This window comes from Salmo salar, chromosome 12 (assembly GCF_965601325.2).
Source record: "Salmo salar chromosome 12, fSalSal1, whole genome shotgun sequence".
Lineage (NCBI taxonomy): Eukaryota > Metazoa > Chordata > Actinopteri > Salmoniformes > Salmonidae > Salmo > Salmo salar.
In genome coordinates, this window is record NC_138302.1 from 50,742,812 (window position 1) to 50,886,990 (window position 144,179).

Consider the following 144,179-nt stretch of genomic DNA (forward strand, 5'->3'; position numbering starts at 1 on the left):
CCAAAGGTGCTTCTACAAAGTAATGACTCAGGGGTGTAAATACTTATGTAAATTAGATATTTCTGTATTTCATTTATTTAATTTTTCAAAAATGTCTTAAAACATGTTTTAATTTTGTCATTATGGGATGGGTGAGTAAAATGTTGATTTAATCCATTATGAATTCAGGCTGTAACACAACAAAATATGTAATAAGTCAAGGGGTATGAATACTTTCTGAAGGCACTGTAAATGACATGGGTATCACCTCCAAAAGCAAGACTATTTGTGAGTCAAGTACAGGGAGTGGGAAAAGTTACTTTGCACAGGAAAATGTTTATTTTATTTGACCCCCCCAATGTTATTTATATATGTTTTTATGGTTTTTTTTGTCCCCTTTTATCCCCAATTTCGTGGTATCCAATTGGTAGATACAGTCTTGTCTCATCTCTGCAACTCCCGTACGTACTCGGGAGAGGCGAAGGTCAAGAGCCGTGCGTCCCAGCCAAGCCGCATTGCTTGTTAACACAATGTCCACTTAACCCGGAAGCCAGCCACATCACCGTGTCAGTGTGCATTGCGCCCGGCCCGCCTCAGGAGTCGCTAGAGCATGATGGGACAAGACAATCCCTGCCGGTCAAACCCTCCCCTAACCTGAACGACGCTGGGCCAATTGTGTGCCGCCCCATGGGTCTCTCGGTCCCGGCTGCCTGCGACAGAACCAGGATTTCTAGTGGCACAGCTAGCACTGCAATGCAGTGCCTTAGACCACTGCGCCACTCGGGATGCCGAGGCCCCCCAATGTTTTGTGAGCATTATTATATTTGGACAGAAAAGATTGTAAAATCTGTAGTATTCAGCTCAAAATTATTTTAGGAAATCTATTCCCAAGTATTTCCACTCATAAATACAGAGAAATACAGTCTGCGATGGTGTACCAATGTAATCAAGATTTGAAATTATAACGTTTTTGTTAAATCTGTTTGGCCTTCTTGCGTCAATTTGCATAGTACAAATGATTTCTGATTATTTTCTGGCCCCCTGACAATCCGCTCAAGAAAAGAATGGCCCACTTGGGGTGCTAGTGGACAGTGAAAAACGGGTAAGTTAACTATTTTAAATGAACATAAATAAAGGTTAAGTGTTTAACTAGTTTACATGGCTCCCTCAACTGTTATTTCAAATACGTGGCTTCACAGCAACTGCTAGCTAGTGAATGTTAGAAAGCTAGCTAGGTATCGTTAACAGCATAAGCTAGCTAGTTAGCCAGCTAGCTATACCAATACAAAATTTTGCTAGTTAGCTAGCAGGCTCAGGTAAATACAATTCCCGCAAAGTACTTTACCACAGTATATCTCATAACAACGTCTCAGAGCCACGTCATGACATTTGTAAATGAAAGAAAACTAGGTTGTCTCTATTGTTACATTCCCACAAGACAAACTCAATATGCCGCTGATCTTTGATTTTTATTAGACACTTTTTGTGCAGGACAACAAAGTGGAAAAACAGGTCCTGAAGGTGAAAATCTGATATTGAAGGTGAATCTAGCTCAGAAACCACATAACTCGGTATATAGATCTAGGTGTAATTGTTTTGTAATCTATTCAATTATATATATCAGTTGCATTCAACTTGCTGTTATTGCCTTGAGATGTAGAATATTAATTGCTTTGCATTAGTTGTTATTGCATTTGTTCTTATGTTAAGTTGCCTTGACTCTTATCTCTGTTTAATAAGCTCTCCAGCTCTCTGTTTAATAAGCTCTATTATCTCTGTACTGATATGTGTGCAGCTGGTGGAAGCTGCTGGGTGTGAATGTGATGTAGGGGAATGAAAATAGAAATGTAAGACAAGTTGCTGAGGTGGAAACCATTAAGTTGAAACTTCAGCGGGAGGAAACTCCACACAACTCAAGGTTGCTGTGTTTATGTTAAGGGAATGTAGTGTGAGTGATACCTCAGTACAACTCCAGACGGTTCAAGGTTGCTGCGGTCATGTTTGGGAAAGTAGCAGGAGTGATACTTCGTTGCAACTCCATACGATTCAAGGTTCCTGCATTCACGTTAGGGGGACATAGCAGGAGTGAAACTTTGGGGCTCCATATGATTCAAGAGATTACATGTTACCCCAGGAAACCCTTTACTGGTGGTAATTGTAATAAAGTCTATTTTACCCCAGGATACCCATTGCTGGCGGTAACTGTAGATGAAAAGGTAGCTTTATTCACGGCAACAAAGTAACTTTATTCACGTCAGGGGAGTTTAGCAAAACAAGGTAGAGTGCCTAGTGAAAGTCTGCACACCCCTTGCACAGTCTTCACATTTTGCTACCTTAAAATGAAATCTAAAAAGGGATTACATTAGATTTTCCTCCAACAGATTTATGCAATGCAGCCTCCAAAGACATCAGGGCATTTATACTTTTTGCGCTTAGCGGAGCAGAGCAGAGCTACTGAGAAGGAAGTTGTCAAGGAAGTGAGTTTGTGTTTATACGGAACGTACCGTCCCCACCTACCGTCAACCAATCATTTCGATGCAGAGCTTTAAGGAGCACTCTGCATTGTTCCAAACTTTAAGAGGAGCATGGCGATGCGGTACGGCACTTAATTAGTCCTCTGTGTGCCTCTGGAGGCTCCGCAATTGCGCCACACCCTCCATAAGAAGCTTCCGACCACGTTTTCGGATCAAGCATATCCTGTTAGGGCTAGGGGGCAGTATTGACACGGCTGGATAAAAAAACATACCCGATTTAATCTGGTTACCACTCCTACCCAGTAACTAGAATATGCATATACTTATTACATATGGATAGAAAACACCCCACATTTTCTAAAACTGTTTGAATGGTGTCTGTGAGTATAACAGAACTCATTTGGCAGGCAAAACCCTGAGACATTTTCTGACAGGAAGTGGATACCTGATGTGTTGTATTACCTTTAAACCTATCCCATTGAAAAACACAGGGGCTGAGGAATATTTTGGCACTTCCTATTGCTTCCACTAGATGTCACCAGCCTTTACAAAGTGTTTTGAGTCTTCTGGAGGGAGATCTGACCGAACAAGAGCCATGGAACGATGATGGCCCATTAGACACCTGGCGCGCGAGTTCATGTTGGGTACCCTCGTTCCAATACGTTATAAAAGAGTATGCATTCGTCCACCTTGAATATTATTCATGTTCTGGTTAAAAAAGGCCCTAATGATTTATGCTATACAACGTTTGACATGTTTGAACGAACGTAAATATATTTTTTCCCCTCGTTCATGACGAGAAGTCCGGCTGGCTTAGATCATGTGCTAACAAGACGGAGATTTTTGGACATAAATGATGAGCTTTTTTGAACAAAACTACATTCGTTATGGACCTGTGATACCTGGAAGTGACATCTGATGAAGAGAATCAAAGGTAATGGATTATTTACATAGTATTTTCGATTTTAGATCTCCCCAACATGACGTCTAGTCTGTATCGCAACGCGTATTTTTCTGGGCGCAGTGCTCAGATTATTGCAAAGTGTGATTTCCCAGTAAGGTTATTTTTAAATCTGGCAAGTTGATTGCGTTCAAGAGATGTAAATCTATAATTCTTTAAATGACAATATAATATTTTACCAATGTTTTCTAATTTTAATTATTTAATTTGTGACGCTGACTTGACTGCCGGTTATTGGAGGGAAACGATTTCCTCAACATCAATGCCATAGTAAAACGCTGTTTTTGGATATAAATATGAACTTGATAGAACTAAAAATGCATGCATTGTCTAACATAATGTCCTAGGAGTGTCATCTGATGGAGATTGTAAAAGGTTAGTGCATCATTTTAGCTGGTTTTATGGTTTTGGTGACCCTGTCATTGAATTGACAAAACATTACACACAACTCTTGTAAATGTACTGTCCTAACATACTCTAAATTTATGCTTTCGCCGTAAAACCTTTTTGAAATCGTAAAACGTGGTTAGATTAAGGAGATGTTTATCTTTCAAAGGGTGTAAAATAGCTGTATGTTTGAAAAATTTGAATTTTGACATTTATTTGGATTCAAATTTGCCGCTCTTGAAATGCACCTGCTGTTGATGGAGTGCACCACGGGTGGCACGCTAGCGTCCCACCTAGCCCATAGAGGATATACTGGGTTTTACAGCTGTGAATCATTGTTATAATATTCTACCAACTTTGATCAACTCTTAGTGCAACATATGTGACGGACTGGCTCAATTCAGTCTTATTTAGCAAAATTTGAAATTGTGTTTTTTACATTGGATAAAAGACTCAGAGCTAGAACATTTGATATCATACACTACAGTTGAGGAACAATGGGAAAGTAATTCTGCTTTGAAAGTTGATAAACTTGTAACCTCACTTTTGAGAAAAAGGCCCTTGAATTTTTTGGTAAACCTACTGGAGAGCTCTTCTTTGTGTACACCCATTTAGCATCGTTCACAACCTATTAAGCCTTAGCCCCATCCGTCTCTTTAAGGATTCTCATGTGAGGCCATGTACTCAACCACCAAAGATTTCAAGACTAAATGCTGGTTTATACTACGTCTATCGACAGTTGTCGCAGTGACATAATGAACATTCTATTGTCATCCGACGTCAAACTTGTCATTGTCGTTATGAAAAAGTATAAACACAGAAATTACAGGCTGGTGGTCCAAAATAGCATAACTAGTGTATTTTAACACCAATAAACCCACCTGTTTATTAAGAAGGATCGGACCCTTTTTTTTAAATTTTTGCCTAAAATGACACACCCAAATCTAACTGCCTGAAGCTCAGGATCTGAAACAAGGATATGCATATTCTTGATTCCAATTGAAAGGAAACACTTTGAAGTTTGTGGACATGTGTATTGAATGTAGGAGAATATAACACATTAGATCTGGTAAAAGATAATATAAAAGAAAAAAACATGCGTTGTTTTGTATTTTTTTGTATCATCTTTGAAATGCAAGAGAAAGGCCATAATGTATTATTCCAGCCTAGGCGCAATTTAGATTTTGGTTACTAGATAGCAGCAGTGCATGTGCAAAGTTTTAGACTGATCAAATTGAATCAAATCAAATGTTATTAGTCACATGCACTGAATACAACAGGTGTAGACTTTACAGTGAAATGCTTACTTACAAGCCCCTAACCAACAGTGCAGTTTCAAAAAATATGGATAAGAATAAGAGATGAAAGTAATAAGTAATTAAAGAGCCGCAGTAAAAAACAACAATATATACAGGGGGCTGCCAGTACAGAGTCAATGTGCGGGGGCACCGGTTAGTTGAGTTTGTATGTACATGTAGGTAGAGTTAATTAAAGTGACTATGCATAGATGACAACAGAGTGGCAGTGGTGTGGAGAGGCGGGGGGGGCAATAAAAAAAGTCTAGGTAGCCATTTGACTAGATGTTCAGGAGTCTTATGGCTTGGGGGTAGAAGCTCTTGGACCTAGACTTGGCGATTCGGTACCGCATGCCGTGTGGTAGCAGAGAGAACGTGTCTATGCCTAGGATGGCTGGAGTCTTTGACAATTTTTAGGGCCTTCCTCTTACACCGCCTGGTGTAGAGGTCCTGGATTCGCACTACCCTCTGTAGTGCCTTGCGGTCAGAGGCAGAGCAGTTGCCATACTAGGCAGTGATGCAACCAGTCAGAATGCTCTCGAGTGCTGCTGTAGAGCCTTTTGAGGATCTGAGGACCCATGCCAAATCTTTTCAGTCTCCTGAGGGGGAATAGGTTTTGTCGTGCTCGCTTCACAACTGTCATGGTGTGCTTGGACCATGTTAGTTTGTTGGTGATGTGGATGCCATGGAACTGGATGCCATCAACCTGCTCCACTACAGCCCCGTTGATGAGAATGGGGGTGTGCTCGGGCTTCTTTTTTCTGTAGTCCACAATCATCTCCTTTGTCCTGATCACCTTGAGGAAGAGGTTGTTGTCCTGGCACAACATGGCCAGGTCTCTGACCTCCTCCCTATAGGCTGTCTCGTTGTTGTTGGTGATCAGGACTACCACTATTGTGTCATTGACAAATGTAATGATGGTGTTGGAGTCGTGCCTGATTGTGCAGTCATGAGTGAACAGGGAGTAGAGGAGGGAGCTGAGCACGCACCCCTGAGGGGCCTGTATGGTGGATCAGCATGGAAGATGTGCTGTTACCTACCCTTACCACTTGGGGGGCGGCCCATCTGGAAGTCCAGGATCCAGTTGCAGAGGGAGGCATTTAGACCCTGGGTCCTTAACTTAGTGATGAGCTTTGAGGGCACTATGGTGTTGAACGCTGAGCTGTAGTCAATGAATAGCATTCTCACTTAGGTGTTCCTTTGTCCAGGTGGGAAAGGGCAGTTTGTAGTGCAATAGTGACTGCATCATCTGTGGATCTGTTGGGGCGGTAAGAAAATTGGAGTTCGTCTAGTTAGGGTTTCTGGGATAATGGTGTTGATGTGAGCCATGACCAGCCTTTCAAAGCATTTCATGGCTTCAGACGTGAGTGATTCGAGTCGGTAGTCATTTAGGCAGGTTACCTTAGTGTTCATGGCACAGGGACTATGGCGGTCTGCTTAAACAGTTAGGGCTAGGGGGCAGTATTGACACGGCTGGATAAAAAACGTACCCGATTTAATCTGGTTACTACTCCTGCCCAGTAACTAGAATATGCATATAATTATTGGCTTTGGATAGAAAACACCCTAAAGTTTCTAAAACTGTTTGAATGGTGTCGGTGAGTATAACAGAACTCATATGGCAGGCCAAAACCTGAGAAGATTCCATGCAGGAAGTGGCCTGTCTGACAATTTCTTGCCCTTCTTGATTATCTCTATCCATTACAGAGGACCTCTGCTGTTACGTGACACTTCCTACGGCTCCCATGGGCTCTCAGAAGGCGGCAAAAAGCTGAATCGTGGCTTTGCAGGCTCTGGTTGAAAAAAAGTAGCGCGTTTGGGTAGTGGCTGGTTACAGTACTGTGAGACTCAGGCGCGTGCCCGAGTCGACCGAATGCTTTGTTTTCTTTTGTCTGTTTACCTAAACGCAGATTCCCGGTCGGAATATTATCGCTTTTTTACGAGAAAAATGGCATAAAAATTGATTTTAAACAGCGGTTGACATGCTTCGAAGTACGGTAATGGAATATTTAGACATTTTTTGTCACGAATTGCGCCATGCTCGTGACCCTTATTTACACTTCGGATAGTGTCTTGAACGCACGAACAAAACGCCGCTATTTGGATATAACGATGGATTATTTTGGACCAAACCAACATTTGTTATTGAAGTAGCAGTCCTGGGAGTGCATTCTGACGAAGAACATCAAAGGTAATCAAACTTTTGTAATAGTAAATCGGAGTTTGGTCAGGGCTAAACTTGGTGGGTGTCTAAATAGCTAGCCGTGATGGCTGGGCTATGTACTCAGAATATTGCAAAATGTGCTTTCACCGAAAAGCTATTTTGAAATCGGACACCTCGATTGCACAAAGGAGTTCTGTAGCTATAATTCTTAACCTCTTATGGCTAGGGGGCAGTATTTTCACGGCTGGATAAAAAACGTACCCGATTTAATCTGGTTACTAATCCTACCCAGTAACTAGAATATGCATATACTTATTATATATGGATAGAAAACACCCTAAAGTTTCTAAAACTGTTTGAATGGTGTCTGTGAGTATAACAGAACTCAAATGGCAGGTCAAAACCTGAGAGATTCCTTTACAGGAAGTGGCCTGTCTGACCATTTCTGGAACTTCTTTGCCATCTCTATCTTTTACTAAGGATCTCTGCTCTAACGTGACACTTCCTACGTCGTCCATAGGCGCTCAGAGCCCGGGAAAAACCTGAATGTCGTCATCCCAGCCCCAGGCTGGAACACATTATCGCCTTTCTCAAGTGGCCGATCAAGGGACTGTGGGCTTAGGCGCGTGACCTGGCCGCCCCCGTCTTTGTGATTTTTTCCTCTGTTTGCCGAAAAGGAGATTCCCGGTCGGAATATTATCGCTTTTCTATGAGAAAAATGGCATAAAAATTGATTTTAAACAGCGGTTGACATGCTTCGAAGTACGGTAATGGAATATTTAGAATTTTTTTGGTCACGAATTGCGCCATGCGCACGACCCTTCTTTACAATTTCGGATAGTGTCTGGAACGCACGAACAAAACGCCGCTATTCGGATATAACGATGGATTATTTTGGACCAAACCAACATTTGTTATTGAAGTAGCAGTCCTGGGAGTGCATTCTGACGAAGACAACAAAGGTAATGAAACTTTTGTAATAGTAAATCGGAGTTTGATCAGGGCTAAACTTGGTCGGTGTCTAAATGGCTAGCCGTGATGGCTGGGCTATCTACTGAGAATATTGCAAAATGTGCTATCACCGAAAAGCTATTTTAAAATCGGACATATCGAGTGCATGGAGGAGTACTGTATCTATAATTCTTTAAATAATTGTTATGTTTTTTGTGAACGTTTATCGTCAGTAATTTAGTAAATTCACCGGAGGTTTGCGGGGGGTATGCTAGTTCTGAACGTCACATGCTAATGTAAAAAGCTGGTTTTTGATATAAATATGAACTTGATTGAACAAAACATGCATGTATTGTATAACATAATGTCCTAGGGTTGTCATCTGATGAAGATCATCAAAGGTTAGTGCTGCATTTAGCTGTCTTCTGGGTTTTTGTGACATTATATGCTAGCTTGAAAAATGGGTGTCTGATTATTTCTGGCTGGGTACTCTGCTGACATAATCTAATGTTTTGCTTTCGTTGTAAAGCCTTTTTGAAATCAGACAGTGTGGTTAGATTAACGAGAGTCTTGTCTTTAAAATGGTGTAAAATAGTCATATGTTTGAAAAATTTAAGTTTTTGCATTTTTGAGGTATTTGAATATCGTGTCCTGAAACGAATTACATATGTCCATTGTTTTTGTGAAAATTGCGAAAGCTCAGTAAATTTGTTTGGAAATCATTGATGGACAGCAATATTCAAAACTTGTCTCTGACTTTCGAGCAAATTTAAGTCAGAACTGAGACAACCACTCAGGAACACTCAACACGTCTTGGAAATTCTGGTGTGTCGTTGGCATAAAAATTTGTGCAATTGTCTCGCTGAAAAATAAAACTATCCCAGGGCTAGGTTTTCAAATAACTGAGTCAGGTTAATTTGCCAGCTCAGGGACATGCTACACTGTTCACAGCCCTGTGTAATGTTCGATATAATGGCATTACTTTACTTTTTGAAACGTAACGTATTTGTATTATTTTAACTTTTTAATTTGACATCCCATGTGTTAGGGATAGGGAGGTTGTTAAGTGGGGGTGGGGTATTAATGGGAAGCGGTTTAACATGTAAAAAAAAAGGAAATATATGGTTTAAACTGTTTATTTGTTTTAGCTGTTAGTGATAATTCCTTAAGTGTTAATACTTTGTGTTTTCATCATTAAGCCCTTATGTATGTGTAATGAATGACCAAAGGTGTCTGACTTTATAGTAAGTACAGCATCATACGATATAAGGCATTTATGTGTGTGTGATGAATGACCAAAGGTGTCGGACTTTAAAATAAGTACAACATCATGGGATAGAGTCTTTATGGATGTGTTATTAATGACTGACGGTGTCTCACTTCAAACAAAGTCTTACAGGACACTACATATAGCATCAATAAATGGGTTCTAAATGTTCTGATAATTTATGAACGATTCCATGATCCACTGGTTACTGTAGGGTGTGAGAGATATTTAGATGTGTTGATGAACCTGCAAAGCGCGCGCGAATGTGTGTGTGTGTGTGTGTCAGAGCCAAGATGATTTGGAATAGTCCTACCGGAGACTACCTAGCCACCAGGTAATCCTCTTCTGTTCCCATGCTGGAGACCAGGGCTTGATTACAACCTGGTACAATGGTGCCAACATTTTGTGGCTGATCTTTCAGCAGGAGAGTAGGTGAATGTGTCAAAGACCTGACTGGGCCCAGCACCGCATGGTATGGATTGTTATATTTTTGTGTGGGTGTTTGTGTACTGTGGAACATGTAACTTGGTTACAGAAGAAAGCCACTTTCAATGTCCTTATGTTGGAGGCTTTCATCAAGGTAACATGACTTTAGAGCGTGTGTGATCCTGCAGCACAACATGTCACCCTTCATCAAGCACATGTTTATGTCATATTCCACATAGTAGGTTATGTCACATTTGACATTGGTGATTATGTGACACACTTATGCCACATTTATGAACACTATATGAAGCATGACATACGGTTATAGATGATTTGTGACACATTTATGAGACTTCAAAAGGGTGCTTCATTGATCACCGAGTCATATAGAGTCAATGTCAGTGCCTCCGAAATCTAATTAGCGTAATAACAAAATCCCTATCAAAATCTATCTGTTTAAGCTAGAGATACCTGTTTTTTTTTGCACCGGATCCACCAATGTCGGCCTTCCTCACCTGCGGTAAAAGGTGGCAGAGCTACAGTTGTGTTTATCAGACCAGAAGACTTCTCGAAAATTGGTTGTCTCACGAAAATGTCTGTAGCGTCAGTATGGTTTGGCCTACAAACTAATGAACCCTCTATGGAAAGATGAGACTCTCACAAACACGATGGTGTTCTCAGTTTTGTTACGACCCCCACAAGCGTCAGGGGACTCATCTGAAGTTGGTACCGCCGATCTGACAACTTCTGTCTGTAGCGTCCGAACAGTTTGGGCTACACACTAAATGACATCAGAAATAGAGAAAGGACTAAAAACAAACAAAATATAACTATTGTAAAATAAACTGTGTCTGTAAAACGTGTATAAGATGTATAAACTGAAGGTAGAAGCCTAAGTGTTATTGTTTATTAGTTTACTCCAATTGGGGGAAGGGTGGTAGGATTTGCGGGGAATAATAAAGGTATATTCTAAAAAAAGTATGTATGTCTATATAGGTATGTGTATGTATATATATGTGTATATGTATGCATATGTGTATGTATATGAATATATATTTACCCCCAAAAATATATGGGGGATTGGAAATGATGCAGACAATTACATTGATGGAAGCAACAATCTTTCCGCAATATTAAGCTGATCCACCCCTTAAATTTTTTAAATAAATAAATAAAACTAATGAACCCTCTATGGAAAGATGAGACTAACAAACACGATGGTGTTCTCCGTTTTGTTACGACCCCCACAAACGTCAGGGGACTCATTTGAAGTTCTGACAACTTCTGTCTGTAGCGTCCGAACCGTTTGGGCTACACACTAAATGACCCCACCATCGAATGGTGAGACTCACAAACACGTACACTACCGTTCAAAAGTTTGGGGACACTTAGAAATGTATTGTTTATGAAAGAAAAGCATATTTTTTGTCCATTAAAAAAAACATCAAATTGATCAGAATTATAGTGTAGACATTGTTGATGTTGTAAATGACTATTGTAGCCGGAAATGGCTGATTTGTTATGGAATATCTACATAGGCGTACAGAGGCCCATTATCAGCAACATGCAAACACCAGTCTCAAGGTCAACAGTGAAGAGGCGACTCCGGGATGCTGGCCTTCATGGCAGAGTTGCAAAGAAAAAGCCATATCTCAGACTGGCCAATAAAAATAAAAGATTAAGATGGGCAAAAGAACACAGACACTGGACAGAGGAAATCTGCCTAGAAGGCCAGCATCCCATAGAGTCACCTCTTCTTTGTTGACCTTGAGACTGGTGTTTTGCAGGTACTATTTAATGAAGCTGCCAGTTGAGGACTTGTGAAGTGTCTGTTTCTCAAACTAGACAATGTACTTGTCTTCATGCTCAGTTGTGCACCGGGGCCTCCCATTCCTCTTTCTATTCTGGTTAGAGACCGTTTTTGCTGTTCTTTGAAGGGAGTAGTACACAGCGTTGTACGAGATCTTCAGTTTCTTTGCAATTTCTCGCGTGGAATAGCCTTTATTTTACAGAACAAGAATAGACTGACGAGCTTCAGAAGAAAGTTCTTTGTTTCTAGCCATTTTGAGCCTGTAATCGAACCCAGAAATGCTGATGCTCCAGATACTCAACTAGTCTAAAGGCCAGTTTTATTGCTTCTTTAATCAGAACAACAGTTTTCAGCTTTGCTAACATAATTGCAAAAGGGTTTTCTAATGACCAATTAGCCTTTTAAAATGATAAACTTGGATTAGCTAACAACGTGCCATTGGAACACAGGAGTGATGGTTGCTGATCATGGGCCTCTGTACGCCTAAGTAGATATTCCATAAAAAATCTGCCGTTTCCAGCTACAATAGTCATTTACAACATTAACAATGTCTACACTTAATTTCTGATCAATTGCATGTTATTTTAATGGACAAAAAATGTGCTTTTCTTTCAAAAACAAGGAAATATCTAAGTGACCCCAAACCTTTGAACGGTAGTGTACATGTCGGTTGTTTTGCACTAGGATGCCCAAAAGCCTGACAAGACTCATCTGAAGGTAGCCCAGTACCAGTTTAAAAGAAGAAATGGAAGTATACATTGAGTGTAGAAAACATTAGGATCCTTCCTAATATTGCGTTACAGACCCTTTTGCCTTCAGAACAGCCTCAATTCATCTGGGCATGGACTCTACAATGTGTCAAAAGTGTTCCACAGGGATACTGGCCCATGTTGACTCCAATGCTTTCCACATTTGTTTCAAGTTTGCTGGATGTTCTTTGGGTGGTGGACCATTCTTGATACACACAGGAAACTGGTGAGTGTGAAAAACCCAACAGCGTTGCAGTTCTTGACACACTCAACCTGGTGCGCCTGGCACCTTCTACCATACCCCTTTCAAAGGCACTTAAATATTTTGTCTTGCCCATTCACCCTCTGACACATTTCTCAATAATATCAAGGCTTACATTTTTTTTTACTGCACCTAATGTCTCCTCCCCTTCATCTACATCAGCGTTTCCCAAACTCGGTCCCCGGGACCCCAAAGGGTGCACGTTTTGGTTTTTCCCTAGCCCTACACAGTTGATTCAAATAATCAACTAATCAAAAAGCTTTGATCATTTGAATCAGCTGTGTAGTGTTAGGGCAACACTTGGGGTCTCGAGGACTGAGTTTGGGAAACGCTGATTTTCACTGATTGGATTTAACAAGTGACATCAATAAGGGATCATAGCTTCACCTGGATTCACCTGGTCATGTTTTGTACACTCAGTGAATATGGAAGTAATTTAGTGCCAGAAGAAATTGGTTAATATGGGAAAAAAGTCTCTCAGATATACGACCGACACTTCCAAACATATTACCGTTTTGATATTTTTTTATACTGTATGTTTTGCCATGTATGAAAATGTTATTCAATGCGTTTCTATGGGCTAATGGCAATAAGGCCAAATTCAATGTTTCATCAAATAACTTGTAAAACATTTTTATGTACTTACAGGTGTACTCAAATTCAAAATGAAATATCTAAATTATCCTTGATATGACCTTCTTAAAACAATTCCATATGTTAGCTTAGTAGAAACCCAGCCCAGGCCGTTAGACCTTAGGGGGTTGTAAATTAAGTGCAGTAATCAAGCACAGCAGTGTAGGAACAACTCCAGTTTCCACCGCAATGCACATACTGTATCAGTGCATTTGTCTGTTGCTTGTCAAATGCAAGTCTCATAAGATGCTGTGTCTGTTGAGAGCTATACATCCATCCATCCATCCAACTGCCAAATGCATAGGGATACACTGCTCAAGGGATGATCTGTGGCAAGGCTTCAATGGGGCCTAAAGTGTTTACAATCATTCATATATGGACAAACAAGGCCATACAGGTCTCCCCAATGCAGTTGATGTGATGGAATGCCAATTGTGATACATAATGTTCCCCAAACCGCCAGAGACATCATGCCAGATGCATGTCATGTGTGGCCCATTCATCACAACCAGTGGCCTCTTTTCATAGCCATATCCATATTAATTTCATGTCTCTGTCAAGCCACATTAACCCTTGGGAGGAAGGCAGCGAATGCTAAAGTAAGTTAATGTTCAGAAACTCCAGCTGCTGGGTGGCTGGTTGACATCTCTGCTCTCCGAGGCAGCGAGTTGAAATTGCTCTGGAAATGAACAGCGAAAGATCTACTGGAGCAGGAAGTCATAGTCAGTGAACCAGGAAATGGCGGCGAAGTTTCAGCATCATATCATTTTTCCTAAACGGTCAGCCCGATGACAGGTGGAGACAGAGGAAGGGCCTGACCAGAGCAGCTCCTGACTGGAAATTGATGGGACTGCTGGGGTGTGAAAAAACATGTATTCCTTCTGTTGAAAACATAAATGTTATTTAGAGGTCATTTTGGCAAATGCAGCACCGTAGCCAGGACTGCAATGCAGCAGTAGACACAGCCTCTATGGTCTGTCAGCTGGACTGCCCTACAATACAAAATACATTGTTTGTTTAACATGTAGTTGTAGTTGATTATAGAATTATATCGCTACAACTGACATATTATGGTGAATACAGAGTAATGAATACCGATTTAGTCTTACAAGTGCTATTTTAGTGCTATCAAAACAATGTACTGCCACTTTCCTTGTATTGCAATTCATACTTCCCTCCCAGGTTCTAAAATAGAAAACCAGGCCCCCACACATTTACCCCTGTTTCTGTTCCATTATGCTTTTCAGACTCTCACTGACCCGAGAGAAACTCTCCTCAAAGCATAATCCCTGCACATCCTTACAGTGCAAAGTTACATTTCCCACTCCCTACATTTGACTCACAAAATAGTCTCCGTTTTGGAGGGGATACCCATATCATTTACAGTAACTTCAGAAAGTATTTATACCCTTTGACTTATTCCACATTTTGTTGTGTTACAGTCTGAATTCAAAATGTATAAATATATATATTTCACCCATCTACACACAATAACCCATAATGACAAAGTGAAAACATGTTTTCAGAATTCTTTACAAATGTATTGAAAATAAGTACAGCAATATCTAATTTACATAAGTATTCACACCCCTGAGTCAATACATGTTAGAATCACCTTTGGCAGTGATTACAGCTGTGAGTCTTTCTGGTTTCTAAGAGCATTGCACACCTGGATTGTACAATATTTGCCCATTATTATTAAAAAAATTCTTTAATCTCTGCAAATTTGTTGTTGATCATTGGTAGACAACCATTTTTAAGTCTTGCCATAGATTTCAAGCAGATTTAAATCAAAACTGTAACTCGACCACAACATTCACTGTCTTTTTGGTAAGAAACTCCAGTGTAGATTTACCCTTGTGTTTTAGGTTGGTGTCCTGCTGAAAGGTGACTTAATCTCACAGTGTCTGGTGAAAAGCAGACTGAACCAGGCTTTCCTGCTTAGCTCCATTCCGTTTCTTTTTTATCCTGAAAACAAGTGCCCTTCTTTGGAAGGCATTGGAAAACCTCCCTGGTCTTTGAGGTTGAATCTGTGTTTGAAATTCACTGCTTGACTGAGGGACCTTAAAGATAATTGTTTGTGCGGGTTACAGATATGTAGTCATTCAAAGGGATTGAACATTAAATTACTCAAGACATTTCAGCTTTTCATTTTAAATGAATTTGTCAAAATTTCAAAAAACATAATTCCACTTTGACATTATGGGGTATTGTGTGTAGGCCAGTGACAAAAATATATAAATGTAATACATTTTAAATTCAGACTATAACACAACAAAATGTGGAAAAAGTCAAGGGGTGTGAATAATGTACTTTCTGAAGCCGCTGAACATGCTATAGAGCCTTAGCCATTGGAGAAAGTGAAGCCTAGGGAGTTAAACACCTCCGGATCTAAATCCCTGCTGATCTTATAAAGGATTGCAGCGGCTTCCCGAAACAGCCTCATAACACTGGCAACAATTGAGCACACAAACAGCTTCACCCACATTAAGCCATTACCTCTTGCAGTAAAGCTCCGGTTATTTGGTTTCTTCAAAGCTCGGAGCATGGTTTAATATTCATAAAGGTGTCGAGATCTCTGGTCACATGGGAGCTAATATATATTTTGTTCTACCGGCATTAAAATGGTGGATGAGGTAAACAACAGTGATGAAAAAAGTTACTACACAGGAGAGAAGCCATTTTCAAGACAAACTACAACTTCCTTTCCTTAGCCTTTTTGGAATATCAGCAGATGTAATAGAACTTCAAAGCCATCAGAAATCCGTCAGAAAATGCTTACAAGTTCCATTACTTAGCAGAAAGTCTAACATATAGCCAGACACATTTATGCCTACACATACTGACAACCTGTCTTTGAGAAAGCAAATTATTTATTCCATCATGAACAATGCCTAGAATCATATTTCTTTCATGACAGAGTACAAGTAGAAGAAGTATGCATGGTTGAGAGAATTCAAGAGAATAACCATTGTGTTCTACCTGTTGATGGTGCACTGGCCTTGAAAGTAAATTAACCTCATAAATGTAAAACCTGTCCTGTAAAAGGAATATTGTATTCAAATGCAGCAGTTAAAAAGTCAACCTATATTAATGTGTCAGAAACTCAATACATTCTGAGTTTAAAGACCATGGAAAAGCCACATCTTTGACATTCTTCCAGTTTTACACACACACGCTCACACATACCTTCCACATCTCTGGATGGGCTGTCTAAAGCATTTAGTGCTGGGAGGTGTGGAGCTCAGGGCTGCCAGGCAGGTGTTGTGTCCTTCTCAGTGCCTCACGTCTGCATACATCAGTTTCACTTCCCTCACAGCTCCCCCGGCTGCAGCCTGGACATGACACTTCCAGGGAGAGAGCAGAGAGGAGTGGACCTCCTGGAGAGAAGAAAAAAGACATGGACCTGACAAAAAGTCAAAATGAGAGAGTTTCTGCAAGACCCTAAAGGTTAACTGCTTTTCAGGGCCTTGGCAGGATTTCTGACTTCTCTTCAAAGGGGATGTTCAAATCCTCTACTGTATCTCTTCTTGAGAGAAACAAACATTTCCAGGTTTGATATAACAAAGTGCTGTATGTTAATTAAATGCTCAGATAGATGATATTCAAACTGAAAAATGTATATCATGTACTTAGATAAAGTTAAATACAGAATATACACTGAGTAAACAAAACGTTAGGAACACCTTCTCTTTCCATGACATAGAATGACCAGGTGAATCCAGGTGAAAGCTATGATCCCTTGTTGATGTCTCTTGTTAAATCCACATCAATCAGTGTAGATGAAGGGGAGGAGACAGTTTAAAGAAGGATTTGTAAGTCTTGAGACAATTAAGACATGGATGATGTATTTGTGCAATTCAGAGGGTTAATGGGCAAGACAACATTTTTAGGTGCCTTTGAAATTGGTATGGTAGAAGGTGCCAGCCGCACCGGTTTGAGTGTGCCAAGAACTGTAACGCTGTTGGGTTTTTCACGCTCAACAGTTTACTGTGTGTATCAAGAATGGTCCACCACCCAAACGACATCCAGCCAACTTGACACAACTGTGGTAAGCATTGGAGTCAACATGGGCCAGCATTCCTGTGGAACACTGTAGACACCTTGTAGAGTCCATGCCCCGACGAATTGAGGCTGTTCTGAAGGCAAAAGGGTCTTTAACTCAATATTAGGAAGGTTCCTAATGTTTTGTACACTCAGTGTAAATAAAACCACTTCATTCTCATTGACAGGAATATTGCTCTCTGAAGTTCAACCTCATATGAAATCGGAAGTTCAAAAAATGAAATTAGATGGGAGAAATTATGAATAATCTTAATCTGCAAATAATACTACAGACTCATAACTGCATAATTTTCAATGTTCCTAGCAGTTTGTCCCCCACATTGAACATTGTACCACAGATGGAGTTTTGTCAACAGGATAAATAGTCCTCCTTAGTGCTAATGGTAATTAATAGCCACCCTTTGCCTTGATGACAGCTTTGCAAACTCTTGGCATTATCTGAACAAGCTCCATGAGGTAGTCACCTGGAAAGCATTTCAATTAACAGGTGTGCCTTGTTAAAAGTTAAATAAATTCCACAAATTCCTTCTTAATGCGTTTGAGCTAGTCAATTGTGTTGCGACAAGGTAGGGGTGGTATACAGAAGATAGCCCTATTTGGTAAAAGACCAAGTCCATATTATGGCAAGAACAGCTCAAATAAGCAAAGAGAAACAACAGTCCATCATTACTTTAAGACATGAAGGTCAGTCAATGCGGAAAATGTCAAAAACTTTGAAAGTTTCTTCAAGTGCAGTCGCAAAAACCATCAAGCGCTATGATGAAACTGGCTCTCATGCGGACCGCTACAGGAAAGGAATAACCAGAGTGACCTCTGCTGCAGAGTATGTGTTCATTAGAGTTACCAGCCTCAGAAATTGCAGCCCAAATAAATGCTTCACAGAGTTCAAGTAACAGACTGCGTGATTCAGGCCTTCATGGTTGAATTGCTGCAAAGAAATTCTACTAAAGGACACCAATAATAAGAAGAGACTTGCTTGGGCCAAGAAACACAAGCAATGGACATTAGATCAATGGAAATCTGTCCTTTGGTCTGATGAGTCCAAATTTGATATTTTTGGTTCCAACCGCTGTGTCTTTGTGAGACACGTAGTAGGTGAACGGGGGATCTCCACATGTGTCGTTCCCACCGTGAAGCATGGAGGAGGAGGTGAGATGGTGTGGGGGTGCTTTCCTGGTGACACTGTCAGTGATTTATTTAGAATTCAAGGCACACTTAACCAGCTTGGCTACCACAGCGTTCTACAGTGATATGCAATCCCATCTGGTTTGCTCTTAGTGGAACTATCATTTGTTTTTCAACATGACAATGACCCAACACACCTCCAGGCTGTGTAAGGGCTACTTGAAGAAAAAGGAGAGTGATGGAGTGTTGTATCAGATGACCTGGCTTCCACAATCACCCAACCTCAACCCAATTGAGATTGTTTGGGATGAGTTGGACCGCAGAGTGAAGGAATAGCAGCCAACAAGTGCTCATATGTGGGAACTCCTTCAAGACTGTTGGAAAAGCATTTCTCAGGAAGCTGGTTGAGAGAATGCCAAGTGTGTGCAAAGCTGTTATCAAGGCAAAGGGTGGCTACTTTGAAGAATCTCAAATATAAAATATATTTAGATTTGTATAACACTTTTTTTGGTTACTACATGATTCCATATGTCTTATTTCATGGATTTGATGTCTTCACTATTATTCTACAATGTAGAAAATTATAAAAAAATAAGAAAAACCCTTGAATGAGTACAGTAGGTGTGTCCAAACTTTTGACTGGTACTGTACTTCTTAGAAACGTATAGAGCTAAATAGGTTTAATGTCTTGTTAGGCCTACTAGCAGGTCGGTATGTTAAGTTTGTTGAATTGTTAACAAGAGAACGTTGATTCCTCAAGATACATTATCAATACATGTATTATTGTATCCAAGCCTTGGTAAGTAAGTCAACTAGTCTAGTAAGACAGCACATTTTCTGTTTTTGTGCCTGCCTATTGAACACAACCCTGTTGACAATTGAAATGTTTTTAAGTAGATCTCCTCAATGAATTAGTATACTGAAACTGGACAAAAATCAAGTAAAATGTATCTTTGCAATGTGCTGTAAAGCTTTCACGGATAGCACAGGTTGTGAGAGACGGAATGTTAACCAAGCCACTGTTGTTTCTGTGAGAGTTGGGACATTCAATGAATTCCAATTGTAAGTACACTTGAAGCTCAATCCTGTGTTGTGCGTGACTGTAACCAGAGAATCAGAAGGTCTTTTGTTAGCTTGTGGCTTGGTGAGACCTCATGACTGTAGGAATTATGTTTGATTGAGCAGCTGTACAGTACAGTAAGCAGCAAAAACTTGCCTTTTCTACAAGAGAAAGGATTGATTTATCTCTATATGTGGGCAGAACCCTTACTAACTTGTATAGAAGCTAGTGTTGCCAAACGTAGCTCATTCAGTATGACGAACGAGGCTCACATGTTTTTTTTATTAATGCCCTGTGTAGGTGTTCAACTACACTATGTGTTCAACCACATGTGTCCCTTAATTAAGAGTGTGCGAGCTCACTGCATGCCAATACGAGCCCCATAGGAGGAAATGTACGGTTAGGCTAACAGCTGTAGTAGCGCTGAGTCCTAGGTTAATAATGCTGTAATGCCCTGTGTTAGATGTGATGACAGCAGGTTAGTTGATGTATTCCTCTAGTGGTTTGGAAAAGGACAGTCTCGCATAAAGTAACATTTCTATGGAATCAATCTGTTTGCAGAAGGCTGAGAATCATATACCAAATATATCCATTATACTATAGTGGAATGATTTTGAGATGCTTTTTTCCCTATTATTTGGGGAGATTTGAATGTCGTGGTCCTTGAATAAACTGATGAATAGATAGATTTCTATACCATGCTAGGTATATGGAATGCAATACAGGCCAACTGCAATTGTAAACGTTGCCTATCCCCCAAAAAATACACATTAAGCTACCTTTTTGAGTTGCCTATATAGCAAGTTAAAAAATATGTGTAAAGAAGTAAGAATAACAGTACAGGAGCTTTGACTGTACTTCCCTGCCTTCCCTGTAGCTCAGTTGGTAGAGCATGGTGTTTGCAACACCAGGGTTGTGGGTTCGATTCCCACGGGGGCCAGCACAGAAAAAAGAAAAAAAATGTATGAGTTGTATGAAATGTATGCATTCACTACTGTAAGTCGCTCTGGATAAGGGCGTCTGCTAAATGACTAAAATGTAAATGTATTGTAAATGACTATTGAACATATATTTTTATAATGAGTATTCAGAATAAAGGATGTTAATAAAACCTCAGATCCCCAAATGTAACTTGTTATAAAAGTTAATAACAGTAGGCCTATAATTTTTCTAGATCCCTCCGCCTAATTTACTTTCTCTGCAAGCCACTGCACTTGTCCCCATGTATTTCTCCGTCCGCCTCTACTGGAGGTGCTTGCTTGCCGAAATACAGGGAACCAGTGCTGATAATATCCCGCAGGCGTATAGCATCATAGCGCAATTTTTGTCCGGTGCTATTTTGTATTTCCGAGGGTGCTGTCATCCAGGAAGGATTTGGATACTATTTAGTGAGCGTGCTTCGCCTAATATGAGCTTTTCGTCCACGACTTGAAACAAGAACAAAAGCAATGGGAGCATTTGGAGTGATAATATGGATTTTACATTATATGGGACTCTATATTCAACTTAACGCCGCTTACAAACCGACTGTGCGAACCGAGGTGGACAATCATATATCTGGAAATGGTAGGTTTAATTCCGTCGGTAATTATGTAGCCAATTTATTATGTTGCATATTTAAAACAACTGATACATTGTGCCATGCACTCGCGACTATTCTGATTGGGTGGGGTTGACTGATGTAAAGATGGTGATGATAGTTGCGACTATTGTTTAGAGTATAAAGTTATCTGGGACACACATTAATAGTGTATTGTAAGCCCATGTGGGCCGGGCACCGGTAGCTAGGTGTATGACACTTAAATAAAATAAATCATTCAATCATTAACATTTTTATGACAGAATATCATTTTTAATCCATTTGGCTCTTAAGACTTCCCTGGACTCTTTAGCGTGTATCTGTGAAGATTGCTTTGTTATTATAATACATTAACGATGTGTGATATTAATGAACGCAACAGTCCTTTATATGGCAAGTTTGAGTATTGGAAAGATGAATGAGTTCATGTCAACATGGAACAACTGTTAGTTACATTAATCCAACAGTACAATACCATTTTATGACCTCAAAGACCATTTTGTGAGAGGCAGTTCAAACTTGATATCTGACAATGCTATATTTGGAGCAACTATTTTGAGCAATTGCTGTTGGATTTCGTATATGGTATTTCCAGTTAGGTAGCAGTGCATCTTGGGCTAATTTACTGACAGAACAATACAGACAAGAGGAAAATCAATGTTCATGTCCCAAAGCTATAAATCATCCATGTCATTTTAAGTTTGTTGGAGGAGATATTTTCTTTTTCAACTTTTGCTTCGTTTGCGTGCTGTGAAATCAAGGGTGGCAGGGGTGTGCATTGTTGGCAGAGGTGGGATTTTAAGGGGAGGATTTTTGGAGGGAAGGTGTAGATAGGTGGCAGGTGATTCAAACCCATATATGGCAGGTGTGAGGGCACTAGTCACGGTATGTTGAGGGTAAATGTATGCCTTACTTAGGAAGTTACTATGGGAATAACGGGTGAACAAAGACCTCACATAGGAGCGCAGTGTGCAAGAGTCTTATTTCACTTTCGAATAGATTTGTTTTTGTAGCCAGCACCTGCTCAGAGACAATGGATGTGTGTAATCGTTCCCTATTCTAAGGTACTATGGGAGACATTGGTAATGGTAACCCTGAGACCCTGGAGTTAGGTTGGGAGGAAACATGAACAAACCAATCTATCTATCTTATTAATAAGATTGCTGGACTTTTTCTTTTAATGATTTCATGATTTTCTTCAGATTTTTTTCAGATCCCCATTAGCTGTTGAAGAAGCGGCAGCTATTTGTCATGGGGTTGACACAAAACATAGAACATGACAAAATACAGAACACTAATGGACAAGAACAGCAATGATCTGTTGATGCATTATTTTAACAGCAGTATCTTACCAGCAATGATGGTGCTTGTACATACTCAGATAAAATGTAGCTCCAGTAGAAGCTTACTAATTGGTGTGGCACTGCATTTTTGCCATATTCCCTGTCACAAAGATGTTTCTACAGAATTTTGGCTCTAACTGCAGGCTGCTATACAATTTCATTTGATTGTCTGCGATAAACACTTTATCATTGTGTCTCCCTTTTCTATCCCAGGAGCTCTCTCTCTCTCTCTCTCTCTCTCTCTCTCTCTCTCTCTCTCTCTCTCTCTCTCTCTCTCTCTCTCTCTCTCTCTCTCCAGCTTTAGCCAAATCAATATGAATGAGTGTAGCGCATACTGGCGATGGATGAATTGACAATCTTGGATGGGTAGAAATATCGATTACGCGCATCACTCCCAGAGGGAGTTAATTGAAATGGGGTTTAACTGCAATGTTCTCTCCCCAGTTTTACGTCTAACCAGCCACAAAAGAGAATGGCTCAGGGTGGGAATTTCGTAAAAGGGGAAAGCTCATAATTTCAAAATAGGCTACTGTAGCGTAGCTATAACTCAGATTCTACTATTTTCATTAGCTGTTCTCTGTTTGGTGACCTGGAAAAAATAGCCTTTTGTTTCACTCTTGGAGGTCACTGGCTTCTCAACTGAAATGAGAGCTGCATCCCATTGAGGTTAAGTCGTACCTCAACGTCAACTAAACAAATTAGCCGATCGTGCATTACATGAGACAGCAGAGAGTGCATTCCCCCATCCACATCGGCCGCAGTGGAGAGGGTCAAAAGCTTAAAGTTCCTCGGCGTGCACATCACAGACAACCTGAAATGGTCCGTTCACACAGACAGTGTGGTGAAAAAGCTGCAACAGCGCCTCTTCAACCTCAGGAGGCTACAGATGCACCATTGAGAGCATCCTTCCCGGCTCTATCACTGTACCATGTGGCTATTGAGAAAGTTGAGACTAAACTGGTTGGTGTAACCCTAGATAGCAAGCTGTCATGGTCAAAACATATAGACTCAGTGGTTGCTAAAATGGGACGAGGTCTGTCCATGATAGGGTGTTGCTCTGCCTTCGTGACATCTCAGTTGATCAGACAGGCTGACCAGTACCCTGCCCTGAACCCTAGTTTTGTCGCACCTGGGCCACTGCCCAGCTTTGTGGTCATGTGCAGCTAAGAAGGACATAGGTCAATTGCAGTTGGTCCAGAACAAAGCAGCACGTGTTGCACTTAGGTGTATACAGAGGGAAAGGGTCCGTAACATGCATGTCAGTCTCTCCTGGTTGAAAGTTTAGGAGAGATTTTCTGCATTACTGTTGGTATTAGTTCAATGTATTGTTGTGTTGACGGTACCGAACTGTCTGTTCAAGCAGTTGGCACACAGGTTAGACACTCTTCGTTACAACACAAGACATGCAACCAGAGGTCCCTTCACAGTCGTCAGGTCCAGAACAGAAGCTGGGAAACGCAAAGTATTACATAGAGCCATGACATCGGCGATCGGTAGCTGATGTGAACAAAACCTTTAAACAGGTCAACATTCACAAAAGCCGCTGGGCCAGAAGGATTACCAGGATGTGTACACAAAGCATGCGCGGAACAACTGTCAAGTATCTTCACTGACATTTTCAACCTCTCCCTGACCGAGTCTGTAATACCTACATGTTTCAAGCAGACCACCATAGTCCCTGTGCCCAAGAAAGCGAAGGTAACCTGCCTAAATTATTACCGCCCTGTGGCACTCATGTCAGTAGCCATAAAATGCTTTGAAAGGCTGGTCATGTCTCACATCAACAGCATCCTCCCGGACACCCTAGACCCACTCCAATTCGCATACCGCCCCAACAGATCCACAGATGACACAATCTCAATCGCACTCCACACTGCCCTTTCTCGCCTGGACAAAAGGAACACCTATGTGAGAATGCTGTTCACTGACTACAGCTCAGGGTTCAACACCATAGTGCCCACAAAGCTCATCACTAAGCTAAGGACTCTGGGACTAAACACCTCCCTCTGCAACTGGATCCTGGACTTCCTGATGGGCCGCCCCCAGGTGGTAAGAGTAGGCAACAACACGTCTGCCATGCTGATTAGAGGTCGACCGATTAATCGGAATGGCCGATTAATTAGGGCCGATTGCAGGTTTTCATAAGAATGGAAAATCTGTGTTTTGGACGCCGATTTGGCCGATTGTTTTTTTTTTTTTTTTTTTACCTTTATTTAACCTGTTAGGGCTAGGGGGCAGTATTTACACGTCCGGATAAAAAACGTACCCGATTTAATCTGGTTACTACTCCTGCCCAGTAACTAGAATATGCATATAATTATTGGCTTTGGATAGAAAACACCCTAAAGTTTCTAAAACTGTTTGAATGGTGTCTGTGAGTATAACAGAACTCATATGGCAGGCAAAAACCTGAGAAGATTTCATGCAGGAAGTGGCCTGTCTGACAAGGTGTTGTTGTTCTTGCATCTGTTTATTGAAGAGTCAGGATCTTAGCTGTAACGTGACACTTCCTACGGCTCCAATAGGCTCTCAGAGCCCGGGAAAAAGCTGAACGATATCGAGGCAGCCCGAGGCTGAAGCACATAATCGCCTTTGCCAAGTGGCCGATCAGAGGACAAAGGAATTAGGCGCGTGCCCGAGTCGACCCCATGCTGTATTTTCTTTCGGCTGTTTACCTAATTGCAGATTCCCGGTCGGAATATTATCAATAAAAATTGATTTTAAACAGCGGTTGACATGCTTCGAAGTACGGTAATGAAATATTTAGAAATCCTTTGTCACGAAATGCGCCGTGCGCATGACCCTTATTTACCATTCGGATAGTGTCCTGAACGCACGAACAAAACGCCGCTGTTGGAACATAACTATGGATTATTTTGGACCAAACCAACATTTGTTATTGAAGTAGAAGTCCTGGGAGTGCATTCTGACGAAGAACAGGAAAGGTAATCAAACTTTTGTAATAGTAAATCTGATTTTGGTGAAGGCTAAACTTGCTGGGTGTCTAAATAGCTAGCCCTGTGATGCCGGGCTATCTACTTAGAATATTGCAAAATGTACTTTCACCGAAAAGCTATTTTAAAATCGGACATATCGAGTGCATAGAGGAGTTTTATGTTAAAATTAAGTCTATGATTTGATAGAGCAGTCTGACTGAGCGATGGTAGGCAGCAGCAGGCTCGTAAGCATTCAATCAAAATAGCACTTTTGTGCATTTTGCCAGCAGCCCTTCGCAATGCATTGCGCTGTTTATGACTTCAAGCCTGTCAACTCCCAAGATGAGGCTGGTATAACCGATGTGAAATGGCTAGCTAGTTAGCGGGTGCGCGCTAATAGCGTTTGAAATGTCACTCGCTCTGAGACTTGGAGTAGTTGTTTGCCTTCCTCTACATGGGTAATGCTGCTTCGAGGGTGGCTGTTGTCGATGTGTTCCTGGTTCGAGCCCAGGTAGGAGCGAGGAGAGGGACGGAAGCTATACTGTTACACTGGCAATACTAAAGTGCCTATAAGAACATCCAATATTCAAAGGTATATGAAATACAAATCGTATAGAGAGAAACAGTCCTATAATTCCTATAATAACTACAACCTAAAACATCTTCCCTGGGAATATTGAAGACTCATGTTAAAAGGAACCACCAGCTTTCATATGTTCTCATGTTCTGAGCAAGGAACTTAAATGGTAGCTTTTTTACATGGCACATATTTCACTTTTACTTTCTTCTCCAACACTTTGTTTTTGCATTATTTAAACCTAATTGAACATGTTTCATTATTTATTTGAGGCTAAATTGATTTTATTGATGTATTATATTAAGTTAAAATAAGTGTTCATTCAGTATTGTTGTAATTGTCATTATTACAAATAAAAAAAATAAAAAATGGCTGATTAATCGGCATCGTTTTTTTTTTGGTCCTCCAATAATCTGTATAGGCGTTGAAAAATCATAATCGGTCGACCTCTAATGCTGATCCTTAACACTGGAGCCCCACAGGGGTGTGTACTTAGTCCCCTCCTGTATTCCCTGTTCACCCACGACTGCGTGGCCAAACACGACTCCAACACCATGATTAAGTTTGCTGACGACACAACAGTGGTAGGCCTGATCACCGACAACGATGAGACGGCCTATAGGGAGGAGGTCAGAGAACTGGCAGTGTCGTGCCAGGACAACAACCTCTCCCTCAATGTGAGCAAGACAAAGGACCTGATCGTGGACTACAGGAAAAGGTGGGCCGAACAGGCCCCTATTAACATTGACAGGGCTGTAGTGGAGCGGGTCGAGAGTTTCAAGGTCCTTGGTGTCCACATCACCAATGAACTATCATGGTCCAAACATACCAAGACAGTTGTGAAGAGGGCACGACAAAACCTTTTCCCCTCAGGAGATTGAAAAGATTACGCATGGGTCCCTAGATCCTCAAAAGGTTCTACAGCTGCACCATGGAGAGCATCCTGACCGGTTGCATCACCGCCTGGTATGGCAACTGCTCAGCATCTGACCATAAGGCGCTACAGAGGGTAGTCACTTCGCCCCCACCTACATGTACAGATTACCTCAACTAGCCTGTACCCGTGCACACTGACTCGGTACCGGTGCCCCCGGTATCTAGCCTCTTTATTGTTATTCTTATTGTGCTACTTTTTAGTATTACCTTTTATTTTAGCCTAGTTGGTAAATATTTTTTTTTTCTTGAACTGCACCGTTGGTTAAGGGCTTGTAAGTAAGCATTTCACGGTAAAGTCTACACTTGTTGTATTCGGCACAAACAGGTAAAAGAACACCTGACTGCACAAACGGGACTGGGAAGAGACACAGCCATTTTATATATCTTGTATTCAGTGGCGATTTTAGCATGTAAATCTTGGTGGGGCAAAAAAAAGTGGGATGCATGCCAGCAAAGCCACTACACAGAAAAACATTGCTGATATGGCAGACTTACTTAAACATTTTTTTATTTTTTTATTTCACCTTTATTTAACCAGGTAGGCAAGTTGAGAACAAGTTCTCATTTACAACTGCGACCTGGCCAAGATAAAGCAAAGCAGTTCGACACATATAACAACACAGAGTTACACATGAAGTAAAACAAACATACAGTCAATAATACAGTAGAAAAATAAGTCTATATACAATGTGAGCAAATGAGGTGAGATAAGGGAGGTAAAGGTAATAAATCGGCCATGGTGGCGAAGTAAATACTATATAGCAATTAAAACACTGGAATGGTAGATTTGACAGTAGATGAGTGTGCAAAGTAGAAATACTGGGGTGCGAAGGAGCAAAATAAATAAATAAATACACTAGGGGAAGAGGTAGTTGTTTGGGCTATTTATAGATGGGCTATGTACAGGTGCAGTGATCTGTGAGCTGCTCTGACGGCTGGTGCTGAAAGCTAGTGAGGGAGATAAGTGTTTCCAGTTTCAGAGATTTTTGTAGTTCGTTCCAGTCATTGGCAGCAGAGAACTGGAAGGAGAGGCAACCAAAGGAGGAATTGGCTTTGAGATATAGTGAGATATACCTGCTGGAACAAGTGCTACAGGTGGGTGCAGCTATGGTGACCAGTGAGCAGAGATAAGGCGGGACTTTACCTAGTAGGGTCTTGTAGATGACCTGGAGCCAGTGGGTTAGGCAACAAGTGTGAAGCGAGGGCCAGCCAACGAGAGCATACAGGTCGCAGTGGTGGGTAGTATATGGGCCTTTGGTGACAAAACGGATGGCACTGTGATAGACTGCATCCAATTTGTTGAGTAGGGTGTTTGGAGGCTATTTTGTGAATGACATCGCCAAAGTCGAGGATCGGTAAGATGGTCAGTTTTACGAGGGTATGTTTGGCAGCATGAGTGAAGGATGCTTTGTTGCGAAATAGGAAGCCAATTCTAGATTTAACTTTGGATTGGAGATGTTTTATGTGAGTCTGGAAGGAGAGTTTGCAGTCTAACCAGACACCTAGGTATTTGTAGTTGTCCACATATTCTAAGTCAGAACCGTCCAGAGTAGTGATGCTGGATGGGCGGGCAGGTGCAGGCAGCGATCGGTTGAAGAGCATGCATTTAGTTTTACTTGTATTTAAGAGCAGTTGTAGGCCACGGAAGGATTGTGGTTTCTACTGACCTTGAGCCTTCTTGGATGGGCACTTCTAATATAACTCTATGGCAGAACCCAAGGGGCAAACATTTTCGAGCTCTAACCTTAGAATTGGGAATGACGTACTGTCCATGAGTGACAGAAAACTGAGTCAATCATGACAGAAAACTGAGCCAATCAGGCTCAACGCTTTGTATTTTCTGCTGGCTAGCCCCACCACCACAGCAAGCACTGAGCTAGGCTGCCTTACTCAAGAAATCAAAAAAGAGACCATGTTTGTATACAGCTTTATTAAATGTATTAAAAAAAAAAGGTTTACATTGTTTTCAAACTGATACGTGATATGTATTAATGCCAAAATAACAAGCAAAACAGACAAGCCCTAATTAATAAAAAAATTAATATATATATATATTTATTTATTTATATATATATATTATATATATATATATATATGTATATATATGTATATATATATATATATATATATATATATATATATATATTAATTTATTTTTTAACCTAAAAGTGTGGTGTTCAAAACAGGTGGGGCCCACCTGCCCTGAATGACGGGTCGCCACTGTATTTATTAGACCTAGATATTGGGTGTATGTTCTGATATGTAGGCTATGTGTGACATTTTAGATGTATGTATTTCAGTCCTTGACTAATAATGTTCTGTACTATGTATTATGTCATGTTTCATGTGGATCACAGGAAGAGTAGCTGATGCTTTTGCAGTGGCTAATGGGGATCCTAATAAATACCAAATACCAATACCACCTGGTATGGCAAATGCACCGTCCACAAACGCAGTGCTCTCCAGAGGGTGGTGAGGTCAGACCAAAGCATTATTGGGGGCACACTGCCTGCCCTCCAGGACACCTGGTGTCACAGGAAGGCCAAGAAGTTCATCAAGGACATCAGCAACACGAGCCATGGCCTCTTCACCCCGCTTCCATTTAGAAGAAGGACACAGTACAGGTGCATCAAATCTGGGACCAAGAGACTGATAAACAGCTTCTATCTCTAGGCCATCAGCCTGTTAAACAGTCATCACTAGCCGACCTCCCCCCAGTACCCTTTCCTGAACCCTAGACAATGTTACTAGCCGGCTACCACCTGGTACTCTACCCAGCAACTTAGAGACTGCTTCACCCTATGTGCATAGAGACATTGAACACTTGTCACTTTAATAATGTTTACATACTTTTTACCCACATCTTTTTTTTTTTGGGGGGGGGGGGGGTTGTGTGTAATGTTTTGTATTGTTAGGTGTTACTGCACTGTTGGAGCTACAAACCTCACATAATATCTGCAAAATATGTGTATCCAACCAATACAATTTGATTTGACTTTATATGTATTCAGTATACTGTATTCTAGTCATGGCTCATCCTATATAACTACTGCTGTACACACCTTTTATATTCATATACTGTCCATACTGTCTATAACAAGGTTCTCCAACTATACTGTATACAATGCCTTCGGAAAGTATTAAGACCCCTTAACTTTTTCCATATTTTGTTATGATACAGACTTATTTTTTTTTAAATACACACAATACCCCATAATGACAAAGCAAAAACAGGTTTTTAGAATTTTTTGCTAACGTATAACATTTTTTAAACAGAAATACCTTATTTACAGTACATAAGTATTTCAACCCTTTTTTATGAAACTTGAAATTGAGCTCAGGTGCATCCTGCTTCCATTGATCATCCTTGGTATGTTTCTACAACATGATTGGAGTCCACCTGTGATAAATTCAATTGATTGGTCCCACAGTAAGGTCCCACAGTTGACAGTGTATGTCAGAGCAAAAACCAAGCCATGAGGTCAAAGGAATTGTCCGTAGAGCTCCAAGACAGGATTGACTCGGGAGCCCCTGCGCCACTCGGGATCCCCTCCCCCAACAGACACTGAGAGAAAACAAAGTAACCAAGAAATTGACGGTCACTCTGACAGAGCTCTAGAGTGTCTCTGTGGAGATGGGACAAACTTCCAGAAGGACAACCATCTCTGCAGCACTCCACCAATCGAAGATTCCCCTTACAACAAGACAACTACCCTACGCACACAGCCAAGACAACGAAGGAGTGGCTTCCGGACAAGTCTCTGAATGTCCTTGAGTGGCCCAGCCAGAGCCCGGACTTGAACCTGATCGAATATCTCTGTAGATACCTGAAAATAGCTGTGCAGCAACACTCCCCATCCAACCTGACAGAGCTTGACAGGATCTGCAGAGAAAAATGGGAGAAACTCCCCAAATACATGTGTGCCAAGTTTGTAGTGTCATACCCCAGAAGACTCGATGCTGTAATTGCTGCCAAAGGTGCTTCAACAAAGTACTGATTAAAGGCTCTGAATACTTACAGTATGTAAATGTGTATTTCTGTTTTTCTTATTTTAAAAATTAGCAAAAAATTTTAAACATCTTTTGCTTTAACATTACTGTGTGTTGTGTGTAGATTGATGAGGGGGAAAAAACGATTTAATGTATTTTAGAATAAGGCTATAATGTAACAAAATGTGGAAAAAGTCAAAGGGTCTGAATATTTTCTGAATGCACTGTATGTATAATGGTGTGTATACAGCTTGAATACATTTTTAAGAGTAATGTGCAAATATTGTACAATCCAGGTGTGCAAAGCTCTTAGAAACGCACCCAGAAAGACTCACAACTGTCATCGCTATCAAAGATGATTCTAGCATGTGTTTACTCAGGGGTGTGAATACTTACAGTATGTAAATTAGATATTTCTGTATTTTATTTTCTGTAAATTTGCACAAAAAATGTAATCATGTTTTCACTTTGTCATTATGCGTTATTGTGTGCAGATGGTTTTTTCTTGAAAAAATTCTTTAAGCTCTGTCAAGTTGGTTGCTGATCATTGCTAGACAGCCATTTTCAAGTCTTGCCATAGATTTCCAGAACTGTAACTAAGCCACTCACAAACATTCAGTGTTGTCTGTTCAGCAACTCCAGTGTATATTTATCCTTGTGTTTTAGGTTATTGTCTTACTGAAAGGTGGATTTTTCTCCCAGTATCTGTTGGAAAGCAGACTAAACCAGATTTTCCTCTAAGATGTTGCCTGTGCTTAGCTCTATTCCATTTCACGCTAAAGAACTCCCTAGTCCTTGCGAATGACAAGCATACCCATAACATGATGCAACTACCACCATGCTTGAAAATATGAAAAGTGGCACTCAGTGATGTGTTGTGTTGGATTTGCCCCAAACATAGTGCTTTGTATTCAGGACATAAAGTACAATTCTTTGTCACATTTTTTGCCTTAATGCAAACAGAATGCATGTTTTGGAATAGTATTATGCTGTGTAGGCTTCCTTCTTTTCACTCTGTCATTTAGATTAGTATTATGTCATCATTGACCTCATGGTGAAATCCCTAAGCGCATTCCTTTCTCTCCGATTAGGAAGGACTCCTGTATCTTTGGGGGATTCTAAGCTGACATGGAATTGTTTTAAGATGGCCATACAATGGATCATTTAGCTATTTGATTTTGAATTTTAGGACCCCTTTAGGTCCCCCCCCCAAATATTAAACAATTATTTGATAAAATGTTGAATTTAGCCTTTACTACTATAGCCCATAGACACGCATTGAATATCACATTCATAAATGGCAAAAAAGACAGTCCAAAAATAAATCATAAGTGTCGGTCCTTTATCTAGGACATAAACTCAGCAAAAAAAAGAAACGTCCTCTCACTGTCAATTGCGTTTATTTTCAGCAAACTTAACATGTGTAAATATTTGTATGAACATAACAAGATTCAACAACTGAGACTTAAACTGAACATGTTCCACGGACATGCTTTCCACCTAACTACCCCTACTGCATTCAACAGCACTGCACCCCCCACAGCTACTCGCCCAAGCCTCCCCCATTTCTCCTTCTCCCAAATCCATTCAGCTGATGTTCTGAAAGAGCTGCAAAATCTGGACCCCTACAAATCAGCTGGGCTTGACAATCTGGACCCTTTCTTTCTAAAATTATCTGCCGAAATTATTGCAACCCCTATTACTAGCCTGTTCAATCTCTCTTTCGTGTCATCTGAGATTCCCATAGATTGGAAAGCAGTTGCTGTCATCCCCCTCTTCAAAGGAGGTGATACTCTTGACCCAAATTGCTACAGACCTATATCCATCCTACCCTGCCTTTCTAAGGTCTTCGAAAGCCAAGTCAACAAACAGATTACCGACCATTTCGAATCCCACCGCACCCTCTCCGCTATGCAATCTGGTTTCAGAGCTGGTCATGGGTGCACCTCAGCCACGCTCAAGGTCCTAAACGACGTCGTAACCGCCATCGATAAGAAACAATACTGTGCTGCCGTATTCATTGACCTGGCCAAAGCTTTTGACTCTGTTAATCACCACATCCTCATCGGCAGACTCAGTAGCCTTGGTTTCTCAAACGATTGCGTCGCCTGGTTCACCAACTACTTCTCTGACAGAGTTCAGTGTGTCAAATCGAAGGGCCTGCTGTCCGGACCTCTGGCAGTCTCTATGGGGGTACCACAGGGTTCAATTCTTGGGCCAACTCTTTTCTCTGTATACATCAATGATGTCGCTCTTGCTGCTGGTGAATCTCTGATCCACCTCCACGCAGACGACACCATTCTGTATACTTCTGGCCCTTCTTTGGACACTGTGTTAACAACCCTCCAGACGAGCTTCAATGCCATTCAACTCTCCTTCCGTGGTCTCCAACTGCTCCTAAACACAAGTAAAACTAAATGCATGCTCTTCAACCGATTGCTGCCTGCACCTGCCCGCATCACTTCTCTGGACGGTTCTAACTTAGAATTTGTGGACAACTACAAATACCTAGGTTTCTGGTTAGACTGTAAACTCTCCTTCCAGACTCACATCAATCATCTCCAATCCAAAGTTAAATCTAGAATTGGCTTCCTATTTCGCAACAAAGCATCCTTCACTCATGCTGCCAAACATACCCTCGTAAAACTGACCATCCTACCAATCCTCGACTTCGGCGATGTCATTTACAAAATAGCCTCCAATACCCTACTCAACAAGCTGGATGCAGTCTATCACAGTGCCATCCGTTTTGTCACCAAAGCCCCATATACTACCCACCACTGCGACCTGTACGCTCTCGTTGGCTGGCCTTCGCTTCATAATCGTCGCCAAACACATTGGCTCCAGGTCATCTACAAGACCCTGCTAGGTAAAGTCCCCCCTTATCTCCGCTCACTGGTCACCATAGCAGCACCCACCTGTAGCACCCGCTCCAGCAGGTATATCTCTCTGGTCATCCCTAAAGCCAACTCCTCCTTTGGTCGTCTCTCCTTCCAGTTCTCTGCTGCCAATGACTGGAACGAACTACAAAAATCTCTGAAACTGGAAACACTTATCTCCCTCACTAGCTTTAAGCACCAGCTATCAGAGCAGCTCCCAGATCACTGCACCTGTACATAGCCCATCTATAATTTAGCCCAAACTACTACCTCTTCCCCTACTGTATTTATTTATTTAATTTATTTTGCTCCTTTGCACCATATTATTTATATTTGAACTTTGAACTTTCTTCAATCTACAAATCTACCATTCCAGTGTTTTACTTGCTATACTTTATTTACTTTGCCACCATGGCCTTTTTTGCCTTTAACTCCCTTACCTCACATAATTTGCTCACATTGTATATAGTCTTATTTTTTTCTACTGCATCATTGATTGTATGTTGTTTTACTCCATGTGTAACTCTGTGTTTTTTTATGTTGTCGAACTGCTTTGCTTTATCTTGGCCAGGTCGCAATTGTAAATGAGAACTTGTTCTCAACTTGCCTACCTGGTTAAATAAAGGTGAAATAAAATAAAAAATAAATAAAACATGTGACTAACAGAAATCATAAGTAACAGTCAGTATCTGGTGTGGCCACCAGCTGCATTAAGTACTGCAGTGCATCTCTTCCTCATGGACTGCACCAGATTTGCCAGTTCTTGCTGTGAGATGTTACCCCACTCTTCCACCAAGGAACCTGCAAGTTCCCAGACATTTCTGGGTGGGAATGGCCCTAGCCCTCACCCTCCGATCCAACAGGTCACAGACGTGCTCAATGGTTTGAGATCCGGGCTCTTCGCTGGCCATGGCAGAACACTGACATTCCTGTCTTGCAGGAAATCACGCACAGAACGATGAAGATCTGTGAAGTTATTTGGATTTTTACAAATTATCTTTGAAAGAAAGGGTCCTGAAAAAGGGCCGTTTATTTTTTTTGCTGAGTTTATAAGAAAGCTTTTTTTACACATATTTAACCACTTTTTTTGCGTAGACACAAAACTACCTCTATACTTACATTACATTTTTATAGCCGGTACCAGTTACCTACAGACAAGTCTCGTGACACTCATGAGAGTTTCCCCTTTCCATAGAGTGGTCAAAATCGATTGTAGGCCAAACCGTTCGGAGGCTATAGACGTTTTCATGATAAGACCAGTTTTCGGGATATCTCATGGTCTGACAAACTCCGCTGTAGCTCGGCCACCTTCCACCGCAGATGCGGAAGGCCGCGACAGGCAGATCCGGTGGATTATTAAACAGATATCTCTTTCTTAAACTGATAGATTGACGCAACGGTGTGTCAATTGACTCTAGAAGTCATTAACTTCACCACTGCTCAAAGGGATATTCAATGTCTACTTTAAAAAATAATCTATATATTCATATTATGGAATTGTTTTAAGATGGTCATACTATGGATCATTTCGCTATTTGATTTTGAATTTTAGGACCCATTTAGAAATACCAGAAAAATATTTTTCAAAACCGGTGCGTCAATCGACTTTTAATAACTTCACCATGCTCAAAGGGATATTCAATGTCTGTTTTTTGATATTTTTACCCATCTACCAATATGTGCCCTTCTCTGCGAGGCATTGGAAAACCTCCCTGGTCTTTGTGGTTGGATCTGTGTTTGAAATGCACTGCTTGACTGAGGGACCTTACAGATAATTGTGTGTGGTACAGAGATAAGGTAGTCATAAAAAAATTATATTAAACGCTGTTATGGTGTATAGGGCTGTGACACAAAATCTCAATTTCCTAAATGTTAAATTCAGGCTTTAACACAACAAAATGTGGAAGAAGTCAAGGGGTGTGAATTATTTCTGAAGGCATAGTATATCTATCTATCTATCTATCTATCTATCTATCTATCTATCTATCTATCTATCTATCTATCTATCTATCTATCTATCTATCTATATGTGCCATCTTTGCTAGATGTTTTGGTGTCGTCGTGAACAATTATGACGTCCAATGTCTATCTATATATATATATATATTTACAGTACCAGTCAAAAGTTTGGACACAAGGGTTTTCCTTTATTTTTACTATTTTTTACATTCTACTTCAAAGCTGCTTGAGAGTGTGCAAAGCTGTCATCAAGGCAAATGGTGGCTACTTTGAAGAATCTCAAATATAAAATATATTTTGATTTGTTTAACACTTTTTGGGTTACTACATGATTCTGTAAGTGTTATTTCAGTGTTGATGTCTTCACAATTATTTTGCAATGTATAACATAGTAAAAATAAAGAAATACCCTTGAATGAGTAGGTGTGTCCAAACTTTTGACTTGTACTGCATATATATACTGTATATATACAGCTCTGGAAAAAATTAAGAGACCACTGCAAAATTATCAGTTTCTCTGGTTTTACTATTTATAGGTATGTGTTTGGGTAAAATTAGCATTTTTGTTTTATTCTATAAACTACTGACAACATTTCTCCCAAATTCCAAATAAAAATATTGTCATTTAGAGCATTTATTTGCAGAAAATGACAACTGGTCAAAATAACAAAAAAGATGCAGAGTTGTCAGACCTCAAATAATGCAAAGAAAAATTCATTTTTAAACAACACAATACTAATGTTTTAACTTGGGAAGAGTTCAGAAATCAATATTTGGTGGAATAACCCTGATTTTCAATCACAGCTTTCATGTGTCTTGGCATGCTGTCCACCAGTCTTTCACATTGATGTTGGGTGACTTTATGCCACTCCTGGCGCAAAAATTCAAGCAGCTCAGCTTTGTTTGATGGCTTGTGACCATCAATTTTTCTCTTGATCACATTCCAGAGGTTTTCAGTGGGGTTCAGGTCTGGAGATTTGGCTGGCCATGACAAGGTCTTGATCAGGTGCTCCTCCATCAACACCTTGATTAACCTGGCTGTGTGGCATGGAGCATTGTCCTGCTGGAAAAACCAATCCTCAGAGTTGGGGAACATTGTCAGAGCAGAAGTAAGCAAGTTTTCTTCCAGGACAACCTTGTACGTGGCTTGATTCATGCGTCCTTCACAAAGACAAATCTGCCCGATTCCAGCCTTGCTGAAGCACCCCCAGATCATCACCGATCCTCCACCAACTTTCACAGTGGGTGTGAGACCGGGAGAGGCCCACAAGCCACAGTGTCTTGCACCCAGTGTGAAATTTGGTGGATCCTCCACCAAATCTCTGACATTGTTTGTTCTGATATTTCATTTCTTTCTTTTTACTTTTTGGATTATGTGCATATTGTTTTGTTTTGGTTGGTATTATTACTGTACTGTTGGCGCTAGAAACACAAGCATTTCGCTGCACCTGCGATAACATTTGCAAATCTGTGTACACGACCAATAAACTTTGATTTCATTTATCAGGCCAGACACTTATGGGTTGATATATTGACCGGCACTCAGCACCGGCACTTGTGTGTGGCTCAGTGGGTAGTGTACCCTGCTTGCAAATGCCAAGGGTTGAGGGTTTGATTCCCCATGGGGCCACCCATATGTAAAATGTATGTGTACATGACTGTAAGTTGTGTTGGATAAAAGCACCTGCGAGATAGCATTTTATATTATATTATAGAACACAGCAGCCGATGCAGTGTTCCATAGAGCGTTTGTTATATTTAGCCCAGGCTCATTTGTATCCAGCCCCAGATAAGTGCATTTGTCCTGGGTTTCGTGGCCCTGCATGGCCACTGCTCATCCGACGTGTACAGGTCTGTAGGTCTAACACCTGTGCAGCTAGGCGGAACATTGTATGGCATCGGAAGGGAAGGTGAAGAAGTCAGGTCTAACAACACCTGGCTCCTTTGACACGTGTGTCTGGGTCTGCCCCGGTCCTGTCAATCTCACAGCATCAGGTCTCGGAAGGTTGCACAGAGAAAAGACGACCGGGGGGGGGGGCAATGTTGAGTGTGTGTCCATGTGTACCTGGAAGAGCAATAATGAACACAGTACAATACATAAGATCTACTCTAGTAGGTAAAATGCGACATGGGAGGTCATAATATAATTGTCTGATTGTAAATTGGTTCCCTAATTGTAGAGGCATCAGCTTATCACAAGGAAAATATGTATATTTTGTTCACGATGACACCAAGACGTCTAGCAAAGATGGCACATCATTGTCTGGTAAGATATCCAGGTAACAACCATCAGAACAAAAACACCAGACAACACCGGATGATCCCGATCAACACAACACCAGATATATTTCTCCTGGTTGCTAAAAGAACATGAAAAAAAAACATGATCTGTAGGCCTATACAACCTGACCATGACCTCACAAAATATGTTATTGTAGTCAGAATTCCCCAGGACACTTTTGTTGAATATTCTGCACTGTGAAGGCACAGTCCAATTTGGCACCATTTGAAATCCCACCCAACAGGACATCATTGTACTCTGGTTGTTTCACCATGTAATCAATGTCACACTAAATTTACCACCTGGGCGTACTGTATAAATTCGTTACGCACAAAAAGTATTTGAAATCCTCCTCCACCGTATTGTCAATACCAATACTGACAACAACAACAACCATCATCAATACTGTCACACCCTGATCTGTTTCACCTGTCTTGGTGATTGTCTCCACCCCCCTCCAGGTGTCACCCATCTTCCCCATTATCCCCTGTGTATTTATACCTGTGTTCTCTGTTCGTCTGTTGCCAGTTCGTCTTGTTTGTCAAGGCAACCATCGTTTTGTCTCAGCTCCTGCTTTTCCCTAGTCTTTCTTTTTCTCACCCTCCTGGTTTTGTCCCTTGCCTGTCCTGACTCTGAGCCCGCATGCCTGACCACTCTGCCTGACCCTGAGCCTGCCTGCCATCCTGTACCTTTGCCCCACCTCTGGATTACCGACCTCTGCCTAACCTGACCCTGATCCTGCCTGTAGCCCTGTATTTTTGCCCTACTACTCTGGATTACCGACCCCTGCCTGCCTTGACCTGTCGTTTGCCTGCCCCTGTTGCTGTAATAAACATTGTTACTTCAACACAGTCTGCATTTGGATCTTACCCGAAACGTGATAAATACCTAATCACCACCAAGTTCCTACCTTTTATTCCCTTGTTATCTTCACCAATAAGGAATAATATTACTCATAATATTGGCATTAATCATAAACACGGCCATATTAATAGCTATAATAAGAGTAATAATAGTTATAATAATAATATCAACGACAATACAATCATCATCCTCATCACTGTCACCATCAATACGTCAATCGAAAAACTACTAGCCACATGCACAAACAGCAAAAACAAGAATGTGCAGATATTCATATACAGTCGCTCATTATCTTCTCATTTTGTAAGTTGGCAGTCTTCAATCACAACATAAGGTATATCAGACCATTTTGTTCAGTTCATTAGAACCCCTTGCCAATGAAAATGGAAGAAAAGTTCAGAAACAACATTTTAGGCTCACTTAGGCCTAGATTCCATCAGATCAAGCCTTAACCAGTCATAGCAGACAGCAGCATAGCAGATGTTTTGCTGGTGTTGGAACTGCTGGTGTTGGAACTGCTTTTGCCATCATTCTCACAAAGCCACAACTTCAGAACAAGAAAGCGGGCTGCATGGGATTTCTCTTAATGTGACTCCATTCAGCCACTGGCATCGTCCGCTTTAGGTATAATGCCAGGAGCGGCTTGTGGATTTGACAGCTCTAACGCAGTTCCAACTGCGTCACCGTCAAACAACCTCTACGTGGATGTCGGCTGAAGCGGATCTGATTGAATAGAGCCCTTATTCACATTCAGACAATCACAATAGAGGAAAGGCACAGCGGCCCAGTTCGTTTCAATTCATTAGATCCGAATGTCAGTAAAATGAGAGAAAGATATTGAAAACAACAAGAACAGTTTTAACGTTCATTACTCGCACGTTGCCTATTAGGCAGAGAACATATTTCCACATGTCATCCTTGTTATATTCTAGCATTAAAAATACTAATTTGAAGAACTGGCAATAACTGATGACGGGTATCTGCTTTACACATCACAACACCCTTGAAAGAACACATAATCCTAATTTATAATCGCCCTTGACACTGAAGGACAAGTAGGGAAAAATAATCTCAATATGCAGATCTGGTAATTAGAGCAATTATTATATATGTATATTTTAACTGTAGATATACCTATATGAAATATTATTCCATGACACCCCTTTTTGCACCAGTGTCAGGCTGTTTTACAGATTTGGAAAAGGGGTGGGAGAGAGAAAGGTAGCGTAGACGAAACGAATCAGATCAAAATGTCCCGCCCCATGGAAAGTAGTGGTTTAAAATGTACTTTCTTAAACCACTTACTATTGGATTTACTCAATTCATTTAGGCTAACATTAGTTTGACCCAATGTTAATTCCCCACAACACTTCCCTCCATCAGAAGACCAAGTGGAACAAAGTTAACATTGGACTTCATATCTTCATCTCAACACCCTGCCTCACGGAGAGTTTTTCTGGTTCACCTTTTAAGGAGCTGTAATGGTTAGTGCAGTGCAGAGTGGCCACACTTCTACTAATGTGATCAGCATTAAGGTTATGTCTGTCTCTATATCCTTTCCATTGCCTGATGGTTGAACTTAATTCGAGTTTGCTGTTCAGGAGTTATTCACAACTTGGATGCTATGGTTCATGTACCTACAGCAAATACCACAGGTATCAGAGAGTCAAAAGTGAAGAATTCCATCTCATGGAACCAGTTTTTACCACAGGTGAAAGTTCAGAATTGCGAATATGGAGTCTTCAATACACCTGTTTGAGTGAGTAATTCACCAGTTTTGCACGGTAAACCCTTTGAGTCTTGAACCTCACATGGGGGATATCCAGGCTTTCGACAGCCAAGAATAGATAAGGCCTTGCAGGCTTGCACAAAGCCCAATTCCCCAGGCTCCCTGCTAAGTGTCACGCTCTGTGGACCTATTTCTCGAAGACTCCTCTCAACAGATCAAAGGCTCAGAGCATTTCTTTTGATATTCCTTGCCATAATTTCAGTGCCATGTCTAGCTCCAAACTCCCCAGGAGCCTAATTGTTATTACACCACATTCAATTGATAACATGGCAGAGAAGCATGTGCCTATTTCAGAATCTGTGTATTGGTCCTGCAAGACTCTCGGATGACCGTCTTATTGAAATGCAACACATTTATATTTTAAGTATTTCCAACTTCCTGAAACTGAATGTGACAAAATGTGACATTGGTGACAGACTTCTTTTTGGTGTCATACTAACAGTAAACATTTGACAGGAAACATGCAATTTCCTGAAAACAGTATAATTCTACCACAGAAACAAATTCCCAGACCAATCTATCATACAGTCATAGAATCTTAGAAAACTACTTTTGTGTAGAAATCTTGTGGATTGACCGTCCACGGTTCAATCTTTGCTACAAAGTGGAGCTCTCCTTTCCCCGGTGTCCTCCTCCTCCAAAACACACCACTGTGCATCACTTCATCCATTTCAGACCTGTCATTCCGCTCCACTCACTCACCAGGTCTCTGTCATGACCCTCTGCTGTGACATTGTAAGTGTCCAATCTGTTGGCCCCTCTCTCACAGCCAGAGCAACATTAAATTGAAAGCCAATGCAAACTGCCTGGGCAGATGACTCATTAAATGGACACCAAGCAGAGTGTGGAGGAGGATTTCAAATACTTTTTGTGCGTAATTAACTTATACAGTACGCCCAGACGGTAAATTTAGTGTGAACAATGATTACATGGTGAAACAATCAGAGTACATTGAGGTGGGATTTCAAATGGTGCCAAATTGGACTGTGCCTTCACAGTGCAGAATATTCAACAAGAGTGTCCTAGGGCAAACGGATTTCAACTACAATAACATATTTTGTGAGGTCATGGTCAGATTGTATAGGCCTACAGATGTTTTTTTTTTTTCATGCTTTTTAAGCATACCAGGAGAAATACATCTGGTGTTGTGTTGATCCGGATCACCCGGTGTTGTCTGGTGTTTTTGTTCTGATGGTTGTTACCTGGATATCTTACCAGACAACGATGTGCCATCTTTGCTAGACGTTTTGGTGTCGTCGTGAACAATTATGACGTCCAATGTCGCATTTTATCTACTAGAGTAGATCTTATGTCTTGTACTGTGTTACTTTTTGCACTTCCAGGTACACATGGACACACAATCGACATTGCCTGCCCCCCCCCCCTCTCCACACCACTGCCACTCTCTGTTGTCATCTATGCATAGTCACTTTAATTAAGTCTACCTACATGTACATACTACCTCAACTAACCGGTGCCCCTGCATATTGACTCTGTACCGGCACCCCCCTGTATATATTGTTATTTTTTACTGCTACTCTTTAATTACTTTTATCTCTTATTCTTATCTGTATTTTTTTTAACTGCACTGTCGGTTAGGGGCTCGTAAGTAAGCATTTTCACTGTAAGGTCTACACCTGTTGTATTCGCCGCATGTGACTAATACATTTTGATTTGATTCGACATTTCTCCTCCCTCCCCCCCGTTTCCCTCGTCTTTTCTCTGTGCAACCTTCCGAGACCTGATGCTGTGAGATTGACAGGACCGGGGCAGACCCAGACACACGTGTCAAAGGAGCCAGGTGTTGTTAGACCTGACTTCTTCACCTTCCCTTCCGATGCCATACAATGTTCCGCCTAGCTGCACAGGTGTTAGACCTACAGACCTGTACACATCGGATGAGCAGTGGCCACGAAACCCCAGACGAATGCAGTTATCTGGGGCTGGATACAAATGAGCCTAGACCAAATCTAACAATACTAATATATAATTATAATAATATACACTGCTCTTTCTATGACAGACTGACCAGGTTAAATCTATGATCCCTTATTGATGTCACTTGTTAAATCTGCTTCAATCAGTGTAGATTAAGGGCATGAGACAGGTTAAAGAAGGATGTTTAAGCCTTGAGACAATTGAGACAAGGATTGTGTATTTGTGCCATTCAGAGGGTGAATGGGCAAGACAAAAGTGCCTTTGAACTGAGTATGGTAGTAGGTGCCAGCAATGCTTCATTTGAGCCAGACCCTGCCAGAACAGAGATCCAGCACCTCTCACGGCATTATTTATACAATTTGTTCACTGTTTGCATTGTAACATTTTTTTTTAAGCAATCAGAGTTAAATCAAGTTGCCTCCTGGTTATTTCTCCCGCCTCCCAGAAAAACCATGATGTTCACATTTCACTCATTTAGCAGACGCTTTTATCCAGAGCGACTTACAGTAGTGAATGCATACATTTCATACTTTTTTTCCCATACTGGTCCCCCGTGGGAATCAAACCCACAACCCTGGCATTGCAAACATCATGCTCTACCAACTGAGCCACACGGTTGGTAGAGTAAAAGCACGGTGATCCTTCTGTGCAATCATCCTATCCTTCCAAACTGATTTCAGACCTGCTCTCTTATTTGTACATATAGGTTATGGGGTGGGCTGGCAAGGTAAGTAACTGATTTTGAAGCAGGTCTTGGCAGTGGTGGTCAGCTAGTGAAGGAGGTCCCTACGTAATCATGTCAGACAGCATAGGCTAGTAGTCTCCCTACTGAATTTGAAACATGGAAAAGACAAATTAAAATGGATAAGCAAAGGCAATCAACTTTAATGAAGATTTTCAAGTCCAAAAATCCTGAAAAAGATGGTGAATCGAACCCGAAACGAGCTAGAGGACTGTCAGTGGCGGATGAGAGGAATGAGGGGAAAACTGTTCCTGATGACGAAGCCATAACTAGCAGCGCTGCTAATCCCGCCTGTTCAGCAAAACCACCGACACCTTCATTAGGGGGGGCTTAATTTGGACAGAGGCTCAGTCCAAGAACAAGGAAATGTATAAACCTGGCTTGTCAGGCAAAGGTAGGGAGCTTGGGCCCGGAAAAGACTGGAGGGATGTAACTAGCAACTTACTTCTGCCTCCGACGTAAAAAAGCAACAAAGAACCCTCAGAAAAAAGGTTTTTGAACATGCCCAAACCAAGGCCCAATTAGCGGCAGCAAGCATTGTAGACAAGGCTAAAGAGGACACCTTAACACAGGTTATAGTTAACACTCAAAATAAAAACATTGACACCACAGCCAAAGTCTTACGAAAAGCGTATGGCGAGGCTGAACGTCACAGGCCCGCTCACGATTTTTAGCAAGAAATTGACTGACAGGAGTTAAATGGACTTGACATGGGGATAATTGTCAATTGCAGTGTTGCTTGCTACAACATACAGCATCATATTCAATCTGAAATGAAGTGAAAACTATTGGAAAGAATAGTAGAGTGCTCTCCCAAAATCAGCCTAATGCTCGATGAGGCTACTAATTTGAATAAAAGAGTGCTTTGATTGTATACATCCGACTTTAGCTGACAGATATGGACGTACCAGCAAACATTTTTATTGATCTTGTGGAACTGGAGGATGTACAGTTTAAGTCGGAAGTTTACATACACTTAGGTTGGGGTCATTAAAACTCGTTTTTCAACCACTCCACAAATTTCTTGTTAACAAACTAGAGTTTTGGCAAGTCGGTTAGGACATGCATGACACAAGAATTTTTTTTAACAATTGTTTACAGACAGATTATTTCACTTATTATTCACTGTATCACAATTCCAGTGGGTCAGAAGTTTACATACACTAAGTTGACTGTGCCTTTAAACAGCTTGGAAAATTCCAGAAAATGTCATGGCTTTAGAAGCTTCTGACAGGCTAATTGACGTCAATTGGAGGTGTACTTGTGGATGTATTTCAAGGCCTACCTTCAAACTCAGTGCCTCTTTGCTTGACATCATGGGAAAATCAAAAGAAATCAGCCAAGACCTCAGAATAAAAATGGTAGACCTCCACAAGTCTGGTTCATCTTTGGGAGCAATTTCCAAATGCCTGAATGTACCACGTTCATCTGTATAAACAATAGTACGCAAGTATAAACACATGGGACCACACAGCCGTCACACCCCTCAGGAAGGAGGAGTTCTGTCTCCTAGAGATGAATGTACTTTGGTGTGAAAAGTGCAAATCAATCCCAGAACAACAGCAAAGGACCTTTTGAAGATGCTGGAGGAAACAGGAACAAAAGTATCTATATCCACAGTAAAACGAGTCCTATATCGACATAACCTGAAAGGCCGCTCAGCAAGGAAGAAGCCACTGCTCCAAAACCGTCATGCAACTGCACATGGGGACAAAGTTCGTACTTTTTGGAGAAATGTCCTCTGGTCTGATGAAACAAAAATAGAACTGTTTGGTCATAATGACCATCGTTATGTTTGGAGGAAAAAGGGGGAGGCTTGCAAGCCGAAGAACATCATTCCAACCATGAAGCACGGGGGTGGCAGCATCATGTTGTGGGGGTGATTTGCTGCGGGAGGGACTGGTGCAATTCACAAAATAGATGGCACCATGAGGAAGGAAAATTATGTGGATATATTGAAGCAACATCTCAAGACATCAGTCAGGAAGTTAAAGCTTGGTCGCAAATGGGTCTTCCAAATGTACAATGACCCCAAGCATACTTCCAAAGTTGTGGCAAAATGGCTTAAGGACAACAAAGTCAAGGTATTGGAGTGGCCATCACAAAGCCCTGCCCTCAATCCCATAGGAAATTTGTGGGCAGAACTGAAAGAGTGTGTGCGAGCAAGGAAGCCTACAAACCTGACTCAGTTACACCAGCTCTGTCAGGAGGAATCGGCCAAAATTCACCCAACTTATTGTGGGAAGCTTGTGGAAGGCTACTCGAGACATTTGACCCAAGTTAAACAATTTAAAGGCAATGCTACCAAATACTAATTGAGTGTATGTAAACTTCTGACCCAATGGGAATGTGATGAAATAAATAAAAGCTGAAATAAATAATTCTCTCTACTATTGGTCTGACATTTCACATTCTTAAAATGAAGTGGTGATCCTAACCGAACTAAGACAGGGAAATGTTACTCTGATTAAATGTCAGGAATTGTGAAAAACTGATTTTAAATGTATTTGGCTAAGGTATATGTAAACTTCCGACTTCAACTGTTTCTGCTGGTGGAATTGTCCGTAATCTGTTATCTACGTTAGAGGGTGTGAAATTTACTGAGGACCTTCTCTCCAAAACCCTCATTGAAATGACGTGTGATTGTTCGTCTGTCATGCTGCGATGCAAGAGCGAAGTAGTAACAAGGCTCCAGGCCCTCTTCCCTAGTATAACTGTTTGGCACTGCTCGGCACACAGGCTTGAGCTCGCCGGAGGCAATGTGGTAAAAGAGATGAGAGCAATCAATTATTTTAAAATACTTATGGACAAGCTATATACGCTTCATAGCGTATCCAACAAAAAACGAATGGAGCTAAGGGAGTGCACAGAGAGTTTAGACATTCAGCTGTGCAGATTGGCAGGATCTTTGATGGGTGGCATCCAGTTTTAGAACTGTAGAGGAAAAATGACCCAGCTCTTCACAAGCATTTCACCACAGCAGCTGAGGATGCCCCCCGAGCTTAAGTGGCCTTGCCATGCAAATATCCTCGCATGCGTTTGTTAAGAATCTAGGCTTTATGTTTGATGCACTTCAAGAACTATCTGAATTCTCACTCGAGCTCCAAAAGAGAGATTGCACAATTATTACTGCACACAGGGCAGTCATCAGGGAAGCATTGCAATGGCAGAGCAGCCAGGCCGACACACACGACTCAGCCAGAGGGATTGAGGAGAACTCTTTCCAAGGCATCAAACTGAATGGTGGAAGACCCCGCAACAGAGTCCTTAATCAGAGGGAGTTTTTAAAGGGCTTGGCTTGGAACATGGAGGCTAGAATGTTATCTCAAGGAGGACGGACGGTGGACAATACAGGATACAGCCAGTTCATCAAGGAGCTGAAGATGCTTTACGCGCAATACTGGCCGGAGGACGCAGGAGCACTGTACAGAGAAACAGAGATAGAATCTCTCTGCCAGCGGTTTGGCATTGACAGTCCACTTAGGGTCATACAGGCAGTACAGGTATTACAGGTACACTAATGATAAATGATAAAGGAGCCATTTTAGATGGACTTAAAGAGCTGTTGGTGGCAGTCAGCACCTATGTAGAATGCGAGTGGGGATTTTGTCATATGAATCTGATTTGCACTTCAACCTGCGCCCCTCTGCATACCTCCACCACATCAGGGCTTCTCTTTCTGAACCTTGTTATCCCACCTCTGATCAAATTCAAGCCAGTTCCCTATGTGAGATCATGGATTTCTAAAGGACACAGATGTCACAGACACCAGGAGCAAAACCAGAAATAGGGAGAAGACGCACAAGGAAATGTCTGTGTTGAGGGAGATTTTTTGAAAACTAAGGTAGGAACGCATTTTTCCTTTACAAACTTGTTCTGTACTGTGAAGTTAATCTGAATATGCACTTCATGTTATCACATAAGTAGGAGGCCTATATATTCTCATATGTATGTTCTGCTGTAGCCTACATTGGATACTGAACAGAAATCGAAACACAATGTGTAAAGTGTTGGTCCCATGTTTCATGAGCTGAAATTAAAGATCCCTGAAATTTTCCATACACACACAAAGCTTATTCCTCTCAAACTTTGTGCACAAATTTGTTTATGTCCCTGTTAGTGAGCATTTCTGCTTTGTCAAGATAATCCATCCACCTGACAGGTGCAGCATATCAAGAAGCTGATTAAACAGCATGATCATTACACAGGAGCGTTAAATGGTAGGAACCCGATTACCGGGATTCACCGCCCACAATCACTCCCTTTTCCCGGGATAAATAACTGTGAGAAACCGGTAAATTATAATAAATTATTTATATTAACAGCATGGCGTGAAATAGAACTGTTAAATTATATGTAATGTTCAAATCTGGCTTCTCTATGGCCTCTGCATGATGATCAACTCTCAAGGTGGGGACAGACAACCCATCTCAGTATGGAGCGCAGTTCACAATGCATGTAGACCTATCATCTCATCATGGTAACGTTTTTTCTTGTGACAGGTAGGCCTACATTTGTTACAACATAGCCTATGCTACAGTGATATAAAGACCGAATGCGCGTCTAATTTACCCGTCTCCATCTGACTTTTGGGCGTCACCTTGGTTTTTAATTGTAATGATTTGTTTTTTGAATTGCAAATGCAGAGTTCTAAAACAGCCAATCACTTTAGCAGTCTCTCTCTCTCTCTCCATCAACTCCATTCAAATTGCATCAAAAATAGATCACCCTGTTCTAGATTGATATATGGCCTTAAATATAGATGTCCTCGTCTACCTCTTTCAGGTAATAAGTTCAATGTAGTATTAGCCTTATAGTTAGCTAATTATTGATGGGTTATGCATAATAAGCTTCTAATGTATAGCCGTTGTCTCTTGCGCGATACACACACACACCTCTGCTCCACTGGCTTCTCCTTCAAAAACACTCCTAAGCTATTGAACTAGAATAGCTTGCTGGACATCATTTTTTTGTATTTCTTATACCAATAGACTATTCCAAGAGGGACGCAAGCTCTTTTTTCCTCAATGATAAATACAGCAGCCAATAGAACTCATGGGTAGTTTGAAAGAAGAGGGAAAGCGCGATGGTGGTAGACTATAACAGTAATTTATTCAAACCCATAACCAGAGCCCCACCTGTTTTGAGCCCCACATTTTTAGCATTTATTTTTTGGGGCTTGCCTGTTTTGCATGTTATTTTGGCATTAATACATGTTACATATCAGTTTCCAAACAATGTCAAAAATAATATATATATATTTTCTTGAGTGAGACAGCTCCTAAAGGCAAGTGTTTCAGCCTAGCTCAGTGCTTTTTGTGGTGGTGGGGCAAACCAGCAGAAAATACGGAGTGTTGCACCGTGATTGTCTCAGTGTTCTGTCACTCATGGGGACTTTACGTCACTGCCAAGTGTAAGAGGAGACATTGAAAATTCTAGCCCTTCGGCTGCTGCCATAGAAGTGCCCATTCAAGAAGGCTCAAGGTCATTGGCCACAGATAAAATGACGTCAAATCACTTTATATGTACAGTAGCTTTGATTGGACTGATCATGTCAACATCACACTTACACATTCTTAGCCTAATAATTGGGTCTATTTACCCCTCTTTAATTTTGCCTACTGTTCTACCGTAGACTATAAACTGTTATAGATAAATGCAATCATCGAATATTGTAAGAGCTTTCATTGTCTGCTTATATGCCCCCTTTATTTATCCTACGGTTCTAACTTGGCGTACAGGGAGAGCACTGTAAGAATGGCCCATGTTCTGAATTCTGTCGCTGTACATTTCAAAAGTGCTAAACAAATAGTTATATTGACTAACGTTACGTCTGTCTTAGCTCGCTCATTGTCTTAATCGGAATTACGAATTGCCACTTATGCGTATGTCGTCCCCTTATGCCGTAGCTTGTACTTCTCAATTGTCATTAGAAACCACATTTGCTAAAGCAAGTCAGCCATATCAGCTATGTTTTTTTAATTCAGTAAATTAGGTTGAATGAACTGTTTCACTGCCAGACAAGGCTCTGCTGATAACCAGGTGTAGCAGTGGTAAGATGTTGGGACAGCTTTATATAGGCCCTAACAGTTTGTGGGCACCGTTTGTCAACGTTATAGTGCAATTCATGTATTGTTTAGTGTTGTGTAGTGGTTTTGCTGGGATGCTTTCCACTTTTTTTTATTTTTTGCCCTACCAAGCTGATATGCTAAAATAAATGTAAACTTGTCGTGTGTATTGTGCACTAGCCTATATCATATAGCCTATCCTATTGGATAACGACACAATCATTTGGGCTTTTTTGGGCTTGGGCTCGTTAAAGGTCCAATGTATTTAATGTATGTCTCATCAGGCTCAGGTAGCATCAGGCTTGCATTTTCGATCAAAGCTTTATTCAAATCCAGACCTCGGCCTATTTATATGCTTTATAATGCTTTTGAATGACGCTTTTGTTTTTGGGACATGGAACATTTGTAAAATACTGGAAAAGTATTAAACCTTATTACACAAGTGCACCTTGTGCTGGAGACAATATAAGGCCACTTTAAAATATGCATTTTTGTCACACAACACAATGCCACAGATGTCTCAAGTTTTGAGGGAGCGTGCACTTTCTCTACCATAAGCCGCCTCCAATGTTGTTTTAGAGAATTTGGGAGTAGAACCGGCCTCACAACCACAAACTATGTGTAACCACGCCAGCCCAGGACCTCTACATCCAGCTCCTTCACCTATGGCTTTGTCTGAGACTAGCAAACCTGGACAGCTGATGAAACTGAGGACTATTTCTGTCTGCGATGAAGCCCTTTTGTGGGAAAAAACGAATTCTGATTGGCTGGGCCTGGTTCCTAAGTGGGTGGGCTTTTCAAGCTATTAATGATGTACATTAATAGCTTGAAAATCAGGCTATAAGAAATTCTGACTTGTAAGCCCCACAGCTGTATGCACTGTATATATACAGTGCATACAAATGCACTATATATATATATACAGTACCAGTCAAAAGATTGGATACACCTACTCATTCAAGGGTTTTTCTTTATTTGACTATTTTCTACATTGTAAAATAATAGTGAACACATCAAAACTATGAAATAACACATATGGAATCATATAGGAACCAAAAAAAGTGTTAAACATAATATATTTTATATTTGAGATTCTTCAAAGTAGTCACCCTTTGCCTTGATGACGGCTTTGCACACTATTGGCATTCTCTCAACCAGCTTCACCTGGAATAATTTTCCAACAGTCTTGAAGGAGTTCCCACATATGCTGAGCACTTTTTGGCTGCTTTTCCTTCACTCTGCGATCCAACTCATCCAAAATCATCTCAACTGGGTTGAGGTCGGGTGATTGTGAAAGCCAGGTCATGCAGCACTCCATCACTCTCCTTCTTGGTCAAATAGCCCTTACACACGCTGGAGGTGTGTTGGGTCATTGTCCTGTTGAAAATCAAATGATCGTCCCACTAAGTGCAAACCAGATGCGATGGTGTATCGCTGCAGAATGCTGTGGTAGCCATGCTGGTTAAGTGTGCCTTGAATTCCAAATAAATCACTGACAGTGTCACCAGCAAAGCACACACCATCAGATCTCCTCCTCCATGCTTCACGGAGGGAACCACACATGCGGCGATCATCCGTTCACCTACTCTGCGTCTCACAAAGACACAGTGGCTGGAACCAAAAATATCACATTTGGACTCATCAGTCCAAAGGACAGATTTCCACCTGTCTAATGTCCATTGCTCGTGTTTCTTGGCCCAAGCAAGTCTCTTCTTCTTATTGGTGTCCTTTATTAGTGGTTTCTTTGCAGCAATTCAACCATGAAGTCTCCTCTGAACAGTTGATGTTGAGATGTGCAGTTACTTTAACTCTGTGAAGCATTTATTTAGGATGCATTTTCTGAGGCTGGTAACTCTTATGAACTTATCCTATGCAGCAGAGGTAACTCTGTGTCTTCCTTTCCTGTGGCGGTTCTCATGAGAGACAGTTTCATCATAGCCCTTGATGTTTTTTTGACTCCACTTGAAGAAACTTTCAAAGTTCTTGACATTATCCAGATTGACTGACCCTCATGTCTTAAAGTAATGATGAACTTGGTCTTTAACCAAATAGGGTTATCTTCTGTATACCACCCCTACCTTGTCACAACACAACTGGTTGGCTAAAACGTATTAATAAGAAAGAAATTCCACAAAATAACTTTTAACAAGGCACACCTGTTAATTGAACTGGTTGAGAGAATGCCAAAAGTGTGCAAAGCTGTCATCAAGGCTAAAAGGTGGCTACTTTGAAGAATCTCAAATATAAAAATAATTCCATGTTTAACACTTTTTTGGCTACTGTCATGTCTACTCCCGCTCCTCCCCTCTGGCATTCGACGTTGCCGGTATATTAACCACCAGTCCTGGGATCCATCAGTACATGCACCTGGCATCAATCATTATGCGAACATGCACATCATCATGAGGCGCACATGGACTCCATTACCTCAATTATTACCTCCCCTATATCTGGCACTCCCTTAGGTTCCTTCCCCAGTCACTATTGATCCTGTGTTTATGCAAAGACGCTACTGTTATATTGTCTCGTTTGTTGTTTTATTAAACGTTTCACCTGCACCTGCTTCTCTACTCACAGCGTCTTTGTTACAGTTACTACATTACATGATTCCATATGTGTTATTTCATAGTTTTGATGTCTTCACTATTATTCTACAATGTAGAATATAGTAAAAATAAATAAAAACCCTGGAATGAGTAGGTGTGTCCAAACTTTTGACTGGTACTGTATATATACAGTGCATTTGGAAAGTATCAGACATCTTCACATTTTCCACATTTTGTTACGTTACAGCCTTATGCAAAAATTTATTAAATATATTTTTTCCTCATCAATCTGCACACAATGTCCCATAATGACAAAGCAAAAACAGTTTTTTATACATTTTTGCAAATGTATAAAAAATAATAACAAAACCAATACCTTATTTACATAAGTATTCAGACCCTGAGCTCAGGTGCATCCTGTTTCCATTGATCATCCTTGAGATGTTTCTACAACTTGACTGGAGTCCATATGTTGTAAATTCAATCGATTGGACATGATTTGGAAAGGCACACACCTGTCCATATAAGGTCAAACAGTTGACAGTGCATGGCAGAGCAAAAATCAAGCCATGAGGTCAAACGAATTGCCCATAGAACTCCGAGACAGGATTGTGTTGAGGCACAGATCTGGGGAAGGGTACCAAAACATTTCTGCAGCATTGTCCCCAAGAACACAGTTGTCTCCATCATTCTTAAATGGAAGAAGTTTGGAACCACCAAGACTCTTCCTAAAGCTGTCCGCCCGGCCAAACTGAGAAATTGGGGGAGAAGGGCCTTGGTCAGGGAAGTGACTAAGAACCCAATGGTCACTCTGACAGAGCTCCAGAGATCCTCTGTCGAGATGAGAGAACCTTCCAGAAGGACAGCGCTCCACCAATCAGGCCTTTATGGAAGAGTGGCCAGAGCGAAGCCACTCCTCAGTAATAGGCACATGACACCCCACTTGGAGTTTGCCAAAAGGTACCTAAAGGACTATCAGACCATGAGAAACAAGATTATTTGGCCTGAATGCCAAGCATCACGTCTAGAAGAAACCGGACAACAGCAGCATCATGCTGTAGGGATGTTCTTCAGCGGCAGGGACTGGGAGAATAGTCAGGATCGAGGGAAAGATGAACGGAGCAAAGTACAGAGAGATCCTTGATGAAAATCTGCTCCAGAGCGCTCAGGACCTCAGACTGGGGCTAAGGTTCATCTTCCAACAGGACAATGACCCTAAGCACACAGCCAAAGCAATGCAAGAGTGGCTTCGGGACAAGTTGCTGAATGTCCTTGAGTGGCCCAGCCAGGGCCCGGACTTGAACCCAATCGAACATCTCTGGAGGGACCTGAAAATAGCTGTGCTGCGACGCTCCCTATCCATCTGAGCAATTGGGGGAGGACCTGCAGAGAAGAATGGGAGAAACTCCCCAAATCAGGTGTGCCAAGCTGTATACAGTGCCTTCAAAAAGCATCCGCAAGTTGATTAAATGTAGATTTTGTATCACTGATCTACACACAATACCCCATAATGTCAAAGTGGAAATAAGTTCTTCGAAATGTTTACAAATGAATAAAACATGTAAATCTGTCTTGAGTCAATAAGAATTCAAGCCTTTTGTTCTGGTAAGCCAAAATAAATTCAGCAGTAAAAATGTGCTTAACCTCTTGACGGTCGCCTGAAAAAAATTCGTGCCCATTTTAAACGGCCTACTACTCAAACTCAGAAGCTAGGATATGCATATAATTAATACTTGTGGATAGAAAACACCCTAAAGTTTCTAAAACTGTTTGAATGGTGTCTGTGAGTATAACAGAACTCATATGGCAGTCAAAACCCCGAGACAGATCGAAACAGGAAGTGGAATTCTGAATTGCGAACTCAACTTCATCACGTTGCCTATTAATCACACCGTGAGCTATGGTTCATTGAGCACTTCCTATTGCTTCCACTAGATGTCCCCAGTCTTTACAAAGTGATTTGAGTCTCCTACTGTGAAAACTGACAGAATGACACGCTGTGGAACGTGGTCACACGGAGAGGGCCATCACCATTATGACGCCGGCGCCCCTGGTTACCCTCCCCTTTCGAAACGTTTTGAAACACAATGCAATCGTCCCCCTCTAATATTATTGGAGCTCTGGTTGAAAAAGGCCCTAAAGATTTATGTTATACAACGTTTGACATGTTTGAATGAACCTAAATAAGAAAAAAATGCATTTTGTTGAAAGAGTAGCCCCGCGCACGTCGGAACTTTTGGTGCAGCCTTCAGAACGCGATAACAACAACAAGCTAATGGAACATAAAGGATGAACTTTTTCGAACGAAAATACATTTGTTGTGGACCTGGGATTCCTGGAAGTGCATAAGGATGAAGATAATCAAAGGTAAGGGATTATTGACAATAGTATACAAGACTAGATTTGATATGCGATTGTTCCAAGATGGCTAGCCTATTGCTATTGCTAGCCTATTGTTCTGAGTATCGCATCCCCTTTTATCGCAAAGTGTGATTACCCAGTAAAGTTATTTTTAAATCTGGCATTACAGGTGCTTTCAAGAGATATTCATCTATAAATCGTAGAATGACAATATTACATTTTAAAAATGTTTTCGAATAGTAATTTAGTAAATTGTAGCGCTGTTTCATCGGATGCATTTGAGGGAAAATAGTTAGTCAACGTTACCCACCGATGTAAAATGCTGTTTTTATATATAAATATGAACTTTATCGAACAAAAGAATGCATGTATTGTGTAACATGATGTCCTAGGTGTGTCATCTGATGAAGATTGTCAAAGGTTAGTGCTGCATTTAGCTGTTTTTTGGTTATTTGTGATGCATGTGGTTGGTCGGAAAATGGCTATGTGGCTACTTTTACGATATACTCCTCTAACATAATCTAATGTTTTGCTTTTGCTGTAAAGCCTTTTTGAAATCGGACAACGTGGTTCGATTCAGGAGAGGTGTATCTATAAAACGATATAATTTCCCAAAAAATTGAAAAAAAAAATAATGACATTTTGTTATCCTCTTACATCTAGACGTTCCGCTAGCGGAACACCTGCTCCAATATCCAATGATAGGCGTGGCGCGAATTACAAATTCCTCAAAAATACAAAAACTTCCATTTTTCAAACATATGACTATTTCACAGCATTTTAAAGACAAGACTCTCCTTTATCTAACCACACTGTCCGATTTCAAAAAGGCTTTACAGCGAAAGCAAAACATTAGATTATGTCAGCAGAGGACCAAGCCAGAAATAATCAGACACCCATTTTTCAAGCTAGCATATAATGTCACAAAAACCCAGAAGACAGCTAAATGCAGCACTAACCTTTGATGATCTTCATCAGATGACACACCTAGGACATTATGTTATACAATACATGCATGTTTTGTTCAATCAAGTTCATATTTATATCAAAAAACAGCTTTTTACATTAGCATGTGACGTTCAGAACTAGCATACCCCCGCAAACTTCCGGAGGAATTTGATAATAATTTACTAAATTACTCACGATAAACGTTCACAAAAAGCATAACAATTAATTTAAGAATTATAGATACAGAACTTCTCTATGCACTCGATATGTCCGATTTTAAAATAGCTTTTTGGTGAAAGCACATTTTGCAATATTCTAAGTACATAGCCCAGCCATCACGGGCTAGCTATTTAGACACCCGGCAAGTTTAGCACTCACCAATATCAGATTTACTATTATAAAAGTTTGATTACCTTTTGTTGTCTTCGTCAGAATGCACTCCCAGGACTGCCACTTCAATAACAAATGTTGGTTTTGTCCAAAATAATCCATCGTTATATCCGAATAGCGGCATTTTGTTCGTGCGTCCCAGACACTATCCGAAATGGTAAATAAGGGTCGCGCGCATGGCGCAATTCGTGACAAAAAAATTCTAAATATTCCATTACCGTACTTCGAAGCATGTCAACCGCTGTTTAAAATCAATTTTTATGCCATTTTTCTCGTAGAAAAGCGATAATATTCCGACCGGGAATCTCATTTTCGACAAACAGAGGAAAAAATCACAAAGACGGGGGCGGCCAGGTCACGCGCCTAAGCCCACAGTCCCTTGATCGGCCACTTGAAAAAGGCGATAATGTGTTTCAGCCTGGGGCTGTGATGACGACATTCAGGTTTTTCCCGGGCTCTGAGCGCCCATGGACGACGTAGGAAGTGTCACGTTAGAGCAGAGATCCTTTGTAAAAGATAGAGATGGCAAAGAAGTTCCAGAAATGGTCAGACAGGCCACTTCCTGTAAAGGAATCTCTCAGGTTTTGACCTGCCATTTGAGTTCTGTTATACTCACAGACACCATTCAAACAGTTTTAGAAACTTTAGGGTGTTTTCTATCCATATATAATAAGTATATGCATATTCTAGTTACTGGGTAGGATTAGTAACCAGATTAAATCGGGTACGTTTTTTATCCAGCCGTGAAAATACTGCCCCCTAGCCATAAGAGGTTATGCTAATGGCGATAGGATTTTTCGCAGGCCACTTCCTGTAAAGGAATCTCTCAGGTTTTTGCCTGCCATATGAGTTCTGTTATACTCACAGACACCATTCAAACAGTTTTAGAAACGTTAGAGTGTTTTCTATACAAATCTACTAATAATAATACTTGCATATTCTCGTTTCTGGGCAAGAGTAGTAACTAGTTTAAATCGGGTAAGTTTTTTATCCGGCCGTGAAAATACTGCCCCCTCTCCCAGACAGGTTAAGTAGCCACGCCCCGAGTGAGGTCAGAAGAGCGTGTCAGCCTGACAGAACCGTCCTTTTCGACCAGAGTGTTTAAAAGGACTGGCTAAGAATTAACATTTGAGACCAGAACATTGCCAGGTTGCAGCTGCGTGTAAAGTGGTCTGAATCCTGAATAATCAACATGAGGTGCAGGCGAAAAGCTCACCTCCCAGACAATCACTGGTACGGCTGATTAGCTGTCCTAAATTAGATATCAAGAAAAGTGAATCTAAGAGGGACCATCACACTACTCTTCAAACCATCCCATCCTACTAAGAGTCTCAAATCACTGTATCCTCCTACCATCATCACCAATGGGAACCGTTGACACGGCTGGCTATCTTCCAGAGTGAACAAACAACATTAGAAGAGACGCGTCCCGACCATTTCGGACAAGCAGAGCCTTACAAGCGTGCTGCTGAAAGGCTAACCCACATCCTTCCTAAGAAGTCCTGGTTCCGACAGAGATAAACGGTTAACAAAGGCGCTCACAAGTAAATACATTCATGATTTCTTATTCCAAATGGGCGGCGGTTCGTATGCAATGTATATGATTAATCTGAGAATAGTTCTGAAATTTGTTAACAATAAGTGTCCCTTTCTCTCTCTCTCTCTCTCTCTCTCTCTTTCTCCCCCACCCCTCTTCATTTTCGGTGTAACAAGCCACCATACTTTAAACAGTCTGCTAGGGACCTTTGTCTCATGTAGTAAGTGTGTAACGTTATGTTTATTTTGTGGTAATATTTAGTTAGCTAGTAAATAAATAATTAAACCAATTTGTGTAGTGCTGAATCATGAGTAAGGCTGGGGTTTTTGTAGATGCATGAGGTGACGACTGTTCAGAATGATGATGAGGTTATGATTAATATGTTGACTGTTTTATGGATGTTATAGGTAAAGACCTTATAGAGTTTAATTCGGGAGATGGTAACTCTTTAAACAAGCTCTTCCGTGGTGCCCCAAATTCCTAATGAGTTAATTGCTACATGATTAATTTAATTGGGTAAAAATTAAACATAGTTAGTGGATTAAATAATAACAGTCATCAGATGAATGAAAGTAATGTCATGACACTGCTGTTACATCACATACCTCACGCCATGTATCACTCAAAACCTCTCAGTATGTTTATATGTGGGATGATGGTGCTCTTAAATTACTCTCTGCGTGTATAAGACTGACGAGTGTGTAATATGTTATTTTCAACAAATTACTCTACAAGCTAGTATCTATTTGATAGTACATTTCCATGATATGACAGTTCAGTTACTACACACAAAGGTCGAAGCGATCGGAACGTCCAGTGACTACAATCCCTACTCTTTGTTGACTACGGATGACCATTTAGGATTACTATTTAGGCCTGACAGAAAACAAGTGCAGGAAAGGAAGCAGGATGGATGGAGAGTGTTGAATGGAATGAGAGAATGAGCAATGACAACACATGACTTTGACAACACAGTGATTTTTTGTTTTCTGTCACTGTTGTCCGTCTTTCGCCTGATCAGGCATCTGGTTCTCGGTTCCAGACCTAACGCATATGGCTCTAACCCATGGTAAGTAGAATACTGGGATTTGGCCAAACTCATCCAACTCCCTTTAGAAAGACTGAAAGACTGAAAGAGAGAGAGGGAAGGGAGAGAGAAATAAAAAGAGATTGCCAGATCGACCTCACGCTGGTACTTCCTAGCCGAATGTATCTTTCTAATTTCATGTTGGACTCCCGTGAGAAGGGAGCGAATTTTATAGAGTGGGGTCTCTCGGGATTGAACTATATACGTGAATTTGTTTAGATATTTATTTACTTAAAGCACTTTCCGCTTTATTTAATTATTTATCCCCTTTTAATTTTTAATGAGGCTTCAGTCAACAGCTTCCGGCAGTGTCTGCGTGTCAGGGCCACATTTCTATCATAGCACTCCAAGTCATACAGTGAAAATGCCATGTGTGCGTAGGGCGTTTAAAAATGCACGTGTTGCATCTTCAAACGAGCATCGTCTGCAACTGCCGGGGGAGGATTATGACACCACTGCCTTTTATGAGTTTTCTGCTTGAAACTGCACAGTAGCAAATTTTAAATTGCTGGCTAGCAAGGCTGACTACATAACATTATTCAAGTTGACTGAACAAGAATGTTTCAATTTAGAAACTGCTTCCCTCTCCTGGAATGATTTTTGTGGTAGTACGAAATACCACAAAGGTGTCAGCATTGAAATTCAAATGTTGCCGTTTGATTCCCGCTCTCGTTCTCAGTGGCGAGAGGCCATTGAAGCGGACTGGAGGTATGCAACATGTTGACTTATCATCCAGCCAAGGTTAGAGGATTGATTTCCCACCACACTAATGTGATTTAAGTCACGAACGTGCTGGATGTTTGCTGAGCAGGCCTGTCAGGACCTGACGTTGGCACAAAGCACCCTGGGATATGGCCTGTTTGTCAACAATTCATGTTTTATACTTCGCTGGAAGAAGGCGCCTGCATACTGAGGTGGAAGGCAATTTGACATCTGTCAGATCAATAAGACAGGGAGACAGAGAGAGAGAGAGAGAGAGATGCAGAGCCCTTTTCCAAGCATTATTTGCTGGTGGTGATGATGTGTTGTAGATAGAAGTGTGTGCTCAGCATGAAGTGTTGATGTGAGTGGGTGGATGGAGATGTGTGTGAGTGAGTGAGTTTGTGGGTGTGTTGTATGTATTTATGTGTGAGTGTATAGGCAACGCTATGATGATTGAAAAAAATATATACAGTGCCATCAGAAAGGATTCATACTCCTTGACTTATTCTACATTTTGTTGTGTTGCAGCCTGAATTCAAAATGGATTAAACAGTTTTTTTTCTCACACATCTACACACAATTAACTGATAAAGAAACAAGAGGCCGTGCTGTACAGTATGATGAATATAGTCACAGGTAAATGGCATTGTTTGGCCAGACCCGATAGCGGGGGGTCGGTCAACCCATTTACCTGTGACTGTATTCATGATACAGCACTGCCTCATGTGCCTTATTGCTTTAATAATGTGTCACCAACATATTAATAACATTAATTCCAATGAATTACATATTTTCAATACAACTGTATTTTAATAAATACATTCTTCCAGAAGATTTAGCCCAAAACAAAAATCTCACAAAAATCAGGTTGTTAGTTATTTTGGTCATGTTGCTACAGACACGACCCAGTCATTAATTATTTTTGTATAGTTGCTATGCAAAAGAAAATGGTTGCTATGTAGGCTGGATAATGTTCTTGTTACTTGCTAGCTCGCCAGCCAACTTTTCAGCTAACTCATTCACGTCAAACATTGAACCTGGAATGACAGTACACAAGCTGCATTTTCATTTGTTTTATATTTTTTTCTATTGGCATTTACTTGGATTTGTCCATGATAACGACGTTGTTGAGTGATTTATAATGACATTGTTGGTTGATTTCATCTAGCTTGGAAAAAGTTGTCTCGTCTTGACACTCTCTATGTTTAGTACAGAGCTCAAAATTCAAAAGTGAAACAATGTTTTTAGGCTTATATTAACCCCCACTGTACCAAACTAAATGCTAGGCTGGAAGCAAGGGGAAATAATGTGCGAGTTGAGATGATTCGGACAGCAGCATGAACATTATATTCTTACGAAGGCATAGGGATCATTTTCAGATGGAACTGTTAGCAGGCATAGTGTGCCTGTGCCAGCAAATACAGCGCGGCTTGGAATGCTGCTTGTCCAATCAGAATCCAGGGTCAAAACAACTAGTTTTATAATACCCCATAATGACAAAGTGAAAACATGTTTTCATACATTTTTGCTGATTTATTGACAATGAAATACAGAAATATCTAATTTACATAAGTATTCTCACCCCTGTGTCAATACATGGCTGTGATTACAGCTTTGAGTCTTTCTGGGTAAGTCTCTTAGAGCTTTGTACACCAGGATTGTACAATATTTGCACATTCAAGTTTTATCAAGCTCTGTCAAGTTGATTGTTGATCATTGCTAGACAGACATTTTCAAGTCTTCCATAGATTTTCATGGCGATTTAAGTCAAAACTGTAACCAGGCCTGAATAACGTTTTCCTCTAGGATTTCTTTCTATTTTTTTATTAGGGGGTAGAGCAGCTTTAATATTGCGGATAGATTGTGGCTTCTATGAATGTAATTCTCTGCATCATTTCCAATCCCCCATATATACAGGTGAAGTTGGAAGTTTACATCCACTTACCGCTCAGGAAGGAGACACGTTCTGTCTCCTAGAGATGAACGTACTTTGGTGCAAAAAGTGCAAATCAATCCCAGAACAACAGCAAAGGACCTTGTGAAGATTCTGTAGGAAACAGGTAGAAAAGTATCTATATCCACAGTAAAACGAGTCCTATATCGACATAACCTGAAAGGCCGATCAGCAAGGAAGAAGCCACTGCTCCAAAACCGCCATAAAAAAGACAGACTACGGTTTGCAACTGCACATGGGGACAAAGATCGTACTTTTTGGAGAAATGTCCTCTGGTCTGATGAAACAAAAATAGAACTGTTTGGCCATAATGGCCATCGTTATGTTTAGAGGAAAAAGAGGGAGTCTTGCAAGCTGAAGAACACCATCCCAACCGTGAAGCACGGGGGTGGCAGCATCATGTTGTGGGGGTGCTTTGCTGCAGGAGGAACTGGTGCACTTCACAAAGTAGATGGCATCATGAGGAAGGAACATCATGAGGATTTATTGAAGCAACATCGCTAGACATCAGTCAGGAAGTTAAAGCTTGGTCGCAAATGGGTCTTCCAAATGTACAATGACCCCAAGCATACTTCCAAAGTTGTGACAAAACGGCTCAAGGACAACAAAGTCAAGGTATTGGAGGGGCCATCACAAAGCCCTCACCTCAATCCTATAGAAAATGTGTGTGCAGAACTGAAAAAGAGTGTGCGAGCAAGGAGGCCTACAAACCTGACTCAGTTACACCAGCTCTGTCAGCAAGAATGGGACAAAATTCACCCAACTTATTGTGGGAAGCTTGTGGAAAGCTACCCAAAATATTTGACCCAAGTTAAACAATTTAAAGGCAATGCTACCAAATACTAATTGAGTGTATGTAAACGTCTGACCCACTGGGAATGTGATGAAAGAAATAAAAGCTGAAATAAATCATTCTCTCTACTATTATTCTGACATTTCACATTCTTAATAACTGACCGAAGACAGGGAATTTTTACTAGGATTAAATGTCAGGAATTGTGAAAAATTAGTTTAGACGTATTTGGCTAAGGTGTATGTAAACTTCCGACTTCAACTGTTTTTTTTTTTAAATTAAATATATATATATTTTTTTAATTAAATATATGTTCCTTCTTTAGTATTTTCCCCTAACCCTACCACCCCTCCCCTAATTGGAATAAACTAATTGACAACAATAATTAGTATGTATAAGCTGGAAGTAAAAACCTATATCAATTTTATGGATACAGTATATTTTACATTAGTCATCTTTTTTTTATTATTCAGCTACCTTCAACCCCATCCATCTATCTCTCAAAACCATCCAGTTTTGATTTCTAATTGCCATATATTTGTCAACTGTGCTGTGATGTTTCACAAAGTTTCTGAACCTTTATATTCTCATAGATTCTACAGATTGTAAATTAAAGATAAACATTTTTGCTAAGAGTATTATTATATTATTGATGGATTGACTATGGCATTTCAAGTCACCCAGCAGTGCTACTTGCAGAGTTAGCTCCAGGTAAATGTTTAAATTCTTCAACCATTCCTGAACCTGCGAGCAAAAACAAGCAACATTTATTTCATTTATCACTATTTTCTTTAAACAATTTTGGTCTTTAATGTAGGGCTGACAGACAAGTTCCTTACCTTCTCCCCCTTCCACTTGCCTCTTCCAGTTTTGCGGTAATGCTGCAATCAGTTGGTTGAAATTTTGGATAGAGCAGACATTTCCATATATTTTTGTTAACTGCATGCTATGACATAACTCCACCAGTCCTATGATATAATTTACTAAGATTATACCGTTTTTTGTTCTTCCCAAATATATATATATTTTTTTATCAATTAGTATACAGTGCCTTGCAAAAGTATTCATCCCCCTTGGCATTTTTCCTATTTTGTTGCATTACAACCTGTAATTTAAATACATTTTTATTTGGATTTCATGTAATGGACATACACAAAATAGTCCAAATAGTGAAATCAAAAAAATAAAAAAACGGAAAAGTGGTGCGTGCATATGTATTCAACCCATTTGCTATGAAGACCCTAAATAAGATCTAGTGCAACCAATTACCTTCAGAAGTCACAAAATGCATGAAATAACGTCCACCTGTATGCAATCTAAGTGTCACATGTCAAAATCTATCTGTCACACGATCTCAGTATATATACACCTGTTCTGAAAGGCCCCAGAGTCTGCAACACCACAAAGCAAGGGGCACCACCAAGTAAGTGGCTCCATGAAGACCAAGGAGCTCTCCAAACAAGTCAGGAACTAAGTTGTGGAGAATTACAGATCAGGGTTGGGTTATAAAAAATATCTGAAACTTTGAACATCCCATGGAGCACAATTAAATCCATTATTAAAACATGGAAAGAATATGGCACCACAACAAACCTGCCAAGAGAGGGCCGCCCACCAAAACTCACGGACCAGGCAAGGATTGCATTAATCAGAGAGGCAACAAAGAGACCAAAGATAACCCTGAAGGAGCTGCAACGCTCCACAGTAGAGATTGGAGTATCTGTCCATAGGACCACTTTAAGCCATACACTCCACAGAGTTGGGCTTTACGGAAGAGTGGCCAGAAAAAAAATAAGAAAACATGTTTGGTGTTCGCCAAAAGACATGTGGGAGACTCCCCAAACATATGGAAGGAGGTACTCTGGTCAGATGAGACTAAAATTGAGCTTTTTGGCCATCAAGGAAAACGCTATGTCTGGCGCAAACCCAACACCTTTCATCACCCCGAGAACACCATCCCCACAGTGAAGCATGGTGATGGCAGCATCATGCTGTGGGGATGTTTTTCATCGGCAGGGACTGGGAAACTAGTCAGAATTGAAGGAATGATGGATGGCGCTAAATACAGGGAAATTCTTGAGGGAAACCTGTTTGTCTTCCAGAGATTTGAGACTGGGATGGAGGTTCACCTTCCAGCAGGACAATGACCCTAAGCTTACTGCTAAAGCAACACTCAAATGATTTAAGGGGAAACATTTAAATGTCTTAGAATGACCTATTCAAAGCCCAGACCTCAATCCAATTGAGAATCTGTGGTATGACTTAAAGATTGCTGTACACCAGCGGACCCATCCAACTTGAAGGAGCTGGAGCTGTTTTGCCTTGAAGAATGGGCAAAAATCCAAGATGTGCCAAGTTTATAGAGACATACCACAAGAGACTTGCAGCTGTAATTGCTGCAAAAGGTGGCTTTACAAAGTATTGACTTTGGGTGGGTGAATAGTTATACACTCTCAGGTTTTCCATTTTTTTTTGGTCTTATTTCTTGTTTGTTTCACAATAAAACATATTTTGCATCTTTAAAATGGTAGGCATGTTGTGTAAATCAAATTATACAAAACCCCCAAAAATCTATTTTAATTCCAGGTTGTAAGGCAACAAAATAGGAAAAATGCCAAGGGGGTGAATACTTTCACAATTTTAACTATAATATTTGTTGTAATATTTGTTCTGTATTTTCTGGTGGATTAAACTGAAATTGAAACCAGCTTTCTATGGCTTGTTTTAAAAATAGCAATAATTTGGAGATTATGTTATTTTCAGATAACCGAAAGGGAGAGGTTGTTATCTGAATAAAGAGAGAAATACCATTCTTGAACATGGGGTGAGCCATTCTTAATAATCTGCTACAACTGGTTTTGGATTTAAGTATACCTTTGTATGACTGAAGCCTTTAGTGAGATGTCCAATGTTTAAATATTTACCCCTTTCTGCCCTCCAAATTCATATTCGATATATAAATATACCAGATACATTTTATCTGGCTTGCTGTTCCAAATAAAGTGGAATATTTTTTGCTCATATAATTAAAAAAACAAGTTGTTAGGTGTATGCAGCGCCATGAGTAAATAAGTATACTGGGATATGACTAAAGAGTTATTAATCAGGGTGATTTTTCCTCAAATAGACAGGTATTGCCCTTTCCATAGTAGCAAGATCTTATCTCTTTTTGCTAACTTTCTATGAAAATGTATTGTAGTGAAATAATTTCTTCCTTTCGGAATATAAATACTGATTGTAATCCAGAGCGGTTAGAAAAATTCTGTCAGCATACAATGACTTTTGTTTTTAAGCCCTGGATTTATAGCACCTTGATATTATTGTTGGATCTGATATTAATAGCTAACATTTCGATAGTCATAATAAATAGATATGCCTATGGTGGACAACCTTGTTTTACTCCTCTTGACAGTTTAACACTTTCTGAAAAGTAGCCAGAATTTTTTTGTACATCTGGGGTTACTATACATAATTTTAACCCAATGTATAAGAGATTCTCCAAAATAAGAATAGTCCAGGCATTTCTATATAAATTCCAAACGTACTTTATCAAAGGCCTTTTCAAAGTCAGCTATGGATACCAGGCCTGGTTTCGCAGATTTTTTATAGTATTCTATTGTTTCCAGTACTTGTCTTATATTATGTCTAATGTATCATCAATGTAAAACACCTGCCTGATTAGGATTAATAATATCTGACAATACCTTCTTAATTCTGTGCTCTATGCATTTTGCTATCATTTTTGCATCACACCATGGAAGTGTAAGAAGCATCCTGTCTTTTAAATGGACTGGATCTTTATTTACCACCTGGGTCCTGTTTCAGTAATAGTGAAATCAGACCTTCTTTCTGAGTGTCTGACAGTCTACCATTTTTATAGGAATGGTTAAAACATGCTAATAACAGAACCTCTGAGTACATCAAATAAGGTTTGATATACCTCAACTAGTATGCCATCCAGCCCTGGAGTTTAAAGCCTTTTATTCCATCAAGAAGTTCAGAAAATAATCGGATAGGATCATTCTGACCCACATACAACAATATCAAGATCACCGAATCCAGATTTTCAGTGCTTTGAACAGGCCTACACCATGCCATCTACTGGATAGGTTGTGGTACTACTTCCACACTGTCGTGGGGAAACAAAAAGTTAACTACATAAATTCAAGTAAGATACATTTTTTCTTTACAGATTTCATATCACTTATAAGTAAGTAGATGCGTGTATTTGACATGTCTCAATATAACAACTGACCACATACCTATACTAGGGTCAATTTAACATAATACACCTTTGTTTTTCAGATGTAAGAACGTTTTTTAAATCTCACTTTAGTTACATTGACATTTCTTGGTTGTAGTGCCTTTCACCTTTCAAATCCCCCCTGAATCCTCCCTTCCAGTGGGATCAAGATAGTTTTGATGCCGGAAATCTGAATTACCATAACTACTTTTCAGTTTTGAAAAAATTAAAAATAACAATTAATCCAGTTTAAAGGTCAGATTGGACTACCAAATCCTTATTCCTTTTCAGAGGATCAGAATAAAAAATGTCAGTTTTGAAAAACCCAATTCCAACATTTAATCCTATCCAATTGCCGAAATCTGATGAATTAACTTTAAAAAACTGGACCCTGGTTTCCTGCACAATAGTAGAATAAATAAGACAAACAGGACAATAGGAGAAACAGTAACAAAAAAGTGTTGCATTTTATAAGCCATGGTCCTGCTGGGTTTTTCACGCTCAACAGTTTTCCATGTGTATCAAGAATGGTCCACCACCCAAAGGTGTAGTGGGCATAATTATATTTATTGCTATCTTTTCACCCCTTTTTCACCCCAATTTCGTGATATCCAATTGGTAGTTACAGTCTTGTCCTATCGCTGCAACTCCTATATGGACTCAGGAGAGGCGAAGGTCGAGAGCCATGCGTCCCCCGAAACACGACCCTGCCAAGCCGCACTGCTTCTTGACACACTGCTCACTTAACCTAGAAGCCAGCCGCACCAATGTGTCAGAGGAAACACCGTACAACTGGTGACTGAAATCAGCGTGCATGCCCGCCACAAGGAGTCGCTAGAGCATGATGGGACAAGGACATCCCAGCCGGCCAAACCCTCCCCTAACCCGGACGACGCTAGGCCAAATGTGCGCTGCCTCATGGGTCTCCCAGCCTGCGATCGAACCCGGGTCTGTAATGACGCCTCAAGCGCTGCGCCACTCGGGAGGCTGGGAATTAGTATTTGACATGTGTACATACAGTATATATACGTTGTCTTCCAAATACTTTAGGCGAGCTTGATTTAACTTTTCTGGTGCACTTAAACCAATAGTCCCGTGTGTAAACCATGCCCACCCAAGCCAAATCAAGCACACCTACAGTGGCAAGAAAAAGTATGTGAACCCTTTGGAAATATCTGGATTTCTGCATAAATTGGTCATAAAGTTTGATCTGATCTTCATCTTCTGATCTTGTTTTCGTGTCTTTATTGAACACACCATGTAAACCTTCACAGTGCAGGGTGGGAAAAGTATGTGAACCCTTGGATTTAAAACCTGTTAGAGATAGGGGGCAGTATTTTCACATTCGGATGAAAAGCTTGCCCTGCTACTCGGGCCCAGAGTCCAATATTTGCGTATTATTAGTAGATTTGGATAGAAAACACTCTGAAGTTTCTAAAACTGTTTGAATGATGTCTGTGAGTATAACAGAACTGATATGGCAGGCAAAAACCTGAGAAAAATCCATCCAGGAAGTGGGAAATCTGAGGATTGTAGTTTTTCTATCTAATCCCTATCCAAACTACAGTGTCTGTGGGGTCATATTGCACTTCCTAAGGCTTCCACTAGATGTCAACAGTCTTTAGAACCTTGTTTCATGCTTCTACTGTTACTGGGCAGAGAATAAGCGCCCAGTCAACCAGTGGACTGCCTGAGACCAAGGAGTTGTTTACTGCGCGAGCACGCAGGTGCGCCGCTCCTTCTTTTTCCTCTGTAATGAATAACCTATTGTCCGGTTGTAATATTATCGGATATTTATGTTAAAAAGACTCTAAGGATTGATTGTAAACATCGTTTGACATGTTTCTATGAACGGTAATGGAACATTTTGACTTTTCGTCTCTGGTTTTGCGCTCGCGCATTTTGCCTTTGGATAGTGATCTGAACGCACAAACAAAAGGAGGTATTTGGACATAAATATGGAGTTTATCGAACAAAAATAACATTTCTTGTGGGAGTCCTGGGAGTGCATTCCGACGAAGATCAGCAAAGGTAAGTGAAAATTTATAATACTATTTCTGAGTTTAGTTGACTCCAGAACTTGGCAGGTAACTGTATAGCTTGCTTTGAAGGCTGAGCTCTGTACTCAGAATATTGAACAATGTGCTTTTGCCGTAAAGCTATTTTGAAATTTGACACAGCGGTTGCATTAAGGAGAAGTGTATCTATAATTCTTTCAATAAGTGTTGTAAAGTTTATCAACGTTTATGATGAGTTTTTTTGTAAATTGATGTGCTCATTGAAGTTTTGGGAGGCAATACATTTTCTGAACATCACGCGCCAATGTAAAATGGGGTTTTTGGATATAAATATGAACTTTATCAAACAAAACATACATGTATTGTGTAACATTGAGTCCTGGGAGTGTCATCTGATGAAGATCGTCAAAGGTTAGTGATTAATTTTAGCTGTATTTCTGTTTTTTGTGATGCCTCTCCTTGCTTGGAAAATGGATGTGTTTCTTTCTTGTCAAGTTGATGTCCTAACATAATCTAATGTTGTGCTTTCGCCGTAAAGCCTTTTTGAAATCGGACAATGGGGTTGGATTAATGAGAAGATTATCTTTAAAATGGTGTATAATAGTTGTATGTTTGAGAAAATTGAATTATGAGATTTTTGCTGTTTTGTATTTCGCGCCCTGCTATTACATTGGCTAGCTAACATTCCGCTAGCGGAACTCCTGTCCATAACAGGTTTTAATAACCTGGTTGACCCTCCTTTGACAGCAATTACATAAAAAAATATTTTTCTGTAGTTGCAGATCAGACATGCACAACGGTCAGGAGGAAATAGGAAGCTTTTCTATTGTTGGTTTACTTCTGTGTTTTGGGTTGTTGTCCTGTTGCATCACTGTTGCATCACCCAACTTCTGTTGAGCTTCAATTGGTGGACAGCCTAACATTCTCCTGCAAAATGTCTTGATAAACTTGGGAATTCATTTTTCCGTCAATGATAGCAAGCTGTCCAGGCCCTGATGCAGCAAGCAGCTCCAAACCATGATGCTCCCTCCCCCATACTTTACAGTTGGGATGAGGTTTTGATGTTGGTGTGCTGTGCCTTTTTTTCTCCACACATAGTGTTGTGTGTTCCTTCCAAACAACTCAACTGTAGTTTCATCTGTCCACAGAATATTTTGCCAGTAGCGCTGTGGAACATCCAGAGATTTCTGTAAGTCTTTAGCTGACACTCTAGGATTCTTCTTAACCTCATTGAGCATTCTGCGCTGTGCTCTTGCGGTCATCTTTACAGGACGGCCACTCCTAGGGAGAGTAGCAAAAGTGCTGAACTTTCTCCATTTATAGACAGTTTGTCTTTCCGTGGACTGATGAACATCAAGGCTTTTAGAGGTACTTTTGTAACCCTTTCCAGCTCTATACAGGTCAACAATTCTTTATCTTAGGTCTTCTGAGATCTCTTTTGTTCGAGACATGATTCACATCAGGCAATGCTTAAGCACACTATGTTTGTCTATTGTTGTGACTTAGATGAAGATCAGATCAAATTTGATGACCAATTTATGCGGAAATCCAGGTAATTCCAAAGGGTTCACATACTTTTTCTTGCCACTGAAAGAAAACAAATACTTTGACCCATGTTTGTTCACAACCATTGCACCATATCTATCTATCTTTCCATCAGTCTGTTTGTCTATCATTGTCATGTGTCTGTATTTCGGACTTTCTGTCTTTTTAGCTGGATACTCTTTATCGACACAAAATATACAAAAGTATGTGGACACCCCTTCAAATTAGTGGACTCGGCTATTTTAAAATTGAACACAGAGACATGCAATCTCCATAGACAAACATTGGCAGTAGAATGGCCTTACAGAAGAGCTAAGTGACTTTCAACATGGCACCGTCATAGGATGCCACCTTTCCAAAAAGTCAGTTGGTCAAATTTTTGCCCTGCTAGAGCTTCCCCGGTCAACTGTAAGTGCTATTTTTGTGAAGTGGAAACAAGGAGCAACAACAGCTCAGCAATGAAGTGGTAGGACACACAAGCTCACAGAACAGGACCGTCAAGTGCTGACGCGCATAGTGTGTAAAAATCATCTGTCCTCGGTTGCAACACTCACTACCGAGTTCCAAACTGCACTGGGAGCAACGTCAGCACAAGAACTGTTTGTCGGGAGCTTCATGAAATTGGTTTCCATGGCCAAGCAGCCGCACACAAGCCTAAGATCACCATGTGCAATGCCAAGCGTCGGCTGGAGTGGTATGAAGCTCGTCGCCATTGGACTCTGGAGCAGTGGAAATGCACAAATCTGGGTTTGCCAGGAGAATGCTATCTGCCCCAATGCATAGTGCCAACTGTAAAGTTTGGTGGAGGAGGGAAAATGGTTTGGGGCTGTTTTCATGATTCTGGCTAGGCCCCTTAGCTCCTGCATACAATGACATTCTAGACGATTCTGTGCTTCCAACTTTGTGGCAACAGTTTGGGAAAGGTTCTTTCTATTTCAGCATGACAATGCCCCCGTGCACAACGCGAGTTTCATACAGAAATGTTTTGTCTAGATCGGTGTGGAAGAACTTGACTGGCTTGCACAGTGCCCTGTCCTCAACCCTATCTAACACCTTTGGGATGAATTGGAACACTGACTGCGAGCCAGGCCTAATCGCCCAACATCAGTGCCCGACCTCACGAATGCTCTTGTGGCTGAATGGAAGCAAGGCCCTGCAGCCATGTTCCAACATCTAGTGGAAAGCCTTTCCCAGAAGAGTGGAGGCTGTTATAGCAGTAAAGGGAGGACCAACTCCATATTAATGCCCATGATTTTAGAATGAGATGCTCGACTAGCTGGTGTCCACATTCCTTTGGCAATGTAGTGAATCGTGCTCTGTATTTTTAAGCCTGAAGCATTACTGATATGAAACCAGTTATTTTCACATTTCTAAAACAGGCATGAGGAAGCACACACAAGATTAAGAAACACATACAGTACCAGTCAAAAGTTTGGACACACCTACTCATTCAAGGGTTTTTCTTTATTTTTACTATTTTCTACATTGTAGACATCAAAACTATGAAATAACACATATGGAATCATGCAGTAACCAAAAAAAGTGTTAAACAAATGTTATACTTGAGATTCTTCAAAGTAGCCACCCTTTGCCTTGATGACAGCTTTGCACACTCTTGGCATTCTCTCAACCAGCTTCATGAGGTAGTCACCTGGAATGCATTTGTCACGTCCTGACCAGTATAAGGGGTTATTGGTTATTGTAGTTTGGTCAGGACGTGGCGGGGGGTATTTGTTTTATGTGGTTCGGGGTTTAATGGGATATGTATTTATGTAAGAGGGGTGTTTGATTTATGTGTTCCGGGGTTTTTGGGTAATGTTCTTGTTTTGTATTTCTATTTTTTCTATGTTGTGTATTTCTTTGTTGGCCTGGTATGGCTCTCAATCAGGAACAGATGTACATCGTTGTTGCTGATTGAGAGTCATACTGTTTTCACCTGTCCCTTTGTGGGAAGTTGTTGTTGTACTGCTGTGTGTTAGCCTGCAACACTGTTCGTTCGATCGTTTTCTTGTTTTGTTTGTTACGTGTTCTAATAAAGTTAAGATGAGCACTCAACCCGCTGCGCCTTGGTCCATTACATACGACGACCGTTACAGCATTTCAATTCACAGGTGTGCCTTGTTACTGTAAATGCTAATTTGATGAATTACAATAACATCACATCAACAACCCGCTCTACCACTGCATGGTTAAGAAAATTAGCAACTCTAATTAAGAACGTTACCATGTTGCTGATTTTGCAAAATAATTCACTGTTTCCTTGCATGCAGTCAATGCATATAGAATCACTCTTCCGTGTTATTTTTTCTCAGATGCAATCTGTCCATTTCTCTCTTCCTATACATAGAGGATACAATTCTTGTTTTCATCTTTGATCTTTGAAATGGTTCTAATTCTCTGTAATTTGGTAGGGCCAAGGCTGCATGCATCCTTCCTCTCTTGGAGTATAGAAGGACATCATGGATGGAATTCCTACCTAGAGACGTCCTTTCCACTCTGCACTCACTCACACACACACACCCACACACAGACACACATAAGGCGACACATAAGCACTAGTGTGCCACTAATAGTGTGAGAGCATCACTGTATGCCAGACAGGAGAGTAGGAACGGACTGCACACTCAGCGAGAGAAGAGAGAGAGATTAGAGAGGGAGTGAGTGAGAAAGAGAGAGAACAGAGATGCAGGGGGTATAGAGTGGGAGGAAGGAGTGAGAGAATAAGAGGAGAGGCAACAGCTCTCAGTAGAGGGGAACCAAGAGGGTTTGTTTTAGAGGAACAAAGCAACTCAGTGTTAGTGTGAAACTGTAGGTAAGGGAGAGAGAGAAGGAACAGAAAATAAAGGGATACACACCACAGGAGGTTGGTGGCACCTTAGTTGGGGAGGACTGGCTCGTGGTAATGACTGGAGCAGAACAAGTGGAACGGTATCAAATACGTCAAACACATGGTTTGATTCCATTGCATTCCCTCAATTTCAGCCATTATTAAGAGCCGACCTCCCCTCAGCAGCCTCCTCTGATACACACATATGAGAGAGTGAAAGATAACAATCGAGAGAGAGGGAGGGGAAATCGAGAGAAAAGGCTTGAGTCTGCAGAATTAGTGTTTTTAGTAAGTCTCTTTTGGGTTGGATGGATTTGAAAGAACAGGGTCTACCTCAAAGCTGTAAGAAGGCAATTCCATGGTAACAAATTTGGTTTGTATGGACTGGACCAAATCTGCTCCAATCATAGACATCTATTTTCAAGTTTGGACATCGCAGTACAGCACAGTAGAGTATGGTTCACTCTACTCTAGTGTGCACTACTGTACAGTACTGTAATGTATTGTACTGACCTATATCCTACTCTACTTTTCTTTACTGTACTTTACTGTGCTGTCCAAACTTGTGAAAAAGACATGTGATTGGTTCAGATTTGGACTGAACACATTTCAACTACTTTTCAATGCCCATAGACGTCCGGTGTCGGTCTATGTTTAGTGGGTGAGAGGGCTGGTTACAGTAAATGGAAATAGAGGGGGCTCATGGGTAGGTGTCAGTAAGAGCTGGAAGAGGTGACATTAACTGAAAAGAGAGAGACAGGGAGAGAGAGGGAGGGCAGTCCAGACTGTTTTCACACTTTTGCTTTGACCACCACGCAACAGAAAGAGAAAGAAAACAGTTATGAGCTGAACATAACACTATGCCAGTAGCAGGTGACCCAACTGTGGTTTGTGACTACAATGAATTCCCATTGTAGCCAATTCAGTTGAATCATATAAAATCTAAATGTATTTGTCACATGCGCTGAATACAACAGGTGTAGACCTTACAGTGGAATGCTTACTCACAAGCCCTTATTAACCAACAATTTATTAGGTCAAAATTAGAAAGTAAAAATAGAGCAACAGTAAAATAACAATAGAGGGACTATATACAGGGGGTACCAGTACAGGGTAAATGTGCGGGGGCACCGGTTAGTCAAGGTAATGAGGTAATATGTACATGTAGGTAGAGTTAAAGTGACTATAAAAAGATAATAAACAGAGTAGCAGCAGTGTAAAAGGGGGGGGGGGGGGGGCAATGCAAATAGTCTGGGTATCCATTTGATTAGCTGTTCAGAAGTCTTATGGCTTGGGGGTAGAAAATGTTAAGAAGCCTTTTGGACCTAGACTTGGCGCTCTGGTACCGCTTGCCGTACGGTAGCAGAGAGAACAGTCTATGACTAGGGTGGCTGGAGTCTTTGACAATTTTTAGGGCCTTCCTCTGACACCACCTGGTATAGTGGTCCTGGATGGCAGGAAGCTTGGCCCCAGTGATGTACTCTACTGAGCCGTACGCACTACCCTCTGTAGTGCCTTGTGGTTGGAGCCCGAGCAGTTGCCATAACAGGCGGTGATGCAACCAGTCAAGATGCTCTCGATGGTACAGCTGTAGAACTTTATGAGGTTCTGAGGAGCCATGTCAAATCTTTTCAGTCTCCTGAGGGGGAATAGGCTTTGTCGTGCCCTCTTCACGACTGTCTTGGTGTGTTTGGACCATGATAGTTTGTTGGTGATGTGGACACCAAGGAACTTGAAGCTTTCAACCTGCTCCACTACAGCCCCATCGATAAGAATGGGGGCGTGCTCGGTCCTCCTTTTCCTGTAGTCCACAATCATCTCCTTTGTCTTGATCACGTTGAGGGAGAGGTTGTTGTCCTGGCACCACACGTCCAGGTCTCTGACCTCCTACCTATAGGCTGTCTCATCGTTGTCAGTGATCAGGCCTACCACTGTTGTGTTATCGGCAAACTTAATGATGGTGTTGGAGTTGTGCCTGGCCATGCAGTCATGAGTGAACAGGGAGTAGAGGACGAGCCTGAGCATGCATCCCTGAGGGGCCCCCGTGTTGAGGATCAGCGTGGTGGATGTGTTGTTGCCTACCCTTACCACCTGGGGGGTGGTAAGGGTTATGTGTTATGTGGTGGAATATTATATTCATTTTGAGAGAGACTTTGTCATTTCTTCAAACAATCATCTTTATTCAATATCAATTAATTATTGCAATAATGAAACCGTCGATCCAACAGTCTTGGTATATAAGGAACAGACCATGCTGTTCCTTATATACCTGTTACCAAGATTTCTCAGTGATAGCTGCTTCAACCCCTCCCATATAGATTGGGGGCAACATAAGCCACTTTGGGTTCATCCTGTGGTCATCTGCCAGGATAATTAGGAATACTGAGGCCTTTCTTCTGTTCTTCCAGGCTATCTCTATCTCGGTGACTCCCACCACATCTGATCTATGGGATGCCAGCTGTAGGTTTTTTATCACCAAGCCATCACTTAATCAGTTGCCAGCCCAAGCTCCATAAATACTCCGCTCAGTTAACTCAGAAAATGAGAGAGAGAGAGTCCTAAGAACCTTACTCTAATAAATTAAACAACCATTTACATTACATTACATTACATTTAAGTCATTTAGCAGACGCTCTTATCCAGAGCGACTTACAAATTGGTGCATTCACCTTATGATATCCAGTGGAACAACCACTTTACAATAGTGCATCTAAATCTTTTAAGGGGGGGGGGGGGGGGTTAGAAGGATTACTTTATCCTATCCTAGGTATTCCTTAAAGAGGTGGGGTTTCAGGTGTCTCCGGAAGGTGGTGATTGACTCCGCTGTCCTGGCGTCGTGAGGGAGCTTGTTCCACCATTGGGGTGCCAGAGCAGCGAACAGTTTTGACTGGGCTGAGCGGGAACTGTGCTTCCTCAGAGGTAGGGGGGCCAGCAGGCCAGTGGTGGAAGAACGCAGTGCCCTTGTTTGGGTGTAGGGCCTGATCAGAGCCTGAAGGTATGGAGGTGCCGTTCCCTTCACAGCTCCGTAGGCAATCACCATGGTCTTGTAGCGGAATTTGTGCATTTGGTGCATAAATATAACATTATATTGTAATCCTGCTACCACATTCCCCCATTTTGAGAATTCTCTCAATTTAAAAGCAGAATTACAAGGTTTAATGCCTAAAGTGCCCAATGAACATGCCCTGGGTTAAGTATCATGATTCCACCATGTGTAAGGCATCGCCTATGGACTCTATGTGCCATTAGCATAAACCTGCTATAGTTCCTGAGTATTATCATTATCAAAAATTACAATTGGCAATGGATATAAATCCAATAGATTAGTATCAATTTTACTCTCAGGACCAGAGTTCACCTCTCCATTCACCAAGGCATGCTGAGACTAGTCATTGGTCAACATTTTCAGTACACAAACAACTTCTTTACCTATGTCACAATCATCATAACAACAATCAAAACAATCAATCCATAATACATTAATTGCTCCGATTAACATACCAAAACTTTCTCAAATCAATCAGGCAGTTTTAAAAATCATTCAGCTTCCAAATCATAATTAAAACCCAAAGAATTAATAATTAAAATAACAACATTTAGAATGACATTGCTCAGTGATTCACATTGGTTCTATCACCCAAAATGAAAACCCTCAACTTAACACACTGACAGAATGTATATTACTATACAATATATTCATCTCATAATTCTAGTATTAAGTTTCTCATCAGGGTTATAATTGCAGATCAGTATCTCAATGCATTCTTAGCCTAAATCACTATACATTTTGCAGTGTATAAACCTCCTCAATCAACCTGATACCCCAAAATAACAATTTTAGACAAATCAATTACGGGCACACGAGACCAACCCGCTGCTTTTCCCGGCAAACAATCTTGTGGCATGTCTTCATTTTTCTTCTGCAGATAGCTTTACAGTTCAATGTGGATGGCCCATGACAATGTCCCAATTTCAATGTCTCACCTGAACCCCACCACAACTCCTACAATGTCTTGTCCATTTGCCAACCAGTATACCAGCAATATGAGAGAAGTTTTGGAACGGATCTCTCCCCATGCTCACTCCATGTGGACTTCTGTTGTACTCCTGAGAGAAAAGGCATGAGAGAAAAGGCAGTTGATAACTTCAACTGGATGCTGTACACCGATTGCTGGTTCGGACTCAGGTCACTCGATAGAGGTGGTGCAGGACAGCGCCGTAGTGAACGCCATTTCTTCAGCTGGTTAGAGGAGGTTTTGAGGAACACACCATTTGGTAAAATTACCCCACCCATGCATTTAGATACCATCTCCACCATAACCTTGAGAAAGGACAGATCAGAACAATAATTCAGTTCAGTGCATCTTTGATTCCGGAAATACAAACAAATCATCTACTGTATGACAAATTATTACTACAATCCAATATTCTTAATGTAAATCTCTAAAACACATGTCTTTGAAAAAAAAATAACATCACATTCTGTTGTAACAATTTTTCCAATTAGCCTATACTCCCCTTATCACACTGTCAACCTCATTGCAGAGTCATAGGATCAGGAAATTATCCATCATCCAGCAGACCCAATCTGGTGAGATTTGTCGAAACAACCATTTGGTGCATAAATATAACATAATCTTGTAATCCTGCAACCACAGTTACTTCTGTGAAATGTCATTATCTTCCCTCCTCATGAAGGAGAGAAATAAGAAAATATCTTAAAGATAGGTGGGTTTTTTGTAACAGAATGAAACTAAATATAAATATTGATATTATTTGGCAGGGTCTTTAATTCAACATGAATGTGAATGTATTTTTAATAGCTTTTAAGACTTTTTATGCTCAATGTTTTCTAAGACTGCTTTTCCTTCTGATTACCAGAAATCAGTCTTTGCTTATTCCACATTTGTAGGATGGAAAATGGTTGAAAAATGTATATGCCTTAATTTCTCAAAAATATAGATTCTTACCTTTCATTTTATGTGCTCCTATGAAGTTCACGTTAGTGCTCATGGGGATTTTTTACGTGGAAATGTCGAAGACCATCCTACTGTGGTGTGGAATCCCAAATCTAAGCCTCATACAGGACTCCCTGCATATCGATGTCCTTGAGATGACTTTGCTTTGCTTTAGGGTTCCATCTGTTAGGCTATAGATACAGAAGACTGTGGGCAGCAAAGGCAGTTTGTCAAAATTAGACTTCACTGTCTGCTCACTCTCTTTCAAGGCTCTTCCCAAGCTGTATGTCCATATGAAAGTGATCACAAACCAAAGCAATAGTTCATTGTTTGTTAAAAAGACATAATTTTCATAACTTCGCTATGATCCTTTTTGTTCATTTTCTCTCTGTCAACCACCATCCTTCACCTATTTATTTGTGCTCGTGTTTAGCTTCTTTTAAGTTAGATAACATGAGCAAACAACTGTCTGGTGTATGCTGTTGTCAGTAGACTGCCTCAAGCACTGTTGCTATCTTGGGTATGCCACACTTGAATTTGGATGTCCCGATAAACCACTTTTATAAAAGGAGGGTGCATGCCTTCACACTGTTCATGATTCAAAAAACGACAATGGTTAGTCAATGTTCGGGTCACTTTCTGTTCTGTGTAATGCACCATTTTTAGCATTTCAAGTGTGTGTAGGCACCCTTTAATTATATGTGTGCAGTTTTCAGCCAGTTTTATAATGTAGCATGTACTATGACCATTGCCCTCCATAAGTATTGTTGAGTTTATCTCAGCGGTATAAAGTGGCCGACAGATATGGCAGCTCTGCTTCTAGCTCCGAAGAAACTTTACAGTATTTCATTTTTTTTGTGTTATTTCTTACATTATTAGCCCAGATTTTTTTGGTGTTATTACATACGGCCGGAAAGAACTTTTGGATATCAGAGCGGCGGTAACTCACCAGCATTACGACCAGGAATATGACTTTCCTGAATTGGATCCTGTGTTCGTACCCCCCAGGGAAATTAACTTATTCCAGAGGCTGCTCCAAAACACCACTGGCGGAGAAGAGGTATTTGGAGTGGACTTCTAGTCCGACTCAGGAGGCGTGCACACTATCCACCACTTCTGAGTACAATACTTGCTAATGTTCAGTCTTTGGATAATAAAGTAGACAAGCTCAGGGCGAGGATCTCCTTCCAGAGAGACATCAGGGATTGTAACATACTCTGTTTCACAGAAACATGGCTCTCTCGGGATATACTGTCCCCGTCTATTCAGCTATCTGTGTTCTCAGTACATTGTGCAGACAGGAATTAAGAAGAAAGGCGGGGGTATATGTTTCATGATTAACCACTCTTGATGTGATTGTGATAACAAACAGAAACTGAAGTCCTTTTGTTCACTCAACCTAGAATACCTCACAATCAAATGCCGACCATATTACCTCCCAAGGTAATTCTCTTCGGTTATAGTCACAGCCCTCAAGCCGATACCATGACTGCCATCAAAGAACTACACTGGACTTTATGCAATCTGGAAACCACAAATCCTGAGGCCACATTTATTGTAGCTGGGGATTTTTAACAAAGCAAATTTGAGGAAAAGGCTACCGAAGTTCTACCAAAACTTGACTGTAGTACTTGCGCTGGTAAAATGTTGGACCCCTGCTACTCAACTTTTCAAAATTCCTACAAGGACCTCCCTGGCCCGCCCTTCGACAAAGCTGATCACGACTCCATTTTGCTCCTCCCTTCCTATAGTCAGAATCTCAAACAGGAAGTACCCGTGCTAAGGTCTATTCAACGCTGGTCTGACCAATCGGAATCCATGCTTCAAGATTGTTTTGATCACGCGATCTGGGATATGTTCCGGTTAGCCTCTGAGAATAACATCAACGAAAACACGGATACGGTGACGGAGTTCATCAGGAAGTGTATAGGAGATGTTCTGTGACTATTAAAACCTACCCAAACCAGAAAATGTGGATAGATGGCAGCATTCACGCAAAACTGAAAGTGCGAACCACCGCATTTAACCATGGCAAGGTGACTGGAAGTATGGCCGAAAACAAACAGTGTAGTTATTCCTTCCATAAGGCAATCAAACAGGCAACACGTCAGTACAGAGACAAAGTGGAGTCGCAATTCAACGGCTCAGACATGAGACATATGTGGCTGGGTCGACAGACAATCACGGACTACAAAGGGAAAACCAGCCACGTCGCGGACACCGACGTCTTGTTTCCGGACAAGCTAAACACCTTCTTCGTCTGCTTTGATGATAACAAGGTGCCACCGACGCAGCCCGCTACCAAGGACTGTGGGCTCTCCTTCTCCGTGGCCAGCATGAGTAAGACATTTAAGTGTGTTAACCCTCGCAAGGCTGCCGGCCCAGACGGCATCCCTAGCCGCGTCCTCAGAGCATGCGCAGACCAGCTGGCTGGAGTATTTACAGACAAATTCAATCTCTCCCTATCCCAGTCTGCTGTCCCCACTTGCTTCAAGATGTCCACCATTGTTCCATTAACATCAACGGGGCTGTAGTGGAGCGGGTCGAGAGTTTCAAGTTCCTTGGTGTCCACATCACCAACGATCTGTCACGGTCCAAATACTCCAAGACAGTCGTGAACAGGCCACGACAAAACCTTTTCCCCCTCAAGAGACTGAAAAGATTTGGCATGGGTCCCCAGATCCTCAAAAGTTCTACAGCTGCACCATTGAGAGCATCCTGACCGGTTGCATCACTGCCTGGTATGGCAACTGCTCGGCATCTGACCATAAGGCGCTGCAGAGGGTAATGCGTATGGCCCAGTACATCACTGGGGCCAAGCTTCCTGCAATCCAGGACCTATATAATAGGCGGTGTCAGAGGAAAGCCCATGAAATTGTCAGAAACTCCAGTCACCCAAGTCATAGACTGTTTGTTTTCTCTGTTACCGCACAGCAAGCGGTACCGGAGCGCCAAGTCTAGGACCAAAAGGCTCCTTAACCTCTTGGGGCTAGGTGGGACGCTAGCGTGCCACCCGTGGTGCACTCCATCAACAGCAGGTGCATTTCAAGAGCGGCAAATTTGAATCCAAATAAATGTCAAAATTCTAATTTTTCAAAAATACAACTATGTTACACCATTTGAAAGATAAACATCTCCTTAATCTAACCACGTTTTACGATTTCAAAAAGGTTTTACGGCGAAAGCATAAATTTAGAGTATGTTAGGACAGTACATTTACAAGAGTTGTGTGTAATGTTTTGTCAAGTCAAAGACAGGGTCACCAAAACCATAAAACCAGCTAAAATGATGCACTAACCTTTTACAATCTCCATCAGATGACACTCCTAGGACATTATGTTAGACAATGCATGCATTTTTAGTTCTATCAAGTTCATATTTATATACAAAAACAGCGTTTTACTATGGCATTGATGTTGAGGAAATCGTTTCCCTCCAATAACCGGCAGTCAAGTCAGCGTCAGAAATTAAATAATTAAAATTAGAAAACATTGGTAAAATATTATATTGTCATTTAACCTGTTGGGTCTAGGGGGCAGCATTTGCACGTCTGGATAAAAAAAATGTACCCGATTTAATCTGGTTACTAATCCTACCCAGTAACTAGAATATGCATATACTTATTATATATGGATAGAAAACACTCTAAAGTTTCCAAAACTGTTTGAATGGTGTCTGTGAGTATAACAGAACTCATTTGGCAGGCAAAACCCTGAGACATTTTCTGACAGGAAGTGGATACCTGATGTGTTGTATTGACTTTAAACCTCTCCCATTGAAAAACACAGGGGTTTAGGAATATTTTGGCACTTCCTATTGCTTCCACTAGATGTCACCAGCCTTTACAAAGTGTTTTGAGTCTTCTGGAGGGAGATCTGACCGAACAAGAGCCATGGAACGGTGATGTCCCATTAGACACCTGGCGCGCTACTTCATGTTGGGTACCCTCGTTCCAATACGTTATAAAAGGCTATGCATTCGTCCACCTTGAATATTATTCATGTTCTGGTTAAAAAAGGCCCTAATGATTTATGCTATACAACGTTTGACATGTTTGAACGAACGGAAATATATTTTTTCCCCTCGTTCATGACGAGAAGTCCGGCTGGCTTACATCATGTGCTAACGAGACGGAGATTTTTGGACATAAATGATGAGCTTTTTTGAACAAAACTACATTCGTTATGGACCTGTGATACCTGGAAGTGACATCTGATGAAGAGAATCAAAGGTAATGGATTATTTACATAGTATTTTCGATTTTAGATCTCCCCAACATGACGTCTAGTCTGTATCGCAACGCGTATTTTTCTGGGCACAGTGCTCAGATTATTGCAAAGTGTGATTTCCCAGTAAGGTTATTTTTAAATCTGGCAAGTTGATTGCGTTCAAAAGATGTAAATCTATAATTCTTTAAATGACAATATAATATTTTACCAATGTTTTCTAATTTTAATTATTTAATTTCTGACGCTGACTTGACTGCCGGTTATTGGAGGGAAACGATTTCCTCAACATCAATGCCATAGTAAAACGCTGTTTTTGTATATAAATATGAACTTGATAGAACTAAAAATGCATGCATTGTCTAACATAATGTCCTAGGAGTGTCATCTGATGGAGATTGTAAAAGGTTAGTGTATCATTTTAGCTGGTTTTATGGTTTTGGTGACCCTGTCTTTGACTTGACAAAACATTACACACAACTCTTGTAAATGTACTGTCCTAACATACTCTAAATTTATGCTTTCGCCGTAAAACCTTTTTGAAATCGTAAAACGTGGTTAGATTAAGGAGATGTTTATCTTTCAAATGGTGTAACATAGTTGTATTTTTGAAAAATTTGAATTTTGACATTTATTTGGATTCAAATTTGCCGCTCTTGAAATGCACCTGCTGTTGATGGAGTGCACCACAGGTGGCACGCTAGCGTCCCACCTAGCCCCAAGAGGTTAAAGAATTATAGATTTACATCTCTTGAACGCAATCAACTTGCCAGATTTAAAAATAACCTTACTGGGAAATCACACTTTGCAATAATCTGAGCACTGCGCCCAGAAAAATACGCGTTGCGATACAGACTAGACGTCATGTTGGGGAGATCTAAAATCGAAAATACTATGTAAATAATCCATTACCTTTGATTCTCTTCATCAGATGTCACTTCCAGGTATCACAGGTCCATAACGAATGTAGTTTTGTTCAAAAAAGCTCATCATTTATGTCCAAAAATCTCCGTCTCGTTAGCACATGATGTAAGCCAGCCGGACTTCTCGTCATGAACGAGGGGAAAAAATATATTTCCGTTCGTTCAAACATGTCAAACGTTGTATAGCATAAATCATTAGGGCCTTTTTTAACCAGAACATGAATAATATTCAAGGTGGACGAATGCATACTCTTTTATAACGTATTGGAACGAGGGTACCCAACATGAAGTAGCGCGCCAGGTGTCTAATGGGACATCACCGTTCCATGGCTCTTGTTCGGTCAGATCTCCCTCCAGAAGACTCAAAACACTTTGTAAAGGCTGGTGACATCTAGTGGAAGCAATAGGAAGTGCCAAAATATTCCTAAACCCCTGTGTTTTTCAATGGGATAGGTTTAAAGTCAATACAACACATCAGGTATCCACTTCCTGTCAGAAAATGTCTCAGGGTTTTGCCTGCCAAATGAGTTCTGTTATACTCACAGACACCATTCAAACAGTTTTGGAAACTTTAGAGTGTTTTCTATCCATATATAATAAGTATATGCATATTCTAGTTACTGGGTAGGATTAGTAACCAGATTAAATCGGGTACATTTTTTTTATCCAGACGTGCAAATGCTGCCCCCTAGACCCAACAGGTTAACAGCTTCTACCCCCAAGCCAAAAGACTGCTGAACAGTTAATCAAATGGCCACCGGACTATTACATTGACTCCCCTCCCTTCCATTTGTTTTGTACACTGCTGCTACTCGCTGTTTATTATCTATGCATAGTCACTTCACTCCTACCTACATGTACAAATTACCTCTAACCTGTACCCCCGCACACTGACTCGGTACCGGTACCCCCTGTACATAGCCTCGTTATTGTTATGTTACTTTTTATTATGTTTTATTTCTGTTTATTTGGTAAATATTTTCTTAACACTTCTGGAACTACACTATTGGTTAAGGGCTTGTAAGTAAGCATTTCACGGTAAGGTCTACACTTGTTGTATTCGGTGCATGTGACAACTAAAGTTTGATTTGATTTGAAAACCATCAAACGTTTACAGATGCACAATTGAGAGCATCCTGTCGGGCTGTATAACCGCTTGGTATGTCAACTGCACCACCCGCAACCGCAGGGCTCTCTAGAGGATGGTGCCCAACATATCACCGGGGGCAAACTACCTGCCCTCCAGGACACCAACAGCACCTGATGTCACAGGAAGGCCAAAAGATCATCAAGGACATCAACCACCCAAGCCACGGCCTGTTCACCCCACTATCATCCAGAAGGCGAGATCAGTACAGGTGCATAAAAGCTGGGATCGAGAGACTGAAAAACAGCTTCTATCTTAAGGCCATCAGACTGTGGAATAGCCATCACTAGCCGGCTTCCACCCGGTTGCACAACCCTGCACCTTAGAGGCTTCTGCTCTATATACATAGAATTGGAATCACTGGCCACTTTAATAGTGGAACACTAGTCACTTTAATTAGGTTTAAATAATGTATTCTACTGTATTTTAGTCAATGCAACTCCAACATTGCTCGATCTTATATTTATATATTTCTTAATTACATTCTTTTACTTTTGGATTTGTTTGTATTGTTGTGAATCATGTTTAGATACTACTGCACTGTTTGATACTACTGCACTGTTGGAGCTAGGAACACAAGCATTTCGCTACACCCGGAATAACATCTGCTAAATATGTGTACGTGACCAATAAAATTTGATTTGATTTGATGTTGACTCCTTTCAGATCAGTGTGAAGATGAAGGAGATGAGTAAAGGATGTCATCTCAAGACTATTGAGATACATCCATGGTCTGTGATTATCAGTTGTATTGGTCCTTCAGTTGGTCTTGTGCACAAGACGGAAGTACATGCACATGACACATGCATCTAACCTTCTTCTGTGGGGTTTTACGGGGGACTACATCATATGATGGTCTATTGCAGCCACCTATTTGGTGGGGTGAAAACAAGGAAGCTTTAATGCCAAAAAAAGGTATAAAAGGGGAAGGGTGAAAACATAATATATTACAAAAAACATAAACGAAACCAAAAATGAAACCAAAAAAATCCACTTTCTTTACACACTGTACACCTTGTCATGTTCTCTTGGTTGACAAATACTCACTATGGGCTGTAATGCATCCACTACCATCTCCTCAACCCAAGTGTCACTTGTTCTATCAATTATTTTGATTGCCCGCCCAAACTTTGGCCCCCTCAACCTCTTTTTCCCTTATAGGGCACTCCACAAACTCTGGGTCATGATCCCCACCACAATTGCAACACGGCCGTTCTTCACTCCGATTTTTGTTCACTCCACTCGTCTACACACACTTGAAACATGGCCAAATCCTTTACAGTTTTTACATTGTAGTGGTTTTGGGACAAATGCTCTTACCTCATATACCCTAAGTGCTCACTATCAAAAAAATCATATAACTGACATGCTTTCTTCCTTTTCTCCATCTACCATGCGGGTTAAGCGATGAGCACTAACCACACCTGGGATTCTCGATGCAAGGTTTTCCGCCTTAACTTCCCTCAACACCCTTGAGATAACTTCCGTCGACACCACTGAGATGACTCTCTTAACAGATTCCCAACTCCGGAGTTCGAAGCACGATACTTCAGATGACACGATTCTTGTGAGACCGCTGTCCTCGTCCTCTATTCCTCAGGCACATAATGAATTATTAGGACAAGCCCAGGTCACTGATTGATTGATTTCACATTTCCCGGAAAACGATTCACCCTCTTCATGACCCCAGATGGATCTCCCATATTTTTCCTTGTTAAAAAAATCGCAGCCCAATAAGAAATGAACCCTTGTCCGACGTACACTTATCATACCCTTCAAATTTCGACACCTTCTTCTTTTTCATTCCATTCTTCGACTATTACTGTTGTCTATTCATCTTCTCCAACTCTGCACTTCTCGTTTCAAATTTGACATCCACCATGATTCCGCATGGTCCTCGACCTATGCATGTAACCAAAATCTACAGGTGTTTACTTGGTTTTGCGCATGTGCCGGTGAAATAAATTTCAACGACAGTACCGGTGTGATGAGAACTTGTGCTCCATAAACCACACCCCAGTGGGCAGAGGCATGTTGCTTGTTCACTGGGACACATTTTACTACGAGAAAGACAGATAGCCCTCTCATTTTACAATGGTCTACCCTAGTTGACAAGACAGACCTGCTTGACATTCCCTCTCTTGTCGCCCTCTGTCCCTCTCTCTCTCCTTCTCACAAAGGAGGTTGCTCCCTAGCCACGAGCAGTGGAGCGTCGAGGACAGACTTGTGGGAGCTCAGTCAGTCAGTCTGTGCTGAACCTCCCTCCCGAAAGAAAATGTATTTTAATGAACACAATAGCATTTTCATTAGTTTATGCAACTGTAGGCTATATGTGCAAAAGAATAAACACTAAAACACCACAATTCAAATGTTAAAATCCATTAAATAAACAACATCGCAAGGACCATTCATTATTAATTTGTTAAGGGCAGGTCTTAAGGAATTAATTTATGAATTAAAAATGCATTTTAAAACAACAGAATGTCATATTTTGAGTTTAAATATATTACTGTGCTGTGAGTGTAGGAGTGCGTGTGGGGAGCGGATGTAATAGCAGTAATTCTGTCCCCAAAAGTTATTTTTTTAAATATAGCTCATTTGCCAGAGTTGTTTGGCAAGCATAGGTGATTTGGAAAGAACGGAGTGCAGGGTGTGCTAAATAAAAGGCACCACCCTCTTACGAACGATAACCAGGGACGCAGCCCAAATACAATACTTCGTAATCCCAAGAGGGAAAAACACAGATCCTCATAAACAACATACAACGCTGACAACAAACAATCCCGCACAAACCACAAACCTAACTAGCTAGCCTAAATACCCCTCCCCACTAACAACTAATACAAAACAGGTGCGTAACTAACCTAGGCCTAACTAACAGAACGTGAAACATAAATCAGTGGCAGTTAGTAGGCCGGCTACGACGACCGCCGAGCGCCGCCGAGCACCAGCTTCCGTAGGTGTCGTGACAGTGACACTGTAAGAGAATTAGCAAATGTCACTTTTTGGCACTCCATTTCATTTCCCTGCCTCTGTTGTCAATTCCAAACTGTGCTGTTTATCAGATTATTCATATACAATCTAACAATTGATAATATTCGGACCCACTGGACTAGAGTCAATTTAATGTTGTCTTTAGGCTAAATCTATTATTATATGTGTGAAATTAGTTTCGAAATAGTTTAGATTTTGTTTCAGTGGGCCATCATTAGCTGCAGATTCCTGACAGGCAGGGGGGAAACATTGATATGTCCTCTTAAAACTGCTTATAACACAAATTCTGTTTGTGTTATTAAGATTCTAACAACGATAGTGTGTTAGACTTCTTTAGCAAAAGTCAAGGACGGGTGGGACATAACTTTAAAAATGACAGAGTAATAAAAAAGTGCATGTGTTTTGAGTCAATATGATGCTCTCTGCTCTCCTAGTGTTAAATGGTTACATTTGTGGCCGCCTAGTCACTATCTCCTGGTCCCTGAGCCTAACATACTACCTCCTGGTCCCTGAGCCTAGTCACTATCTCCTGGTCCCTGAGCCTAACATACTACTTCCTGGTCCCTGAGCCTAGTCACTATCTCCTGGTCCCTGAGCCTAACATACTACCTCCTGGTCCCTGAGCCTAGCCTACTATCTCCTGGTCCCTGAGCCTAACATACTACCTCCTGGTCCCTGAGCCTAGTCACTATCTCCTGGTCCCTGAGCCTAACATACTACCTCCTGGTCACTGAGCCTAGTCACTATCTCCTGGTCCCTGAGCCTAACATACTACCTCCTGGTCACTGAGCCTAGTCACTATCTCCTGGTCCCTGAGCCTAACCTACTACCTCCTGGTCTCTGAGCCTAGCCTACTATCTCCTGGTCCCTGAGCCTAGCCTAGCCTACTATCTCCTGAGCCTAGCATAGCCTACCATCTCCTGGTCCCTGAGCCTAGCCTACTATCTCCTGGTCCCTGAGCCTAGCCTAGCCTATTGTCTTCGGTCCCTGAGCCTAGCCTACTATCTACTGGTCGCTGAGCCTAGCCTACTATCTCCTGGTCGCTGAGCCTAGCCTACTATCTCCTGGTTGCTGAGCCAGTGAGGTGTTGCCAAGCCTATTGGGATTATTACTGTTATAGGGCATTATGTTCCAGCCTCATAGTCTATTAATTACCGGCCTATGGTTTACTATGTGTAGGTCTATGTGAGTTGCATGTTAAATGCAAGAGTCATGGATTTACATAGGCCTATAAGACTATTTGGTCTGTAATGTTAGATGGTTTGTTGTGTGCTATCAATTACAGTCGGGTATACGATAGGTTATGTTTTTATGATGATTTAATGATGATTTGAGTGCCCAAATGTTGACCCTTCTCGCTTATAAATCGATCTGTGGACACCATAGTTCAAAATTGCTTACAGAGTAGTATAATTTCTGTGTGACATAGGATGTGAAATCTGAAACCACTTGAAGCTGGAATGTCCCTCTTAGCATTTCATTGGCTCTTCTGACTGTCCATCAACTCCTGTCTAAACCCTACATCACAGACACTGACAAAGCACATGCTTGCAATCCATATATCATAGTGCAGCAGGAGAGAGTGGTTTCATCACTGTAGCACATTTATAGCTATTCATCTAAAATAATTCCTACATTTTAAACAAAAAAACACTTTGTTTTTCACAGACGGGCAAGATTAATATGAGATGAGGTGAGTTCCTAACAAGTTCAAAGCTCTGTGAGACATTCACAGCGATGAGGGCAGGCATTTTGATCAAGAGAGACCATTTAGAAAATATGCAAATTTTCTCTTACACTAAACATAAGGTGAAATCTTATAGTTAGTAATTTTATCATTAGATTATACTATATTTATAAAGAATATAAGTAATTTCATGCCTTATTCATACCATTTTGTTGAATAGGAAATTCATAATATAAAATATTTTGTATTTTCATATTTGTATCATATTTGTACTGTGTACTTGAGCTTGTGTCCTCAAAAGTGACTACACCTCAGCAATTTATAACAATTTGTATCTGAAAGGTGAGATTTTAACCTTTCTTGGAATATGCAGCATTACTAGTTATTGTTTATGGCCCTCTCATGATAAATAATTACTTTTGGGAATTACGTAGATTGCATTTTGTTACATTTAGCTGTTTTAAAGGCACTGTTATCACCCTCTTCAGAGGAGCTTTATTTCATAGACTAAAGCATGTTACCTCTCGCACCCCCAGTCTTGCGCAATACTCGGTCTCTCTGGAAGATAGATGTATCCTATCATAATAAATACACTACTTTGACAGACAGCACCTCCCCTAGCCTACTCTCTACCCACCACGATACCTCGTATGGGTACGCTTTTCATGGTCAACTTTTCCTTTGAACCGTATTCCAGGTCGCAAGTTTTCAGTTCCCAACTTTCTTCCTTCCCACTATTCTCAGGCACGGCAGCAGCTGCTCCTTCCAGACCCTCCGCTATTTCTCCACGCTTCGACTCACACTTACTCTCTACAGCTTTCCCAATCTCCATTTCACTCCCTCTATGATCACAACTATCCAGAGGAGGCTGGTGGGAGGCGCTATAGGAGGACAGGCTCATTGTAATGGCTAGAATGGAATAAATGGAACGGAGTCATAAGTGGTTTTCATGTGATTGATTAGTTTGATACCGTTACATTATTCCAATCCAGCCATTACAATGAGCCCATCCTCCTATAGCTCCTCCTCCACTGCTACTATCAGAAGTAGAAGGATCAAGGAACTCAAGCATAGTTTTATTTTATTATTCATGAAAAGCAGGAGGTGTATAAACTTGAGATGCCGGTTTCCTTTTTGGAGATCTGCTTCCGATTTTCCGCCATCTTTTTTTGCTCGTCTTATCTTCGCATTAGTCATCGTGATCATTATTTTTCTTCTTGTCCTCCATCCTGCTCAAGTTCTCACTTTTCTGCTCATTTAGCAGCATTTTTCTGTAGTCCGCCCTGAGTAGATCTAGCTTGCTTCGTGGTATACCACTCAGGTTTTTATGAGAAGGACCCCATATAGTGATGAGGTGTCCTCAAACTTGCCTATTTTATGGTTCTAGACACAGGGAATTCAGAACACAGCCTTTCCTCTCAAGGTTAAAGCATTTGGCTGCTGAAGTACAGCAGTGTTTATGTACCTTTAACGTATTTACCATTTGCCCTCACCAAGAAGAGGTAATAGTTGAGTATCCCTTGGTAAATGGGCAGATGTATAATCATTTAAAATACATTTCAACCATGAGGTTTTCATTCCATCTTTTATGCATACTTTTAGCTATCTCTCGTATACTGTGCAAAATGTAATTGTCTTGAAACTACTCTGCATGATCTGTTTATTGAGAAACAATATTTGTGCAAGAATATAAAATAAACAAATAGGAGAAACTCACTTGTACAGGACAAAGCACTTACTCCCAAAATAACTCACCACTGTAAGTACATAGTCATATAAAATCAATATGGAGAGAGAGTGAGCAAGAGAGATCTTTATAGTAAAAAATGTGAGACTCAATGGGGTGTGATGAGTGTACAATCACACATGACCTCAGGCTTCTACGCTGTGTAGAGCAGGAACCTAATGTACTGAACATACATCTAGTTTCACCACACATTATTAACCACAATCATTAGTGTGATGATAGATCAAATGAAGATGGATCAAAATGATTGATGTGAACGAAATGAACCAGCTGTCATTGTCCTGAAGAGCTACTGGGGATGCAGGCCTTCGTTCCAGCCCAGCAATACCACACCTGATTTAACTTTGCATGGTCCAGATTGAAGATCATGATTAGTTGATTATTTGAAACAGGGGTGTTAATGCTAGGCTGAAGCAAATGCCGGCACACCATGAATGGGATTTGGAGACCCCTGGAATAGACCTTGATTTAATAGAGGCATGATACGGCGATAATGTGTATTGTGTTCTCTAAGCTTTTGTCATGCAGGGATGTTGGGACAATATTTTATCACAACACAAGACAAAGGCTGCTGTATGACAGGTGTAGAGTTTCCTTAATGTTTCTTTGCATGTTCTATGCACAAGGGGTCGCTGCAGGAGAGATGGGAAAACAATAGGCAGTCAGGAAGGATTGCGAAATGTAATGGACACAGAAATGCCTACAACACTTTTAATTATTTTCCGTAGGGGTATATCTTTTCAGGGTTAAATCACTTAGATAAGACACACATTTTCACAATCTTACTATCCATATCTATTGATGTAGTTATTTATTATGATTCATTTTGTACACATGCTTCTCATTACCTAAAGGACAACATCCTTAAAAAGCATGACTCAAAATGCAATTAGATGAGCCAGTCGAATTGCATTTGTCTGATACATCTGTAATGTCTTTAAGAATTTACTAAGACACACAAAACAGCTCCCAACAGCATACAAGAAAATCCCCTCCAAAATCCCCAAAGTGCCCTTCAACTTAATTATCTTCATCTGCCTGTTGTTTCTTGCTGAAGTTTTATCCTCATAGCAGATGGTGCATCTTAAACAACAACACATCGCTTAAACAGAATACCAGTGGCTACCTTATCTTTCAAAGACTTGTCTATAAGACTGAAGCTCTTGGTGGAGGAAGCCTTTGTGGTGGTGGTTATAAAGGATGATTAGTCCATGAATTAGCAATGTGTTTTAAGGGAGCTGTTAACAGGATGTAGCGATGGTCTAATAGCTGGATGTGTGGGGATAGATAGGGGATATGGGGGAGTGATGTCTTTGTTTGAGAGATGTCCCAGGCTACTTTAGCCCTCATTAGGTGCCAAATGGAAAACAAACGACTGAAACAGGGAGGGACTACCTGAAGATGTCCAATAAGAAACACTATTTTTAGTGTTACTGTTCTTTAGCAATTATTTTGCTAAGGTTTCACAGACAGGGACTTTTTGACCCTTTCGTGATTTAAAGGCACAAATATCTAAGTTTTATTTCCAGTGCTACCCCTGGTTGGTCACTTTTCGGGTGCATAAATGCTCAGTCTCTTCACTCTTTCTCCACTCAGCTCTCTTCACGGAGGTCCCTCATGACACCACAACGCATAGCGGTCAGGATGTGGAGATGGCCTGTTCATTCCGGGGAGCGGGACCCTCCTACTCCCTGGAGATCCAGTGGTGGTACATGAAGAACCACAGAGACTGGCCAGAGAAACCCGCCTGGACCTCCAATCAGGTGAGCCGCTGAGAGGAAAGTTACGGTTGGAGGGCGGGACTTGCCTTTTAAGGGGAGAATGTTTTTGGCCGTTGGGTGTTTGAGTGACACGTGAGTCAATGATCCGAGTTACTAGTCTGTGATATTTTCTTGTTTCATAAAAGAGTAGCCCTGTATCTGATTATCATTATCATCAATATTTGATTAATTCTCAGCGAAGATATTTATTATCTTTTAAATGTATTCTAAATGTACAGCAGTCGGGTTTCAGACCAGGTCAAAGAACTATCTCTGCTGCATCCACAGTTATAAATTATGTTAAGTGTATGGATAAAAAGCAACATTGTGCTGCCCTCTTCATTGACCTGTCAAAGGCTTTCGATATTGTTGATCACTCACTGCTAATTCAGAGGCTTTCCTCAAATTGACCTAGACCAGGCTGCATGTAACTAGTTAAGAAATACTATACAGATAAATCTCAATGTACAGTACATTCTGAAAATATTTAGACCCCTTGAATAAAAACATTTTTGGTGCGTTACAGCCTTATTCAAAAATTGCTAAAATAGTTTTTTCCCCCCCCCTCATCAATCTACACACAATACCCCATAGCAATAAAGCAAAAACTGTTAATTAGACATTTTTGCATTTTTGCTTTAGTTTTAAATGAACTGAAAAAGTATTATTTACATACATTTTCAGACCCTTTACACAGTACTTTGTTGAAGCACCTTTGGCAGCAATTACAGCCTTGAGCATTCTTGGCATAACACTACAAACTTGGCACACCTGTATTTGGGGAGTTTCTCCCATTCTTCGCTGCAGATCCTCTCAAGCTCTGTCAGGTTGGATGGGGAGCGTCGATGCACAACTATTTTCAGGTCTCTTCAGAAATGTTAGATCAGGTTCAAGTCGGGGTTCTGGCCCAGCAATTACAGCCTTGAGTATTCTTGGGTATAACGCGACAAACTTGGCACATCTGTCTGTATTTGGGAAGTTTCTCCCATTCTTCTCTGCAGATCCTGTCAAGCTCTGTCAGGTTGGATGGGGAGTGTTGCTGCACAGCTATTTTCAGGTCTATTCAGAAATGTTCGATCAGGTTCAAGTCCGGGTTCTGGCTGGGCCACTCAAGGACATTCAGAGACCCTTTGAGTTGATGCCAAAGGTTCCATTTTGTCCTCATCTGACCACAACACTTTCACCCAGTTGTCCTCTGAATCATTCAGATGTTCATTGGCAAACTTCAGACGGGCATGTATATGTGCTTTCTTGAGCAGGAGGACCTTGCGGGCGCTGCAGGATTTCAGTCCTTCACGGCATAGAGTGTTACCAATTGTTTTCTTGGTGACTATGGTCCCAGCTGCCTTGAGATCATTGACAAGATCCTCCCATGTAGTCCTGGGCTGATTCCTCACCGTTCTCATGATCATTGCAACTCCACGAGGTGAGATCTTGCATGGAGCCCCAGGCCGAGGGAGATTGACAGTTCTTTTGTGTTTCTTCCATTTGCGAATAATCGCACCAACTGTTGTTACCTTCTCACCAAGCTGCTTGGCGATGGTCTCGTAGCCCATTCCAGCCTTGTGTAGGTCTACAATCTTGTTCCTGACATCCTTGAAGAGCTCTTTGGTCTTGGCCATGGTGGAGAGTTTGGAATCTGATTGATTGATTGCTTCTGTGGACAGGTGTCTTTTATACAGGTAACAAACTGAGATTAGGAGCACTCTCTTTAAGAGTGTGCTCCTAATCTCAGCTCGTTACCTGTATAAAAGACACATGGGAGCCAGAAATCTTTCTGATTGAGAGGGGGTCAAAGACTTATTTCCCTCATTAAAATGTAAATCAATTTATAACCGTTTTGACATGCGTTTTTCTGGATTTTTTTGTTGTTATTCTGTCTCTCACTGTTCAAATAAATCTACCATTAAAATTAAAGACTGATCATTTCTTTGTCACTTGGCAAACGTACAAAATCAGCAGGGGATCAAATACTTTTTTCCCTCACTGTATGCTGTTCTCTAGAGTGCATAAAAATAAGTCTGATTTAAGCATACGTACAGTGGGGGAAAAAAGTATTTGATCCCCTGCTGATTTTGTTCATTTTCCCACTGGGAGCCTGGCGATCCGGCTGAGGCATGAGAGCCTGACGAGCCGGTTGAGGCAGGGAAGCCTGGCGATCAGGTTGAGGGATGAGAGCCTGTAGCAGTTCCTGGACCCTTCGTCATTAATTTAATTTAAAAAAACACTCCCTGTTGCTTCCCTTAGGTGAGGTGTTATTCTGTAACAAGTTTGCTGAGAGTCGGGAAGCAAGTTCAGGGAGTGAGTGTTTTATTAAATAAAATAAAGACGAACCACAAACGCACCGACATGAAAACAGAGTCAATAACACCTGAGGAAAGAACCAAGGGGAGTGACAAATATAGGGAAGATAATCAAGTAGGTGATGGAGTCCAGGTGAGTATCATGAGGCGCAGGTGCGCAAGACGATGGTGCGGGATAATCAGCAGCCTGATGACCTAGAGGCCAGAGAGGGTGTATATGTGACACTGTGCTTACAAATATATGGGCATCTGGATAGATTAAAAGCTGTCTTTTAAAAAGCATGTTGATGAGTTAGTTAATTAAGAAGTTGAGAATAAAGATGGGCTTCTTCTATAGAAATAGGTCTTGCCTCTCGCTAAATAGTAGAAAGCAGATTATTCAGTCGATGTTCCTATCGGTCCTACACTATGGCGACATCATGTATATGAACACAGCAGCCACTTCATTAACGCCATTAGATGCAGTTTACCATTGCACACTCCACTTTATTACGGATGACAGTTTTAGTACTTATCACTGTATTCTCTACCAGAAAGTTGGTTGGCCCTCTTTGATGTCACATAGATTGATACATTGCTAAGTTTTCATTCCTAAAGCCCTTTTACAAAAAGTCCCACTGTACCTAACATCATTACTAAACTTTAGACATACGAGTTACCACATCCGGTCTCAGGGATGGCTAATTCTGGAAATTCCTTTGATCTCTATTGAGTTAGGTAAATCAGCTCTTAGTTTTCTTGCATCTTATTTGTGGAACACTTTTTTAAAGGTTCTGGTGCCTCTAGGGCAATTCAGAAAGCTGATTGAGGACCTTATTACTGATGAATGTGTTTGTTTTTTATGACCGTGTTTTTCTTGCATTTTTGCATGCATTTTGTATTTATATTTTGTTATGTGTATTTTATGTAATTTATGTAATTCATGGCTCATCTGTAAAGGAAACCTTGGTCTCAGTATGACTCCCTGATAAAATATAGGTTAAATAAAATAAATTAAAAAATGGAAAAAACATTCATTAAGCCCACATGGACTTTGTTAACACACTATTACCATAAATATAGATAATGTTCATTACTGTTGACAGAACTGAATCGACTGAATCCACATTTGTCTATAATACAGCACACAGAGGAAATACATTACCCGCAGCCCTTGGCATTGGAAATAATATATAATTGCTGATTAGCATTTTACTAGCGCTGTGGGATGAGGTTGACTATTATAACTTAGGGAAACTTAAACCCCCTGCTGTGACGCTAGACACTATAATTGGCACTAAGGAAGGAATAGATTTTCCAAATCTCTGTTCAATGCATAATGCATACCTATGCCCCTAAGAGCATTAACAACTTCATAGTTAAGAACACTATAATAATATGGAAGAAAATGAAACATATTCTACAAGAACCAATATCACTCCCTAAAAATACAACCTTATGGAACAATCCTTGGATAGGTTTTCAGAATAAATTGGTCCAAATGTAAAACTAAAGACATAGAAACCATAAATGAATTGGTAACAGGAAATACATGTATCTCCATGACAGAATAAAAAAATACATTTTGGACTGACCAATGTATATAGTTTCAAATACATGCAATTTAAAGGTTAAATATCACAAAATGACGATTTGAAATATTTTGGACACCAGAGCAATCTTGAGGGAATCTTATTTGAGTCAAAAAAGAATGTTCATATGATAGGGAAGATATACTGTACAAAACCTTGTAGAGAGCATATCCAACTGACAATCTCTTAGAAAAAAACCCAAAAAACTATTGGAACCAAGACTTAAAAAGAACTGATGTTGGCACAAGATGGGGGGGGGGGAAGTTGGAGCATAACTAATGAAATTACAGTTAACGAAAATGTACGATTAATCTAGTATAAACGAATGTATAGAATTTATTGTACAAGAGACAAAATTCACAAATTAGCACAACAGCAGAGTCATGTCTTAAGTGTAAAACTAATAATGACTCAATAATCCATGCTTTCTGGGAATGCTATGAAGCCCAAAAGTTATGGGTGGAGCTAGAAAGTTGGCTGTCAGAACTATTACAATGTAAACTTATTTGAATCTGTCTGTCTGCATATTTCAAGACATAAACACTGATCTTGAAAAAACGTATACTAAAAACTTGGAAATCAATCAATCCGCCATCATTAACACAATGGAAAGATCTAATGATTTATTATTGTAATATTGAAATGGCCTGCAGGTCTGGGCAAATGAGATGTATCCATCCGTCTGTAAGTTGTTGTTTGTATATATAAGTTTGTATCTGGAGTGAAAGAAAAGACAAATAAAATATTATTTAAAAATAATTAATACCTTCCCCTCCCCAACTTTCCCAGATAGCCTCTTCAATTGACGCCACGAAATAGCTAGCAGACATAACAACAAAACATATATTAGACTACCCAGTGTGGATAGGAACTAGTTTATTTGAGCACAGTGCTAAAGGTTTTGAATTGCAGATGTGCGTAAGCAAATATATGTACGCAGTATCGCATTCCACTGGTTCAGGTGGTGTCACGTCCTGACCAGTAAAATGATAATTTGTCATGGTAGTATGGTCAGGGCGTGGCAAGGGGTGTTGTTTCTGTGTGTTTTGGGGTTTGTTTGTTTCCAGGGGATATGTTCTAGTTTTCTTTTTCAATGTGTGGCCAAGTATGGCTTCCGGTGTCTTTCGTTGTCTCTGATTGGAAGCCATACTTAGGCAGCCTGTTTTTCCTGTGTTTTTGTGGGTGGTTGCTTTCTGTATAGTCTGTGTACCTTGCAGAACTGTTGATTGTCGGTTTGTTGTTTTCGTTTAAGTGTTCACTCTCTTTAATAAATTACGAAGATGAGCACTATACCCGCTGCGTTTTGGTCACCTTTCATCGACGCCTGTGACAGATGGTGGAGTCTAACACATTTTCATTTGTTGATTGTCTGACGTTTGACATATTTGAAAGTATGTTGACATATACGGTATATGCTATATATATATATATATATATTTACCTTTATTTTAACAGGGAGTCATGCTGAGATCAAGGTGTCTTTCACAGATGAGCCCTGTATACACATCAATATACATCAATATACAATCTGCACATCAATAAACATCAATATACACATCAATATTCACATCAATACACTAAAAGCAAAACACAATCATAGAAAAACATGTGAAGTCATATTTGATTATATCTCAATTGATACTGTATGTCACTTGCTAATGTTATTTCAGCCATATGCCTGACTTATTTTAATAAATTCCTTATAGGTGGTGCCAATGGAGGAGATGTCTAAGGATGCCACCAAAATAAGTGTGAGGAGACACATGTACAGTATACAGTACTGCACTGTAAACTAAATGGACTCTTAACTAAACATGATTAACTCATTATTAACCTAATTACTTCTGTTGAAACCCAGGAATATGAATCATATTCATATGACTCACAAATACATGATCTCCTGCCACAGGTGGTGAAAGTGGCTGGGAGCAACATCTCCCACAAGCTCCGTCTCTCCAGCGTCAAGCAGTCAGACGAGGGCACATACGAGTGCCGTGTCATCGACTTCAGCGGCAGCGTGGCGCAGCACCACCGCGTCCGGGCCTACCTCCAGGTGGAAGCCGAGAAATGGCTGGGCCACGGGTCAGCAGACACCCAGCCCCAGGAGCCCCGACACAAGGGACAGGGGAGCCAGGTGCACCCCCACCAAACACAGGACTGGGAACTGAAGAGGCGATCGGCCGATGACAGCACAGCGGACTGCACTGAGAGCTGTGTGCTCTAGAGTTTGGTTCTGTGTCCAGATAGGAAGAACAGGAGTGCATGTTCCCGATAATCTTAAGAAGGATGATTATATTTACACCAGCGGAGGCCTGGACAAAAACTGCTTAATTTATAAGTTCGTTTATGAATCGATTTGTTTGGTTGTTTGTTAATCTGAGATTTGTTTCTGCTTGTTTGAATTCGGATTGTCACAGACCACCAGAGGGCATGATCGTGTTGTCTTGGTTCTTAATGTAATGTTATTTCTCACTGTCTTTGTTAAATGCTTTGTCCATGATTTCTGACTCTGGGGTTGTGATGTGTGAAGATGAGGGTGTCGTTGGGTGGAAAGGATGCAAGGAAGGCCTGTATCTCAATAGTCTCAAGTATCTTCCTTCCTTTGTCTCCTTTCCTTAATAAGCACTGATCTGAAATGAATGGAAAGGACAGAGCAATATATACTTTCGGGCTCCTGAGTGGCGCAGCGGTCTAAGGCACTGCATCTCAGTGATAGCGACATCACTACAGACCCTGGTTTGATTCTAGGCTGTAACACAACCGGCCATGATTGGGAGTCCCATAGGGTGGTGCACAATTGGATTCCTGCATCATCCAGGTTAGGGTTTGGCCAGGGTAGACTGTCATTGTAAATAAGAATTTGTTCTTAACCGACTTGCCTAGTTAAAAGGTTAACTAAAATACTGAACAAAAATATAAACGCAACATGCAACAATTTCAAAGATTTTATTGAGTTACAGTTCATAGAAGGAAATCAGTCAATTTAAATACATTTATTAGCCCTAATCTATGGAGTTCACATGACTGGCCAGGGGCGCAGCCATGGGTGGGCCTGGGAGGGCATAGGCCCACTCACTTGGGAGCCAGGTCCACCCACTGGGAAGCCTGGCCCAGACAATCAGAATGAGTTTTTCCCCACAAAAGGGCTTTATTACGATCCCGCAGGTGAAGAAGCCAGATGTGGAGGTCCTGGGCTGGTGTGGTTACACGTGGGCTGTGGTTTTGTGGCCAGTTGGACGTACTGCTAAATTCTCTAAAATGATGTTATGGCTTATGGTAGAGAAATTAACATTACATTCTCTGGAAACAGCTCTGTTGGATATTCCTGCAGTCACCATGCCAATTGCATGCCCCCCTAAAAACTTGAGATATCTTTGGCATTGTGTTCTGTGACAAAACTGTACATTTTAGAGTGGCCTTTTATTGTCTGTGTAATGATCATGCTGTTTAATCAGCTTTTTGATATGCCACACCTGTCAGGTAGATGGATTCCTGCTCTTGGAAAATAATAAATGCTCACTAACATGTAAACAAATTTGTGCACATCATTTGAAAGAAAGACGCTTTTTTTGCATACAGCATGAATCATTTCTGGGTTCTTTCATTTCAGCTCAAGAGAAATGGGGCCAAAACTTTACATGTTATGTTTACAATTTTGTTCAGTATAGTAGCTACCAACCCAGGTATTTCTGTACATGAAGTTATGAATTAGAGGAAGTGATTCAGGAGTATTTAGACCCCATAGTTCATCGAAAGATACATTTTGCTCTCCGTGACATACACTTTGAAATACCTTGTTTCTTAATGGTCTTTAATGGAAACGTATTCCAAAAAAAGCTGCAGTATTTACATGTAAATAACAATTTAATTGATCAAGCTCTGTGAAAGGACTTTGAAGGTTGTTCTTTGGTTTGTACCTACATTTTGCTTTGATGTTTTGTAAAAAAAAAATCTTGATCGAAATGTGTAACTTTCTAAACCACATCTAGAATATCCAACGTAAACCCAAACATACATGTATGCCTTCATCACATTGAATAAATTGTATATTATCTCCACACCGTACACACACACACACACACTTTTCCTATCAGCACAACACAATGTACTAAGTGCTAATTAACCAAATGAATCATTGCACACTATGGGCCAGTTTCCCAGCCCCAGATTAAACCTAGTCCTGGACTAAAATGCATTTTTAATGGAAATTCTCCATTGAGAATGATTGTTAGTCCAGAACTACGCTAAATCTGTGTCTGGGAAACCTGCCCTGAGAATATGTTAATTCTAGCTTTTTTGTCTCAACTAACGCCGGGTCTTTTTTTGTGCAATTATTTCGTCAATGGAGTTAAAATGACAAGCTATGTTTTTTTTAAACTCTTCTCATCCTCCTCTTCTTGACTGTATTTGTTCTTCAATCTAAGTGATGCTGTTTGATAGCTATTCTGTTAAATACATTGATTTGATGGAGAAAAAAAAAACCTTGGTCTTTGGAATTCTTTTTTATTGTTCAGTTACAGGACTACGATGTCTGCGTGATCTCCTGTCAGAGAAAAATTGTATCACAAAAAATCGAAACGTTTCATCACGATAGTTGATTAAACAGTTGTATATCAATGGAGGTATTGAATGCACAACAGGGCAATGGATGCTTCTGTTCTTTTACATCTGCTTTGCTGTGATCAGGAATCTACCAGAAAATACTTTGAAGCATCTACAGTATCAATATACACTGAGTGTACAAAACATTTAGCATCTACAGTGTCAATATACACTGGGTGTACAAAACATTAAGAACACCCCCCCAGAACAGCCTTAATTCGTTGCACCGTAGGCAGTTCTTGACTCCAACCTTATTGATGTCACTTGTTAAATCCACTTCAATCAGTGTAGATAAGGGGAAGGTACCAACTACAGATAAAATGAACTCACCAGTAGTGTTCAGTGCAGAGAACCTTGTGTTCCTCAGTCGACGGTTTGTCCTGTTTTTTTCCTCTCAATAATGAAAAGGTAACAAGGTGTATGAAAGTAATGTATTCAAATAAAAAAATGGTGAATACCATAGAATAGAAGACAGGCAGTTACTGTTACGCATTTTATGAATCTTTTTTAAAGATTCTCCAATGGTAATAGATAGTAAGGACAACAATTCATATTTTAATTTAGTCAAGTTGGTTTTAACATACAGTACATACAACAATGGAATAATACTACAAGGGTTATAAGCTAGGTTTAATAGAAGGGTTACAAGCCACAATAAAACTAGGGTTAATTGAACTATTTCACATTCTCTGTTTGTTCATAGCAGATTGGGATACAGTGCACTGCTGCTACCTATAGTGATAACAATGAATTACAATTACTGATGCTCTTCAGTCTGCCTAGCTGCACTTCTCTTGTACAGATGATAGAAGTCAATGTAACACTATCCAATCACCTGACTCCTACCTGTTCTCCATTTCACAGTGATACATTAAATGCAATGTGTGATTTTAAGGCATTACAGTTCGAAGAGGGTTAATGTTTAGCAAGCACACACACACATATGACCTATATCAACCTTCATTCAACCAGTGGGGAACTTCTAATCTTTTTCTCGATGGTGGCTGTTATTCAATTGGACATTGGAATAAGTATTATACCGATCGTCAGTGGCCATACTCAACTACAATACTCCAACAAATGTTTTAGCGTAAGCCAAGCGTTGTATATCAGCGGGACTGTAACGATCGTCTGGAAGAGGGGACCAAGATGCAGCGTGGTGAGTGTTCATATTGAATTTTAATAATACAAAAAACTTGAACATAAGACACAAACGAACGCCAACAGTTCTGTCGGTGCAAACCACACAACAGAAACAACTACCCACAAAACCCCAAAGGAAAACAGGCTGCGTAAGTATGATTCCTAATCAGAGACAACGATAGACAGCTGCCTCTGATTAGGAACCCTACTTGGCCCAAAACAAAGAAATACAAAAACATAGAAAAAGGAACATAGAACGCCCACCCAATGTAACACCCTGGCCTAACCAAAATAAAGAACAAAAAACCCCTCTCTATGGCCAGGGCGTTACAGGGACCCAGTTTGTTTAGAAAGGACTTCATGCTCAAACAAGAAGCAGCTCCTTTCTTTAGCACCATGTCAATGACGTCCCTCACACAAATCCCCTTCACTGCTTTCACCTCATTGGCATTAATCCCTTTCTGTTACAGAAGTCCATCCAGCAAAACATCAGTAACAGGCTTTGACACTCAAGCCACAAACTCCTTCCCCACAGAGCGCTGTTGTTTCTCTGCAGAACTCAGAACTCAGTTGTTCCTTTGCTGAATCACTCTCAGCCTGGAAGAGGTAGAATATACCTCTGCAAAAACTAAAGAGAAACCCTGCCGCAGCAGTGCGTCTTGATCCAGGTTAGTCAGTTAGTGAGTTTAATAACATGGAACGATACAAAACAAGAAAAGCGTCTGACATGGAAACTTAAACAATACTACCTGATGACTGATAACAGCGGTTCGTAATCAAGGGAGTAATGAAGTCCAGGTGTGACTGTTGATGCTGAGATGCAGGTGTGCATAAAGATAGGTTTCCAGGACCGGTGGTTAGCATACTGGTGATGTCGCGTGCCGGAGCAGGAGTGGACGTGACAATTGTTTACACTTTCTTTGTTTATATCTATTAGTAATGTTTGCTTTTTGCACTATAATTTGCATTGTCAGATGTTCTTGCAGATTTTTCTCCTTTTATCCCTCCTCTCAAATCAAATCAAATCGTATTCACCTTACAGTGAAATGCTTACTTAAGAGCCCCTAACTGAAAGTGCAGTTTAAAAAAATACGGATAAGAATAAGAGATAAAAGTAACAAGTAATTAAAGAGGAGCAGTAAAAATAACAATATATACAGGGGGGTGCCGGTACAGAGTCAATGGGTGGGGGCACCAGTTAGTTGAGGTAGTATGTACATGTAGGTAGAGTTAATTAAAGTGACTATGCATAGATGACAACAGAGAGTGGCAGTGGTGTTGAGAGGGGATGGGGGGGGGGGATGGGGGGCAATGTGAATAGTCTGGGTAGCCATTTGACTAGATGTTCAGGAGTCTTATGGCTTGGGGGTAGAAGCTGTTTAGAAGCCTCTTGGACATAGACTTGGCGCTCCGGTACCGCATGCCGTGTGGTAGCAGAGAGAACAGTCTATGACTAAGGTGGCTGGAGTCGTTGACAATTTTCAGGGCCTTCCTCTGACACTGCCTGGTATAGAGGTCCTGGATGGCAGGAAGCTTGGCTTCAGTGATGTACTGGGCCGTTCGCTCCACCCTCTGTAGTGCCTTGCAGTCGGAGGCCGATCAGTTGCCATACTAGGCAGTGATGCAACCCGTCAGGATGCTCTCGATGGTGCAGCTGTAGAAACTTTTGAGGATCTGAGGACCCATGCCAAATCTTTTCAGTCTCCTGAGGGGGAAAAGGTTTTGTCTTGCCCGCTTCACAACTGTCATGGTGTGCTTGGACCATGTTAGTTTGTTGGTGATGTGGACACCAAGGAACTTGAAGCTCTCAACCTGCTCCACTGCAGCCCCGTCGATGAGAATGGGGGCGTGCTCGGTCCTCTTTTTCCTGTAGTCCACAATCATCTCCCCACTCCTCCTGCTCTGGCAAAAAAGAAATCAGCTGTTACTCCTAATCCTATTCCTGTTGCAGCCCCTGCTCCTAGTCCTAGCCCAGCCACTCCAGCTGCTGTCCCAATTTCTACTACTCCTCCTGCTTTAACTGATGTCCCTCTGTAAACTGCTGCCTTTTATCTGTCCCCAATCCCTTTACTTTTGCATTTCCCATCACTAATCCAACCACCTGTAATGTCTGCTTTGCAGGGCCTTTGTTTATAGCATATTTTTTTGCACCAGGTTCTGCACCATTCATCCCACCATCACTCCTTCTGATACTCCTACTCCTCATGGCGGAAGTCATTCACTGTCAATGGAGAAGTCCGCAACACTACATTGGGAGTGCCGCACTAAGCTGCAGTGCCCTCTGTGTACCGCATGTGTTAAATATTTTCAACTCTTGCAATGCTTTACCGTGCGGTGGTACAAATGGAAGTACACACACAGACTCCAACTAGCTAGCTTTTAGCTACTTGAAAAGCGAAGCACATATGGGTCAAGTATGGAAAATGCATTTGGTGCCTTTTGCCGCACCTGCTGCTCCTGCTTCAACTACTCCTACTGTCCCTGTTCCCTCCATCCATGCAATAACGTCTTCATTGTTTCTTTGATTATATCCATCGGTAATGTTTGCTTTTTATTGTTTCAAAACACATATGCATCTGGTGGACATTGGGCACTAGTCCTCTTCCTGTTGCAGCCCCAGCTCCTCGTCCTACCCCAGCCACTCCAGCCTGTAAACCACCTACTGTCCCGCATGCTGCTCCTGATGCACCTGCTGCTCCTGCCCCTAATTCATCTACTGACCCTACTTGAACTGCATTATTTTATCCATCTCCTTTTCCCTTCCCCTGTTCACTCCATACCTGTAAACATGTCTTCATTGTTTACATCTTCTTGGTTTATATCTATCAGTAATGTTAGCTTTTTTGTCTTTGAACCATCATTTGTATGGTCAGATGTTTGTTTCAACCTTTGCTCATTTTATCCATCCTCTCACTCCTCATGCTGTGACTACAACGTCCTGCTGCTCCTAATCTTATTCCTGTTGCAGTCTCAGCTCCTAGTCCTAGCCCAGCCACTAGAGCTGCTGTTGTGCCTGCTGCTCCACCTGCCGCTACTGTCCCTGCTTCTAATTCTGCTGTCTGTCCCAAAACTGCTAACTTTTCTTTCTCCCCATCGTTTCTTTTTTTCCCCCATACAGAGTACATACTACAGGTATACGTATGCCCGCAGGCCTCTTGCCTAAGCACTCCCAAGATTCCTTCCCCTTCCCCCATCAATTTACAGAAATACTCATCATAAACGTTGATATAAGATACAAGTGTTTTACATAGAATTAAAGATGCACTTCTCCTTAATGCAACCGCTGTGTCAGATTCAAAAAAGCTTTACGGCAAAAGCGCACCATGCGATAATCTGAGTACAGCGCTCAGCCACCAAAACAAGCCATACAGATACCCGCCATGTTGTGGAGTCAACAAAAGTCAGAAATAGCATTATAAATATTCACTTACCTTTGATGATCTTCATCGGAATGCACTCCCAGGAATCCCAGTTCCACAATAAATGTTTGTTTTGTTTCGATAAAGTCCATATTTATGTCCAAATACCTCCTTTTTGTTCACGCGTTCAGTTCACTATTCCAAATGCAGAAGGCGCATGCACTAAGTCCAGACGAAAAGTCCAAAAAGTTGCATTACAATTTGTAGAAACATGTCAAACGATGTATAGAATCAATCTTTAGGATGTTTTTATCATAAATCTTCAATAATATTCCAACCGGACAATTCCTTTGTCTTTAGAAATGAAAAGAAACTCAGCTCGCTCTCACGGCTGCTCGCGTGACTGAGCTCATGGCATTTTTCCAGACACCTGGTTGAAACAGCTCTTATTCTCTCCCCATTCACAGTAGAAGCATGAAACAACGTTCTAAAGACTGTTGACATCTAGTGGAAGCCTTAGGAAGTGCAATATGACCCCACAGACACTGTATATTAGATAGGCAATCACTTGAAAAACTACAAACCTCAGATTTCCCACTTCCTGGTTGGATTTTTCTCAGTTTTTTGCCTGCCGTATGAGTTCTGTTATACTCACAGACATCATTCAAACAGTTTTAGAAACTTCAGTGTTTTCTATCCAAATCTACTAATAATATGCATATCCTAGCTTCTGGGCCTGGGTAGCAGGCAGTTTACTCTGGGCACCTTATTCATCCAAGCTACTCAATACTGCCCCCAGATCCCAAAGAAGTTACCAACGCAGGACATCCAAGAAGATCTCTCTTCCTCAAAGGAACACTGGCTTGTATCCAGCTGCAGAAGGAGTTTGTAATTGCCGAAAACTGTATCCCCTAATGAGAGGGCGGGATCAGAGCTCCAATTTGCAATGGGGCCGACCAATCAGCTGCCTGGGGGAATCCAGGAAGCCATTTCCTGAAATACACACATACATATACACAAACCCACAAAACAGAAACTGGGGAACATAACAGAGCTGTTCTCTCATTTGTGTCTGGAAGTTGCTAGCAAGTTAGCTTGGGTGCTTGACTGCTATTTTTTTTATTATTACTATTATGAACAAAACAAATACAAAAACAGAAATATACAAACATAAACCTAACAGACAAGGATATTACATATCGAAATAAATTTTTTATTTGATACAGTTACCTATTGCTTTTTTGTTTTTACACTTACTAATAATTTCTAAATGATATTTAACTTCTATCTTAAACAATGTGAAGAGAGGTTTGTTCTCCAACCACTTAATTTTATGGATAAAGAATCTTCCATGAAAAATAAACAAATGACAATGAAAGTTAAATCAGGGTCCATATAATTTGGATCAAAATAAAACAATATTTCAGAGTCTTTCAAATGAACATTAATAGTAGTTTCTTTTAAAATAACATCTTTTAACTCACTCCAAAATCTTCTGACATTAGAACAGTCCCAAAATAAATGGACAAGAGTCTCTGGGTCACAACCACAAAATACACATTCGTTATCAATATCTGTTTTGAATCTGTGTATAATAACGTTCTTTACAGGGGTGCTTGACTGCTGTTGTTAGTACAAAACACTTGGATCAACCCTTAAAAAGATGGGTGGGGCTAAAGCTTAAGAGGAGGTGAATGATGTTGAATGGTTGTAGACAAAGAAGGGCTCTCCAGTGGTAGTACCAAAACATTCAAAGGCCATTTTCTCAAAAGTGAGTTTGCAAGTTTATCAACTTTCAAATAAAACTGCTTTCCCATTGTTTCTCAAATGCATTGTATGATATACCATTTTGTAGCTCTGAGTCTCTAATTTTATCCAATGTAAAAAACACAACTTCAAATGTTGCTAGATACTGTAAGACCGATTTGAGCCGGTCAGTCACAAATAGGTAATCAATACTTATTGAAAATAAAAAGACGCAACGCTCACTCACCATAGTAGCCTAAAAAATGTGATTGTACTTCGACTCAAGTTGGTTGAGCGCCTTCCACTTCTTTTGATCATCAATATATATTTACAGACACTATAGTAAACTACAGTCTAATCATTTTTAAGTTAGTTTCATATTCAAGTTAACTGCCACGTGATTATTTGCCCATGTAGGGAGCCTACTTTATTTCAATGAGACCACACATACTAGGCGTACTCTCATGCTCAACTAGGAGAGGTAGGCTACTGAAGTTGAAGCAGCAAAATCTGAGTGTGTGAATAATGTGAAAAATATGTGTTTTTAATACAACAGGTAAACTAACGCATACAAAGCAGAAAGAGGACCATCTCCAAATAATCTGTGGGACAACAAAAATATTGTCATCCCAAAATCGTCTGTCTGACCGCCTGCAGCATGAAAAATGCCTACCGTGCCGCAATGATCTCTGTCTGGACCACAGGTATCCTGCAGGAATGCAGCCCTCTAGTGCAGTCAGTACACAACACTATGCTCATCATGTCTTAGCAGGATCAAATGGTGACAGGGGTCCCAGCAGGATCAGACAGCCAGGGACGGAGCTCAGGTGAATTTTGCAGTATGTTAACAATATCAGTGAACAATACAAAGTTCCATCTTGAATTGATGGGTAGACCTAAAGTAGCTACATGACAGCAGTTTAAGGTTAAAGCTACAGTCTGTGATCTGGGAATAATGGTCATTTCAATTACTGAACCATTGATTATTTTATTGTATAATATAATGTATAAAAGTACACCAAGGTAATTTTTTGTCATGTCTCATTTTAGGAGGATCAGATTTGAAGGCAGCCTGACAAACCTCCAAAGTTGATTTCAAAACTGTAACAAGGGTTGATAGATGCTTTTCCTGATGACACAGAACATGTCAAACAAAAATGTGAGGAAGATCTGGTAGAAGCTATTGATGAATGGATACAGATACTGTATGTTTGAATGCCTAGTCATGTCCATATAATCTCAGACATAAATTACTGCATAAGTTAAGACCATCCATAGAACGTACTATATGCCAGTGAAACTGAATTACATGCACTCAGAAATGTCATTCCTGTGCTGGAGGTGTTTGAAACACAACAGGGGACAACAGGGGGCATACTGTATTTGCAAATGTTATGGTCTTGTTGGCTGAATTCTGGCAAAGAGTATGTTCTTTTTTATCTCAGCATGTCTACAGATTCTCCCTTCTGTTTTTTTTTGCTTGGAAATGTTGATACAAGAGACTGTTATCTGAAGGAACTGTGTAACCAAGTCCTCAACTGGTAGTTCATTAAATAGTACCCGCAAAACTCCAGTCTCAAGGTCAACAGTGAAGAGGCGACTCCGGGATGCTGGCCTTCGTGGCAGAGTTGCAAAGAAAAAGCCATATCTCGGACTGGCCAATAAAAATAAAATATTAAGATGGGCAAAAGAACACAGAAACTGGACAGAGGAACTCTGCCTAGAAGGCCAGCAACCCGGAGTTGCCTCTTCACTGTTGACATTGATACTGGTGTTTTGCGGGTACTATTTAATGAAGCTGCCAGTTGAGGACTTGTGAGATGTCTATTTCTCAAACTAGACACTAATGTACTTGTCTTCATGCTCAGTTGTGCGCCGGGGCCTCCCACTCCTCTTTCTATTCTGGTTATAGCCAATTTGCGCAATCCTGTGAAGGGAGAATTACACAGCGTTGTACGAGATATTCAGTTTCTTGGCAATTTCACGCATGGAATAGCCTTCATTTCTCAGAACAAGAATAGACTGACGAGTTTGAGGAGAAAGTTCTTTGTTTCTGGACATTTTTTGCCTGTAATTGAACCTACAACTGTTGATGCTCAAGATGCTCAACTAGTCTAAAGGCCAGTTTTTTTGCTTCTTTAATCAGAACAACAGTTTTCAAATGTGCTAACATAATTACAAATGGGTTTTCTAAAGATCAATTAGCCTTTTAAAATGATGATCTTGGATTAGCTAACACAACGTGCCATTGGAACACAGGAGTGATGTTTGCTGATAATGGGCCTTTGTACGCCTGTGTAGAAATTCCATAAAAAATGTGCCATTTCCAGCTACAATAGTAATTTACAACATTAACAATGTCTACACTGTCACGTCCTGGCCAGTATAAGGGTTCATTGTCATTGTAGTTTGGTCAGGACGTGGCAGAGGGTATTTGGTTTATGTGGTTAGGGGTGGTGGTTTTGTAGTAAGGGCATTTGATTTAAGTATTCCGGGGTTTTTGGGCACTGTTTGAGATTCATGTAATTCTATGTTTAGTCTAGGTAGTCTGGTTCTATGTTTAGTTAATTGGGGTGGGGACTCTCAATTGAAGGCAGGTGTGGTCTATTTGCCTTTGATTGAGAGTCCCATATATTAGGGTGTATTTGTGTTTGTCATTTGTGGGAGATTGTTTCTTGTTTAGCGTGTGTGAGCCTAACAGGACTGTCTAGTAGATCGTGAGTACGTTGTTTATTATTTTGTGTTCACTTCTGAGTTAATAAACTTCAAGATGAGCATTGTCAATCCTGCTGCATATTGGTCCTCCTTTTCCGACGATGATTTCGCTATATCGTCTGATGACGATGACAGCCGTGACATACACTGTATTTCTGATCAATTTGATGTTATTTTAATGGACAAAAAATGTGCTTTTCTTTCAAAACAAGGACATTTCTAAGTCACCCCAAACTTTTGAACGGTAGTGTATATTTCAGGTGTATGTGTTTTTTTATTTATTTTTTTGTTTTTTTTGTTTTTTTTCCCAAACCTTTCCCTTGGGAATGAAAAAAAGGTGTGAACTGGGAAGGGAATTGTGTTGGGAGAGAATTTAGTTATTGACTATCAATCACATTTATTTCTAAAGCCCTTTTTACATCAGCAGATGTCACAAAGTGCTATACAGAAACCCAGCCTAAAACCCAAACATCAAGCAATGCAGCTGTAGAACCACAGTGGCAAGGAAAAACTCCCTAGAAAAGCGAGAACCTAGGAAGAACCCTAGAGAGGAACCAGGCTCTGAGTGGTGGCCAGTCCTCTTCTGGCTGTGCCGGGTGGAGATTATAAGAGTACATAGCCATTATAGCCAGATTGTTCTTCAAGATGTTCAAACGTTCATAGACGACCAGCAGGGTCAAATAATCGTTGGATGTGGCAGGGCTTGCAAACTATTACAGACTACAAAGGGAAGCACCACCGAGAGCTGCCCAGTGACACGAGCCTACTAGATGAGCTAAATAACTTCTATGCTCACTTCGAGGCAAGTAACACAGAAACATGCATGAGAGCATCAACTATTCCGGATGACTGTGTCATCATGCTCTCCGCAGACGATGAGAGTAAGACCTTTAAACAGGTCAACATTCACAAGGCCGCTGGGCCAGACGGGTTACCAGGACGTGTTTTCCGAGCATGCGCTGACCAACTGGCAAGTGTCTTCACTGACATTTTCAACCTCTCCCTGTCTGAGTCTGTAATACCAACATGTTTCAAGCAGACCACCATAGTCCCTGTGCCCAAGAACACCAAGATAACCTGTCTAAATGACTACCGACCACTCACGTCTGTAGCCATGAAATGCTTTGAAAGGCTGGTCATGGCTCACATCAACACCATTATCTCAGAAACCCTAGATCCACTAATTTGCATACCGCACCAACAAATCCACAGATGATGCAATTTCTATTGCACTCCACACTGCCCTTTCCCACCTGGACAAAAGGAACACCTATGTGAGAATGCTATTCATTGACTACAGCTCAGCGTTGAACACCATAGTGCCCTCTAAACTCATCACTAAGCTAAGGACCCTCGGAGTAAACAGCTCCCTCTGCAACTGGATCCTAGACTTCCTGACGGGCCGCCCCAAGGTGGTAAGGGTAGGTAACAACACATCCGCCATGCTGATCCTCAACATGGGGGCCCCTCAGGGGTGCGTGGTCAGTCCTCTCCTGTACTCCCTGTTCACGCATGACTGCACGGCTAGGGACAACTACAACACCATCATTAAGTTTGCTGATGACACAACAGTGGTAGGCCCTAGTCATAGACTGTTCTTCCTGCTACCGCACGGCAAGCGGTACCGGAGCGCCAAGTCTAGGTCCAAGAGGCTTCTAAACAGCTTCTACCCCCAAGCCATAAGACTCCTGAACAGCTAACAAAATGGCTACCCAGACTATTTGCACCCCCTTCCCAAGCTGCTACTACTCTGTTATTATCTATGCTCAGCCACTTTAACAACCCTACCTGCATGTACGTAATTATCTCAATTACCTCAACATCGGTGACCCCGCACATTGACACATTGACTCTGTACCGGTACCCCTGTATATAGCCCCGCTATTGTTATTCACTGCTGCTCTCTAGTTATTTGTTTTCTTATCTCTTACTTTTTTCTTAATTTTATTTTTTAGGTATTTTCTTAAAACTGCATCGTTGGTTAAGGGCTTGTAAGCATTTCACTGTAAGGTCTACTACACCTGTTGTATTCGGCACATGTGACAAAAAAACTTTTGATTTGATATCAACAGACCAACAACTTATTACCCTGAGAGAAGGCTGAGTATAGTGCACAAAGATCTCCACAGCACAAGCCCGAGGGGGCGCAAAACCAAACAGGAAAATCATGTATGTGACTCAACCCACTCAATGATGCACCCCTCCTAAGGACGGCATGGAAGAGCACTAGCAAGCCAGTAACTCAGCCCCCATAATTGGGTCGGAGGCAGAGAATCCCAGTGGAGAGAGGGGAGCTGGCCAGGCAGCGATAGCAAGAGTGGTTCGTTGTTCCAATGCCTTGCCGTTCACCTTCGCACCCCTGGGCCAGACTACACTCAATCATAGGACCTACTGAAGAGATGAGTCTTTAAAGGTCGAGACAGAGTCTGTGTCTCTCACATGGATAGGCAGAACATTCAAAAAGCCCTGCCTCCAGCTGTTTGCTTAGAAATTCTAGGCACAATAAGGAGGCCTGTGTCTTGTGACGATAGCATATGTGTAGGTATGAATGGCAGGACCAGATCGCAGAGATAGGTAGGAGCAAGCCCATGTAATGCTTTGTAGGTTAGCAGTTAGCAGCCCTATCCTTAACAGGAAGCCAGTGTAGAGGCTGGCACTGGAGTAATATGATCAAATGTTTTGGTTCTAGTCAAGATTCTAGCAGCCGTGTTTAGCACTAACTGAAGTTTATTTAGTGTTTTATCCAGGTAGTCGGAGAGTAGAGCATTGCAGTAGTTTAATCTAGAAGTGACAAAAGCATGGATTAGTTTTCCTGCATCATTTTTGGACAAAACGTTTATGATATTTGAAATGTTACAAAGATGGAAAAAAAGCTCTCCTTGAAATATTATTAATATGTTTGTCAGAAGACAGATCAGAGTCCAGATTAAAGCCGAGGTCCTTCACAGTTTAATTTGAGATGACTGTACAACCATCAATATTAATTGTCAGATCCAACAGCAGATCTCTTTGTTTCTTGGGACCTAGAACTATCATCTCTGTTTTGTCCGAGTTCAAAAGTAAAACATTTGCTGCCATCCACCTCCTTATGCATGAAACACAGGCTTCCAGGACAGGCAAATTTGAGGCTTCGCCAAGTTTCATCAAAATGTACAGCTGTGTGTCATCCGCATAGCAGTGAAAGTTGACATTGTGTTTCTGAATGTGAAATATATTGTGAAAACAGTAGTGATCCTAGAACAGAACCTTGAGGAATGCCGCAACTTACAATTGATTTGTTAGAGGACAAACCATCCCCAGAAACAAACTGATATCTATCTGACAGATAAGATCTAAACCAGGCAAAAACTTTGTAGACCAAGTAGGGTTTCTAATCTTTCCAAAAGAACGTGGTGATGATGGTCTCAAAAGCAACATTGAGGTCTAGGAGCACGAGAACAGATGCAGAGCCTTGGTCTGACTCAATTAAAAGGTAATTTACCACCTTCACGAGGGCAGTCTCAGTGCTATGATGGGGTCTAAAAACAGACTGAAGCATTTCGGCATACATTATTTGTCTTCAGGAAGGCAGTGAGCTTTAAACAGCTTTAAAAAAAATTTTGGGGAGGAATGGGAGATTCGATATCGGCCGATTGTTTTTTACATTTTCCGGGTCAAGGTTTGGCTTTTTCAAGAGAGGCTTTGTTACTGCCACTTTTAGTGAGTTTGGTACACAGCTGGTGGATAGGGAGCAATTTATTATGTTCAACATAGGAGAGACAAGCACAGGAAGTAGTTGGAATAGGGTCCAGTATGCAGCTTGAGGGTTTAGAGGCCTTGACATTTTCATGAATGTGTCAAGAGATACATGATTAAAAACTTTAGTGTCTCCATTGATCCTAGGTCCTGGCAGTTCTGTGCAGACTCAGTGCAGACAATTGAGCTTTGGAGAAATACGCAGATTCAAAGAGGAGTCCGTAATTTGCTTTCTAATGATCATGATCATTTCATCGAAGAAGTTAATTAATTCATCACTGCTGAAGTGAAAGCCATCCTTCTCTTGTTGAATGCTGCTTTTTAGTTAGCTTTGGACAGTATCAAAGATACATTTTGGATTGTTCTTATTCTCCTCAATTAGGTTGAAAAAATAGGATGATCGAGCAGCAAAGTGGGCTCTTCGATATCCAAGCTAGTCGGAAGACTTCCAATTTGGTGGAGCGCCATTTCCATTCCAATTTTATGGAAGCTTGCTTCAGGAATTGTGTATTTTTTGTATACCAGGGAGCAAATTTCATGTGACAAATGTTTTTTGTTTTTAGGGGTGTGACTGCATCTAGGGTATTACGCAAGGTTAAATTTAGAACCTCGATTTTTGTACTCTGGCGTCCTTTGGTAGGTGGAGGGAGTCTGGAAGGGCATCTAGGAATCTTTGGGTTGTCCGAGAATTTATAACATGGCTTTTGATGATCCTGGGTTGGGGTGTGAGCAGATTATTTGTTGCAATTGCAAATGCATTAAAATGGTGGTCCAATAGTCCAGGATTATGAGGAAAAACATTTAGATACACAATATTTAATCCATGTGACAAAACTAGATCCAGGGAATGACTGTGACAATGAGTAGGTCCGGAGACATGTTGGACAAAACCCTATGAGTCGATGATGACTCCGAAAGCCTTTTGGAGTGGGTCTGTGGACTTTTCCATGTGAATATTAAAGTCATAAAAAATTGGAATATTATCTGCCATGACTACAAGGTCCGATAGGAATTCAGGGAACTCAGTGAAGAACACTGTATACAGCCCAGGAGGCCTGTAAACAGTAGCTATAAAAAGTGATTGAGTAGGCTAGAAGCTCAAAAGATGAAAACACAGTCATTTTTAGGGGAGTATATTGAAAATTGCTGTTGTAAATTTTAGCAACACCTCCGCCTTTGCGGGATGTGCAGGGGATATGGTCACTAGTGTAACCAGGAGGAATGTCCTCATTTAACACAGTAAATTAATCAGGCTTAAGCAATGTTTCAGTCAGGCCAATCACATCAAGATTATGATCAGTAATTAGTTAATTGACTATGACTGCCTTGGAAGTGAGGGATCTAACATTAAGTAGCCCTATTTTGAGATGTGAGATATCAGAATCTCTTTCAATAATGACAGGATTGGAGGAGGCCTTTATTCCAGTGAGATTGCTAAAGCCATAACCCCCATATTTAGTTTTGCTCAACCTAGATCGAGGCACAGACACGGTCTCAATGACTACACTGACTGTGCTAGTGATAGACTCCACTAAACTGGCAGGCTGGCTAACAGCCTGCTGCCTGGCCTGCACCCTATCTCATTGTGGAGCTAGAGGAGTTAGAGCCCTGTGTATGTTGATAGACAAGATGAGAGCACCCCTCCAGCTGGATGGAGTCCGTCACTCCTCAGCAGGCCAGGCTAGACTGGTGGGGCTTGGGCTGGCTGATCGGTCTGGCTGAAATTTGATATAGAGGATGTTGAGGCTACAATCCCGCTAATGGGATTGGTTGGACAACAACCAGTGAGATAGCACGGTGCGATATTCAAAACAAAATAATCTCAAAATTTTAATTCAAGTATTATACGGCATTTTCAAGATACTCAACTCGTTAATCCAATCACATTGTCTTATTTCAAAAAGGCTTTACGGTGAAAGAAAAACATTAGATTATTTTAGCATAGCACCTCAGCAAAGAAAAAAAAAGCAATTTTCCAAGCACGATAGCCATCACAAAACCAGATATACAGCTAAAAATTAAGCACTAACCTTTGACAATCTTCATCAGGTGACACTCCTAGGACATCATGTTAGACAATACATGCATTTTTTGTTCAATCAAGTTTATATTTATATCCAAAAACCCAATTTTTACATTGGCGCGTGGCATTCAGAAAATGTTTTCTCCCCGTAACTTCCGGTGAATAGGCACATTTAATTTACGGAAGAACTCATAAACGTTGAAAAATGTTATAACAATTATTTAAAGAATTAGAGATAATCTACTCCTTTATGCAACCACTTTGTCAGATTTCAAAATAACGTTACGGAAAAAGCACATTGTTCAATATTCTGAGTACAGAACTTAGCCTTCAATGCTAAGCTATACAGTTAGCCTACAACCACGGCGTCGACAAATCTCTAACAATATGTTCGAAATATTTACTTACCTTTGCTGATCTTCGGCGGAATGCACTCTGATGGGCACCCATTTCCACAAGAAATGTTCATTTGTTCTGCAAAGTCCATCATTTATGTCCAAATACGTCCGTTTTGTTGACCCATCCACAACACTTTACAATGCCATGTGGCGTGGACGCAAATCCATAGACAAAATGTTCAAAGTTCCATTACCGTTTGTAGAAACATGTCAAACGATGTTTACAATCAATCCTTTAGGGTATTTTTTAACGTAAAATTGCGATAATTTTACAACCGGGCAATAGCTATTCATCCCAGAAGAAAAATAAAAAGACGATGACGTCACGTGTACGCGCATCATAAGACACCTCTCCTCAGACTGGCCAATGATTGACTGAGCCAAAATGATCTGCCCGGTAACAGATGATGGTTGAAACCTGTTCATAAAGATTGTTGACAGCCAATGGAAGAGTTAGGAGGTGTAACGTAAATCCTATGTCACTGTAGTTTTCCAAGGGATTCTAAACAAAAACGACATTTCTAAATTCTCCCACTTCCTGATTCAATTTTTCTCAGGTTTTTTGCCTGCCATATGAGTTCTGTTATACTCACAGACACCATTAAAACAGTTTTAGAAACTTCAGAGTGTTTTCTATTCAAATCTACTAATAATATGCGTATTCAATTTTCTGGGCCAGAGTAGTAACCTGTTTAAATTGGGTACGTTTTTCATCCGGCCGTGAAAATACTGCCCCCTAGCCCCTAGAGGTTAATAAAGACAACCAAAAGTCTTTGTATTTTTTCAAGAGTTGTTCATTTGTTTGGGTATTGGTTAAAGGTGCAACACAATATTTATTATTGAATTACCTTTGATCTAGTTCAGTCTTATTAATCACTTAAACATATTTAATAGCTTGATGACTGTGGGCATTTTTGCTGACTTTTTATTCTACTGTAAATAGAGACTGCATATTGGATTATGTAAAAATGCAGGAAATGAGCTTTAGATGATCAAACAAATTCTGAGGGCGCTTATGTCCCCCCCTACTTCTAAAACTAAAGTGCCTCCCATTAATATCTATTATAGATATGTTTGCACAGTGGCGAACCTATAGGCCTTCAGTGTGTGTAACAGGTTCATGATTCTGAAAGGACAACAACTGTAATACCAGCGCACTCATGTAGGAGAGTGCACTTTTTGTAAAACACAAAGGGCCAGTGGTGTAGTGGAGGTATAAGGTATAAGCTGTATACACACTCTTTCTATTAGTGGGGATTGCTTATACTCACTTCTTAATCCCTACTGACACGTATCAAAGTAGTTTAGAGGTGCTAGCCAGCTGAGACTGGTTGAGAGCCAACTAACCAACCACAGACGATTTATACACAAGCATCATTGCTACCAACGCACAAACAGAGAGTGAGTTAGCTATATCAACAATTCTATTTTTAGCAACGGAGTGTTTTCCAGACAAGGGTGGAATACATGGCTACCAAATTGATACCAAATAAGACTAACATTGGCTAACTTACGTTAGTTAACGTCAGTCAAACATAGAACAAAGGTAGCTATCAGTCTTGAAGTGACAACCATGGCATAAACAAAATTGATTGACAGTGTGTCAAAAAAAGCTATATGATTTAGCTGATAGCTTTCAGATTTCAATACAGGACTGTATTAGCTAGCTAGCTAACTTACCCAGCAACGGTAGTCCAACTAGGCTAGCAAGCAAGCTAGCAAGCTAGGTTACCTCTAATTGAGAATCTACTGTTTTGTTGTGAAGATAATGGATAATAATCACTTCTCAGCTGTCCCCATCAGTTCAGCCTGAAAATCCCTCTGATAATCTTTGGTCACTCCATCATTATTGATAGCTGCAAGCCACTAGCAGAATTGTGGTGAATCTCTGGTAGGTAGAACATTGAACGGTAACTAATTTGTTTGTAATAGCACAGCCAGGCCCAGAACATCACACAGGCATGATGACAAACATTAGTGAAAAAAATCTGAGATTGCTGAGTGTTGGTCGTTCGAAGTAAATAACGCAATTATTCACGTTTGTGGGCACGCCTCCTCTACCTAGCGGGCGGTATCAGTATTTGTTATGTTTGTCGGACTTTGTGGTTCACTATGAGCAGATGAATACACAGGGAGTCAAAACTTCCTGATTCCACCAGTGAAATGAAAATGTCCCAGTTCTAGCTTGTGGTTTGGATAATGGTGATGTTTATGTTAACAATATAATGTTGTTAATATAGTAATGACTATATGCCATGTCAGAGCCAGGGTGAAATTCCCCTTTAATAAAAGCGAAATTAGTGCTGTATTCACATCTCTCCCAAATGAACCTTTGTGGCATGGTGTTCAAATCATTTTGAGCAATAGAAGACGTAATTGATTCCAACATTTCAAATAGACCTCAGGAGGAATACTGTCCTATCCAGGTGATTTGCCTTTTATGCATGCTATCCAATGCCCTTTTGAGTTCATTGAGAGAGATTTGGGCTCCCAACAAGGCGACTTCCTCTTTGGAGAGGAGAGGAGTTCCTAATTATTTTAGAAAGGACTTAGTCTGGCTTGGTGTGGATTTACAATCAGTGGCGAACAGTTGTTTATAGAAGCGGGAGAATATTTTACTGATTAATTTGGGTTCTGATAGTAATTCTCCTGTTTCAGATTCAATCATTTCTATATTAGCTGATTGATCATTACTGCGTAGCTTGTTATGGCAGTGTGGTGATCAGACAAGGTAATATGTCGAATACAGGTGTAGATAATAATATAACATCGATTTGGGAGAATGTTTTATGCCTGTTGAGTAAAAGGTTACTTTTTTGATTTGGATTACGTACTCATCCAGGCATAAATGAGCTTGTAATCGGAGAGTATACCTTGGAGAGCCTTGTTTGCTTGTGACTTGTCATTGGTCTTATTAGATTTGTCCCACATGTCCAAAATGACATTCATGTCTGTCCCAATAACCAGATGGAATTTAGTTAATTCTAACAATAGGCTGTTCAGAGAATCAAAAAACATAGGATCATATGAATATGGAGTATACATATTCAATAAGGCAATTTTCTTTCCATTATGGATACGTTTAAGATAGTGATTCTGCTTTCTTGGCCTTTGCCTTTATCCAAGATGGTGATTTTCTGTTTCTTATGTATTATTATGATTACCCCTTTAGTTTTGTTTGGGGCTGATGAAAATGCAGCCAGTCTGTACAAATAGTTCTGCATTCTATGTGCATCCTTTTGGAGCAGGTGTGTTTCTTGAAGCATTGATACAGTGCCTTCAGAAAGTATTCATACCCCTTAACTTATTCCACATTTTATTATGCTACAGCCTGGATTCAAAAGGAATTAACATATCTAACCCATCTAGACATGATACTCCATAATGACAAAGTGAACACATGTTTTTAGCAGACATTTTTGCAAGTTGAAAATGAAATAATGATGATCTCATTTACATACAGTACCAGTCAAAGGTTTGGACATACCTACTCATTCAAGGGTTTTTCTTTATTTGTACTATGTTCTACATTGTAGAATAACAGTGAAGACATCAAAACTATGAAATAACACATATGGAATCATGTTGGAACCAAAAAAGTGTTAAACAAATCAAAATATATTTTATATAAAAGTAGCCAACATTTGCATTGATGACAGCTTTGCACACTCTTGGCATTCTCTCAACCAGCGTAATGAGGTAGTCACCTGGAATGCATTTCAATTAACAGGTGTGCCTTGTTAAAAGTAAATTTATGGAATGTCTTTCCTTCTTAATGTGTTGTGACAACGTAGGGGTGGTATACAGAAGATAGCCCTATTTGGTAAAAGACCAAGTCCATATTATGGCAAGAACAGCTCAAATAAGCAAAGAGAAATGACAGTCCATCATTACTTTAATGTTGTGGATAGGGGGCAGTATTTTCACGGCCGGATGAAAAAAACGGACCCAATTTAATCTGGTTACTATTGCCCAGAAACTAGAATATGCATATTATTAGTAGATTTGGATAGAAAACACTCTGAAGTTTCTAAAACTGTTTGAATGGTGTCTGTGAGTATAACAGAACTCATATGGCAGGCAAAAACCTGAGAAAATTCCAAGCAGGAAGCGGCCTGTCTGAGATTTTGTAGTTCTTCTTTTGGTTCTCTATCAAAACTACAGTATCTGTGGGGTTACGTAGCACTTTCTAAGGCTTCCATTGGCTCTCTAAAGCCTTCAGAAAGCAGATTGAGGCGTCTCCTGTCTCTGGGCAGAGTATGGTAGCTCAGTTTGTCAGTGGTCTGCCTGGTGACAAAGAGATTGGATATGCGCATTCACGAGACCATGCTGTTTGTTCTTTTCCTCTTTGAATGAATGAATACACTATTGTCCGGTTGGAATATTATCGCTATTTTACGAGAAAAATACCATAAAAATTGATTTTAAACAGCGTTTGACATGCTTCTAAGTACGGTAATGGAACATTTTGAATTTTTTTGTCTCGAAATGCGCTCGCACGTTACCCTTTGGATAGTGACCTAAACGCACGAACAAAACGGAGGTATTTGGACATAACTATGGATTATTTGGAACAAAAACAACATTTGTTGTGGAAGTAGTAGTCCTGGGAGTGCATTCTGATGAAGATCAGCAAAGGTAATACAATTTTTCTAATACTAATTCTGAGTTTAGTGTGCGCCGAATTTGGCGGGTGTCAAAATAGCTAGCCCTGAGCTATGTACTCAGAATATTGCAAAATGTGCTTTCGCCGAAAAGCAATTTTAAAATCTGACATAGCGATTGCATAAAGGAGTTCTGTATCTATAATTCTTAAAATAATTGTTATGTATTTTGTCAACGTTACGATGAGTAATTTAGTAAATTCACCGGAAGTTTTCGGTGGGAATACAATTTCTGAACATCACACGCCAATGTAAAAAGCTGTTTTTTTATATAAATATGAACTTGATTGAACAAAACATGCATGTATTGTATAACATAATGTCCTAGGAGTGTCATCTGATGAAGATCATCAAAGGTTAGTGCTTCATTTAGCTGTGTTTTGGGTTTCTGTGACATATATGCTTGCTTGGAAAATGTCTGTGTGCTTATTTTTGGCTGTGTACTCTCCTAACAATCTAATGTTTTGCTTTCGCTGTAAAGCCTTTTTGAAATCGGACAATGTGGTTAGATTAACGAGAGTCTTATCTTTATAATGGTGTAAAATAAATAGTCGTATGTTTGAGAAATTGAAATTATAGCATTTTTGAGGTTTTTGTATTTCGCGCCACGCTCTACCATTGGATATTGGCAAGGCGTTCCACTAGCGGAACGTCTGTCGTCAACAGGTCAGTCAATCCTGAAAATAAATGTCAAGAACTTTGAAAGTTTCTTCAAGTGCAGTGTCAAAAACCATCAAGCGCTATGATGAAACTGGCTCTCATGATGACCACCACAGGAAAGGAAGACCCAAAGTTACCCCTGCTGCAGAGGATGCGTTCATTAGAGTTACCAACCTCAGAAAATGGCAAATAACTGAACCTCAGATTGCACCTCAGAGATCAAGTAATAGACATATCTCAACATCAACTGTTCAGAGGAGACTGTGAATCAGGCCTTCAATTTCGAATTGCTGCAAAGAAAACCTCTACTAAAGGACACCAATAAGAAGAAGAGACTTGCTTGGGGCAAAAAACACAAGCAATGGACATTGTGGTGGAAATCTGTCCTTTTTGAGATTTTTGGTTCCAACCGATGTGTCTTTGTGAGATGCAGAGTAGGTGAACGGATGATGGTTCCCACTTTGAAGCATTGAGGAGGATGTTTGATGGTGTGGGAGTGCTTTGCTGGTGACAATGTCTGTGATTTATTTACAATTCAGGCACACTTAACCAGCATGGCTACCATATTATTCTACAGCGATACGGCATCCCATCTGGTTAGCGCTTAGTGGGACTATCATTTGTTTTTAAACAGGAAAATGACCCAAAACACACCTCCAGGCTGTGTAAGGGCTATTTGACCAAGAAGGAGAATGATGCAGTGCTTCATCAGATGACCTGGCCTCCACAATCACCCAGCCTCAATCCAATTGAAATGGTTTGGGATGAGTTGGACAGCAGAGTGAAGGAGATTGAGCTTTCAGAAGTTGACATTAAGAAAGCGGCTTGCCCGCATGAATTGAACCCTTATTTAAAAAAAATTGGTGCAGAGATCATTGCTGCCCATCTCACTCATATTAAATCTTTCATTGGCGAGTAATATGATTCCAAATGTCTGGAAAGCAGTGTCCAGAGTTATCAAAAGCTGCCTTTACATAAGGGTGGAGATCCGTCCCATATCTAAACTGTCTGCACTGGCAAAAGTTTAGGAAAACTGGTGAACTCACAGTTGAAAGACTTTCTTCATAATACATGTTACTCCGTTTTATCTCAATTCCAGTTGGGTTTTAGAGCCAAGCATAATACAATTACAACCAGCTTTCACTTTTAATTGACTTATCGAAGGCCTTCGACACGGTTGACTATGCCCTGCTGTTGTATAGACTGAAACTGGTTGGTTAAGTGTTGATGTATTGGATTGGTTCCGAAATTACCTTTCTGACAGAACACTGTGTAGCACTGGGGTATGAAATCTGAGTTTCGAAGGCTTACGAAAGGAGTTCCCCAGGGCTCAATTTGAGGTCCGATCCTTTTTACACTGTATACAGTATACTGTACAGTAAATGACATAGGGAAGACTGTTGACTCTGCAAATCTTCATCTGTATGCTGATGACACAAGTATTTATTCTAGCGCATGTAATATTGAGAAGTCTTTTCAGGACTTACAGTTGGCTTTTGATGCTGTTCAAAGGCAACTTTTCGAATTGAAACTTGTGCTTAATGCAAGGAAAACTAAATGTATGATTTTCTCTTCTCTGAAAGTAGACAGATGGAGTCACTTGCAGATTTGAACTCTAAAAGGCCAGCAAATTAATAGGGTCACCTCCTATAAGAATCTTGGCATTTGGTTAGATGAAAAGCTGAATTTTAAACAGCACATTAGTAACTTGACCAAGAAACTGAAGTTGAAATTGGGTTTCCATTTTAGGAAAATATATTGCTTTTCACTGTCAGTCAGAAAGGATCTTGTTCAAATCACTTATTTAATTTGTTTTATCAGTGCTGGATTATGGTGATAGTCTATGCAGGCCTCAACAAGTACCTTAAGAACTCTGGACACATGGTGCTTTACGATTTATCACAAATGCTAGATCACTCACCCATCACTGTGATTTGTATGCCATGGTGCAATGGACCTTTCTCTCCATCAGGAAGCTAAAGTACTGGCACAAATTGTATACAAGGCATTAATAGGGCAACTCCTTTTGGATCTCTGTTCCTTACTGACCAGATAAGTCACTCAATGCAGTCTTTTTTTCACAGTTGCTGCTGTCTGTTCCTAAGGCTAGAACTGAGATGGGGAAACAATATTTTTCCCATAATGCCCCTTCATCCTGGAACATGCTTCAAAATATATTAAAGTTAGGGAGTTAGTGGCCTTGCTTGTTTTTAAGACTCTGATCACAACAGTTTTTGATAGCTGCAGTTGTTTCTAATCTTCAAATGTATCTGTAACTTGTGACACTTTGTGTGTATTTTGTATTTTCTTTCTAATATTTTATGTACACACATGCAAAATACGTTTTTAACCTCAATGGGTCTTACCTGTTTAAATAAAGGTTAAATAAACAATTAAATGAAATGTCTTTCCCAGAATGGTGTTTCCTACACTGCTCTTTCCAACTCTGTTTTTTTCCCAGCAGCACAATCCTCAGCTGATTTAAAAGAAATATCAAATGAGAAATTATATTTTACATTTGAAGTGTTTCTTTCCAAAATGCTACATCCACCAATTTTTCACATTTGTGTTTTTTCATCAGAAATGATTGCTTATGGGTACCTTCATGTGTGTAAAATATTACTGTTCTCAGACTTTATTTATAGATTTTTTCTTTTTCTAAATGCTATCCACTGAGTATACAAAACATGAAGAACACCTGGTCTATCCATGACATAGACTGACCATGTGAATCCAGGTGAAAGCTATGATCATTGGAGTCAACATTGGCCAGGATCCCTATGGAATGCTTTCCCAATATTAGGACGTTGTTCCTAATGTTTGGCATGCTCAGTGTATATCCATTGTTTAGAATGGAATGGAATATTCGTATCCTGTATATTTGATTGTGATATTTGGTTGTCTCACCTACTGTAGCTATCTTAAGATGAATGCACTTAGTGTATTTCCCTCTAGATACAGATCTCATATGGATTTGTTTTTAAATACATTGATTTACATTTTAGCAGAATTAATTAACAATTGTTACCAGGAGAAAAATGGGGGAGTGTCCCGATGTTTTTTTTTCAGTCACAGGGAGGGTTTAATATGTTTTTTATTTACAGAGATATATGTGATTATATATAAATGTAAGCATGGTTTGAAATTATTTGGGCTTCTTGTGGGCAATTTGCAGTCCACAAATTATTTGTAATTATGTTCCGGCCCCCTGACCATCAAGAAAATCTGGTTGATGATCCCTGTTGTAGGCTATTCCTACGAGTTGTTCTCCTCTGTTTTCAAGCGATATGTTTATCCTAGGCTGCTTGTCATTTCATATATATCTGATAAAAAATATATATTTTACTGTGCAAATTCATTGGGTAGGCCTACAAGCTATTCATCGCAGTATTATTCCTAATAATTCCTCTTTAGCTCTTGGAGTCCCAGGAAAGGCTACAGTAGGCCTACAATAGCTTGTTGTACACTTACACTACATGACCAAAAGTATATGGACACCTGCTTGTTGAACATCTCATTCCAAAATCATGCGCATTAATATGAAGTTGGTCCCCCTTTGCTGCTCTAACAGCCTACAATCTGCTGGGAAGGCTTTCCACTAGATGTTGGAACATTGCTGCAGTGACCTGATTCCATTCATCCACAAGAGCATTAGTGAGGTCGGGCACTGATGTTAAGCAATAAGGCCTGGCTTGCAGTCGGCGTTCCAATTCCTCCCAAAGGTGTTCGATGGGGTTGAGGTCAGGGCTTTGTGCAGGCCAGTCAAGTTCTTCCACACTGACCTCGACAAACCATTTCTGTATGGACCTCGCTTTGTGCATGTGGGCATTGTAATGCTAAAACAGGAAAGGGCCTTCCCCAAACTGTTGCCACAAAGTTGGAAGCACAGAATCGTCTAGAATGTCATAGCATGCTCTAGCGTTAAGATTTCCATTCATTGGAACTAAGAGACTTAGCTTTGGGGCAGGTAGCATTGGGGCAGGTAGCATTCTCCTGGCATCTGCCAAACTCAGATTCGTTCTTCAGACTGCCAGATGGTGAAGCGTGATTCGTCACTCCAGAGAACATGTTTCCACTGCTCCAAAGTCCAATGGCGGTGAGCTTTACACCACTCCAGCCAACGCTTGGCATTGGCATGGTGATCTTAGGCTTGTGTGCGGCTGCTCGGCCATGGAAACCCATTTCATGAAGCTCCCGATGAACAGTTCTTGTCCTTACGTTGCTTCCAGAAGCAGTTTGGAACTCGGTAGTGAGTGTTGCAACCGAGGACAGACGATTTGTATGTGCTACGTGCTTCAGCACTCGGCGATCCCGTTCTGTGAGCTTGTGTGGCCTTAGCGGCTGAGCCTTTGTTGCTCCTAGACGTTTCCACTTCACAATAACAGCACTTATAGTTGACAATGGCAGCTATAGCAGGGCAGAAATTTGATGAAATAACTTGTTGGAAAGGTGGCATGCTATGACGGTACCACGTTGAAAGTCACTTCGCTCTTCAGTTAGGCCATTCTACTGCCAATGTTTGTCTATGGAGATTGCATAGCTGTGAGCTCGATTCTATACACCTGTCAGCAATGGGTGGGGCTGAAATAGCCAAATCCACTGTATATAGCAATGCTTTAATAACTTATACGCTAATGATGTTGAAATCCTTCTGTTTAGGTGGTGACAGACATGATTCCTATATTGCAAAGTCTCTTCTTACAAAGGCTTGAATAATGAACTGATTGTGAATGTCATATTGTAATCATATCGTCCTTATTGTACATTTAAAGTCACTGCACTTTTTATTTGATCTCTTCTCTTGTGCAAGATTTTACTTTAAACTGGAATGTATTTAATATTTTTTAGATATTGTATTTGTAATATAATTTATTTTCTGTTTCTATGGCCTTTATAATCAGTTGTTTTAACTCATGTATTCACTATTTTCCCTTTGTGTCAATTGAACTGTTTCTGATTGTTGATATATTTTTGTCCATATCTATGACTTCACAGTTAATTATTATTAATAATGAATCTTTGTGACCAATTCATTGTATGTTAAAATCAATATTGAATTCACAAGTACAGTGTGCAGGAGTATATCTAGTTGGCTCAAATGTTCACTTGTGGTACAGTAAGAGGCATACTTTCTTATAACTGGTGTTAAATTAGCAGAGGCAATTATTTTATTAATTAGTCTCTGAGTATTTACTTCCACCAGCATCCTTTTGTTCTTTAGGGGGTGGTTTGACTTATTTGTGTATTTTGTTTAAGGCATTAATAAAGTACCTTGCAAAAGTATTCATCCCCCTTGGCATTTTTCCTATTTTATTGCATTACAACCTGTAATTTAAATAGATTTTTATTTGGATTTCATGTAATGGACATACACAAAATAGTCCAAATTGATGTTGTTTCAAGAAATTCGGAAAATAAAAAACAGAAAAGTGGTATGTGCATATGTATTCACCCCTTTGCTATGAAGCCCCTAAATAAGATCTGGTGCAACCAATTACCTTCAGAAGTCACATAATTAATTAAATGAAGTCCACCTGTGTGTAATCTAAGTGTTACATGATCTGTCACATGACCTCAGTATATATACACCTGTTCTGAAAGGCCCCAGAGTCTGCAACAACACTAAGCAAGCTGCACCACCAAGCAAGCGGCACCACCAAGTTAGCCGCACCACCAAGTTAGCCGTACCACCAAGTTAGTTGCACCACCAAGCAAGCCGCACCACCAAGCAAGCCGCACCACCAAGCAAGCCACACCATGAAGACCAAGGAGCTCTCCAAACAGGACAGGGACAAAGTTGTGGAGAAGTACAGATCAGGGTTGGGTTATAAAAAAATATCCAAAACTTTGAACATTCCCACAGAGCACCATTAAATCGATTATTAAAAAGTGGAAAGACTACGGCACCACAACAAACCTGCCAAGAGAGGGCCGCCCACCAAAACTCACAGACCAGGCAAGGAGGGCATTAATCAGAGGCAACAAAGAGACCAAAGATAATCCTGAAGGAGCGGCAAAAGCTCCACAGCGGAGATTGGAGTATCTGTCCATAGGACCACTTTAAGCTGTACACTCCACAGAGCCAGGCTTTATGGAAGAGTGGCCAGAAAAAAAGCTACTGCTTAACCCTTTCATGGGTGAATACCAAATATCTCTAACGGTCACCCCAGCGTGAGTTTTTTTTTTTTTATGCACGTGATGTTAGAACGTTCTCTCCATTCCAGAATGTGATTGTTCAGCAACAGTACATTTAACCCTCAAACCAAGGCACACAGCCTGTTTTTATTTATAGGCTGTTTTCAACTTGTAAAATTATTTTCTAACAAGTTTTATATTTTCTAAGAACAGTTTGAATTGAGGTGTATCCCGCCTCATTCATTCACATGAAAGTAGTCATTTTTACTTTTGCGGACCAATTCATATATATATTTTTTCTGACCCAGACAAAATTCCCCAAACACTTCCTAATTGTTTGTGCAGTTCAAGTGTCACGCCCTGACCTGAGAGAGACATTTTATTTCTCTATTTTAGTAGGTCAGGGCGTGGGGTGGGCAGTCTGTGTTCTATTTCTATGTTCTCTTTTTCTTTGTTGGCCTAGTATGGTTTCCAATCAGAGGCAGCAGTCTATCGTTTTCTCTGATTGGGAATCATACTTAGGCAGCCGTTTTTCCCACTTTCAGTTGTGGGATCTTGTTTTTGTACAGCTCAGTTAGCCTGCAGAAAGTGACGTTCGTTTTCCGTTGTTTATTGTTTTGTTTTAGTGTTCTGAGTTAAATAAAGATAAATCATGAGCACTTACCACGCTGCACCTTGGTCTCCTCTCTACGATGAACGTCACATCAAGTCTGCGGACATTTGCTCATCTCCCGTCCTGCACACACGTGTTCACATTTTCCGTTTGTTGCCTGCATCGCAGTCATAGTTGTTTTCGTTACCAATAATAACTTTGGAAATGTGTGCATTTCTATCAAAGTAAGTGCCTTATTACATTATAATACACTGCTCAAAAAAATAAAGGGAACACTAAAATAACACATCCTAGATCTGAATGAATGAAATAATCTTATTAAATACTTTTTTCTTTACATAGTTGAATGTGCTGACAACAAAATCACACAAAAATAATCAATGGAAATCCAATTTATCAACCCATGGAGGTCTGGATTTGGAGTCACACTCAAAATTAAAGTGGAAAACCACACTACAGGCTGATCCAACTTTGATGTAATGTCCTTAAAACAAGTCAAAATGAGGCTCAGTAGTGTGTGTGGCCTCCACGTGCCTATATGACCTCCCTACAACGCCTGGGCATGCTCCTGATGAGGTGGCGGATGGTCTCCTGAAGGATCTCCTCCCAGACCTGGACTAAAGCATCCGCCAACTCCTGGACAGTCTGTGGTGCAACGTGGCGTTGGTGGATGGAGCGAGACATGATGTCCCAGATGTGCTCAATTGGATTCAGGTCTGGGGAACGGGCGGGCCAGTCCATAGCATCAATGCCTTCCTCTTGCAGGAACTGCTGACACACTCCAGCCACATGAGGTCTAGCATTGTCTTGCATTAGGAGGAACCCAGGTCCAACCGTACCAGCATATGGTCTCACAAGGGGTCTGAGGATCTCATCTCGGTACCTAATGGCAGTCAGGCTACCTCTGGCGAGCACATGGAGGGCTGTGTGGCCCCCCAAAGAAATGCCACCCCACACCATGACTGACCCACCGCCAAACCGGTCATGCTGGAGGATGTTGCAGGCAGCAGAACTTTCTCCACGGCGTCTCCAGACTCTGTCACGTCTGTCACATGTGCTCAGTGTGAACCTGCTTCATCTGTGAAGAGCACAGGGCGCCAGTGGCGAATTTGCCAATCTTGGTGTTCTCTGGCAAATGCCAAACGTCCTGCACGGTGTTGGGCTGTAAGCACAACCCCCACCTGTGGACGTCGGGCCCTCATACCACCCTCATGGAGTCTGTTTCTGACCGTTTGAGCAGACACATGCACATTTGTGGCCTGATGGAGGTCATTTTGCAGGTCTCTGGCAGTGCTCCTCCTGCTCCTCCTTGCACAAAGGCGGAGGTAGCGGTCCTGATGCTGGGTTGTTGCCCTCTTACGGCCTCCTCCACATCTCCTGATGTACTGGCCTGTCTCCTGGTAGCGCCTCCATGCTCTGGACACTACGCTGACAGGCACAGCAAACCTTCTTGCCACAGCTCGCATTGATGTGCCATCCTGGATGAGCTGCACTACCTGAGCCACTTGTGTGGGTTGTAGACTCAGTCTCATGCTACCACTAGAGTGAAAGCACCGCCACCATTCAAAAGTGACCAAAACATCAGCCAGGAAGCATAGGAACTGAGAAGTGGTCTGTGGTTACCACCTGCAGAACCACTCCTTTATTGGGGGTATCTTGCTAATTGCCTATAATTTCCACCTGTTGTCTATTCCATTTGCACAACAGCATGTGAAATTTATTGTCAATCAGTGTTGCTTCCTAAGTGGACAGTTTGATTTCACAGAAGTGTGATTGACTTGGAGTTACATTGTGTTGTTTAAGTGTTCCCTTTATTATTTTGAGCAGTATAGTTTCTGCATGTCGTGTTGTCGTTTCTACTGTAGCATAATATTTGTGTATATTCCTTATAACCGCGGAGATGCGAGGTAATGTTACTAATTTCATAACCTTTATGGTGTTATACTCAATGCTTAAGTAGCTAGCTACATTCTTTTATTAGCTCTGTAAAACTATGCTAATTGAGTCAGAGTAATTAGCTTGTGTTGTATTTTGAAGCTACCCTGGCCTTATGACTCCCAAGTGGCTGTCTAAGGCACAGTGTCTCAGTGCTAGAGGCATCACTACAGACACCTAGGTTCAAATCCAGACTGCGTTTCTATCAAAGTAAGTGCCTTATTATGTGATAATAGTTTCTGTATGTCGTGTTATACCGTTTCTACTGTAGCTCACTGTGTATGGAGCATAATATTTGTGTATATTCCTTATAACTGCGGACACATGAGGTAACGGTACTCATGTCATAACCTTTATGGTGTTATATTCAACCGTGCTTATGTAGCTAGCTACATTCTTCTATTACCTCTGCAAAACAATGCTAATTGCGTCAGAAGTCATAGCAGCAGAACTAAGGGAGTTGCAAACATAGGATCTGTGCTCCAGTATTCTCTTAGGGAGTTCTTCACTATCCCCATGAGAAGGACTGTCACCAGGAAGGTACACATTTCACTAATTGTGGTTGTCCCCCCCACCCCACTCCTGGCTCTCCTCTCCTGTAGCTCCAAGGCATAGCGATTAGTCTCTGCAATGTCTCCCACCAGCTCCTCTGTCAGAAACAACTTGAAGCACTCTGTCTCAGATGGAAATGGCAAGGGGCGTTGCACTCCAGACTCGGACTCATCAAAGCAAACAGCAGGGCAGGAGGGGTGAAATGGCTGTCAGCCTTCCCGCTACCACAGAACTCCTGTGCTACATCCACTGTCGGTCTGCCTCCACCACCATCTTCAAAGGGAACTGTGACTTTGTCAGTGGACAAGGGGTCCTCATATTCCGGGTCCTCAATGGCTGGGGGGCAGCTCCTCACTGTCACTGTCAGAATCTGATTCCTGACTTTCAGACTCATTGTCAGAATTGTAAAATATCTCCAGAATTTCCGCTTTTGTGAGTTGTCTCCTTTTGAAAGACATTGCTAATGCTACAGCTTAGCTCACTAGCTACATGTATACACAACAACACTGAATGGCTCAGAGTGGGAGTGAGAGGTTACGTGATTGACTGCCTGCATGTGCCATTTGTATCAATAAATCACTATCATAAAATGTTTTGTGTGGTAATTATTGATATTTACTGTTTTATTCACATTTTTCAAGTACCTGTAATAAACCATGCATTCCAATTTTTTGAAGTTTGTACAGATTATGATGAGCTAAGCTAAATCCAGCTATGTGTGGAGCCATGTTTGTTGACATACAATGCATTCTGGGTTTCACGTAATTGTCTGTCGGACCAAAGATGCTATAACGAAATGAGGTGAGTAAGGGTTCACTCATTTTTTGAGAACTTCAGGAAGTGAATGGTGGGATGTGAACAATGGTAGACAACACACCCCTTCAACATGTATACTATAAACAGAGCAAACTCATCTTGTCTTCTCTTATCTTTGGTTTCTGTGAGGAAAAAAAGCATGGCAGCGCGCTGAAACTAATCGTTGGATTACTTTCGATTTCTAGGAAGTGTTTTACTCAATTATTTAGATCAATGGTGAGCTCACCCATGATGTGATTAATTATAAGCAGTTATTGCTATTAGCTAATTCATATTGTAGTTTGTCAGCTGATAGTTATAAAATTTGACCGCTTGTGTTACGTCAATCTTTCCTCAATTAGCGCTAGGACAAATGTAGCCTACATTTTTCCGGTTTGGATGATTGAGTTATGCTGTAGATACTTCTGTGAATGTCTGAACATTGCATCCAAAAGTAAACTGCTCACATTCTGGACATAATTTTGTAAGGACTGTGTTTGTGTAAATAGTTTCTGAAAAAAGTGTGGCCAGCTCAAATGTTGAATGTTACGTCATTCGAAACTGTCCATTCTAAATAAACGTTCTAATCACACAGGTGTGATCGTACGCTTCAGGGTCCACTGTAGAGTGATCACACCCATGTGATGGTACGTGTGAAAGGGTTAAAGAAAAAAATAAGCAAACATGTTTGGTGTTTGCCAAAAGGCATGTGGGAGACTCCCCAAATGTATGGAAGACTGTACTCTGGTCAGAGGAGACTAAAAGTGAGCTTTTTGGCCATCAAGGAAAACGCTAGCGCAAACCCAACACCTCTCATCACCCCAAGAACACCATCCCCACAGTGAAGCATTGTGGTGGCAGCATCATGCTTTTGGGATGTTTTTCATCGGCAGGGACTGGGAAACTGGTCAGAATTGAGAGAATGATGGATGGCACTAAATACAGGGAAATTCTTGAAAGAAACCTGTTTCAGTCTTCCAGAGATTTGAGACTGGGATGGAGGTTCACCTTCCAGCAGAACAATGTCCCTAAGCATACTGTTAAAGCAACACTCGAGTGGTTTAAGAGGAAACATTGAAATGTCTTGGCCTAGACAAAGCCCAGACCTCAATCAAATTGAGAATCTGTGGTATGACTTAAAGATTGCTGTACACCAGCGGAACCCATCCAACTTGAAGGAGCTGGAGCAGTTTTGCCTTGAAGAATTGGCAAAAATCCCAGTGGCTAGATGTGCCAAGCTTATAGAGATATACCCCAAGATACTTGCAGCTGTAATTGCTGCAAAAGTTGGCTCTACAAAGTAATGACTTTGGGGGGGTGAATAGTTAAGCATGCTGAAGTTTTCTGTTTCTATTTCTTTTTTGAAACAAGTTCTTTTTTTCATTTCACTACACCAATTTGGATTGTTTGTGTATGTCCATTACATGAAATCTAAATAAAATTCAATTTAAATTACAGGTTGTAATGCAATGAAATAGGAAAAACGCCAAGGGGGATGAATACTTTTGCAAGGCACTGTACAATTAGAGCAAAGTGGGTGAAGGAGAGTATGTATCTACAGTTACATACTCTCTGAACATTTTAAAGGAGAGCAGGGATGCAACATACACAAGGCTATACTGCCACTGGGAAATATTTTAGGATACACAAAACAATTATGGTCTTTTTAATAAAATTAAATAAAAAATAAAATTGGCCCCTTTAGTTGGTCTGGGGATACAACAAAGGAATAGGACGTTTTACACACAGCCTTTATCATTCTTCTCACACCGTACTTATCAATACAGATTGAGATACAGTGCATTACTGCCGCACACAGTATTAACAATGAACTACAACTACCGGGTGCTCTTCAGCCTGCTTACTTACACTTCCTTCTTTAAACAGTAGAGGTCAGTGTTACACCAGCCTATCCCCTGCTGACTGTACTAGGACCTGAGCTTTCCCTGCTAAGCTTATAGGGCCAGGAAAAACTCTAACCATAAACCATTACACATATTTTTTAGACTACTTATCCCTTTGAAAACGTCTTTCTCAATAACTACTCTTGTGCAGTTTTCAGTGGAGTGATGTTACTGTCACAGACCATGTAAACCAGGTTGCACCATGAACCCTAGTCAAAAGGTTTTGGTTTGAGTTAATGCTGATGCCAAAGTATCTGCTGTGAAAGTAAATTATCTTAGATAAGGGGGAACCATATTGCCTTTGTTTATGTGTGTGAGGTATTTTACACAGATATGAGGCAGTTCAGGTTCCTTCAGATGGTAGGAGACATGTTCCATTTCAGCAGAGCTAGTTCACTGTGGTGCTCTAAAGCAGAGGTTCCCAAACTTTTTGCGCTACGTCTATTTCTATGGGCACAAGCGCTGTTCATGACACAAACTGTTCACACCTGTCTTGTTGGTGAAGAGAATTCAGCAGATTTAAAGCTTCTGTCTTGCAATTCTACATTTTGCCATGTCTAATAGGTATTCATGTGATATTTGAGTGACTAAAATATTACAACAACATCTCTGGGCTAAAAACCCTAAATAAGAAAATGTTAGCTGGGCTAGTTGATCTGGATATTTCTGACAAGTTATAAATAGCTCTCTAAGGTATGCAATTATTAACATGACAAGAGGGACTGATGATGGACCACCCAATTTCGAAATTGCACCTTGTGCATTCTACTATTACAACTGTCAAGAGTAATTTTAAAGCCGGACTGAGTTCCTTAAAAGTCGGACTGAGTTCCTGCACCCCACATCCATCCACATCCATTTGTGGGATTTAACATCTATTAATGAATAACATGTAATGTTTTTTCAAAGTCAACAATGAAATGAAAAATCCGGGCTTAGAATGTCCCTGTGGCTAACTTTTCTGTGCACAGCAAAGTGGAGGTTGTCATGGAAATTCAGTACTGAGAGAGACTTGGTCATTTCTTCAAACAATCATCTTTATTTAATATTGATTAATTATTGCAATAATGAAACCCTCAGCTCAACAGTCTTGACTGTCGGACCGAGTGCTTGAATCATACAGAGAATACCGTGTCTTTATATACCAAACTTAAAAATGCTTCAACCATGGCTGGCTCCACCCTTCCCAGATAGATTGGGGGGCACCATGAGCCACTTTGGGCTCATCCTGTCTTTATCTGCCCCTGGCATTATCTTAACCCCTGACCCCGGCCTAATTTCCCAGGCCAGGATGTCTAAGGACCACTGAGACCTTTGTTCTACTCCTCTCTATCCCAGCTAAACATACATCATATCTTGTCTATGGAATGCTGGCTCAATCAGAACAGAGACATATGTCTCACATGCACCACTAATCATAGAATGGAATGTGGCTGTTTGGTTTCTTATCACCAAGACATCAATCAATTGTCAGCTTCAAGCCATTTCTAGTAAAACCCATGTCATTGACACCCAGACTAGCTGCAGGAAGCTAGAGTTGACACAATAAAACTCAGCATTAGCAGGACAGAAATACCTTACTGTTTGTTAAGTAAATAAAAATTAAATATCCACCAAATAAGGTGAATACATAATTTTTCTATCACAAGGTTCATTTGTAAGAACCAACTATCAGAACCTAATCAGAACCAGACCATTACATCCAGATGTCCTGCTCAAAATGAGATATTGCATTTGTTTGCATTTTACCCCTGGATATGATTTACGTTAGCATTTTGCATGGTATGTAAAATTATGGATTACTAGTTTTTCTCAATGAGGTTAAAACTCCTTGAAATAACTGAGCCAAGGCCGGGGGCCTGTTTTTTAATCAGAATGCACATTGGCAGTATGGCGGAATGGCACCCCAATTCTTCATGGCATCATCATTCAATGGAAGACATTAAGATGTAAACTACCGTTCAAAAGTTTGTGGTCACTTAGAAATGTCCTTGTTTTTGTCCATTAAAATAACATCAAATTGATCAGAAATACAGGGTAGACATTGTTAATGTTGTAAATGACTATTGTAGCTGTGGCTCAGTTGGTAGAGCATGGTGTTTGCAACACCAAGGTTGTGGGTTCAATTCCCACGGGGGACCAGTACAGAAAAAAAAATGTATGAAATGTATGCATTCACTACTATAAGTCGCTCTGGATAAGAGCGTCTGCTAAATGACTATAATGTAAATGGAAACAGAAGATTCTTTATGGAATATCTACATACAGTAGGGGTACAGAAGCCCATTATCAGCAACCAACACTCCTGTGTTCCAATGGCACGTTGTGTTAGCTTATCCAAGTTTATCATTTTAAAAGGCTAATTGAAATTATGTTAGCACAGCTGGAAACTGGCCTTCTTTAGACAAGTTGAGTATCTGGAGCATCAGCATTTGTGGGTTCGATTACAGGCTCAAAATGGCCAGAAACAAATAACTTTCTTCTGAAACTTGTCAGTCTATTCTTGTTCTGAGAAATTAAGGCTATTCCAAGGCGGAAATTGCCAAGAAACTGAAGATCTTGTACAACGCTGTGTACTACTCCCTTCACAGAACAGAGCAAACTGGCTCCAACCAGAATATAAAGAGGAGTGGGAGGCCCCGTTGCACAACTGAGCAAGAGGACAAGTACATTAGAGTGTCTAGTTTGAGAAACAGATGCCTCACAAGTCCTCAACTGACAGCTTCATTAAATAGTACCCGCAAAACACCAGTCTCAACGTCAACAGTGAAGAGGCGACTCCAGGATGCTGGCCTTCTAGGCAGAGTTGCAAAGAAAAAGCCATATCTTAGACTGGCCAATAAAATAGAAGATTAAGATGGGCAAAAGAACACAGACACTGTGCAGAGGAAGATTGGAAAAAAGTGTTAAGGACAGACTAATCTAAGTTTGAGGTGTTTGGATCACAAAGAACATTCGTCAGATGCCGAAAAAATGAAAATGTGCTGGAGGAGTGCTTGACGCCATCTGTCAAGCATTGTGGAGGCAATGTGATGGTCTGGGGGTGCTTTGGTGGTGGTAAAGTGGGAGATTTGTACAGGGTAAAAGGGATCTTGAAGAAGGAAGGCTATCACTCCATTTTGCATAGCCATGCCATACTCTGTGGACGGCGTTTAATTGGAGCCAATTTCATCCCACAACAGGAGAATGACCCAAAGTACAGCTCCAAACTATGCAAGAACTATTTAGGGAAGAAGCAGTCAGCTGGTATTCTCTCTATAATGGAGTGGCCAGCACAGTCACCGGATCTCAACCCTATTGAGCTGTTGTGGGAGCAGCTTGACCGTATGGTACGTAAGAAGTGCCCATCAAGCCAATCCAATTTGTGGGAGGTGCTTCAAGAAGCATGGGGTGAAATCTCTTCAGATTACCTCAACACATTGACAACTAGAATACCAAAGTTCTGCAAGGCTGTAATTAATGCAAATGGAGGATTCTTTGAAGAAAGCAAAGTTTGAAGGACACAATTATTATTTCAATTAAAAATCATTATTTATAACCTTGTCAATGTCTTCACTATATTTCCTATTCATTTTGCAACTAATTTCATGTATATTTTCATGGAAAATAAGGACATTTCTCAGTGACCCCAAACTTTTGAACGGTAATATACCTGTGGATTGTTCAATGTGAAGGGACTAGTTGTATAAATAATTCCATTGTGTGCTAAGTGTTCAAGATTAATTCTACCACAGTGCTTTGTCCGTTCATGATGGACTGGACCAGTTTCCAGGTACAGGGAGTTTTTACATGGAGCCAATGTGCGTTCTCATGTCTTGAATCAGTTTTGTGGAATGATTTGTATCTCTAGCTTCGTCCAATAATCCAATGTCTTACTATTTCATTTTTGTCAAGAAGATGGAAGTGAACCTTTTGTCCTCCCTAACAAAATGCTCAGTATTTGCCAAAGGATTACTGATAGCAAGCCACATTTGGTAATGTTGCTCTTCTCATTGTAAAATCACAGATGAAAGGTTTATATGCAAAAATATAAAAGTCCTACATTTCAAAGCTTTGCATGCAAATAATGTATAATCAGAAACTACTTTATTTGCCAAGTATATTTACACATACTCAGAATTCTACTTGAAAGTATTCAGAGCCCTTGACTTTTCCGCATTTTGTTACGTTACAGCCTAATTCTAAAATGTATTAAATTGTTTTTTTCCCCTCATCAATCTACACACAATACCCCATAATGACAAAGTAAAAACAGGTTGTTAGAATTTTTGCAAATTTATAAAAAAGACATAACTGAAATATAACATTTACATAAGTGTCATGGTTGTCGTCGGTTAAGGAGGACCAAAATGCCGCAGGTATGTGTAAACTCATCTTCTTTATTACATGGAAAGAAGGAAAACCCAAAATAAACACGTATACAAAGAAACACACCGACAATAACCAGTCCTGTAAGGCTTGATGCTATACACGGAACAATCTCCCACAATTAAACAGACAAACACACCCAACTAATATAGGACGTCCAATCAAAGGCAACACCACAGAGCTGCCTTCAATTGGAAGTCCACCCCAATTAACCAAACATAGACATACAACTAACTAGATCAACATAGAAATACGTAAACAAGGAACAGTGCCCAAAAACCCCGGAATACTTAAATCAAATGCCCTTTTTAGAAAAACACCACCCCTAACCACATAAAACAAATACCCTCTGCCACGTCCTGACCAAACTACAATACCAATTAACCCTTATACTGGCCAGGACGTGACAATAAGTATTCAGACCCTTTACTCAGTACTTTGTTGATGCACCTATGGCAGCGATTACAGCAGCGAGTCTTCTTGGGTAGGATGCTACAAGCTTGGCACACCTGTATTTGGGGAGTTTCTTCCATTCCTCACCCTAGTCTGAGGTCCTTGGCACTCTGGAGCAGGTTTTTAATCAAGGATCTCTCTGTACTTTTCTCCATTACCTTTGCCTCGATCCTGACTAGTGTCCCAGTCCCTGCCGCTGAAAAACATCCCAACAACATGATGCTGCCACCACCATGCTTCACTGTAGGGATGGTGCCAGGTTTACTCCAGATGTGACGCTTGGCATTCAGGCCAAAGAGTTCGAATTCACACAATTATCAAGAGAAAAAGTCCCTTGTCATCCCTACTGCCTCTAATCTGGCGGCTCACTAAACACAAATGCTTTGATTGCAAATTATGTCTGAGCTTTCCGTAATAAAATAAAAACAAGAAAATGGTGCAATCTGGTTTGCTTAGTATAAGGAATTTGAAATGATTTGTACTTTTACGTTTGATACTTAAGTATATTTTAGTAATTGCATTTACTTTTGATACTTTTGATACCATCGGGTTCTTGGTCACCTCCCTGACCAAGGCCCTTCTTCACTGATTGCGCAGTTCGGCCGGTCGGCCAGCTCTAGAATGTATTGGTGGTTCCAAACTTCTTCCATTTAAGAATGATAGAGGCCACTGTGTTCTTGGGTACATTCAATACTACAGGAAGTTTTGGTACCCTTCCCCAGATCTGTGCCTTGACACAATCCGGCTTCCGAGCTCTACGGACAATTCCTTCGACCTCATGGCTTGGTTTTTGCTCTGACGTGCACTGTCATATATGCACTGTTATATAGACAGGTGTGGGCCTTTCCAAATCATCTCCAATCAATTGAATTTACCCCAGGTGGACTTCAATCAAGGTGTAGAAACATCTCAAGGATGATCAATGGAAACCGAATGCACCTGAGCACTATTTTGAGTCTCATAGCAAAGGGTCTGAATACTTATAAGGTATTTCTATTATTGTTTTTATACATTTACAAAAATATCTGAAAACCTGTTTTTGCTTTGTTCTTATGGGGTATTGTGTGTAGATTGATGAGAAAAAGGCTGTAACGCAACAATTTGGAAAACGTCAAAGGGGTCTGAGTACTTTCCGAAGGCACTGTGTAATCCTAACAAACAAGAGAATTTGTTTATCTATAGGTGATAAAAGAGATCTTGGAGTATAGAAATATGCATAGATTGTGAAACAGCTGTATATCCTTGTCTTCACTGGGTTATATGGAGTGTAGACTCAGGGTGGGTCCTCTATTTGCCGATGATGACATTCCTGTAGCCCTTGACGTGACACAGCTTATTGCTGTCAAAGTCGACCACCAGTTTCCGTTGGCCTGAGTGGGTTGGCGTGAAGTAGATTTTGACCTTGGCATCTTGCCCGGGTTCCACCGTGGAGTTAAGTCTAAGGAAGGTACATATTTAGAAGTTACTCTATCGACATACTCTGGAACACTCTATCATGCTCAGCATTCTCAGCATAACTGTTTAGACAGTTTATATTTTTTTATGAACGCCTTGGCTATCAATGGATGTCTTTAGCTAGTGTGATTGTAATAATTTTGCTGAGTTGACCAGCTAGGACTGTGTATGTATTGCTTCACTGTCTACAGTATGCTCTCATCCTACACCACCAGCCATATACATATGTGTGAACTAGATGTCACTTTGGATTAAAATATCTGCTAAATAACCATATTCATATATCCGTATAGGATATATAAATCTGTCATAGGAGCTTCTCAAACTCATTCAAAACTGTCTTTATAATCAAATCCCTTCATATTCTCTGCCTCTAGGCAGTTGTCTCGATTGCGTAACACCACATTGAGCCAAACATCTGGGAATTGCAAGTCAACCAAACCCTATCGTCACCAGCATCTGAATGTTTGGAGATCCAACTCTGACAAAGCGATGCTCTCAAAATCCAATTATTTTATTTATAGTGAATAAATCCGGACAAACATTAATTAACTGGTGAAACATCTTGCTTTTGTCTAGCCAACTCCTTAGTCTTTGATGTGAAAGTGTTACTTTTCCAATCAAAACACTATTTTGAGAAGCTTCATGAATTGTGACCTTGGCAAGACACTTGGAAAATTTTAGTCTGCTTGATTTGTAGATGGCTGGGAATTCAATATCCATCTTAGCCCTAATAAGGCTGTTACTCTGCTTTTGACATGTAAGCGTTATTGTCTGCTACAGACATTACTCTTATCATTGACTCCAACTACCAAAGCATGGACATACACCACTCGGTGACTAGATGATTATATGTGTATGAATTACATATGGTTATGGACATACCTGACAAACTACACTAAATGGCTATACGCTTTGACCTTTACTAACATGTCCTATACTGTATACACAAAAGCACATGTCCTGTTGTTAGTGTTTGATATCCATGGACTTGATCTGTTATCAGTCCTTATCCTGTTAGGGCTAGGGGGCAGTATTGACACGGCTGGATAAAAAACATACCCGATTTAATCTGGTTACCACTCCTACCCAGTAACTAGAATATGCATATACTTATTACATATGGATAGAAAACACCCTAAAGTTTCTAAAACTGTTTGAATGGTGTCTGTGAGTATAACAGAACTCAAATGGCAGGTCAAAACCTGAGAGATTCCTTTACAGGAAGTGGCCTGTCTGACCATTTCTTGAACTTCTTTTCCATCTCTATCTTTTACTAAGGATCTCTGCTCTAACGTGACACTTCCTACGTCGTCCATAGGCGCTCAGAGCCCGGGAAAAAACAGAATGTCGTCATCCCAGCCCCAGGCTGAAACACATTATCGCCTTTCTCAAGTGGCCGATCAAGGGACTCTGGGCTTAGGCGCATGACCCGACCGCCCCCGCCTTTGTGATTTTTCCTCTGTTTGCCGAAAAGGAGATTCCCTGTCGGAATATTATCGCTTTTCTACGAGAAAAATGGCGTAAAAATTTATTTTAAACAGCGGTTGACATGCTTCGAAGTACGGTAATGGAATATTTAGAATTTTTTTGTCACGAATTGCGCCATGCGCGCGACCCTCTTTACCATTTCGGATAGTGTCTGGAACGCACGAACAAAACGCCGCTATTCGGATATAACGATGGATTATTTTGGACCAAACCAACATTTGTTATTGAAGTAGCAGTCCTGGGAGTGCATTCTGACGAAGACAACAAAAGGTAATCAAACTTTTATAATAGTAAATATGATTATGGTGAGTGCTAAACTTGCCGGGTGTCTAAATAACTAGCCCGTGATGCCTGGGCTATGTACTTAGAATATTGCAAAATGTGCTTTCACCAAAAAGCTATTTTAAAATCGGACATATCGAGTGCATAGAGGAGGTCTGTATCTATAATTCTTAAAATAATTGTTATGCTTTTTGTGAACGTTTATCGTGAGTAATTTAGTAAAATGTTAGCGAATTCCCCAGAAGTTTGCGGGGGGTATGCTAGTTCTGAACGTCACATGCTAATGTAAAAAGCTGGTTTTTGATATAAATATGAACTTGATTGAACAAAACATGCATGTATTGTATAACATAATGTCCTAGGGTTGTCATCTGATGAAGATCATCAAAGGTGAGTGCTGCATTTAGCTGTCTTCTGGGTTTTGGTGACATTATATGCTAGCTTGAAAAATGGGTGTCTGATTATTTCTGGCTTGGTACTCTGCTGACATAATCTAATGTTTTGCTTTCGTTGTAAAGCCTTTTTGAAATCGGACAGTGTGGTTAGATTAACGAGAGTCTTGTCTTTAAATAGCTGTAAAATAGTCATATGTTTGAGAAATTGAAGTAATAGGATTTTTAAGGTTTTGAAAATCGCGCCACAGGCTTCAAGTGGCTGTTACGTAGGTGGGACGAATTCGTCCCGCCTAGCCCATAGAGGTTATTGGACATAATGTAGATGTCACACTGCCATGGTTGTCCTACTTCTCAGTGATGATCTGTCCTCCAGTGAGGTTGGAACCCTCCACGGTGAAACAGCAGTTCTGCAGTGGTACTGGCAGAGGGTTCTGTAGAGTTATCTCAGCCGCCAGCTTACGGTTCTCTTTGGGTTCCCCAAGAATCTACAACGTAAGGGACATCACTTAATGCTCTGAGACGTTGCATTTCATCGGCAAGAGAAATGTTCCATCGATACAAATCTGACTCAAGCTTGCAATGCCAGCTAGAACCATTTATTTTCAAATGAATATTGTGACCTCTGTCCTAGCATGAGTACTTCCAGGCAACTTTGTTTTCTTGGAACTGTGGTTAGTCTACTTGGCTTGGGACCAAATGTTTGAAACTTTGATTCCCAAGTCAGACTACCCCGCTGATTATGCTTTATTCATATATTAATTAATAAACTATTAATGTTAACGATTGCACTTACACATTTTTATTGTATGCTTTATTCTTGGTTTGTAAAGTGTTATAGTAGTGACCGTACCCTGACTTTGATCTCAGGATTTTCCAGTACAACGTTCCTCACAGCGAGGTAGGCCTCTCGGGTGCCGTAGTCTAGGAGCAGAGCCGCCAGCCGGATCAAATTGTCCTCAGTGAGGTTCTCGGCATACTTGGAATAGTTCATTCTCAGAGGTACTCGCTTCTCTGGAGAGAGACATAAAAGCTTAGAAAGTGACACTCACAAAAGCACAACTTAAAACATGTTGACACATTGACATAAGCAGAGACACAAAGCACTGGACAGTTTGCATTCGTTGACATAGACACACAATTAGCATTAGACAATGAAAGAACATGAAGAGATACATCTGTACACAGGCTTATACTCTAAAAGAGCTAGGTGTAAATGATAATCAAATCCAGATACAGTATATCACACTCATACATTTATACACAGAACACTCCATTCTACAAAGCCAACTGACCTTCTCCAGGTGCCAACGCTACGTTGAGCAGGTCTTTGAACCCACAGTTCTCTCCCAGAATGCCGTTGTAGGACACAGCTCTGGAGCCGAACACCAGACGGCACTTTTTCCCATTCGGTGTGTTATTCGTAACCACGGCGAACACGTCAAAGTCGCAGCCCTTCCTCATCTCCGCAGAAACCTTGATAGCGATAAGCAGGCCAGCATTTTCTTGCTGCTGCAGAAGTTTGTTCTGGTGGTTGGCTTTTGTAAAGGCCTCCCTTTCCTCGTCAGAACCTGGGGGCACAAAAAAACTAAAAGTTATACATGCTTTCATACTGTGTATAGCCTCTGATCAACCCTGACACATTCAGGGAAGAATAAGAACTTGTTTCCAAACCAGAGTAGTCCTTAGTGTCCTTCACCACAAATTGCTCTATACGTTCTTGGATTGTACATATAGTGAACAGACTATTACAAATATTGATACATAATATGTGATTTTCCTATCTGCTGTCTTGGTGGCATATCGTGGTGTAATGTGACATTAGTGTGTACTGATGGCATGTTACAGTGGTGTGTTTGTTAGTTTGTCCATTTTCAGTCAGTGTGATGCAGTGGTGTGTATATATCATCGAACCCAAGCTTCCCGTTTCCTACCTCTCCTTCCCCTTATTATATCCTCGCCTTTTCACTCACAACCTGAGGCGAATTCAACAAGGCTTCTGTTGCGGCGAAAATGTTGCCAGAGTAACAATTTCAGTTGAACGATTTGAATTAACATTCTAAAATGTTATGGTGAAACATCAAACAGCTACTTTTTGTAAGGATTACTGTGGCTTTTTAGCAACAATATTCAAACATTCCTACTACATGTAATAGAAAGCCTACATGGTCACTTCATTATTTGTAGCAGCCGTTTAGACCAAAACAGACACTTATGTTCGCTGCACACTACCTTCTCAGACTGTTCACTAATATTAGTGAACGGTCACGGCTAACACAAGACAAATGGTATATGTTAGCTAACGTTCGCAACCAATTTCCCTTGTTGAATGCACCTCATGTCAGCACTTGTCTGACTCTGTTGGTCACCAGACATAATAGGATGCCAGCCATGCCTGGCCCTATTGCCACGCTGCAAATTTTTATCAAGTATTGGGGGTCCTTATTGTTTGTTGTAGCGAAGCTCCCTACCCTCAGGGTACTTATACAGGTGTGTGATGTCTTCTCTCCTATCACTGCCCACACTCTTAGTGCTGATCTTCAGGCCCACTTGGACGGAGCTAATTATCTTCTTTGTGGTGCCGTCTTTGTGATTCATAAATGTGTGCACGTCAGCGTTGACCTCCGCAAACACAAATGGGGCATCATATTTATAGGTGAGCTCGCCCTCCTTGATGGCTTTCAGTGGGATAGGGCCACAGCAGTAAACTCCTGAAAGAACGGGATAGTGAGTGAGTGAAAAAGTCATACAATCTGTGAGAGAACTGAAAATGACATGTTTTTAAGTCTTATCTTAAGGCATATCTTTATCTCTACTAGTAAAATATGACGATTAGCGATTTAGCAGTTTCTACACCAAAATCCCAATACGTAACTTTCTACACCAAATCCCAATACGTAACTTTAATCGTATCACGGGAATCAATACACATTTGAATTGGGGTCAGGCCCTTTTATGGGCTATTCTGTATTTGTTGGGGTTATTATAGTTGGTGTTATTCTC

The 144,179-nt window shown here is 40.8% G+C and overlaps 2 protein-coding genes across 2 annotated transcripts in view; one reads left to right on the forward strand and one right to left on the reverse strand.

Moving 5' to 3' along the window:
* Positions 1 to 20,858: 20,858 nt before the first annotated feature.
* vstm2lb (V-set and transmembrane domain containing 2 like b) lies at positions 20,859 to 100,214 on the forward strand. Its single transcript, XM_014132104.3, has 4 exons — positions 20,859 to 21,174; positions 91,719 to 91,885; positions 97,463 to 97,507; positions 97,666 to 100,214. The coding sequence occupies exons 1-4, from the start codon at positions 21,057 to 21,059 to the stop codon at positions 97,978 to 97,980; spliced, it is 645 nt and encodes a 214-aa protein (XP_013987579.1). The 5' UTR covers positions 20,859 to 21,056; the 3' UTR covers positions 97,981 to 100,214.
* Positions 100,215 to 137,094: 36,880 nt separating this feature from the next.
* The window catches only part of LOC106565224 (protein-glutamine gamma-glutamyltransferase 2), a 19,667-nt gene continuing 12,582 nt past the window's right edge, over positions 137,095 to 144,179 (reverse strand). Inside the window, exons 9-13 of the mRNA XM_014132103.3 lie at positions 143,648 to 143,887; positions 142,472 to 142,747; positions 142,030 to 142,190; positions 141,528 to 141,664; positions 137,095 to 138,994 (exon numbers count right to left, since the gene is read on the reverse strand). Of these exons, the coding sequence (XP_013987578.3) occupies positions 138,844 to 138,994; positions 141,528 to 141,664; positions 142,030 to 142,190; positions 142,472 to 142,747; positions 143,648 to 143,887 (965 nt within the window). The 3' untranslated portion in view covers positions 137,095 to 138,843. The remainder of the gene's footprint in view (positions 138,995 to 141,527; positions 141,665 to 142,029; positions 142,191 to 142,471; positions 142,748 to 143,647; positions 143,888 to 144,179) is intronic.

Excerpts from the sequence above, each read along its gene's own strand:
- vstm2lb (XM_014132104.3), top strand. The coding sequence starts at position 21,057 with ATGGGAGCATTTGGAGTGATAATATGGATTTTACATTATATGGGACTC. Across the intron at positions 21,175-91,718 it reads CAATCATATATCTGGAAATG|CTCTCTTCACGGAGGTCCCT; the intron begins GTAGGTTTAATT and ends TTCTCCACTCAG. Across the intron at positions 97,508-97,665 it reads AGGATGCCACCAAAATAAGT|GTGGTGAAAGTGGCTGGGAG; the intron begins GTGAGGAGACAC and ends CTCCTGCCACAG.